Source organism: Mastacembelus armatus, chromosome 6 (genome assembly GCF_900324485.2).
Source record: "Mastacembelus armatus chromosome 6, fMasArm1.2, whole genome shotgun sequence".
Taxonomy (NCBI): Eukaryota; Metazoa; Chordata; class Actinopteri; order Synbranchiformes; family Mastacembelidae; genus Mastacembelus; species Mastacembelus armatus.
In genome coordinates, this window is record NC_046638.1 from 7,618,707 (window position 1) to 7,762,885 (window position 144,179).

General features: G+C 40.0%; 4 protein-coding genes across 12 annotated transcripts; 2 read left to right on the plus strand and 2 right to left on the minus strand.

Moving 5' to 3' along the window:
* The first annotated feature begins 6,610 nt into the window (after window positions 1-6,610).
* Window positions 6,611-11,101, plus strand: LOC113133227 (G-protein coupled receptor 22-like). 2 transcript variants are annotated; one of them, XM_026311891.1, is made up of 2 exons: window positions 6,611-6,648; window positions 9,781-11,101. In XM_026311891.1, exons 1-2 carry the CDS (start codon window positions 6,611-6,613, stop codon window positions 11,099-11,101), a joined length of 1,359 nt encoding a protein of 452 aa, XP_026167676.1. The 2 variants fall into 2 exon arrangements, with proteins under 2 accessions (XP_026167676.1, XP_026167677.1); XM_026311892.1 differs by lacking the exon at window positions 6,611-6,648 and adding an exon at window positions 8,744-8,853.
* A 9,307-nt stretch (window positions 11,102-20,408) lies between these two features.
* LOC113133080 (B-cell receptor-associated protein 29) lies at window positions 20,409-23,405 on the plus strand. The gene is made up of 8 exons (XM_026311625.1): window positions 20,409-20,569; window positions 21,375-21,480; window positions 21,711-21,811; window positions 21,938-22,085; window positions 22,249-22,384; window positions 22,639-22,735; window positions 22,890-22,990; window positions 23,116-23,405. Exons 1-8 carry the CDS (start codon window positions 20,521-20,523, stop codon window positions 23,149-23,151), a joined length of 774 nt encoding a protein of 257 aa, XP_026167410.1. The 5' UTR covers window positions 20,409-20,520; the 3' UTR covers window positions 23,152-23,405.
* A 918-nt stretch (window positions 23,406-24,323) lies between these two features.
* LOC113133549 (solute carrier organic anion transporter family member 1C1-like) lies at window positions 24,324-36,882 on the minus strand. Of its 6 annotated transcripts, none has more exons than XM_026312433.2 (16): window positions 36,818-36,878; window positions 36,669-36,715; window positions 34,811-34,981; window positions 32,650-32,791; window positions 31,643-31,775; window positions 31,321-31,412; window positions 31,012-31,158; window positions 30,624-30,722; window positions 29,876-30,124; window positions 29,462-29,626; window positions 28,641-28,836; window positions 28,285-28,450; window positions 27,877-28,061; window positions 27,580-27,644; window positions 27,226-27,370; window positions 24,324-24,943 (listed from the first exon to the last, which is right to left on the minus strand). In XM_026312433.2, exons 3-16 carry the CDS (start codon window positions 34,904-34,906, stop codon window positions 24,718-24,720), a joined length of 2,106 nt encoding a protein of 701 aa, XP_026168218.1. In that variant the 5' UTR covers window positions 34,907-34,981; window positions 36,669-36,715; window positions 36,818-36,878; the 3' UTR covers window positions 24,324-24,717. The 6 variants fall into 6 exon arrangements, with proteins under 6 accessions (XP_026168218.1, XP_026168217.1, XP_026168215.1 ...); XM_026312432.2 differs by having other exon boundaries at window positions 34,811-34,984; window positions 36,818-36,875; XM_026312430.2 differs by having other exon boundaries at window positions 36,669-36,882.
* Window positions 36,883-37,874: 992 nt separating this feature from the next.
* pde3a (phosphodiesterase 3A, cGMP-inhibited) lies at window positions 37,875-117,742 on the minus strand. Of its 3 annotated transcripts, none has more exons than XM_033325250.1 (14): window positions 116,580-117,742; window positions 78,471-78,521; window positions 62,081-62,341; window positions 57,532-57,689; window positions 50,021-50,094; window positions 48,835-48,986; window positions 48,529-48,666; window positions 48,090-48,201; window positions 47,742-47,855; window positions 46,965-47,164; window positions 46,502-46,705; window positions 45,366-45,527; window positions 42,133-42,391; window positions 37,875-41,611 (listed from the first exon to the last, which is right to left on the minus strand). In XM_033325250.1, the coding sequence occupies exons 2-14, from the start codon at window positions 78,519-78,521 to the stop codon at window positions 41,298-41,300; spliced, it is 2,199 nt and encodes a 732-aa protein (XP_033181141.1). In that variant the 5' UTR covers window positions 116,580-117,742; the 3' UTR covers window positions 37,875-41,297. The 3 variants fall into 3 exon arrangements, with proteins under 3 accessions (XP_033181141.1, XP_026166752.1, XP_026166751.1); XM_026310967.1 differs by lacking the exon at window positions 116,580-117,742 and adding an exon at window positions 109,095-110,927 and having other exon boundaries at window positions 48,835-48,983; XM_026310966.1 differs by lacking the exon at window positions 116,580-117,742 and adding an exon at window positions 109,095-110,927.
* Between the last annotated feature and the right edge of the window lie 26,437 nt (window positions 117,743-144,179).

The window sequence follows — 144,179 nt, forward strand, 5'->3', positions numbered from 1 at the left end:
CCATGGAAAAGCAAAAGGAAAAACCCCAAATATGGTCTTCACATTCATGGCACATATTTTACCCTGTGAATTACCATTTAGGATGATTTCAATGATTTGCTTTTCTTTAACTGAGAACAAAAAGCATCAGTTCCATTTTGGTCTAAAACAGAGAAGACATGCAGCCACTCTCCCACCATTCAGCCAGGTGCATACAGTAAGTCCTGAGAGTAGTGTAGATCGCAATATGGGGATTGACCTCAGCAGGAGAAGGGAACTAAGGTGCTGTGGTGATCCACAAAGACAAAGGTCTGATCTATGCGCCACAGTAGTTAGAGGCAGGCTTTAATGAAGAGGTAGCGCCTGAGGAAGATAGGCTCATCCTGGCTGTCAGAGCCAAGGCACTGGCCTATTAGTGGTGGGCTGCTAACAGGAGAGATCTCACTAGAGTCTGACTAGGGACAGGCACAAGATGACAGCTAGTACTGGTTAATTATCGTTAGATGCTAGCAAGAAAAGTGAGAAGGAAGAGAACCAGGCAAAGGATCAAGATGTGATTGGAAAAAATGGGCAATTTGAAGGAGAGAACAACAGCAAAAGGCTTGTGCTTTGTATTCTGTGTCTACAAGGTGTAAAACTGGAACTCTTTTCTGCAGGCATTACATTTTATTTAAAATAAGGCAGTTGTCAAGAGCCAAATAAACCACTGTCCTAAAAGCTTCTCTCATATGACAGTAATATATCAGGAATCCTCCTCTTTATAATTTTTCCATTTTTGAGGAAACGTAACTGGTCTAAAAAGTACAGTATGTTCTAAAAGGATCACTATGTATTAACTCACATTTACAATGTACACTCATTTTAGTGTGTGAGTATGTATGTACACATGTACAAGACAACTCTGTTTATTAGTGGGAGTCTTGTTGGTGTTCAGAGGCCCATCTTTTTGAGGTTAATCTCTCCTATCCCTCCCTAAAGACTGCGACTAAAAGGAGATACAAAAAAGAAAAAAAAAAAAAAAACAAGCATTGTTTGGCACCAAGAACCACAAGGCCACGATTACATTAGCATAAGGACTGACCAGCACATGGACTGAACATGCTGCTAGAATCTTCTTCATTTGCTGCAAATCACACACATTCACAATCCTTGACTAGATAGAACTGCGATCTCCTCAAAATTAGCTCTATTTCAAAGCTTTTTAAGAGTAAAGTAACCTGACGCGGACAAATTACTTGAAAGAAATGGCAACCACGACTCCATAATGGCATAATACTGTGATAACAAAATGGCAGTAAATGTCATTGTACTCCATTAAGGCCTTTGTCTGTGCTTATGTGGCCTTCAGAACCAAATGGTCTTTGTAGTCTGTGGCAGGTTATTTCTTTCGAGAAGGGACTTCCCTCTCTGTTGGGTCTCTGGGGGCTACTGGACACAGGGATAGGCATTGTATTAGTCATTAGTCAGTCAGTCAGAAGAGCCAATGGGACTGATAAGATTAGGCCATGGCAGTCAGCTCTTAAAGACACAAATGCAGACAGAAACACGTGCACAATTACATGGTGGGGGGGGGTTTATGTCTTTGGACTAGGTTTTCACAAAAAGTGATACATTATTCACTATTTGCATTTAAGTTACAGGCAATCCAAAATTGACCTACTGACACTTTCAAGTTAGATAATGAAACAAACTGGTTACTGAAGTCATTACATTGCTTTTTGAAGAAGAGTGGCTATTTAAGAAAACAACGCATTTCCAGTAACATGAAGTCCCAGGGGTAGCAACATGACCACATGAAATGAGATGACAAACACTGTGCTCTGATGGCTCTGTAGGGGAAATATCAATGTGTGCATGTGTGTCTATCCACAGACTGTGTGTGGCTGTCCTCTATTTGCTTCCCTCCAAGATTCAGCCTTCCGCTGCACTCACACCTCCCCATGGGTGAGTGTGGGGTCGCCCATGTACTCCATTGCGTTCCCACGCTTTAGCCGACGCTCTTTGACATGGCTAACGTAAACAGTTGCACCGTGACAGGAAGTGGCTGACTTCTGTGGGTCTGATGGAAAAGAAGCTCTTCATCTCTGTGACAGAGAACAGCAAGGAGGTCCCAGTACAGCAGGAAACAGCAAAGAATCTGTCCCAGGAATGTGTGTAGAGGGTGTTGGGGTTTGAAGAAACTGCATGCACAATATTTAACCCTATGGTCAGGGTTAAATAGCTGACTTCACCTAGTTGGCTTTATGTGTCTAACCTTATCGACCTGCAACACCACCAGGACCATACATCAGTGCCACAGTAGCCTATACCTGAATGGGGTCTGGGAGGACTCTGCTGTATCCAACAGAGAAGGAAGTCAATTCTTGAAAGAAATCAGCTGCTAATGACAAAGGCCTTATTAACAGAGCACAACATTTATGATATTATCAATATGGAACGAAGGCAAATGATTGAGTTTTAAAAGTGAGGGAGACACAAAGGGAGTGAGAAACATTTAAATAATATGAATTAAATCAAAATTTTTTTGTTTCATGCCTCAGCAACATTGTTATGCCTATAAAGCCCCATGAATTGAACTGAGGGAGCAAGACTTTGCATTCAGCATCACAAGCCAAAAAACACTAATACAGTATATTATTTTATAAGACTAAGTGGATGTTAAAATGTGGAAAGACGAAGAGCATAGCTGCACTGGCCTCTATGGGTTGAAAGGTATAAGACTGTCTCACATCTGACCATACATTCCCACCCAAGTTAAATGGCATAATAATGGAGCACTTCACTGACAAGCTAGCCTTTTCATCAGGAGATTGCAAAAAACCCCAGATGCTGATGGTTGTCTTCCATAATAACCACACATTGCCTGATGCTCATTTTTCTTCGTGTGTCAGCTCACACAATTATCCACCTGAAATGGCTAGGTCTAATATCTGCATTACACAGAGTCTGATGGCTGTATTATGCAATAACATGCTGATGTCAAATGTGAGCAGTGACAGAATAAATTACGCCTGTTAATTATAATGATTGCCATGTCAAAATGTCACGTTGTTTATCTGTTGCTCAGAAGTAGACAATTCAGAATTAGATTTGCATTGTCGAGATGGTGAAATAGCTATTTCATGATGATGAAAAAAAACGAACTGTGACAAATAAGCATCTTGTGAGCAGGAGAAAACAAATTGCTATGTTGAGCTCTTCAAAGAATTACCATGTGATTACAGTAAATTAATATATAAGCTGCCTCATATTTCTTACACAATTCTATATACATCTTTGTTCTTATATTTTTTTGCTCTGGTCCCCTTTTTACTGACATTATAACATAATCAAAAAATAAACACTAAGGACTGTAATCTATTGTGTGACCTAATTAACTTTAATTGTATTGATGATGCTGAAAGGCGTAACACAATAAATGATTTGAATATGATGCACAACTGAAGCCACTTCAGCACTTATGGACCTGTATGGGGATGGAAGAGGATATTATTTGCCTTCCCTCTAGCACTGAGGTTCCATTTTAGCTTCAACTGCTGCTCATCAATCTCAAGGACTGTTTAACCTAGGAGATGGTAAAGATGGGCTTCTTTTCATCACTTCTTTTTTGATCCAGGTACCTTTATCTCTAACCAACTCAGCATAAATTTAAAAGGGACACACTGGGCCTGAGGCCAGAGGAGACTGCCCTATAGTCAAACCCCAGCAAAACACATAGGACTATATGTGGTTCTCCCTTTTCTCCCAGTCTTCTATTCCATCGCCTGCTTGTCCAGCATCCTTTATTCTGGTAAATATTAAAATACATTTTTTTAAAACATTTGTCTGGAAGGCAAGAACAGCTCAGGAGACACAATTTGTCATTCTCAATTTCAACACAAGTGCCTAGGTCGTGTAAGGTTGGACCAGGAAATACTCAGGGTTTGCAGAAGGGCAATTTAAATAAATCAGGGGACAGCACACCACTGCAATATTTGAAACCAGCCACTCCATTATAACTGAGCTAGCTCTGTTCTGGAGCAATCTGGAGCAAATCACAGAGGTACCAAATGGAAGCACAGGATGCCTGCTGCAAGGAGGAGATAAAAGTCCTTGTGCTGGGTCCTCTGGGCCTTTCTACTATTGCACGATTGCCTGCTAATGTTTGGCATGCAAAGCGTGGACTTGAAATAAGACGGCACCTCCTTTATCTGATGAGCTCAGGCCAGTGAGGGTCCTCTTCAGACAGTGTGGAATAGAAATGCACAGGCCTCAGCATTGACAGACACATGTATATACTACATCCATGAACATTCAGTCACACTGAGTGACAGGGGAGAAAAACTGTGGTGAATATCAGACCGAGTCTGGAAGCACAGAGAGAAGAAGATGGATGAAATATTAATGGGAATGAAATATTAACATCATACTATCGAACTCTGATGGTTGGGGAATGCAATGTTTTTGCAGCAGCATATTACTACTCTTTAAAACAAAAAGGACAACTAGGGAGTCATAGGAAGGCTGTCAAATTGTGGGTCCAGTCTTTTCACATATGTGTCCACTTTCCCTTCTCTTCAGGATGCTTCTTACTGTATGAAATATACGGTAACATGAGCTGCAGGAAGTAATGGCTAGAAGCTGTTATGTACTGATGTGCTGTGTAATTATAGTTTGAGAGCCAGAGACTTACAGATGATCTCGTAGGATGCTAGTACTTGTGGGATGCATACATTATTCTACACAAACATGCAATCCTTACAACCCACGTGCCCACCCTTACCAATATTTAGATATGAACAAAAGATCTGCACACTACCAAACAACTACACACCAACACCCACTGACCAAAGCTCAATTATTCCTCCATCTGTCAAACTTTACATTTTTTCCTTATCCCCTCATACACAATCCCTCAATACGCATGTCAAGCTCCTCATCATATACATGTAATATGAAGATACACTGAGATGTAGAGTTGATGACGCTAAAAATCTGCAAGTCTGGGTGCAGGTCTAGGTAGTCTTTTATTAACCATCATGGTCATTAGTGGTAGTCCGCCAAGAGGAAGGGAATCATGTAACCTTGTGAAAAATGCCCATTACATTTCTTCAGAAACTCAAAAAAAAAAAAACATCTTGACACTGCTTGTTTTGCCTAACCAACAACCCAAACACTATCCAAAGCTATTAATTTTACAATATAAGAGAAAGGCAGCAAATCCTCAGATTTGACAAGCTGGAAGTATATGGCATTTTCATAGAAATTCTGACTTAAATCAACTGTCATATTTGCCAATACATCCTCTGTCAATCAACAGCATATAATTATTAATTGACGAAGTGTTTCCTGTCTAGCATTAAATCACTTGTAGACCTTTTGTCTCTGTTCTTAAATGCAGCAAGTCAACTTCAAATGCTGAAAAACTAAGTGAAACATCTCACTGGCAAAAGTGCAATTATTAAACTGCCACCTTCACAATAACAACACCTGATGTATTCTGTGGGCTTTAATCATTAGTAGCCATACCAGAGTGACAGATGCCCCGCCCTTTCTCCTTACTGGAGGCTGTCAGGTACCAGGATGCCCTCTGGCAGTAATTGTACCTGACGAATGAGCCTTGACAAAGGAATGGAGGGTGGTCAACCTCTTACTAATCTGATAGAGAAACTTAATTGAAGCTATCAATCAGAGTGACTATTATCATTCTATTCTTTTCTGACTTTACTTTTCTGCATAATCAACTTCTCCCAAGAATTGATCTGCTCTCTGTCACCGTCACTGCCTTTCATGCTCACTTACGTACACATATTAAGACCTATGCATGTGCACAAAATCAATACAAATATATATCACTTTTCTGTGCTAACTCATCATTCCACCTATGGCACACAAGCACATTACTTGTTCAATGCATCATGACAGAATTAATTAATACATCAGCCCAGCATTTTTTTGCTTTTCCTACTACAGTCTGCCTATCTGACACTGCAGCAAGTAGTATGTTTAGCGCAATGGCATCTAAGGTCCCTGTGCAACAGCGTAGTAGAAGCTTTTTTTCTTAAAACACTAGAGCCCTGCACGGGATGTCACAATCACTGGCAGGAAAGACAGAATAGAGTCAGAACAAAAGGAAATACCACCTCTTGCTGGAGAGGAAAGGGTTAAGCCTATTACAGAAGACCAATCAGCAATGGGGGAGCACTGCAAACCTCCGCAGTAAGAGAGAGAGAGTGAGAGAGAGAGTTGGAACGAGGGAGTGAGGGAGAGAGAGGAGAGCAGAGCGGGAGATAGAGAGATACCAGGAGTGTGATGGTTTGCACTCCCATCCAGACAGGGAGCGCAACAGAGTTGGTAAGATGAGGAGTATTTACACACCAATAAACATAAATGGTTAAGAGAAAAAGGAGGACACAGGGAGAAAAAGAAGAATCTCACCAAAATCCCTGTCAGGACTAATCTCTGTGGACTTATTTTTCTCTGTCCAGGACCCAGAAAGAAAAGAACATCTGTCAGTACTGTGACCCTTGTATATTCATCAATATTTAATTGTAATTGGATTACTGCTGTACAGCACAGAAGATAAACCAGCTATTTGTATCAGTCGACCTAGACTGTTGCAGAGATGGAAGGAGGAGAAACGGCATGGTGAATGGACCGGCTCAGGAGCATCTGTGTTTACCCTGCATGGTGAGCTGTGCTGTGTTTTGATGGGGCACTCTACTTATTGGTTTGATTTACAGCACTCAGCTGAGTAGAGTGTATGTGTCAGCCAAGACAGCAGCCAAACATGTCTGTCACAGCAAAACAAATGGAAAGGCTTACAAATATTTTCTGAACATTGCCTCAACAATGGAAAGGTCTAGTGCACTGTCTAAGACATTGTTTTAGAAACATGTTATGGGTAAAGTGAAATCTATCGCTAACTGACAAAAATGTTGGTTATTAATTCCAAGTAGCTTTTACTGTAAACATCACAGTCTAAAAGACTTTTGATAGTTTGTTTATGCATGAGGATGCTTGTATTATCCCATAGTTTTAGTATAACTGTTTGTGACTCACTTTTATACACATATTCTAAACAGTCATGATTTATGATAGAATAAACTTCATTTGCAATTGCACTTTAAGACTGAGCGTATTTGTAACATGCATGATCATCTTGCCTGGCATAGAAGCATGGTTCATATTGCTGCTGATATTATTTCTGTGATCAAGCATTTCACCCCTCATTGAAATAACCTTGAATACTGGCCAACAAGATTATATGAACAACCTATAGTGACATACAAGGAAGCATCTTTATATTTAAGTTTCCCAAAGAATCATACGGCGCTTAAGCTCTAAGCCAGTCGGTACTATCGTGAAAATTGAATAACCATTTCAGCACCACTGTGGTGGTACAAATGGAAACACAATAATATTTTCCACCAAGGCGTTTCCTGGAATAATCTACACTGTAAACAATACTCATAGCCAAATACTACTTCAGTTAATATTGCATCTGAAAATGTGACATGTTATTCAGTTGCTTTTATACAAACCTTTTATTCATACTGTGATGTTAATTCAATAACAAAGATGTAAAGTTCATCAGCTGATGCACAAGAACATGATAAGACATCATAGGCTTGTTGCTATGCTAATAAGAGTTGCCCATCTACTGAGGATATGTTTTTCACCAACGCATCCCCCACACTTCCCTCTCCTACTCCTACTCTCGCGCTCTCTCATCCATTACCCTATCCTTTCTCTTTCTTCAGGTTACTGTGAAAGACAGACGTGGGACTGAAGGACAGACGGATACAGCTACATGCAGTTCCTACTTACTAATGTCCAGTCATTGTCTGACATCTTTTTGCAAACCTATAAGGAGTGCCCTTTGTCTGATGAGCTCAATTCTATGATTTCATGAGGATGACCTTCTCCTAAGTTTCTGAAACAACATAAATGTCACTGTGATCATACATGTCATGGTGATTGCACAAACATGTACTCCAGTAATCTTCAACAATACCATCTCCAGGGACTTAGGCTTCAGCAAGTCATGGGGCAAGGGGGAGACCAGTGTTCAATTTACCTGTCAATGGCAGCTGGAGCCAGGCCTACAGAAACTGATGAGAAAGGTGGAAAGTGAAGGCCTTTTCCATTAGTGCTCCCAGGAGAGATATGGGCCTGGACACTGCCTGGACATACTGACCTCTCGTGGACACACTGTGGACATTACTATGGTGTATCTGGAGACCTGCATGGCTGACTGATAAACTCAGCTTCTTGGAGTACAGGCTAATGGATATAATTATTTTTTCATATTTATAGATCAGGCTGTCGTCTTTTCAATTGAGACAAAGGAGCAAAAAACAAAGATTTGGATCAAACTATGTGCAGTACATTCCAGGTCTGTGCAGGGGAGAGTCTGTGTTTCTTTGTTTTCTTGGATGGCTGTGTCTCTTCTGTCTGGAAATATTGTAAGATTATAAACAGGAGGTGGATCCGACATCTTATCCACGTTCCACACATTCATCAGTGCTCCCACACTCAACAAGGCAAACGGACCAGAGATCTGAGAAAAAGTTTGTAAATGCCATTAGCCCGCTTTCATTAACATCCACTGTGTGCAGGTGGCTGATTCCTTAGCTTTCTTTTCATTAAGGTCAGGAAAAAAGCTGGAAGCCCACAGACAGCCTTTGGTGAAACAGACAGGTGCTTTTCTGGCTGAAAGCCTCTCTGGGAGGGACTAGTGCTGAAAGGAAAAGACTTGCTGGGGGGCTCTGCTGGAGTGGAAACACTTTTCTACTGGCCATGTTTGGATGTGATGCTCGTCTCTTTGGATCTAATATGGACTCTATGGCCTGATTATACAGTCCTGGTGTTCAGATAGTGCTGGAGGGAAGGGTAAATATTACAAAAACATTTGTTTTTCCTCCATGTCATCTACAGCCATCCAGACTGGATTTATCTCTCTTTTGCTAGAGTGGGGGGAGGGTTGTTAGACTATTTCCTGTTTCTTCATATGCCACATGATACTTAGTTATTATAATTTATCAGTGCATTGGTGCATGTGTATCTGTTTTTCGGGGGCACTCATTAGATGTTCCTTTAAGCCCCATCTGAACAAACATCCTGTATTTTACAGTGCATCTGTAAGAGCTATATGCCTGCTGGTGATGAGGTAACCATGATTACCTAGCACAATACAGTTCAGTTTTGAATGAGCGCCTATAATGCTCTAATGAACAAAATGCTGTGAGAAATTATGAATTTAGTTAGCAAAAACCATAGCAAACATGTTATTACCTACCTCCCCCTTATAATATTAAGCCATCCAAATTCTGCTTTCGTTATCGTTGCCATCTGCCTCTTCGTTAATCTGTGTTCCTCATTCTTTATGTATGTGCTAAAATCAAAGAGCTGAAAACATATCTTAGCTTGAATGAGAGTCACAGCTGATCTACTACAAAAACACAACAAACCATTAGGGCGGTAAGAATTTAATTTGTTCCTAAGGGTTTGTTATATGATGTGCCTCTGCTGTGGATGTCTGATTAAACATGATGATAACTGAAGCAGAAGCTAATTGGGACAAGACCGTTACCATGCCATGTGCCCAGCAAGAAACTTTAATCTGCACGTTATGCCAGGGTAAAAATTCCAGCACTACTAAATTGTTTACTCTCAGTATTCCTCATTTAAAATCAAAAGGCTTCATTATTATTGAAGACTGAGTGTTATTTCTAAGAAAATTACAACTTTCTAGAGATGCACAAACACAGACGACTTCTTTTCCTCTTCTTAAACTCTTTTTCTTCTCCCTTCATGCAGGATAATGCATATCCTTCCCGACCCAGAACAAGAAGCCACCATGAGCAACGTCACAGTCACTGACAACACTGAACCTATCAGCCGTACCATGAGTCCGGCAACCACCAACACTTATCCCTATCCTGTTAGCTTTCAGGTCTCCCTGACTGGCTTCCTCATGCTGGAAATCCTCCTGGGCTTGAGCTCTAACCTCACTGTGCTTGCCCTCTACTGTATGAAATCGAACCTGATTAGTTCTGTCAGCAACATCGTCACTATGAACCTCCATGTGTTGGATGTGCTGGTTTGTGTGTGCTGTATCCCCCTCACCATTGTGGTGGTACTGCTCTCACTGGATGGAGACACTGCCCTCGTCTGCTGCTTCCATGAAGCCTGTGTTTCCTTCGCTAGTGTTGCCACTGCTGCTAATGTGCTTGCTATCACCCTTGATCGCTATGACATCTCAGTTAAACCAGCCAATCGTGTGCTGACAATGGGCCGTGCCCTGGCCCTACTGGCTGTCATTTGGGTGCTATCCTTTGTTAGTTTTCTTGTACCCTTTATTGAAGTTGGCTTCTTTGCCCAGGGACATACTGAGCTGAACCAAACACTGGTGGAGAATGTGGTCCACACTAACCAGTACTACACTGAACTTGGCCTCTATTACCACCTGCTTGCTCAGATTCCTATTTTCTTCTTTACTGCTGTTGTTATGCTCATCACCTACTCAAAGATCCTGCAAGCGCTCAATATTCGCATTGGCACACGTTTCCATGCTTCACAGAAGAAGAAGGCTCGCAGAAAAAAGCATCCATCTATGACTGCCATGACAACACAGCAAGAAGCCACAGATGGTTCCCAAAGCAGTGGCAGTCGCAACCCCACACTGGGCATGCGAACCTCTGTTTCTGTAATTATTGCCTTGCGCAGGGCTGTTAAGCGCCACAGAGAAAGGCGAGAGCGCCAAAAAAGAGTTTTCAGGATGTCCCTCCTGATTGTGTCCACTTTCCTTTTGTGCTGGACGCCCATCACAGTACTTAACACAGTCATTCTGAGTGTGGGTCCCAGTGACCTAATGGTCAAGTTAAGACTGGGCTTCCTGGTCATGGCTTATGGGACCACTATCTTTCACCCTTTGCTATATGCCTTCACTAGGCAGAAGTTCCAGAAAGTCTTGAAAAGCAAGATGAAGAAGCGAGTGGTGTCCATCATAGAGGCAGATCCTACTCCAAATAATGCCATTATCCACAATTCTTGGATAGACCCAAAGAGGAACAAAAAGGTGACATTTGATGAAAAAGACGCTCAACAGAAATGCATGTCCTCTGAGGATGTGGAATGAAGGAAGTCATTTTCTTTAGGGCATGCAGTGAATAAAAGCAGCTAAAACTGACATCAATTTATGATGAAAAAGGGAAATTGTTTATCCAAAGCAGTAATGTAAATAATATGTGTAACACAATGTACAAAAACAATAGATGGATAATTTATTACTATTTATTGAAAACAAATGTAGGTTTCAAAGACATACTGTACTGTAGATATTGCATGGCTTTGCAACATACAGTACACTCTGTACATACACAATACATGTACAGCATAGGGTAAACAAGGTATATAAATTCCTATTCTCCCCTCCCACGAGTAAAGTGTTTGTGATTCTGTAGCAGCTGTGAGATTACTCCCATTTATCACCATGCCCCTCGCTCTGACACCAGACCCTGCAGTCCCCAGTAACCACTGACCTTATTGCCTGGGAGTCTAATAGGGAAGGCCCTTAGACTGACATGATGCCACAGGTACAGGGTATGCAACAATGACAGACAGGTCATAGGTGAATACATAGGAATTAAATAGTAAAGTAGTGCTGTAATATTGTATTTCTGTAGCAGCTATGGGGGGTACTGACTGTTTCTAGAGTTTAAAAAGACCTCACATTCCACAGACACAACAGAACACCATGATTCTCAACATATGTTTGACATAAACCAGATGTACTCAAAAGCCAGACTGTTTCACTTTACAAGTCACCTCTTTGAGCCAAATGGAAAATCTACAGTTGCCTTATTTTGGTATGATGAATGGAGCATAACTTGGTGGTACAGGAAATGTGACAAGCAGAGCACAAAAAAAAAAATCTAACAAATATTGTTTTAATTCTCAAAGAGAAGTGTATCCTTGAATGATATGTATTCATACAAGAGGTACTTAAAGAAAATGTTGAGATAGGTTGTACTGTATTAATACCTTGTTTCTAGTTACACTAACATAACAATGCTCTCCAAATAAGCAAACCCATAACTGCAATAAAGAACTACTGCAAAAATCTTAAAGCTTAATAAAATACTGTATTAACAATACACAATAACAAATAATGAACTTCTTTTCCCTGCCTTTGTATTTCTACCAGTACTGTGTGTCCTGTTTTGTCTGTCAACAAAAAAAAAACAAACAAAAAAAAAAAAAAAACAGTGAAATTGTATTTCCCAAGTGGCTTTTGCTGTTAGATTATAACGCAGCCAGTCCTGTGTTTCTGGCTGAAGCTGAACCATGTTTACCCTGAATAAGTCGGAATTATTTAGTTGCACAACTGCAGAAGAATTTCAGTTGTAATAATCCTCAACAAAGCAACTTGTTATATTCAGTCTACATTCTAACAGAGTTTGAATCTAGATGCAGAGTTACAAATATCTTATAGCATATAGAACCAGCAACCCACTTCATTACAATCACCAGGTGTATATATGTGTGTGTATATATAAAATAAAAGGATATATATATATATATATATATATATATATATATATATGCTCTCTGTTGTTACAAACCACACACTGGCAACCAGAGAAGCATCTGAACCCCTATATATAGGGCTACCAGAACCCAGAACGTTCTGGTAGCCCTATATATACCATATATATATATATATATATATATGGTATATATAGGGCTACCAGAACGATATCACAACCACGATCAGATGCTTCTCTGGTTGCCAGTGTGTGGTTTGTAACAACAGAGAGCACTGATATAGGAATATTGATGCAGGCAACGTTCTTTATGACCCTGCTGTAAACAGACAGTGGGGATGTCATGGTGCCTTGAGGGCATGTCTGTGACTGGCAGTGGAGATAGGATCAAAGCCAGCAACAGATTAGCTGAAAGGAAGGGAAAATGACCTATGAGATGAAACACTGAGCCAGAGGATACATTTAACACATGTACGCATAGGAGTCCATATTTTAGAAGGCAAAACCTCCATGGTGAAGTATCAACACAGAAATATAGATTATTTTAGCTACCATTATAAATTAGACGTCTGCTCCAATGTCAGGTGCTATTCCAAACTTCATCAGTGCTACTGGAAAAAAATCATTTGTATTGATTAACTTCTAAAATTACCTTACAAAAGACCAATATTCACAGAAACTAGAACAATTTGTTCTACTTCACTATTTGCTTTCCATGCTCATGTGCAGTCATACTGGTCAAGCCAAAAAAAGTGTTTCATGCAGAACCTGCATACTGTATGCTAATGTTCTAGCTAATTGCCATTTTGTTTACTCTTCCATTATTCAGACTGAAATTCACTTTTTGTTAGTCATTTACTGTTTAGGACAGGGGTATTTTGTTATCACTATCATCAAGACTGCTGCATTAATTCCCCTAGTGTCATTCCAGCCAACACAGAAGCTGTGTGAGTGCTGGGAAGAAACTAGATATTTTTTCTAAATTTCTTAAAGAAAAAGGAAAATACTCCTTTTCTTATAAGGTATTGCCCTAAATGGTGGTGAGATGACCTAAGATCTGATTTTATCCAATTTAATCAGCAGCATCAACAGCTACCTTCTGATCAACACTTGTTTACAAATTTGTTTGGATTCTGGTACAGTTAGATGTCTTAACTTTGTTCTAACCTAAAAAGGTACTAACTAGCTCAGTAGTGGTCCACATGGGGGAAAGGCTATTCACAGAAGCAACAGAGTTTTGAAACTCTTAAAATTTTAAATCTGACGAGTAATCCAAAGACCTGGAGCCAGGTCTCAACTAGCAAATATACAAAATCAGAATTTATTATTGCTAATATTAGCATTTTTCTAAATAGCTGCAAGATATTTTTACTACTGTTTGGTTTTAAATACTGCATGGCTTAAATAAAAGATCTGTGCCAAAACATTATTAAAGGATTTCAGGCATAATGGAAAATGTTGTGGTGGACAATGGGCAATGATTATGTTTACTTCTGAATTTAATTGAGGAAAATGTAGTCCATGTTTATTATTATGATAGTTACTATATTTTGGGAGTGCATGTCTGGCCAAAGTGGGTTCATCTTTGATGATGGTGACATTTAAAAGCAGCTGCTCTAGAAACAAACAATGAAGGTCAGCTTCACTGGTTAACATTTTGGATAGAGTAGCAGTCCACAACTACACTGCCAATCTGAAGTGACCTGCAGATAATAAAGTAGGTCAATACACTACCAAAATCAATAGCAGGAGTTCAATGATGCTTTACTAAAAGCCTTATTAGAATCACTTGACCCTGATCTGTTCTTTTCTCCTCTTACACCATGTCACGGCTACTACCTGCTGCAGTCCCTATCACACAGTACAGTCTGTCCCTCCCTCTCTCACTCAATGGTTGCTGGCCCTTATGCCGCCATCCCCAATTCAGATGCCATCTCTTCAGGCCACTCTCTATCCAGCCGCAGACACAGAATAAAAGCCTGGGAAATCACATTACTCTGTCCGTATGGAGCCTCTATTGCATTAGGTCAGCGAACACTCAACTGTAATTCTGCTATCGTAGAAAAGAAGAAAGTGAATTGAGCACACCAACCAGCACAGCTTGGCAAATTGTTGCTTGTGGTCATTTTCCAAATGTTACTCTCAGCAAGCCACATTTAGAGAGATGGAAGGACCCTTTATAGAGTTGGGAGATATATGACTCTGATATACAACCTATATTATCTGTACAAGAAAAAGTTATGGCTGAGACAGAAATCAAGAATAAAAGGTAGACAGAATGGACCATGTCCTCTATCTCCTATGACCTTAATGGCATTATTGGGTGGTAGTGGAGAAAATAACACACCAAACTGCCTTTAAATCAGAGCTTTGTAGATTACTGTTCTCTGTTGTTATCACCAAACTACAGACATTAAATGACACATCAAGTGCTCTCCTTTATTATCCACTACATCAGAGAACAAATTAACCCTGCGGGGTAAACTTTACATGCATGCTAAAGGAGAAAATTAATAACGCAGTAATATATTTTTAAAATAATATAATAGATTTTATGAAATTTGTCATAGCTAGTTTCATAGTTATCAAGCAAGGTTACAGCATGTCTAAGAACTTCACATTTAATGAAATTGGCCATGATTCTGTGAAATCTTAGTCATCCTTTAGGAAATGTGACTCAGACAAAGGGGCCAGCTAGAATATTCTTATTTCACTAAACTAAAAACATGGAATAAGTCAAGAGGTTTTGTGCTGGCAAAGCTACATGCCCATTCAATGTGTGTGTGTTTATATATGTGTGCACCTGCCAGTCTGTTTGTGATTGTGCATGCATTTATGCAACATTGTTTGTTTTTGTTTTTGTGTGTGTGTGTGTGTGTGTGTGTGTGCCTACACTGCAGAATTTCAAGCTATGCCCGTGCCCTATGTGCACACAGCCATGTGTCAGTCCAATAGTTTTATCAGGCAGTGACAGAGCATCAGCCTCTGTGAGTGTGAGAGGGTAGAGAGCAGAGAGGAGACAGCTGCCCTCCAGCTCTTCTCACAGTCATGATACTGCCTGGTGATTATATCACTACCCGTCTCTCCACATGGGAAGATATGAATGGGACAACCAGAGCTCACTAACATATTATAGAATCCAGGGCTTCTGGAGTAAAGAGCCTATTCATTCACTGCATCTAAAGTGCTGAGCTTGGATTAAACGCAAAACATGAGCACTAGCTGGCTCTTTAATAAAAAGTCAAAGTTATTATGTATATAAAAATGTAAAGAGTGAGGCTAACTATGTCTACACCAATGTGTAATTTGATACAGAACAAAACAAAGCTAATGTAAATTTGACAAAAAGAAAAATAAAAGCAGTCTCTTTGATACAGTTCAGTGCAGTGTGTGTGGGAGAAAGAAACTGTAGCTGCTCCCTGTGAAGCATGTATACTGGCCGTAGGAGCATTAACTGCACTACAAACCCCCTCAACTCTTTTAACATAGCGCTCTGCAAAACTGTTTTCTGCCCCCTATCTGCACAAGCATCTTCAAACAGCGTTGCTGGGAAACAGTCTATACAGCAAGTGAAAAGTACATTAACTGAATTTATCATCTGGCTTTATTTCCTTACTCAACTGAAGTTAATATTATGCCACACATGTTTATAGCATAATACAGCAACTCTTCAAATGCTGCACATATTTTAAGTGGGTTGCTTCTGAGTGTGGATTCAGATTAACATCTGAAGTGATTATTATAATTTTTAAAACACACAATCATACAAAAGTAACATTTTGTAAAATTTCCTAATACATGATCAACAGTCTGTTCCAGTACTTACACTGATCAGGAACACCATTATGACACACAGGAGTCAATGCGGCAGTTGGCTGGCACTTGTGTCACACTGCAGCTCACTGTGCATCTTCTGTGAATCCATTTGCTTCCATGGTTATACTGTCAGGAAAAACACATTTGTCTCCCATTCAGTGAAAAAAAAACAAAAAAAAAAACAGATGTAAAAGGAGTGAAAACCATGGTTGTGAATTTTAGATGAATTCAACCGCCTCCCTAATCTAGTTGTAATATCACAGCTGTGATACTGCTGTTGAATTTCTTTTCATAGAGACCAATGTACAGTATTTCTCATTTTCAGCCATTTTAACAGAGATTCAAACAAAATGGAGTCTTTTGAAAAGGATGAGACAATGTTCACTTGCTGCCCAACAAAGCCCACACACTGACAGGTCCCATCGTAACGAGATAATAATTTATCATCATAAAGCCACTTCTGATTTTACCTGTCAGTGATTGTAACTTTACAGATGATCAGTGTATATATAGCTGTCACTTAATGTAACTTTGCAACAAGGGTGAAAATTGATACATTCGGTCTGGTCTTTAAAGAAATAACATATCTGTCTTCCTATTTTAGCAAATGAAATGGCTGACAAATTAAGCAGAGGTGTTAATGCGTCACAATATGCCACAAGTACAATCCAGAGTATTTATACTATATAAGACAACCACAGTACAACATTAATTGACATCAGCTTTTTATAAGTATATTGCATCTGTGTTTACCCTGTGCTGTCCAGGAATACCATTACAGTAAAGTACATAGTTGTTCCATGAAAAGTACTAGAAATACCTAGACCCATCTTGGTCACAAATCGTTTAAAAAAAAAAACAACGAATATCTAAATTTTTCTATTTGACTTTTTGAGTCTCAGACATTGATATCAGTATCTGACACTGGCTCTAGTTCAAATTTAGTATTAGCAAAAAACAGCTCAATAACATTACGTTAGCAAATAGCGAGAGATATATTGCATTTTGCAAGATAAATGCGAACATCTGATGAAGTTAACTAGATGATAATTAGCGTTAACTAAATATCCCTCAGGTCCACCTGAAGGCCGCGCTGGCCACAATATTAGCTAGCTAGCTAACGTTAGTTGTAGCGTCGTGTAAAATTATGCCAAAAACAGCAACTAAGAACTAAACTATATTTACATGTTTATAGTCAATTCATTCATGGCGTGCTACATACTACCAAATATAACAACAAGAAAATTATGTGGATGACCATGCTTGTTACAAGAATAAGAATATCTCATAACGGCAGTGTGAGAACTTAAGCTAACGCTAACCCGGAGTTAGCATTAGAAATCAGTCAAAGTTAGCAGCATCTTTAGCTACTTAACCGATTTCTTAATCACACACCTGCTTTATAACAAATTCTAGACATTCTGAGTAATCTTGTAATTTTCAACAAAAAAAAACCAAACAAGCAAAAAATTACACGTAGCCTAACAGCTAGCTAGCTAAAAGCTCCAGTGTACCTTTGTGGATGAGTCCAATCCGACTGTTACTGGACCCGCCGGGTCCCAAAAGTAAACATGACACAGTTATAAAGTTCAGTCCAATGCGCTTACTGTACTGTTAGTAAATAAAAGCTGTCTTCATAGGACATATCAACTGTATGCAGACCCCAGCTTGAAAATGGACCCACCATCACACACCTGTGACAGTTTGTGATGCGCATTTCCCTGGACGTTTGATTTCTACACCAAGATGCCGCGTCGGGGTTTCAGAGATAGGGTCTCACCCGACGTCCAACTACCTGGAACGGTCTGACTAATGTATGTGTTGTCAAAATGCGTCTTACCTCAGCACTTTAACCTGAAGCTAACCTTATCCCAGCCATGACCAAGGAGGGCGCTATGGACAACAGAGTATAGAATAGCACTGAATTTTCCTTATTTACTGATTTTTTTTTTCTTCATTAGATGCAATGAGTCATTTCTGTTATTGAATGCATTGAAAAAAACTTCTATAATTTTCAGTTTGTTCTGTAGACACGAAACTATTTCATGTAAAAACAAAGAGGTTTCTTTGCTTTATTGTGGCGGGTGGCGGGTGGAGGGTGGGGGTCAGTGCCCTTAATTTTTGTCAGGTTATTGTGGCTCTGCAATGCCCCATTGCTGTGAAGGACAGTGCTAATGGACTACTAATGGAGGTAGACATTGAGGCAAGCTGCAGCTAATTGTGCATTGAACTGCATGGATCAGTACCCCCAAGCCTGACACAATGTTCAATCCGCATGGTAACCAACCAAAGATATGCTGGTCATATGGGCACCACAAATAGTAATTGCATGGTATTATTACAAGGACATGCAAGACCATCAGTGCTCATGGTAGGGCTAACACATCTGGACCCTACTGAACATGTTGAATGAATTATTCACTAATAAGGGAAATATGTAGTGAGACAGGAACAGATGCACCAAATTACATACAGGTGTTGGGTGCTGGGAGGAGGCGCATAAGCCTGAAGGCAAGTCAATTTATTTTTCAACATTCAGCCATGATCAGGAGCTTGGGTCAGGATTGAAATGATACAGCCACTGACTCTAGCAGCTGAAACGTGTTTCTGTTGCAGGGTGCCTGTGCTACTTCTCAGGACTGACTGAGATGAGGATCTCAGATATCCATGTACACGCCTCCCTGTGGATGTATTCTGGGCACAAACAGCTTGTGTAAACCTCATGTTACACCTATAATACTCAGCAGAGCCTATACTTCCTTAGTTGCCAGAAATGTGGTGCTATCACATAGGAATTGGAACCAGTAACACATCTGACCATCTCTGGCTGGTGGATAAGAAGATTAAATAGCCAGATAGCGCTGATATACTTCTAATAAACACATTAATCTGTAGCTAACATCAGAGTTCTGTTTCTGGACTGTAGCAAGTTTATTAATAGTAAGTAGACAGGAGTTTTGCTTGGCCAGATTTCCCACAAGAAATATATATGCCATAAAAAAACAATTTGATATAACCTTTAAAATAGCATTTATATTTGCATTGTCACATTACTGTACTTGCACATATCAAAAAATTTCAAAAGGACAGGCTCTCAGGTTACAACACCACCACTGCAGCCTGACCATCTGCTTATTGCAGACATTTTACTATAATGACTCTTCAGTCTCCTGAGCTGCGACCTCTGAGATGGTGAGGAGAGGAGAGCAATCAAAGCGCATTCAGTTCTGCTACAGTCATTAGCCCACTCACAAAAAGCTATCACAGGGTGCAGCTGTAAACATTTTGCTCCTCAGCACTCCTGAGACATGCAGTCAAAGAGGATAGTGGTTATCAATCTCTTTCACAGCGGAAGCACATGTGAATACATGTTTCAAGCTGAATATAGTGTAAAGGGTAAAATACACAGAATAGCCCAGGGAGCTGAATTAGGTCAAAAACCTCATTATTCAAAAGGAAGAGTGTATTGAAAGCTATGCTTAAGAATCCCTTCAGTCTCTGGTGTTGTTGCAATTTGTGTGTTTATGAGCAAGGAAAGAGCTGTGTTCAACTTTAAAAGCCTCACAAAGACACCAAAAGAACAATTGAATGAGCTTTTGGAATGAGACTACATCTGCAATTTCACTGACAAGTATTTATTTTCAGCTGCTGTGTAAACTAAACTAATATCAGCTTGACTACACAAAGAATATCTGAATTGAATTCAGTGCAATAATTGCAAACATACAGGACCATCTACTTCCTTGCCCCTGTTTAAAGGTTCCTGTATGTTATATCATTAGATAACATCTCCCCCTTGTGGATATTTGTTTGGTGTCTTATGTGTGGAAAATTCCTAGTGAGAAAACATTCAAAGCCATATTTAAAATAAGAAGTCTACTTGTGTGTGAGACGGTTGGGGTTAAATATCAAATATTAAGTTTTAAAAACATGTCCCTCCTGGTATGAATTATTTTTATTCCGTGATGTGAAATCTGAGACGGTTTTGGAACCTTGGAGAAAAATGGTCTAAAAGTATAAAGATAAATCCTGCGGTTATTTCGCTAACTGATTTAGCATTTGGTCGGTTTGAAGACTGTGATCTTTAACTGATCTAGAGGGGCTGACAAATGAGGTCAACCGGTCAGCAGAGTTTTATTTTGGGCTGTAAGTCCCCTGATGCTCACCAACAGCTGTTCTGAACGTGTGTGAGTGCATGTATATATGTCCTACTTCCCATTCTTTCTATCATTCAACTTTGTCTGGTAAGCCAACAATTCTACTACTGCTTGCAATCGATTGACTATCTCTTGATCTTAAATAACAAAGCTAGTGATACTAGTGCTGAAGAGTTAGAATAGGCTGAGAGTTAGAAAACTATTAATAGCAAAAGGCTATGAATGACTGTGGCAGCAACTATGAAGTAGGCCTACAAAACCATGTGTGTATGTGCACAAAGTTACTTTACAGTGTAAAAGACTAGTGTCGTAAAAATTTATTTGAGGTTATTCTCAAGAACAAACACAAGTGTGATGAATCATCTCAGGTTTAATTACGTGCGCACGGAGAGAAGTCTTATAGAATTCTCTGTCTTTCTCTTCCAGAATTCAGCTTTATATAGCTTGACAAAAAGGGCTGGACTCATATTGGAAAAATACCCCACATTTGTTCAGAAGTCCTCTATCTTCAGGCCTTTACCAGCACTAAAATAAATTGTTGGCAGTTATTTATAGGCCTCTAAAACACTTAAAACACTAAAACCATACATTCTTTAGCCCAACACATTTAAGGGCAGTATAAAACATAAAAAAACACGCAAATAAGCACAAATAAAAATTTAGGAAAGCCTGTGCATTTTCATTGACTTCCATTGATTTCCAGTCCTGGGAATGCAAACCAATGTCACACAACTCAGATTTTATAATTTTATGTAATGATTATTATTCAATGAAGAAATAAGTATGTTTAGCAATATAAGGAAATGCCTCAATGTGTTAAGTTTTGTATTATTTCAGTTTTGATTTGTTACTTATACTGCACAGAGATAATACAGCTTGTGAATCTCCTCAGGAAATCCTGTCATAATGACTCTCCAGTGGACGGCCGTGGCTTTCTTCCTCTATGCAGAGATAGCAGTCAATCTAATTTTGTGTATACCCTTCATATCACCACAAAGGTAATCCAATTTAACACACAAATCCAAAACACAATCAAAAATTCAACCAGCAGCTTTCCTGTGCTGGAGCCCATTTTCTGAATTAATTTTAAAAATGTGGTGTGCGAAGATTTGATAGTAAATGAGTAAACTGAAAGAGGCAGTTCACACAAATCACCAGCAGAGTGCATCCACAACTTCTGTAAATTATGACAGTTGTCCTTACAGTGTCCTTTTGACCTATTTTATAGATGGCGTTCGGTTTTCAGCTGGAGATTATGGAACTGGTTATCTCCATATTGGAACAAATGCTTCTTTACTATGATCATGGTCCTTATTGTTCTTTTCCTTGGTAAGCACTCAGCTGTGAGTCACAGACAATCTGCTGTGAGTGACAGATATTGAGAAGACTGACAACACTCAGTCTGTCTAGACCAGACAGCATCAGTCATGCTTTTGTTCTCCTGTGCAACTTCAGATGCTCTCCGTGAGGTGCAGAAGTACTCAGGTCCTGAGCCCATGCAAGATGCCAAAGTGAACCCCAATTTGTATGACCATATCCACATGAAGCTGTTCAGAGCACAGAGGAACCTTTACATCTCTGGGTTCTCACTCTTCCTCTGGCTGTTAGTAAAATTCCTTTCTACATTCATTCAGAATGACATAAAAATGTGCTTGGGATCAACATTACTTTACAATTCCACAACACGATTCACTTGCTTACTGACCTTTTACAGTTCACTTGAAGGGGTCTTGTTCTGGATATATTTCTTCTGGTTCTTATCACAGTATCATGCGTCGGGTTGTCACCTTGCTAAACCAGGTTGCTGCCACTTTGGAGAACAGTGCAGTCCTTCAAATACAAATGGATACTGCCATCAAAGCAGCCATGCAGCACCAGGAGGACAGCCTGATGCTCAAACAAGTGAGAAACAGAAGTAACCAGGGCCTGAGGACAAGCCTAAAACTTTTCCTTTGTTCTTATAACAACAGTTAATTTGCTTTCCTTCCCTAATAAGTATTACCTACTGTACCACAATGCATTTGAAGTGTTTTTATGCTGTAAGTACATAGTCATACTGTTTGCGAGTTTCTGTCATTTCTCTTTCCCACAAGTTAAAAAATTAAAAAAAAAAAAAAAAAGAAGCTTGGTAATCACAGATAATTCTTTGTGCTCAGGCTCTCCTGGATGAGGAAAAATCCATGGCAGCAAAAAACCAGCAACTAAAGTTGGAGGTTGAGAAGCTGGAAGGTCAGCTGAAGGCTGCAGAGAAGAGTGAGTATAAGAAAGCACTCAATAAACATAACTGGAGCAGGATTCAATGTAGGTCACTGCTTGTATACAAATGCTGTGGTGATAGTATTAAAGAAGTATATGAAAAGGGTGACTGATGGCCACAACTGTGTGTGTGTGTGTGTGTGTGTTATAGTTGTGCACAAGTCTCATGCTGAAGTGGAGGCTATGAGGAGACAGACCAAAGGTCTAGCACAAGAATATGACAGACTATTGAGTGAATACAATCAACTCCAGGTAACACAAACACAAAACGACATACAAGACATATATATGCATACAATACACAATGACTAATACCTGCTGTATATTGACCCTACTATTACTGGAGCGATTTCTCTAATCTTTTACTTGATCCACAGAATCTCCAGAGTGCTGAAGACAAAAAAGATCAGTAACCAGATGAATATGGTGATGTTATGTCTATACTCTTTTTCTTACTGCATCACAACTCTGTGCTATATGCAGAGGATACCAGGGGGCCATGTTTGTACTATCTTTAACAACTTTTCATTTTTGTTTGAAGTGTGAACTAAGGCTTATTTTTTATTTATTAAGATTAAAGAAATGGTAAGTTAATGGGAGAAACATGAGGATTTGAAGCTTTCAAATGAAAATGAAAATCTTGTTACTAAACTCTATTATGAACCAACATGTCTCTTTTTTTAACTTACTATAATAACTAACAATCTGCAAATGATTGGAAAATGTTCTTACTTTATCTTAGCAGTTTATTCTTTTTGCTAAACATTTAATATTAACACCTGACAAGTAATAAGCTCATAAGCATTTTAAGAAATTAATTTTGTTAGATCAGCCAACATTCCAGATATTTATCATGCTCATATATTAAGAGGTATTTTACTGCAGCGAGAATGTTATGCTGTGTTAGGTTTAATATAAGCCTGTCATTTAGATGAAAACCATTTCATTATGAGTTTTTTTTTTTTTTTTTTTAAATGAAATCTACCTTTAAACCTTGTCGGCCCAGTTATTTTTACATTGTGCTCACTGTTGCAAAATGTAATAGGTTTCACAATAACGATGTACACTGGTAGCTGCATACAATATATACCATACAATCAGGGTTGATAAATAGGTTTTATAAACCAATGCTGCAAAAGTCCAAGCATATTAAATTGATAGCGGAGGTTGACAGACTGAAAAGCTCAACTAAAGGTCTGCTTACATATTGGAACATATCACACAGAGTTTGCTATGACACTGTAGATTAACAACTTTCTGTGATACAGTCTAGGACTTCTCCTCCCTGTCGATTTAAAAGTGCAGTTTGATGGTTTATTCTTGATGCTAGAAACGGCTGCTTCAGCTCCAGTAAAACTGGGTGAAGTTTGATTGTCAAAGCTACAAAGTGTAATGACAGTGATCTCACTGATGGAATTTATTCTGTTACATCTGTCCAGGTGATGATAGTTTACAACCGATACATCAGTTGCATAATCTTTCAGTGGGCAACTGCCTCTGTAGTTTTGTTGGCCTCATTCATTCACGGGCTGAAATACTTACTTTGACATGGTGTAGCCACATTCATTGTTCATCCATCACCTGCGCCACAGAAACAGTCTACAGACCTGTTTAATGTGCCTATTCCTTCCGCCATGAAAGCAAAGACATTAACACAAGACTGAAAAAATAAAGCTGAACCTATGTGATTAATCTGAAAATCAAATTTATCAGGTTTAATCATAAAAACAAAGAACAACATAGAAAATACAACACATACTTTCTTCTTCTGTCCAATAAAACCCCACAAACACATAATTTATGTATTACAAAACAGCATATTTTGTTTAGAAAATGACTTATCAGATATCATACGTCTACATAAATCCTGTACAAATATATACTCTGAGTGCTATGAAAATAGTCCACAGTGTGCGTTCTTCGATACATCTGAGGTATTGAGGAACTGAGTCAGATGAGAAGACAGGTTGTGCTGAGGCTCACAAGTGAGTTTCTCTGTCAGGGCTGCAGTCTGAGGCCAGTGTAAACTGTTCACATTGTATGGAACTGTTCTCCTCTTTCTTAAGTGATTCCAGCTCTGCACTCCCATTGGTCAGAGCATTTTTCTCCTCCCTCTTAACATGTCTTTTGAGGAGAGCAAAGCATAAAATGCAAAAGAAGAAGGAGACTGTCCTCAAGCCAAGTGTCAGACCCAGGTACACTATCCTGCAATAAAGGAAGTAACATTGTTAGGGTACAAAGTGTGCCACAGTTTTTAGGACACATCAGAAAAGTTAAAGTCTAAATATTTCATAAGGTAAGTTTGTGAATTCTGCTAATTAAAATGACATAGCATTTAAACAATGTTTTTTTCTCTTTCTTTTGCTAAACCTGAGTTATACTACATTTTTGTGCCACTAGTGTCTAAGCATAGCAAAGCTGTCTTTCTATTTTTCAATCACTAAATTTTTTTAATGAACACTACAGCGTCAGTGATGGAAAGATGGAAGGAATACTTTGAAGAGTTGATGAATGAGGAAAATGTTAGAGAGCACAGAGTAGAAGAGGTGACTGTTGTGGAGCAGGAAATAGCAAAGATCAGTAAGGATGAAGTGGGGAAGGCGTTGAAGAGTATGAAGAGTGGAAAGGCAGTTGGTCCTGACGACATACCTGTGGAGGTATGGAAGTGTTTAGGAGAGGTGGCAGTAGAGTGTTTGACTGGGCTACTTAAGATCTTGGAGAGTGAGAGGATGCCTGAGGAATGGAGGAGAAGTGTACTGGTGCCCATCTTTAAGAACAAGGGAGACGTGCAGAGTTGTGGAAACTACAGAGGAATAAAGCTGATGAGTCACATAATGTAGTTATGGGAAAGAGTAGTGGAGACTAGGCTGAGGTCAGAAGTGAGCATTTGTGAGCAGCAGTATGGTTTCATGCCAAGAAAGAGAACCACAGATGCAATATTTGCTTTGAGAATGCTGATGGAGAAGTACAGAGAAGGCCAGACAGAGCTGCATTGTGTCCTTGTAGATTTGGAAAAAGCGTATGACAGCGTGTTGTGGCCGAGAAAGGAGCTGTGGTTTTGTATGAGGAAGTCTGGAGTGGCAGAGAAGTATGTTCGAGTGGTGCAGGACATGTATGAGAGCTGTAAGACAGAGGAGTTCAAGGTGTAGGTGGGACTGCACCAAGGATCGGCTTTGAGCCCCTTCTTGTTTGCTGTGGTAATGGACAGGCTGACAGATGAGGTTAGACAGGAATCTTCATAGACCATAATGTTTGCAGATGACATTGTCATCTGTAGTGAGAGCAGGGAGCAGGTGGAGGAAAATCTAGAGAGGTGGAGGTTTGCTCTGGAAAGGAGAGTAATGAAGCTTAGCTGCAGTAAAACAGAGTACATGGGTGTAAATGAGAGGGACTCAAATAGAACGGTGAGGTTACAGAGAGTAGAGGTGAAGAAGGTGGAGGATTTTAAGTATCTAGGGTCAACAGTCCAGAGCAACGGAGAGTGCGGAAAAGAAGTGAAGAGACGTGTGCAAGCAGGTTGGAACGGGTGGAGGAAAGTGTCAGGTGTGATGTGTGACAAAAGAGTGTCAGCAAGAATGAAAGGAAAGGTGGACAAGACAGTGGTGAGAACAGCAATGTTGTCTGGTTTAGAGACAGTGGCACTGAGAAAAAGACAGGAGGCAGAGCTGGAGGTAGCAGAGCTGAAGATGTTGAGGTTCTCTCTGGGAGTGACGAGGATGGATAGGATCAGGAATGAGGACATCAGAGGGACAGCTCATGTTAGATGTTTTGGAGAAAAAGCCAAGGAAGCCAGATTGAGATGATTTGGACATGTTCAGAGGAGGGACAGTGAATACATTGGTAAAAGGATGCTGAGGTTAGAGCTGCCAGGAAGGAGGCCTAGAGGAAGACCAAAGAGGAGGTTCTTGGATGTAGTGAAGGAGGACATGAGGATAGTTGGTGTGGGTGAGGAGGATACAGAGGATAGAGTTAAATTGAGGCAGATGATTCGCTGTGGCGACCCCTGAAGGGAGCAGCCGAAAGAAAAATAAGAAGCACACTACCGCGTCAAAGTGCTACTAGTATCCATCCATTGTTTATATTGCTCAGTCCAAGTCAAGGTCACAGTGGGGCCTTGAGCCGACCCCAGCTAACATTGGGTGAGAGGTGGGGTACACCCTGGACAGATCACCAGGCTGTTACTGGGCTGGCATAAAGAGACAAACACTCACATTCACATTCTTTGGGCAATTTAGAGTCACCAATTAACCTAACCCCAAACTGCATCTCTTTGAACTGTGGGAAGAAGCCAGACTATCTGGAGAAAACCCACACAAATGCATCAAGAACATACCAGCTCAACACAAAAATGCCCCAGGCTCAAACCTGGAACCTTGTTGCTGTAAGACAATAATGCTAACTACTGCACCACCATGCTATCCTTCTGCTAGTATGGTTATAGATATACTGTCTTTGAACTCGAGAGTTCTGTACAGAGTTTCATTTACCTGTAAGCTGTAGTGTTATATATCCTGCATGCTCCTCTTCCACCACACATCTTGTATCCCCATTTGAGGCAGGTTGTATCGATTATGGCTCCGAAGTATATAGGGGCCGGTATTCCAGCTGTCGTGCAATTTAAATGACTTGTTACTTAAAATAAAAATCAAATACATGGTTAAATTTTTCTAAATATTTATTGGGGATCTTCAAGTAGTAATTTGTTTCCATTTTTCTAAATAATATTCCAGTAATCCTACTCACTACAAAATACAGCATTCTGAATATCAGTTCTTAGGAGATTTCCAGATGCCTGACCTCAAACTAAGCAGACAGTGGAGAATACCAAAGATGGTTCTCACCAAGTGTGCGAGTGGCTAACGTGTGGATTCCGAGTGCAAGGGATTTCAGCTCAGGTTTAATGCACCTACGGAAACAAGACTTGAGTTGTTAATGGAGACTCACAACAACTAAAGAATAAAAAAGGCTTACAATTTTTAAAATATAATAAATGAGCATTATATTGAAAAGACGTTTTAAAAAAGTAGAAAGATACTTTAATATACACATGTAATTTTTGGCAGTCATTTGTGAAAGTATCTTTCTGATAAAAGCAGGAAAATGTTCAACTGCTTCAACAAAAGGCTGAACGAATGAACCTGATGAGCAGCACAAAGCCAGGTGTTCCTCCGAGAGAGATGATGAAGGAACTGAGGACAGAGAGAGCCAGGAAATATGGAAAAATGTTGTCACAGCTGTCCCTGGTTGGACACTGGCCCAAAGTAGCCGTCAGGTTTCCTGTATGGGTGTCAGCCAGTGCCACACACCTGCAATTGTCAAACACCTAACAAAGGAAAAAATCAATTAGGTGCAGCACAGCAGGAAAACAAGTGTCCTTAAGGTACACACAAATGAAATGTCATGTGGCTTTCTGAAGGCAGCAGCAAACACTTTTTATGATATGAATAAAGAACAGAAATCTATCTTTAATACTATGCCGTGCTCATTAGGCAACAGTTAGAATAAGAAATTTAGATGTGTCATGTAGGTAATGGTGTATGTCTGACCGTGTTTCTGCCAGATCCAGAGGAGGAAGTGCATCCAGCCAAGCAAGGGGATACATAGGTGATCCCATTCTCTCCGCACACTGGATCCCACTCTTTTTTTGAGCACAAGCAACCCGAATTACAGTCGGACAAGAGAGAACGTTCCTGATAAGACAAGCCTTCCACTCTGCATGTGACGATGTGAGGAAAATGCATATATTAATGACAGACTATATAAAAAAAACTGATAAAATAAGAAGTGTATGGAATACTGTATGGAAAAAAAAAAAGCAAAGGTAACTACACACAAAAGGATCCCTAGGTGTGTTAGTTCTAAGGACATGGAAATCTATGCAGACTTCATATACTTCATATACCCAGTGTATGAAACAGTGATGCCTGCCACCTTGGAGTTCTCACATCCCATGGCTAAGAAAAAGAGTGACAGAAAGTAGCCCAGCAGGGATGTCCCAAAGGCAAATTTAGCTGCTCCCATTACACCCAGCTTGTACTTCTTCATGACAACCCCTCCAGAGAACATCCCAAGGGCCACAGCTGGGATGTTAATCATGCCTAGCCAAACCACAGAGTACAACACATTCTTTAAGGGATAGAAGATCAAAAAACAACTTGAGCAAGCAACATCAGGCAGTAGCATTGCTACCCAAAACAGATCAAAGTCAGAACACTCATTCATATCAAAGTAGTCTCATTCATATTACATGTAAAGTGAACTGAAGTCATGTTGTGAAAGATGAAAATGACTTTTGATGGTTGAAAGGATATATAATGCATTTCTCATTAGCTCTCATCAACACCCTCTTCACTCATCCCCATATGTAAATGAAAAGAGATACGTTATTACATTGTCTCTGATTCCATCAGACTGACCTAATAATTGATCTCATTAATCAGGGTGCATTTTTAATCAGTGCCTATCTGCAGTAAATCTGCCTGTCATCTAGAAGCTGCAGAGTTTATTTAGGAGGACTGTGGCAGTTGGAACATAAAAAATTCATCAAAGCCTGGTTCATAAAAAACTTGCAATGACCAACCAGTTCACATTACTCTGCATCCTTAAACACTTTCCCTTCAACCTAGGTTTTTGAATAAGCTTGAAACTGGTCTACAATGATAGAATCACCAGACAAAAATGACAAAAATATGTAAACATGAATTATCGAAACAGTCTGCTTACCCATGAGAAAATTGGCCTTTGATGCTGACTGGCCATAGTGTTGCTCAATGTATTTAGGTTTGTACGTGACCATCCCAATGAGAGAATTGAACTGAATGATTGTCACACATAAGTAGAGGATATAAACAGGATTTCCAAGCAGATTCTTCAATGTTGGCACAAAATCTGCATAGGAAAGTTCAAATGAATTCAACACATATGAGAAGAGTTAGATAACTGGCCTCTAAAACACAATGGTGCACAGTCTGAACAATGTTTTCATAGCAAGAGTTTTTGATGTTTAAAACTAGACCCATAAATGTCTTTATAATGGGCAAACCAAAATATAATGCTACAGCCTGTAGTAAAGTTGTTCTTGAACCTGAAGATATTTTAAAGTCATAATATTTATGTTTGTAATTAATATTTTTGTACCCTTGGCCATCTGATGTAAATTAGCTGGCTCCTCGGGTCTGAACTTATGCTCCATGGTTGGGGAATCTTTGATAAACCGGGTCTGCTCTGGGATGCAGCTGGTATCATGTTTATCCACAGGCATTGGCAGTGATTTGGGTAGAAACCAGAAAGGAACAGCAGACATGAGACTAATGGCACCGGTAATGAGGTATCCGAGCCACCATGCCCCAACCCAGCGTGCATCTGCAGGGGTAATAGTCACTGTCTCTGCAAAGACATAAGAGCCTTCTCAACACAGAATGTAAACACGTTGTTTATTTTCTTCTCATTCACTATAGATTCATATTCTTTTTTAGTCATATTCATTTCTAAAGACAATGAAAATGTATTATTGAAGCACAATTCATATAAAAAGTCAGCTTTAAAATGCTTTACACATACTCTTAAACCTTGATGCTGGGGTAAATGTTCAAAGGAAACATTTCATAATATAAGGAGATTACTCATGACTTGTACTCGTTTACAACGGCTTCAACGCATTTGTTTCCCAGGTAAATGTTACTGTATCACAGGATTTATCCAGTCCCAATTAATTTCCTCTTGACAGGTGTGTTGTCGGGTTCAACAACTAATTTCCAAATCCAACTCTCCACAGTGCATTTTGTTACCGTGAACAAATCACAGTAAAACCTTACCAAAGTCAATACAGTAACTGTGTGTTAATGAATCATAGTTTACTAGTTAACAGCTGTCTTATTGTACTCACCCATGTCCACATAACCAATGTCAACGTAGATTTTGGCACAGAGTGACCCCAGCAGGTACCCAAAGACAGGGCCAATAATCGATATGGTTTGAACACAACCTGTAATGCACAAAGAAATGCACATTTATTTAAAAAACAAGCAATATCTACTGATACCTACTGCGTTTAGGCACAATTCTGCAACAATTTTTTAATTTAAAATCTGTATTTGCAATTAACACAATGACATACAGTGATTGACAGAGGTTTGGTTAAGTAACAGAAAATAAAAAACTTCCTGGCTGCCTGGAGACAAAACCTCTGATAAAATCTAAGTAATTAAAAGTATTTTAATCTTGTCACCTACAGTGCAAAGTTATCAACCTAAATAGTGACTAAGGTGTATTACCAATATATAGGGCAGTATTCTCAGACTGGGTATAATCATCAATGTAAGAAATTCCCAAAGGCTGTACTGGAGTCTCTCCAATCCCACGCAGGACATTTCCCAGAAACACATAGATCCACATTGAAATACTGGACTCCCGCTCACAGCCTAAAGTTCAAAATGAAAGAGAAATGAACCAGGGATTCTCTTACAAAATTTAGTCTTTGAGTTGTGCGAAAAATGTCATGATGAATCCAGACAAATCGCCTGAATAAGCGCAACAGAGATTATACTACTTATCTCTAGAGGGCAGTAAAGAGGTTCTGTCACCTGCCCTGTTGGACTCAGGTGAGCTTGCTGGACATGGAGAGAGGCTATTGGTTGAATTCATTGAAGCTCTAACTGATGTTTCAATCTTATAGCTGCGTACAAAATACCAATGTGACTGTTAAACAAGGGAAGGAAGAAAGCATCGGGTACTGTTAGATACTCACAATGTGAAGCATAAATACATGCTGATACATACAGTATAAATACATACTGCTGAAATACTGTCATTACATTATGTTTACAGTGATTGAAGATTAAAAAACACAGGGATGGAATTCCTGACCTGCAACGCATGCATAAAGACAACATAGTTAATGCCTACCGGCCAATGATGAAATGCGGCATGGCAATCAAGAAAGTCCCAAAAGACATCAAAATACATCCGATTGCTATGATCTTGGGTCTATGGAGTTTGGCACCAAAATAGCTCACAAAGGCAATCACCAACAAATTCCCTAAAGGGTTTAGATGATCAGAAGCAGAGATGGAGATGAATCAAAAGCATTAAATATGAGACATATGGGGGAAAAATATAATAATTGTTCTACCCTAAAAACCTGTAAGCACTGACTTTGACTTATCTTTGCCTATGGAGAATCAGCATGGAGTGGTTTGACTGTGAGGTACAGGTTACTGTATTGTACTGATTGGGCTGACAAACAGCACAATTCGTATCAGCAAGAACTATTGTACTTATACAGAGAAAACTAGTTTTTACATAGCCACACTGCACATATACATTGATTGAACCATGGACATATTGGCAAACAGTCCACAGCCGTTGATTGACATGTAATTGTCAATCATAACACCAGTTTGTTTATTCATCTTTCAATACAAAAACTTTGCGGAATGATTTATATTATAATAGCTGGACTAAGGGTAGCTCTCTAATTAGTTTGTGTGTTTACATGTCACACACAATACCTCTGCCACTGCAAACTAGATGTTAACAAAACATAAGGAAGATGTGTCTCAGCCATACATCTAAGCATGTCTCAATCAGTGTGAATATTCAAATTTATCTGACACATAATCAAACAATATTACATATTATTTATCCAGTTTCCAGTCTTGTTGCAACTATACACATCATTACAAAATCCCTCAGTTCCATGTTTATACTATGACTTCAAACATGTTTTCTTTCAGTTCAAGTGTCAATTAGTTCTATCACCAGTGACTATTCAAAGCTCAAAGGTAGATGTATATAAGTTATGGTATCAATCCAGTTAAAATGCTAAGGAAGTATTAGCTTACTCACATTACATTATCTAAATGCTTCAAAATGCAGCCAAAGTAAACACAGACAAAAAGTGAGAAACTCACCTATTTCAAAGCTCCCATCTATAATGCCGATCAGATAACTAGGGATGTCAAATCGTCTTTCTAGTTGTGTGATTGTGCTCTTCATGTAGCTGCCAGATAAAGCCTTGGCAAAATAGGCAAAGGACAAGGCTGCAAGGAACACCTGCAGAAATACAGAGAAACAAAAACACTATCAACCAAAGAAGCACTTCTCTCAATTTCAAAAAAACAAAACAAAATCGATTAAGATATTATTCCTGTCTTATTATTTTTATTCTTAATATTATTTTAATGACATCCTGGTAGCAGTAGCAGTTCAAGCATCTGAAATTTGAGTCAACTGATTGGGGAAAAAAAGTCAGAAAATACATATCTGAAGACTTGACTACAAAGTAAAAACACACTTTTAGCAAATAAAATTTAAGATATATATATTTGCTCATTGACAAATTGATTATGATCAAAACTGCTGAACATTTTTCTGTCTCACTAGGCCTTTGGGCATACCAAATGTAATATTGGCTCTCTGATAATAATAGCCTAAAGAAACCCAAATCCACAATCAAAAGCAGGCCCTGAACAACATGAGTAATGAAGCTGACAGCCTGATCCAGGCTTAGAGACTGCTGGAGTGGCTCTAAAATCAGCCTGCTTATGGAAACGACGGTGACGCCAAATCTTACAACAGTTCTACTGTGGCATTTGCACACAGTGTGGATTTTACACCTCAGTGCTGCACTCAAATCTAAGTCATGTGAGTTATAACCCCTTTTGTCACTGACCTTTCTAAGTTCGTCCAATCAGAATACAGTAAAGCAAGAAGCTTAGAAACAAAGAAGTCTGAGTTTCCACAGATGCTGTAAAATAGTCTAGTCTAACATATAAATAAGTGTGAAGGGAAATTTCTTTTAATATAACCGCAGACTCCTCTTATGTCAAGTGTATAATAACCATTCACACCTCAGAATATAACTGGACATGAGCCTTTTTCAGGACTGCTGCTCATAGGACTAATTCGACTGCATTCATAATATTAATGTGAAGTTCTAGAAATATTATGCAGCATCATGGTATAAGCATTTTGTCAAAGGCCATAATTTAAAGGAAACTTATGGTCCAATGAGGTATGCTGTCATCAAATCGTTTTTCAAATCTCTTCTTAAAATAGTGTTTAATACTATTTACCCTGTTTAATTGTGGCTATGGCATAAGCTCTACTAATGCTTCTTTGCTTTTATCCATTCATTATCTATGCTTGCTATTATTCCTGTTATTTTGCTCAATATCACATTGTTTTTCTGTTTTTAATCTGGTTTACACCAAGTTTGTACTAAATAAGACATAAATAATAATTTCACCAATAGTGCTTCTTACAGAGGCCAAATTCACACAAATCATGTAATTAGTTTTCTTTCTGACGGTATTAACTGAATAGTGTAGAGTGCCTAAAACTTTTCACTGTTCAAAAACAACTGGGAGTTTCATTGTAGGATTATCACACATAAAACAAAAACACACAGACAAAGCATGACTGGAATTCCTTATTACTGTTGTTTGTAGTTGCTTAGTTTGCCAGTAAGCAGCTTTTAAATTTTTAATCCAATTAAGAGGAACAAACTTTTAATTCTGACCTCTTTTACTGAAACACAAACTTGGATGCCCAACTGAAAGTGTGCAAAAAGCTGCTGAACTCAACAAGATGCATAGTCATCAATTAGTCCTAGTACAAACATGTAGTATGCTGCAGTCACCAACACATGCACTGTGTGTGTGTGTGTCTCTCTCTCTCTCTCTCTCTTATGTACGTGACTCCTGTCATTGCGGGAATATTTGTGTCTCCTCTACACCAGTCAGATCACTTTGTAAATGACAGATGTGGGCCATCGTTATATTCAGGCTGAAACACTATATACAGTACATGTTATTAGGAATGTTCACTAATGTATATTGTTGTCTCCATTGGCCTGTGTAGCTGTGCTTGTGTATATTTTCTTCAAAACCAGATTTCTGCAGTCAAATATTTATTTGTAATTTAATTCCTTTGTTAAAATGTTGTCTTTATGCAAAACATGAACATGTTCATGACCACTTTTCATCATAACATTACAAAGGGCAAGAGTATGTCAAATTTTGCTAAATAAATTGATTCCTGAAGATTGCTGTTAATTTTTTCATACAATACCTTTAGATTTGGATGGCAGGAGTTTTTCACTGCAGAGGAAGAAGGGTTGTTGTCCAAAGTCCAGCTGCCTGCGCCTGTGTTATCCATTGTCTTCATGGCAGCCACCTGCTGTATATTGCCTGAGATATATTTTCAGTTTAGATGACTTACTATGGCTGTCCTCTCTCAAACCTGCTGGAAAAAATGTAGATTTATAGATCAGCAGAGACGACAAGTCACTATACTTTAGACATACGTTTTACTAATAGCTTTTACCATGTAAACCACTGGTGCATTGATAACATACCTATTTAACTTCACTGACAATTTCAGTAACTGTAAAAGTTTGTTTATCGTTTTCCCAGCTGTGATTATAAGCTTTGTTTACTGAGACATGACAATAGACAATGACAATAGATTTCCTTGAATTAGTTCTTTTTGCTAGATCACATTGAATAAATGACTCACATCACAAATGCAAATCAAGCACTGCAAACACAAATGACAGAAACACTTTTCTGTCATGTTTCATGTCTCTGCCCTGTTTATTTTGTTATTCTGAGGTCTCTGCCTCTCACCATTCTGCACCCAACCACCAAATGCCCCACTCTCTTCCTTCACTCTCTGTTCCTTTACTTCCTAGCACATGACCAAAACATTAGATCTTCTGTGCAACATGACTGCAGATGACAATTCCAGGATATGAAGAATTTTCAGCCTTACTAGAAGTTAAGTATTGTAACATAGAATTTATTATTCTTAACTGTATTTTACACTAAACATATTAACAGCTATGTCTTAAGATTCAGTTGGAAAATACAAATAAGCTGATAGGTAGTAAACACAGTAAATGGACTAGCTCATGCTGGAGGGGGTATTGATTACAACTGATCTTGTAGAATCCAAGTCACAAAGACCTAGAAATATGAAGCACAGAGCAAAGAAGATAAAAATATGAAAACAAGGCAATGTCAAGAAATTAATAATCAAATCTTAGGTAGAGTTTTTGTCTGTGTCAGTTTGTAAAATGTGAACATATACCCATTTCCTGGCTACAGTACAGACAAGTGTAAACCAAATTTTAGCTGCTCAAAAACTGTGGGTGTGGCCCAAGAAAGGGTGTTAATTTCTTGTCTTCAGGGTATGTGAAGTACATCACAAATGTAAGTTCTGCCTTTGACTTAGATATCTCTTACTCAATGACAGCTTCACCTCAGTGATTTTACATACTGTGTCCAATCTAAACAAAATGCATTTCTTCCATATTGCATATTACTGATGTTCAACTGTAGCTTAGTCTAAAACTGTTTCTTGATTACGCAATGAGGAGGGTCATATATATATATATTTAATAGATAGCCTGGCAGCCTTCCTGACAACAATCAAATGCATTTGGATTGTTGACCATTGACTTTAAAATCCAGCAGGAGAACAAAAACATTCAAACCAACCTATACTGATTCATCTTTAACAAACTATGGTCTGTAATTCGCAGGTATGAAATTGTGCTGTGTTCAAAGAAAATTCAAACAGCTGCAGTAGGTTAATCTAATCTTCCCAGGAATAAATATATTCACAGTTGAGGGATCTCTGAGGACACCACACGCACTCTGGGTACATAACTAATGTGTACTGAGACGAGCTTTGTCTGGGTTCTGCAGGTGTTTCAGGGGACAGGTCTGTGCACTGGACAGGTAAGTGTTTGAGACCTTCACTGACAATGGGATATTTGAAACTACGACTGTCTGTCTGAAATCGTATCGCTGCGACTCCGTTAAATTTTAGCCATCAAAACAAGCAAAATGCCGAAAAAACAACATCTGTCTGATTTTTCATTGACATGAGAATCACTACTGAGAGTAAACAACATGATACTTACCCAACTCGGTGCTTCAAATCGTGCGCTTCGCGGCGTCTCGAATTCTTCTTAAAAAAATAAAATATACAAGAAGAATTATCTTGTTTTTATCCCCCAAAAGGGCTTTAACTGCGTGAAATAACCCTCCCTTCGTCAAGCCTCTTACTCACGGTGTACCATGCATGTTCCACGGCAGCGGAGAACGGTGTGTTTCACAGCACCAGATATAGGATGTACACCGAGCACCGCGCTCACAGTGACGCACACGTGATACGCTAAGGAGAGCTGCAAAAAATACAAATCACCACATTGAGCAGTGTGTCCGCAAAACTATCGCACTTGTAGCGTGTTATGGTATTAATTTGGACTGTGGACCTGCTTTCTGAATCTTATCAGCATGTAAACGTCTCTCAACTAAAAATAAAATAAAATAAAATAAAACATACCAAAATAAAAATAAAATAAAATAACACAAAACAAAACAAAATAAAATAAAGGCTAGGCATTACTCAGACTACAGGACACATACAGTATAAGTGAGATGTGCGCCATTCCATATTTGCCTCTTCATTACCAGCTTTGTTGCAATCTAATGGCGCAAAGAGAAGACTTTCAACTATATTCACTCACTATGAAATTGAATTGTTAAGCTTATTTAACTCTCTTGCAATAGAAGCAAGTGAATAATGCAGGTAACAATGAAGCAGATTTTCATGGAACATTTCTTGGTCATCTGTGGCTATTAGCCTGTGTTCCTTGATTACAGCAGGTCCATGCTCTACACATGACAAATGTATGTCTGTGGATGGTAAAATAAGATAAATCGGACTGACACTAAATCTTAACAGCCCCCAGGTATATCTAAAGATTAAGTATGGTTTAACAATACATAGGGACACACTGCTTGATGATTAAAAGAATTAGTTAGATGAAATAAATGGGAGTTTTCCAAAAGTACTCTGAAATGTATAATGTTCACATAGTCAGCAGCAGAGAAGTTGGACTGTAAAGCTGCACATCCATCCTGTTGAAATGGATAAAACTCTGCCCAGGTTGCAGACTTAAACTTGGGCACAAAAACAGTGTTGAAGAAGCACGGCACCTAGAACTTAAAAGTAAATGTTGTCAAGCTGTACTGTTACCCAGTAGTTTTTTTTTATATATGTATAATGCAGATTCTAAATATGCTGTAAATCAAAAAGTGAAAACACAACCCAGACACAGGGGTACCACAGAAATTATACTCTTGTAATTCATTGTATTCACATTACAACATCCACATGGTTCAGTTTGTGACAACTTCTAATGATCTTCAAATATATTCACTGTATGATACATAATACCAATATAGGCACTTCCAGTAAGTCTGGCAATACTGAAGCTACAGTATAGTGTCTAAATTACAAAATGGTAAAAATAAATAATGTATATCTAAAAGAGTTTTGTAGTTTTAAAATTTCTTTACTGTACAGCATATATGTATATTGTACAAAATGGAGCATCAACCTACAAGGAAATTAATTATTTTACTTTCACAAATCCTGTATATTTGGACATATTCTTCCTTGTTTAAGTATTAGTACATGTGGTAAGTGCAAGGTACTAGTGAGAAGAAAGCAAATAATTATGTAATCATGTGTCAACTATATAAAAATACTCATCTCATCTTTGTTTACATATTGTAAAGCTTGTTTGGTTCCCATGGTTACAACTATGCTACACGTATGAATAAGTATGACAATCAAATAATAAGAATACACAAAACTCAATATATCAACTGATATAGAGTAAGTATTGACTTGAGACAGATGTGACTTGACACCCTCATTAATCTGATTAAATTAACACAGTGGACAAGAATCCCATCACCTTTAAAGATGAGAGACTTGCGGTGAATGCTCTACTGCTGTTGCTACTGTTGATGATCTCTGATCTGCAGGCTAAGCAGTACATAGATCAAAGAGGAAGCTCAAGGAGAAATAGGCTAAAGGACTTTATGTGAATAATTATTTCACTGGCTTATCTGAGAAGAATAAACAGAATAAAAAACAAACAACGATGTACCGCATAACTTCACCCTTCATTTCTTCATTATTCTTACTTGTAAGTAGATGTAGCATCCCTGTGTTCTCAACAGTACAAACTAGTCAAATGCAGGGAGTTAGAGAGGCCAATGGACGAATTCAAACAGACACAAACACAGGCTTTCTCTCACTCTCTTTCACAAACACACACACACACACACACATTATATCCTTCATATTTACATTCAAAATGTTGGAGCTGAAATGGTAAGTTTAAATAGAAATGATATTATCCCAATGAATGATAGTAATTTTTTTTCTAATTCACTTCAGTAAGGATGGATGTTTCAAATCCAATAACTTTCCTAAATAGTATTTGTGACACCTCATTGGGTTTTTCAGAAGCTGAGTAAAATGGATCCATTGTGTCTGTAATAACAATTAAAGCTCATTAGGAATGAACTGCAAGCAACATTGGAGAAAACAGCAGGCAGGTTTTATATACAGTAAAATACAAAGGGGGAGGTAACACATGATCATTAGAGGCCAACAAAAGAGTAAGTCTATTTAATGCCTTTCTAATCAATGGGTCAAACAATTATCTTAGCTGTGCGGCCTAAGCTGCAGCAGGCTGAGTTTATCCTCCCCCTCAAACAGAGACTGTAGCAGAATTAGGGCAGCAGTGAACAGGCCATTATACAGTATGTGTAGTGTGTTATTCACCACAGTCAGGAACACTGTGGGGTAATAATGTAATTCTATGCTGGATCTGCAAAGATACAAGGACATGATGTTCTGTACCTGTATTGTGTGTAATGTCAATCACAGGGAAGCTCAGTCATAGCCTGTCTTCAGGTTGACGCATTTTGTTCTGCTTTTTGAACATCAGTTTAAAGAAATAAGATTATCAAAGGGAGTGTGAGATACCAGTGCATAAGAGATCTAGATGTGAATGTAGGTCACAAGAACTTGACAAGATTAGCAGTGGATAATTCATTACATATTGCCTCATTGCACTTTTGTGATAGTAAGATAACTTGTCAGCACAATCGTCTCTACTGGCATTAAACAGCTAAAGTAATTAGCTTCTGTTTTGGCTCCTATTGTCTTTCAGAACCACTGTTGAGAGAATATTCTGAGCTGAGGAAAGGTCATCTGACATACGACTGGCTGATAATGAAAGTTTGCTCTTTTAACAACCTTGACCAGATTGCAAACAACTTTTTTCTTATGTAAAACAAACCTACATTTGCCAAAATAATTTCCCTGTGTATCACTGTAAACAGACCGCACTTTCACCGATTGGTGCTCTTCAGAGTCAAAGTCTGCTCTTAACTCTGTGAGAATGAACGTCTCCCTGAGGTACCAGGAGAAGGATTCAGACACATTAAATTGTGTTTACTTCAAAGATGTTACAACAGGGAATGATCACTTCAGTCTTGTTCTAATCCTATGAAAATTACTGACTCAATACATAGTCAATGAATTAAAAATTGATTGAGAAGATCGAAAAACACTATTGTTTAGTCCACCTATATACCTCATACATTTTACCTATCTTGGGGATTTTTGTTTACATGTTGTGAGGTTTATATAATGCTGCATGGTTATCTCTTGTCTTTTCCCTTTGAGTCACCAACACAGTGTTAGCATATGTTCTGTATACTACCTTCCCTTTTTGGTCTTGATCTGCAACACAGATTATTTTCCAACAACCTACTTTTGCTTTGTCAATCAAGACCTCTATACAAAAACTTTTAGGACACTGAAGCCTTCAGTGACTGCTATATTTACATTGGTACTGGAAGCCAAGACAGTACAAATAACATTAATTGAATTAATCTATGCTCTCTGCAAAAGAATTCTGTATATCAGTGCTTTCATTTAAACACAAACACACACACGCACACACGTACGCACATACATACAGAGTGTGATAAGCCTCAAGTCACGTTTCCCCTAACATGACTACATAAAATAGTATAAAGTACTTCATTTGGCAACAAATAGAGAACATAAAATATATAAATGTTTGATTTTTGTATGCAAAAGCCCATGGGTGTGTGATTCATTTTGGCAGAACTTGAAAGGAAGAAAGATTTGCCAATGTTCCTCCTCTGATTTAACTCCCTTTATAATCCATATATAGAAAAAAACATATTATGGTCCATGTGAGGCCTCAAAAAACTTACTAAAATTGAAACACAAGTACAAGTAACTGTGATATCTATATATAATTGCATTCTGAAAATAATTATGTATAAATTGGCAGCAAATTTCTGCAGTCCTGTGTTACCACATTGGGTTGAGGTCTGTGCAACCAGTCTTCCTCTTCTCTTGACAGTAGCAAAAGAGTCCGTATCCCAAAGTACATGAATAATCCCGTATTGCAATGTGGAAAACTCCTTTAAATGTTTGGTGAAACCATATATTCAGGTAAAATGTGTAAAGCACAAATTTTCCCACCCTGTTTTATTCGATATAGGCACACATTTCCCAAACATCTACAGTGTTGTGTCTAAGTGATGTGCTGGCAAAAACAGGAGTCACTTGACAAGATAAGATAAAAAAAAAATGCTTTTTCATGTCCTTGCCCTGACTGATGCCATATTTCTAATGGGTTGTTTCACTCTTGGTCTCCTTCCTCTAGTTCCTCTGGAGGTTTCAAGTCTTCCTGCAGGGACACAGGCCACTCTGGTTCCTCTACTCCCTCTTCTGGATCCTCTCCTTCTATTAGCTCCTCTCGGCTTCCTGGCTCCTCCTCCTCCTCGTGAATAGCCAGAATAGGTTCAGCTACATTGTTTAAATGTGCAGACTCTGCTCCTTGGCCCTGTTTCTGGGCCTCCGCTGCAATCACCTTCTTCCACATCTCATGGTTCTCCAGCAGGTGCTGGGTGATCTGGCAGAAGACTTTCCTCCTCTTCTTGGGAGCTGCTTTCTCTGAAGGAAAAAAAAAAAAAAAAAAAAAAAAAAAAAGCTTACCGGTAATTAAATTTCCGGTCTTTAGTTTCACACTAGAAACTGGAAAGACTACCACATAAATTATACACTGCAGACAAAACTTTGTGATTAGTCAAAGTTTTAAAAGTAGTACTGGTTACTAGAATCGCTTTATACTTATTAAATAACTTTTCTGCAGTCACATTGCTCTCATAAGTTGTGTTGTATAAAAAAAAAATCAAGGCAACTGTTGTAAATTATTTCAAACAGCTAATTTATTTAATTTTTAATACTGCTTTAAAGTAAGCAGAAGTGTGGATATGGTGAATAACTGATAAATATACTTTATACAATATATTTCATAATTATTTATATTAGCATAAACGTTATTTTGTTTAATTGATCAGTGGCAAAATTCTGATTGTTATCATGACCATGAATGTTCTGCAGTACTATAATTCATATTGCATAATCAAACTCATCTTCAGTTTTCTATCTTTGCTTTAGACCATGGTACTTACGTGATGTTTCAGAGCTGGTGGACGTGTCTTCCTCTGCGGGATCCTCATCATCCTCCTCCTCATTCTCCATTATCTCTTGTTCTTCTTCCTCTGTGCTGGGCTCCACCCATCGTCCAGGCATGAGGCCGGCTGAGTCGTAGGAGTTGCACAACGGCCCTACGATGTGTGTTATGAAGGATTCCTGAAGTTTAGCCAACTGTGGCGCCGCTCTGTCCATGAAGGGGCTGATGGGTAGGCCCAGGCTGGACTCCTGATCCCCCTGTGTAAATCATAACCCAGATTAGTGCGAACTCATCACCCACTAACTGAACGCCATGGCAGGGCATGGACAGAGTAAAGAGGCAGGATTGATGTGAAGTCTATGAAATATTCAGTTTCACATTTGTTGTAAAAACTGCATGTCTGTTGTCTACTGCATCAGAAAGATGAAAACAAAAGAAACTATTACTCAAAGTATTTAATGCAACAGGTAGAACAAGAGAGGGAAGCTTACAGCTGGGTATAGACCAGTAATGCTTCATACTGGCTCTTAAGTCGAATCAGCTAATTCATTTGTATATTACATCTACCATACAAGTGAATGCAATTACACATGGATCACTCTAGGTACTGAAGGCCAAGATTAGAACCTGTTATAGACTTAACTGGTGACCTGCAAAGCATAGATACCACTCCAATTAAGGTTTATTATTTGAAACTACATAATTATAGTCCTTTTCAAGAACTGTCACTCTTTTCTGGAAAATTATTTAAAAGATCTCAGGACTCATAGGAATATTATACTGTTAAAGTGATTCGAGTGTAGCTCTGAAAGTAATTTACACAAAGGCCTAAAGAATATAGACTGATAGTGTGACAGGCAGAGAGGCAGCTGAATGTTTGCTGTTTGTGACATTTGTATGGATGTGAATGAACAAAGGTATAACAAGGCTTTCTAGTTGCCTTGGTAACGGAGCCCAAGTGCCATCCCATATACTATGCCTCTCTTCCCGTAGTGAGGTGTCATTGTACAGCCCAAATAGAGTCATCAGAACACAGGATCTCAGATGTAATTGTGATTCGATGGAATTTCTTGACAGGTGAGCAGACAATGGGTGAAAATTCAAGGGGAGCTCTGAGATCCAGCTGTCACCATGACTACATCCCAGAAAGATGGGCACAGAGTATTAAGTTTCCCCAATGAATGCCTCATGTCTTCGTTGAAAAAAAAAAAAAAAACAAACAAAAAAAACCACTAGTAGTAGACAGGTGCATTCTAACTGAGCTATCCAAAAACTGTTGTTATTTGAGAGCAGGACTTACAGTATTTAGTAAGTGTCTGGTCCTGTAAGCTCAGAGATTTATCCAATATTACAGTACAAATTCAAAATACCCAGATCTGAGTTCACACATCATAGTGAATTTCAGATAGCCTCTCAGCATGATGAGCAAATCTCATCCTCAAGACTCCATCAACATGGTTTTGTTGTGCTTCTTAACAAAAGGTGTGTGTGTGTGATGTTGTGAATGCTGTGTGTACATGCCTGAACATATTCTGTACTGAGTTGTACTGCTTTGCTGCTTTTTTTTCCAAGGTTGTTGGACTCTCAAGGACGTCAGTGTAACCAGAGGCTGCTCCGCCTAAATGACAGCTACCTGGGCACGCTGTTTAAGTTACAACATCTAGCAGCATGTTATTACTGAGGAGCATTTCTCCTGTCGGGCTCTGGTATTCTACCTTCCTCCATAGACCTCCAAGTAGACGTTTCATTAGCAGGGTCCACAAAGGCCTCAGCATGAGGTGCTGACCCAGAGGCAATTAGCAGAGATTAACAACCATTCAGTGCTAAGGGAACATACTGTTGTAAAGGTTATTGAGGGTGGCATTAGACTGATGGCATTACTAGATTATATTTGTTACAACAGCATTGTATATTCAAAGCAAGGCCACATTATGTTGACATTGGATACACTCACATAACTCACCTACTGTGCATGTGAATCATTAGTCCATTGTAACAGCAACAATGAAAGCATCTCTCACCTTTACCACCTCTACTTTTCCCACGGCTTATATACAAATGTGATGTACATTCATAACGTAAAAATAGAACACAACTGAATAGATGCATAAATCTTGTAATTTATTATGATCTTCACACAATAACAGGTCTCAGAGGGAGCACTGGCATTACTATCTCAATATGCATGAGAGATGGAGTGGAAAATTAATAAAGGGGAGCAAAATCAATCAAACCTGAAGTCCAAAGCCTATGCAGAAGTCTATGCTGTTTCAGTTTCTGCACTTGCATATAGGTTTCAAAACAAACTAGAGGCATGATGCCGGAGGTAATTCTGCCCTGTCTGTCTATATTCCTGTTTGAATCTTTGATCTGAAAAATGAGGATCGCTTGCATATACAAGGACATTGTAGCTGGTTCTCAGTCTAAAATCTGGTTAGGGTTAAGTTTCAGGGGATGATTGGTTTTAAAATTTTTTTTTTAGATTAGATAAGAATAGATAACCACCATTAATCTGTAGCCTAATCATAAACCTTTACAACTTCCCTAGCCTGTCAGTGGCTCCTGCCATTCATTTCTACAGGATGGAAACCTTTTAAAATCAGAACAAATAAACAGTTTCATTTTTAAAATATTCTAGCAAATTTCTTAAAAAGGTCTGCAATGCAATTTTTGTTACAATTGTAAATGTTACAGGAGTAAATAGTGGATTTTTTGGGGACTATTTTCTGCTTTGGATTTTGAGGTGTGATGGTGTATACATGATTATCCGAAAATACTGCGTATGTCAGAACTTCAGATTGTGCTTCAGGTAATATTTCTGAAACTCTTTCTTGTTTACTGACCCCCTATAGAATAAAATATATTATAGATTGTTAGCAGAACAACAAAGCCAGAGACTCAGAGGCTTTGGGTTTTGAATTATTCAGGTTGAATGATATTGTTTGTTTATACTATATGTGTGTTAAAATCTTCTTGTCAATCGATCAATGATGAGAAGACTGGGCTGGAAGTGTCTGGAGGAAATAAAAGCTTTGAGGTTTTGAATAAGAAGGTATACATAGGATATATTTAAATCCTCAACTAAACCCTCGCAAACATATTGCAAAAATGTTGTATTGGATTGTACCTTGAAGGTATTTGTGTTGTGTTTCACCCTGCATATACAGTAAACATGGCATGACATGGTTTAGTTCAATGAATACAAATGTTTTAGATCCCATCTATACACACCTGTTCGTAGAACTCATTGACAATGCCATCTGTCCACTGTAGGTGCAGCTCCTTGCATTTTAGAGGCCCATTGATGTCAGCTAGTTTAATGCACATCTGGCAAACCAGCAACCTGTCATTTTCATTGGACCAGTCGATACCTGTAGATGGGTCATCACCCACCTAGGAGATCAACAAATAAACATGTTAATGATAGGCAGCATGTAATTTGGAGATTTCATGTAACTGTGACATGACTGATCCGCTGATCAGGATTGTGTAATTTTTGATTGTCAGTTCATATCTAGAGACATGGCAGCATTCTTGCACTTTGAAGCTTAAATCACTGTTGGGAAGAATATATTACCCCTACTTTTGGGTAATGAGCTTCAGATCTGGAGTGGACCACTGACTCCTAGAATTGTATTATTCTAACCTAATAACCGAGGAAGCTGAAGAGATCAAGTGCAAAACTTGATGGGTACTTCATAGAAAGCTAATTTGCTTCTAGGAACAGCAGAGCAGGGTGCGCTACACTGCGTATACTTTTGCTGCCAAGCAAGCAAACTAATTGCCAGCTGACAGGCCCGACCATGAAGCACCCGCACTGTACTAAAACTCACAACGGAAAAACACAAGACCCTCAAATCCAAAGCCAACATTCTGTCTCCACCTAAATGAGTTCTTGTAAAGCTGCAGGGAGCTTTGTGACTTGAGCTGAATATATTTTAAGGGCTGCAATGTTCTGCACAAACAAACCTCTTCCTTGAAATCCACTGGACAGTTCCCTTTCAATGAGGCTTATTTTCACTGTGAAAAGAGCTGAGGTATGAATGTATGAGGAAAGCACACTTGACTCCTCAAACTGAATAATACTACTGTCATTTAAATTCTCCAAGACAATTACTTGACCAATTTAGTCGCCAAAGATGGAAAAATAACTAATACTTAAGTTATAATAAACATTTAACTTTACTATATATTTAATGATAGATATTTATAAACAAGTGCTGGCATTGACTTAAAACCCAAACACTCCCAAACCACAAAAAGAAGTTTTAAAGTTAATCATTTTGTTCAAATTAATTTAATTACCATAAACAATATACTGTATCTTTTCAATATCTAATGCAAAACAATTATAATTTTACAGCTACCTTGGCATTGAATTCAGCTAGGAAGTCAAAGTGCTTCTTCAGATCGGTGGCCAGTATGGCCTCAATGACCAGGAAACGGAAACGTTTGAACTCCACATGGTCCAGGTTGACCAGGAAATTGTACTCTGGCTGTGCCATGAAGAGGTTCCAGGCGGAGGCAGCATGGTGGTTTTCCAGAACGGATCGGTCATTGTAGAGCACTGCCTGCAAAACACATCCAAACACTTTACATTTACATAAACAACAATATTAGCTATCCCCAACAAATACAACAATATCATAGGCTGACAGCTGGCTTCAGCTATGCCAGTGCAGTTTGGTGGCAAAATAGACTAAGTGACATAAAAACTTTATGATTCTAAAGAAACATGTGACTGTAAAAATAAATCAAACAAATCAAGTTGTACTTACTTTGATCCAAATAAGATAATGTCCTTTACTATAGACTGAATAGCATGAGTACCTGAGGGGCGCTGGTGGCCACAAGGAAAGCATTGGTCCGCCCAGGGTGGTCATAGTCATGCATTGCTGCTGCCACATAAAGGGCCATGAGCTCCAGAGCAGGTATGAGGCCTGACAGGCAGCCATAACCATCTTCTGACACAGTGTAGGTCTTTGAAACCAGGAAGCCCATGTGACTGTGTGTTATTCCACTGTCTGAGTCTACCCACAGGGGAACAGACAAAATGTGGAGGTTGAGGATGGAAGAAACACACATACTGTACTTTCATCTGCACATGCCTGAACACACACATACACAAACACACACACATAGAAAAACACATTCAAATCCACTTATATGTGGATCAAAGGGATGGCCCTAGTAAGGCATATAAATGAGGTTATGGAAATATGGGTGAGAGGGAACTCTAATCTGCCTAAAATTTCATGCTGTTCTAGACTTCAAATAGTGTTTGGTACGTAAATGCAATTGCCAAAAGCCTGAGTAAGATAAGACAAATTGTGAGAAGGATAAGAGCACACACTCCCGCAGGTTTGATGCTATGACATTAATGAGATGGCTCACAGTGAGTCTGCAGGCAGATGTAAAAATCTAAATAGAAAGGTCTGGCCTACTTATAGAAATTCTTTCCAATCATAAATGGCTTAACAAAAGTTAGAAAAACCACAAGGTACTGGGTTGTACTTATTTGTCACAACTTGAAATTGATGGATTCAAATAGAAACCTCATTAGGGCACATTATGCAAATGTACAAATGCACGAACTAAAGAACATACCTGAGTCACTGGCAGAGCCATGGTCAGCAATGAGGCTGGGCAGACCAGGCACAGCCTGTGTGGTGAGGTACCAGACTGCATGAAGCACATCTGTAGCATGGACCCTGTTGTGATCTGGGTCAGGAAAGAAGACAAGTCTGTTCAGTGTGTGTAATCTTCTCCACCAGGGTGCACTATTGGGCTGCTTATGTTTCTTGCACCAACATACAGTAACATGTGACTAATACTGTAAAAACTGTATGGCATTTCCCTCTAGTGGCTGGTTTCATTGTTGCAGCTTCAAACAACAGTATAGGTAAAATGAACCAAAATGAAAAACATGAGAAGGAGTGAGATGTTCAAGCGTACATGGTATGTCTCTGTATCCATTCTCAAGGGCGTGGAAGTAGTTCATGAATTCTTTTACGGGGATCTTAAAGGTCTCAAACAGGCCAGTGTCTTCAAAGAGCCTATAAGAGACCTGAAATACAAAAGTTTAACAGTCAGAATCTGTTAACATCATCAGGTCTGGGTAATTAATATGGCACAAGTAAAAATATTTCAATAATTTCATGAAATTGGACATTTTAATCACCAATTACTAGGACTGTAATATTAACTATATGCTTGTCTATTCATTTGTCAATGCAAAGAAACAATGTTACTAGGTGTTTTAGCAGTTTTTATTAATTTGAAGCATTTTATGGCTGAAGTTTTGTTCAGTGGTCATTAAGCAAACATTGTATAGTTTTACTGACAAGCTGGCTGACCCCTGAGTTAAAACACTGATGCTGTCAGACGTGCTCACCTGACTGAGGATCCGTCCACATTTCCCATTAGTCTTCTCCATCAAGCTGAAGATGGGGAAGTTCCAATTGTTTAACTGACTCATCAGAGGCTCTAAGTCCTCCATTACTAACGGCTCTGGAGCCAGAATGGGTTTATCCTGTTCAGGTGACACACGATGAAAAGTGTTTAAACTGTAGGACAATGTAAATATTGTATGTTCCAATGTGTCTGTGTGGTTGTATGTTTGATGTGGTCTATTGACAGAGCTTTAAAGCATCAGAGGTTACGAATGTGACCAAAGGCAGACTGCATGGACGTACTGTACCTCGGGAGGTATTAGTGGGTGAAGGATGACGTTCTGGGCAGGGTTTTTTCCTTCCTCTGTGTCCTCCTCTGTATGTGCTACATCACTGCTGTCACTGTGGTTGGCTTCGTGTGTGCTGTCGTAGTCTGATGACACAACAACTTGGTCCTCTGCTAGTAAAAGGAAGAACAGAGATGTCACACTGATGCATAAGGGAAAATCCAATGTTAATCTTCTTGAACTGATGCATATCATCAGGCTTTTTGGAGTGGTGAATTTACATCCCTGGTATATCCAATTCCCCTAATCCCTGTGTCTTATAGTTGAGTATTTTCCACAATTCTAATGAAAGAGGCAGACATGGTGAGTGCTCTTGTTCATTACCACTACTGCATCACGGTGATTGCTGCCATGCCCCCTACTCAAAGCATATCTTATCCTCAGAAACTGGTGTGTGCGCCTTTTCAGTGCTGCATTTTCTTCTGTCGAGTTCCAAAACGAGATCAAATTCTAATGTCTACCTACTGAAAACTGTTACGTGGTGGTGGTGTGATGGTGATGAAGGCGAGGAGGCCTAGGACCCAAATGCTGGACAAGTTTCTTTATTTGCCTGGACTCACCGGGCGCAGGCAACGTAATCTCCGCCACTCGGCGTAAAATAAAACCCTCTCTTCCAAGCACAAACAAACATCGACTACATCAACTACAACACAACTACATCAACTACAGCTACAATGCTCCGACAAGAACAAAGAAACTCCAGAGGCATAAATACCTTCAGACAAAAAACTAATTAACACAGGTGAAGCTAATCTTAACTGATGAACATAAAGCTAACCAAGATCACAGAGGAGAAAACAGGAAACTAACCAAGATAAAAGTCCAAAACCGGAACTGAAGAATCCACATCAGGACAGATAACGATTATTATATTTTAGCTATCGTCATTTGCTATCTCAACATTTGGTCTGGCTCCTGTAACACCAAGACAAAATGGATTACTTGGGTCATTTGTTTATTTGGAGTTTTATGCAGCTACTGTGTATAGTGCAGGGCATACATTTTTTCCTTTTTTTCTTTTTTATCAGCATGTTGTAATAGGTGCTGTCTCAGAGGGACAGAGAAACACTGTGATACAGTATGTATGCCCACATACTGCTTGGAGACAAAAGTAAAGTAATGTGAAGAAAGAAGATTGAGAACATACCTGACCGTGGTATCCTGTCTCCCTTGTCTATAGAGCCCTCCCCATGGCTCAGTCTGATGTATGGTCTACCACAGCTGCAGATAAAAAAAGGAATTTTACAAGTTAGAGAAATCCAAAAGAGGATATGTTTTATTTAACTTGAACTACTGCATATAGAAATGTTATAATTGTTTGTTTTCAAAAAGAAATGTTTAACCTCCATGTTAAAGATTACAGACTGAAAGACACAAATATCAGAAAGCCCCCTGCTTCCTGGGACAAATGGATCATCTCTTTTGGAACTTGCATCCAAACGTGTATTAGATATCTACTGCACTAACCAAATGCAAAAAAAATGGTTTTGTATTTTTCTGTAGGATAAGATCAAATTTGAATTATTGTGTTTATCGTAATGTTGACAATTCTACATGGTTTCTTTGGCAGAGAAGCAAGTGAAAAACCAGTCCAGAAAACTCTGAGGGACAAATGCAGAATAGTATGTGTGTGCTTGCTTGCAGAAAACTAAAATGTGCAAGCTTTTCCTGTCTGTGCCAAAGATTTGGGAATATTGCCAGTCACTACATCTGTCTTTGATGTCTAACCAGTCAACAGAAACTGTCAAGAAAAAAAAAACTTAATGGGATTCCTACTGTGCTGTTCCTACATGAAACAGACGTTGTACAGATGCTTTAAGAAAAATACTCATTATTGAACTTAATGGATGCACACATTAACACAATGCAGTGGGGGATAAACAACAACACAAAACAGTTACTGGCACTGGCGCTGTTATAAATGATTCATTAGAAACTGAGCCCACCCTCTTTGTGATTTATGACCATCTCCAGCTAGAGGAACAACTTACAGCTAGCCACAACCTCAGAGACAGATCCATTATACTATATATATATATATATATATATATATATATATATATATATATATATATATATATATATAGTACATTATATTATATACACATATTAAACACAATAATCACATGTATTCATTAGTTTTTAGTCAACTGGTTTATAAACAGTAACATAACAAATATTGTCTTTTTATGGAAAGTGGCTTGAGCCAGACCATTTGTGTGACACCACTGGGAGCCTCCTGAGCCGATATCAACAGCTTTTCCATGTTTCGTTACTGTGACCACTGTCTGGTTGTAGATGGTTCCAATTAAAATACCTCCCCCTAAATGTTGTAAAACCTGCCTTCTTAGAGCAGGAAATGCCTGTCGCTAGAGCATGGTGTCACAGGAAGCACAAAGGCCTGTAGTGTGTCTATCTCATTCTGATAAATTGCTTCTTGAACACTTCTGAGTGGTACCCACCCTGCCTAATGGTCCCGGGGCCTTAACAAAGGGAGTTCTGTTATGTTTTCATGGCCAGGTCATACCACTGTGCGTAATGCCTAGCAGGTGTGGAATATAAAATAGTTTGCCGGGTGAACAGTTAGTACATTATTGTCAGGGGGGTCTGGGCAGGCAGCAGCACTTGCCTTAAAAGGTTTACTTTTAATGAAAGTTGAAAAATTGGCAGACACTCTTCCTATTCTGCTAATGCAGCAGAATAACCTCAGCTACTGACGTTGAGGTTTCAGCACAGAATGTAAATAAGAGTGTTGGCCATTTCCACTGAAGGAATCTGTCAGATATCAAGTGACTCTGCTTTTATCACAACAATTTTATTAGTTAAAACTGTAGTTACAGTAATTTAACTGTCCCAGTGAGACACGATATGAGGACAAAATAAACATTAGTGGATGTTTTTGTTTAAACACTCTCTCCCAGAAATCACATTTACAAACTGATATTCTGCCTGATACCTCTGGGCTGCCTACAAATATGTTTGCTGAGTGAAGGAAACATCCCGCATTCTGCACTGTGGTTAGGTTTAGGCAACAAAAACAGACTGGTTAAGATTAGGATAAGATCATGCTTTTGGTTGAATGCCATAATGTAAACACATCATGTTTTGTGCTTCAAGTCAGTGTGGAAATTTTTATAATATATCTAAAACCCCCATCCTTCTCTAACCTTAATTAAATGCTATGAGTGTCTAAGCTCAACCATGAAAACATTAATCATGCTCTAGCTGTTATAAGCAATCACGCATTTCTTATAAACAAATTATGGAGAAACAACAACATTTTGCAAATATGTTTAAGGTTGCAACTAATGATTTTTAATTTATCACTTTACACTTTATTTATTTTTTTAAATCTTAATAGTGTTAAGAAATAGAGAAAAATACAATTTGCGATTTTCCAATTTTTAAATCGCTACCAGTGGAGTAAAAAATCTTAAATCTTTCAGACAAAAAAATACCAAATATATATATATGTATGTATATATATATAGATATATATATATATATATATGTATATGTATATATATATATATACACACATACATACATATATGTATATTTGCTTAAATAATACTTAAATGGTTAAATCACTTCTCACTTTTTTTTCTCACAATTTATGCCATTTTTTAATTGACCAATTTACTATTGTTTTCAGTCCTAGATAAGGTCTGTCAAATTATATTGTGTCTTTGCAGCTACTTTTTTTCCTTATGTTGAAAGAAAATTAAATTCATATGACAGTAACTTTGCTGTTGTAAAATTAGGTGTCAATTAGTAGGAACAATTTATGGGTCAGCTTTGTTTGGTTCTTTTTTTTTCTAATCATACAAAGATCGAAATCAAAATCGGTTTATTTCTTCATATATAATTTTCCAAAAAATTCTGGGAGTCTGTCTCTGGAGTGGAAAATAACTCCTGCTCTCACAAGCTCTAAAACAAAACCTTGGCATTCTTATTTTAAGTATGAACCTCAATCAAGTTAATTGTCCTGCAATAGGAAATACTGTATAAATTGCATCATTGTCTCCTGTTTCTGAGCCCTGTCGCCTCTCCTCCTCCTCCCTTGTTGCTTATCTTAATGTTTCAAGTCATGCAATAAGGTCTGACTGGTCTTTGCCCTCTCCCTGCCATAGTTTACTCCCAGATTTTATACTAAACCATTCGCAGCAGGTTGACAGATTACCTTTGGTTCATAGCCCAAACGGACAGTGTCCAAGCCACGATAAACACAGCAGCCATTATTTCTGCTTCCAGTAATCTACCTACTCTCGAGCCAGATGACGTGAGGAAGATAACAGCACAGTGGCTGGGGCTGAGGGAAGTGGAAGGTATTCAATCCTCCCCTTTTTTGGGTCTGTCTGATAAAAAAGTTGATACTGTAGCTTTGAAGTTGATGTTATTTCTTCTTAACGCTACGTCACTGAAAACAGACATGATGGAAAAAAGGAGGGAGAAGAAAAAGAAGCCTAATGTCCTAATTAAGATTGTACAGATTTGATGATGGAGCAAAGAGAAGGCAATTGAAGCCATATGTTCATTTTCTCCCAATTTTACCTCTGTGTTCTTTTGCATCTCTCTGCATCTCCCCTTTTCATGAGAGGACTTATGACATATCAGGAATAGTTACTGCTGGTTTGTCTGATCTGTAAAAAAATTAGAATGTGACCGCTGTTTTGGCCAGATCTCAACAGGGATAACACTGACCAATACAGTACATAAATTACTAAAACACTCCCACCTACTCCTCCAAAACATGTGACTGTTAAAGACCACTTGAGAGATGATTTGTTGGCAGGTTGCCGTATGCTAAGAGACCATCACAGGTTTGATCCCAAGAGCAAATAGTTGTCTTGCAGCACCGAAGCCTTACCAGCTCCCTTTTACGTTTGGATAAGAGCCAGATGCCTAAAAGAAAATTTAAATGAAGTGTTACTCAGAAGAGAGCCCTCTCAGCTGCAGTAAACTAAACCCAGAGACTCTCTGTACTCTCCAATTGTGTCTGTATAACCAGTGCCAGAAGAAGCAGCTGTGACAGTGTGTCTAAGCATGTGTGTATATGCATGTGTGAGTTTGTGTTAATTGTGGGGTTCTGCTGACTGGGGAGAGGCCCAGGTGTTTGTTTACACTCACACCACCATAAGTGGCCATAGCTGCGGCCCGGTGCTGGGCTGGGCTGAGTTTTAAGAGCCGGGGACAGGGCTTTGTGTACAGAAGCTGCTCACTGTGCTTACATTTGCAGAACTTGTTCAAGTATCACACTGTCATTGTGTAAACAGACGCAAACAAGCCACTGACAGATGCAGCCCACACAGGTCTTTGGAGGAGTCGACACAAAACAAAACAGTGTGGAGCGATTATTTATTTATTTAATTAATTATTTTTGTGGCAATTCAATGCATTTAAAGAATATCCCTGAAGGTTAGATTTAGCCATCAGCTGAAGACATCTGTAGTAGTTTTCAAGTATATGACATCGATATTACTATAAGGATAAACTGTAATATGGACTGTGTACTATGTACAGGATGTACCCCTGTCTTTCGCCCAAAGAGAGCTGGAATAAGCAGCTCCCCATGACCCTAAATAGGAATAAGCGGGTTGAGATGATGAATGGATGGATGGAATATGGAATCTATTACAGTTTAAATCTTTTTATCAAAGCAAATGTAAAGAGCAGAGATGGATCAAGGTACTTGGAAGTATGTTTTAGTATGTAACAGAGGCTGAGTAGTCTTTGTTCTGTTATCATATCCTAGGGCAGGCCAAGACCACATTGGAGATAAGTTCCAGTGTTTTTCTTGTATAGCATGCCATAATTAATTACACCACATTGTTTGTGCAATATGTGATTTATAGTTTCTATGTCTGCTTTTTGTTGTGTGAATATTAGGACAGCCAAACAAAACGGAACCATTATTTTTTTTAAATAAATAAACATATTTAAAAACAACAGGGAAGCAGTTCTTGGAAGCAGAATCCACAAGTGATGTGCTTTTTCATTGGTCAGCAAAGAATGTACTTCATGCACACTATATGCACATGAACAGGCATATAGTTTATGTTATTTATGTAGTTAATGATTTGATAACAAAACACAGACCTAGCCAGATGTACATGGACACTCATAAAGAACAAACTACTTGCTCAAACCTCTGAATATGACACATGATCCTAAAACATCCATTTCCAAAACAATGAGCATTAATCTGATGTATTTACTGTATTGTATTGTCTAAAATATCACTATATTGTAAAATTACATTTTTTATGTGGAAGAAGTCATAGAAAAAGTGAAATCATAAAAAACAGCTAGAAACTAAAAGTCCACAAAAGTGAGGGAACTGAGGTGTCCTCATATTTTTGATCATATATGTTTTTATACTAGCAGTATTTTCAAGTCAGTTCACATTTAATGATTACTTTTGACAAAAGCAAGTACTGAGACTGCTCATGCTCTTTTGTCACATGATCCATCCTGATGGATACAGCAGCACACTGATCTGTCCTTTATTATAAATCTTTAGTGCTTTTCTGTGCCAATAAGGTAACAAGCTATGGAAATATCATTGCATCTTAAAAGAGACAGTACTCTTCTACTTATACTAAAGGCTTAGTATCATAAGCCTTTAGTATACCTTGCTGGATAAAAGTGGCACTTGTTGAACTGTGATTTTGTATTTCTTCACTGACAAAAAAAAAAAACAAAACAAAACAAAACAAAAACATGGCAAGTCTTCTGGAAACATCAAATTTATCCAAAATTATCCACCTAAAATTAGTTTCTAAATTAATCTGAGATGGGAAATAGGCCATGCAGTTGCAGAGTCATGCCTCATTTTACATCTAAAACACCTTGTTTTAACAATTGTTTAGTTTCAGGGAGTTGGCAAAGCACTGAGTTAGTTGTTATCAAAATGCTGGCTGACTGGTCCAGTAAGTACGTGAGTGAGCTGATTCTAATCTCTAATTTCTAACCTGTAGCATGGTCTGAAGAAATCCGCGTTTATTTACCCTAAACACACATTTCACATTTATTGCCAGTATTAACTACAGAAAAGAAGAAACAAAGTCCTTTGTTGTTTCTCTGTATGTATGTATGCACCTACAAACAAACGCAACTGAGCAACCCAAAGGTTCAATCAGCAGAAACTGTATGGTTTGAATCCACACGGGCTCTTTTCAGTATGGCTTTGAGTCAGACATCAAACTTGGCTTTGTGAAGTTCTCCTACACATTAATATTTAAGCACAGACTTCACTTTAGAGATGAGATAAATGTTCTCATACAGCATTTGAAAATTAAACTAACATTTACAAAAGTCTCCACACACATTTACACAAAATCTGTCCCACTAGTCTAGAACACGACAGACATCTGTGACACAGCAACACAACAGTCCCTCCATAAGCATCTATACTTGCAGGCAAGAAACAAATTATCTATTGTTGCTCTATTGCTGATCTCATACCTTTCATACCTGTGACATAAACTCAACAGGGGAGCAACTGAATAAGGTAGATGAAACACAAAGGGATTCTTTCTTGTTGAGGCATATTTAATATTTTAAAGATGGGGGCACATGCTGTCTAGTGCTTCTTCTGTATCCACATCACAGAAACACTGTTAAAGTAAAACACAAACATGCACAGCTGAAAATTTTCAAGCTGAATCTCCATTTTCCACTCTGTTGAAAATCATAAAAAAACATTACTCCCCTTAAGCGCTTCTAAGATAATCCAAACATAACGTTACAGTAATCACAAAGTAATTATAAGGAATGCAATCCGTGCACTGATCACAGTAAATTACGCTGAAAGAGTTCACTTAGTAGTCATAACTACTCTAATAAATTCAGACCCTGTGTTTATCCAAGAGCTAATGCATCAATGTGATTTACTAGCAAAACAAAAAAAAAAAAAAACTACAGAAACAAACAGTCACAATATGTGCCTGTTGTGTATTTCGACTGATTCATTGCATCTGTATTAGTCTGTCTGAGAACTATCAGGTCTGTTGCAAAACAAACTACATCCAGGAACAAACCCCTAGCACACATATACATGCTTTTATGAATACATGCAAATACGCATCAACACTCAAAACATCATCTGCAACCTTCTCTCCTCTACCACAATTATTCTCCCAAAAAGCACAGAGGATTTCAAAAACCACAAATAGCCAGTATAATCATATACATACAGATATACATCTGAACTAAGAGCCTGAGTATTGTGTTATCTTCAGCACTAATGTGCTGAGAGTTGATGTGTGTCTTACTTATTCAGGTTAATGTGTTCGCCTGTGGGGCATATTTCCATTCTGGCTCAGTTTGTGCACGCATTTTTTTTTTTTTTTCCAAACTGCTACACCATTAGTGTTCACTCACAATGATGTCTTTGGTATAACTACAGCCACACTGCTGGGAATAAACCTCATAATCTTTAGACTGATGCATCATTCTGTGGTAGTCATTACAGGAGTCATCCTTACAACATTTGTACCAAAGTATCCCTGTAGTACAATGTTACACAATATATCATAATTAGTATATTGAAACATTCTATGGCGTTGCTTTAAAAATAGCTAACATTTAGCAACAGAAAGTAAAAAAAAATTACGGCACCGAATTTGCTAAATCTAAAAGCATCAGTCTGGGTACCTGCAGGTGAGTGTTTCATGGTACGGTTTGATGCTGGAGCTGCGGTCCCTTCTGACCGGCCCTGGCTCAATGGTGGGCAGGCCTGTGGCAGAGGTGGTGGTGGTCCACGTGGAGGAGATCCTCCTCAGAAGGCCAGGGTGGAGACTTCGCCTCAGACGCTGCATGTGTGCACACACACACAAAACACACACAGGGTGAACACTACAAGAAAAACTTCCCATCACTGCATCAGAAGTGATTCAAATCTTCCCCCATGATTAACTGCAGGAGTCAAATGAATATGCTTGTAATTGTGTTTGCATTCAGATGAAAGCTCTAAAAGTACTCCCACCTGTAAGATAAAGTTAATGCTTATTCGCTTTGTCTCCAGTCAAATGGATCATCTAGATGAGACAGGTGTTTTTCCTGCATCTGCCCAAGACGAAAAAAATGATGCAGTTGATATAACCTGGGAAATTTTTCATGTTTGGAGGGATTCATGTTTTTTTCTTTAGTGGATTCAGACAGAATCAACACTGCAGTGGGGCACAGTGGCAGGCAGCTGTGCCAACAACGCTCCTCGTAATACATTATTAGACACAATGCTAGAATTGCATTGCATAGATGCAGTTTGCCGTTTTTTTCCTGTTAGTCTCCTTTCTTTCATTCTCTCAGCCCCTTTCATTATCTTTCTTTTCTTTGGTCTTTCTCTGGGATTCTCAGCGGTCTGTGCCCTTGTGATGACTCCATCTGTTCGGTGCCGTGCAGCAGCTTGGCACCACACATGGCAGGCACTATCTCTCAGTTTTCTGCAGGGTGACCTAGTAAAGATCGCCTCAGAATCCTGAATGAGCTCATTCACAGCAAGGAGTCACATTGTGTGCGTACAAGCACACAAACGCACAGAGCGTGTTGTGTAGGATGGTGCTATGATTAGAAAAATGGAACTCTAATAGTTGTTTTACTGAATCCTAAAATTACATGAAAATTCCTGTGTTGAAAGTGCTGCTATGGTGTGATTTTGCAGCTTTAATTAAAGTCCTGCAGAAACACACACATCATCATTTGCAGCTATGCGTCAAAACCAGGCCACCCCCATAGAAAATAACATTATATTACAGCTGGCCCCAGCTGCTGTTGGTGCTGATTCCTTTTTATTATTAGACCTATGTCTATAATTATTTAAATGAGAAAAGTAAGATCAACTTCAAACATTGTACAAGTAGCTGTTTGTTTTGTTATTCATTAGTTTATCACAATATATTCTTCTAATGCTTGTGGCATTTTTGTGTTGGACAGAGACTAAGTTTTGGTAAAGCACTTGAAAGGCATTAGTATGCACCACGACAGACCTGAGACTCTTAGCCGCCAGGCAGAAAAGCAAGCACAGGTCTTTCCACTCCTACACTAACCACCTTCACTCCTCCTGCTGTTCTCCTCCCAGGCAGTTAGAGAGGGGCATGTCATCTCTAGGGAGCAAGAGTCCTAATGAGTGCAGCCCCACTGGCCACTCCATGAAGCCATTTGTCTTTGTTACTTCTACAAAGTTCAGACGATGTAAAAATACACCTGTCAGGCGAGTGACTGGTTAGACTGCAGCCATCAACCATGCACCAGCTTCCACGACAGCCAAGATAGGTTTCCTCCTCAGATAAATAGCTGGGCCTATAATCATGGTGGCAGGTTCAGTGGTGTTGACAGATATGTGTCCTTCTACGTAACTTTTGGACAGATGCATTCACCTTTCTTTTAGGGCTGGACAATGATTCAATATCAATAGATATCGCAATAGAATTTTTTTTTCAATAACGGTGATATGATTTTTAAACCAATTTCTGATATTTCGATATACACTACAGCAGTGTTTCTTAACCTTTTATGAGCCACGGCACATATTTTACATTAGAAAAATCACACGGCACATCACCAAATAAATATGTCAAAAAACATATTTAATGAAAATTCTCTGATACTGTCTTCGTCTACAAAGCGCACATTTGCCAAAAGTTGTGCATGTCAGCATTTGTCAATGAATGACGTTCAGGGCACAGCCGCTACTTGCGTGATGACGTACATCAAAGACACGCAGTTGGTTAAGCTCCGTCGTGGCGAGTTTCAGATACAAAATGAGGACCCCTGACAATACAGATGTGACTGAACGAGCTTCCACAAGTAAAGCAGACGAAATAGTTGATAAGACAGGAAAGACTAATTCAGTGGTGTGGAAGTGGTTCGGCCATTTAAGTTTGTAAAACACTGGAGTATTTGTCAATGACTGTCAGACTCAAGTATGGTCAGCTTATGCCTCCAGACGGTCTACTTTGCAGGGGCGAAGCAATTCCAGCAATGCGCTCGAAATTAACTTAATCTTTAATCGAGATATACATACTTGTATGGATTGTACATACAGCAGTTCTCTCAATTAAATTCAAAGGTGTTTTACTGCCATGGGGAACAGATGTTTACTTTGCCAAATCAGGTGTGAAAATAAAAATGATGTAAGCAGGAGAATTCTGAATTTGTCAGTAAAAATAATAATAATAATAATAATATAAATTGTAGTTAAAATAGATAGACAAAACTATATATTGCAATCTGCAATATTTTCTTTCTTTCTTTGTCTACAGAGAAAGTTAACCCAGACAAGCGAGTGGACAGCGCAATTGCGGTCTGTAAAAAGGTGGTGGCTGCCTTCTCCTATTCCTGGAAGAAGAAAGGGGACCTTGCAACTGCTCAGGAGGAGTAACACTTGCCAAAGCACAAACAAGGACAAGAAGACCAGGCCACTGGCTCCTACCTGGCAAGATGTGGATGTTTTAGAGTCTGTAGATGCAGCTCTAAGCCCACTCCTCGAATTCACTGAAAGCATTGTCCGGTAAGTCCTATGTCAGTGTATCATTCCTAAAACTCGTGATTCATCCTTTGCCTCCAACTTGAAGGAGGCAAAGGATGATACAGAGCTCACCCGGACCATAAAGACAACAGTGATGGGGTATCTCAACGAAAAGTATGATGACCCAACCATGGATGATCTACTTGACATGGCATGCCTCTTTGACCCAAGATTCAAGCTTCAGTACTCTAAGGAGGAGAAGAGAGAATACATCAAAGAGAGAGCTGTGTTGGAGATGCTGAAGGGAGAGAGAGCTGATGTGGTAAGGGAAGAGGAGGCCAGAAAAGAAGCCTTGGGAGACCCTTCTACACTAGCCAAGAAAACAAAGTGGTCTCTGTCTAGCTTTTTTTCAAACAGGCCCACCACTACTACTAACACAGAAGGCTTGAGTGCACAACAGGCAGTTGAGAGGGACCTCAGCAACTACCTTCTATCTCCAGATGCTGAGAATGACTCAAATCCTCTGGATTGGAGGGAAGTCTATCAGAAGAACTTCCCCAGAGTAAGCCAACTGGCACAACACTACTTGTGCATTTAAGCCACAAGCTTCCTTTCTGAGAGGGTTTTTAGTACAGGTGGCAACATTGTCACATGTGAAAGGGCATCCCTGAAGCCAGATAATGTAGACCAGGTATTTCTTGCCAGAAACCCCTAGAGCCTGTCACTGTGTGTCATCAACACTCAACAATGTTCCTCCCAGAGCAATATGTGTTTTTGTTGTTGCTCACTCTTTTTTTTTTTTTGCTTTTCTTTATTCAGGCTGAAGCAGTTTGTTTGTTGTTTCAATCCATAAGAATAATCAGTGTGTTATAGTTTAAATGAAAAGATATTGTTAATAAGGTGAGTCTTATTTATTTGATGGTATATGTTTATTTCACATTTATTGTGTGTGAAGGCTAAATACCAAAAAAAAAAGTGAACATTTATTTGTACTGTTTTTATTTTCTAAAATATATAATTTTATTTTATAGGAGGAGGTTTTATAGACTTGGCAAATTCATTTTTCAGACATTTGTAGGTACAGACATCCATTGTGGGCGTTCTTGGCAGTTTTTATGACGCTTTTTTAAATATTGTTCATATCGATATCGGAATTATATCGTATTAATCGAAATTAAGAAATATATTGTGATAGAAATTTTGACCATGTCATCCAGCCCTAATATGACACATGTACAGTGCACAGACAGACACAGACAAACACACACACATACACACACACACACACACACACACACACACACTGTCTGGCTCTGCACATCTGTCATGTTGACACAGCTGTGGCTATGAAAGGGAGAACAGTGCTCTGAGCAGTTGACGTACTCTATTTTTCTTCACTCAACTCTATGAAAATACACTTCATTTGATGCGAAAAGCTCTGAGAGCAGGAAGCACTCATTAGCTGGAACATCGGTTAAAAGATTAACATGTGTGGTGAGCTCTGAGTGGTGTATAAATCATTTGGCCATAATAAGGTGGATGGTATTTCCATCTAAGGATTATTTCAGCTGTTTCCAAATAAAATTGTTTTGTGTCTGGGCCCAGACTACCTTTAATAAACAATTCTGACTTTTCATACTTGGGTGAAATATCCTCACTTTCATCTAGACTTCGTAGTACTGCATATCCTAACAGTGAACTGTAAATCAAGAACTTGGCTTGTATTCATTTCCTCACCTTGTGGATGGATGTCTTCTCTCCTTTCTCAGGTCCCTCTTCTGAGTCAGAGCAGGTGTAGGCATCGCTGGGGTTAAGCAGGGAAGCAGGGCGTGGCCGGTGCAGAGGCTGGAAAGTGAGCTGGGTGGTAAGCAGGTTGCTGACGGCCCGTAGTGAGGTGCAGGTGTTGGGGGGCAGAGAGGGGTCAGCCAGCAGGTCTGTGATTAGTCCATGGGCTTCTCCCATCACTGCTATATCCACCATGACAGTAGTGCCTGATGACTGTGGTGTGGCACAGAGACAGAGAAACAAGAAATAAAACATCCCTGCTATTCTGGCTGATGCAAGTTGATGCAGAATAATGGTTTATAGCATTTGTGTGTAGCTTCTTGCTACAAGGAGTGAAGAGCAGGTGTGTAAACTATGTCAGCAGCTCACTTGTGAGAACATAAGGTGGTTAATGGCGACACTGGCATCACTTGTGTTGTTTATCTTACAGAACTAGTATTTAAACTATACAGACGTTATGTCTTTTTGCAGTAAGACCAATAGCTTTATCTTGTTCACTGGTGAACTGTGACATGCACTCAAATACTAATAGTAACTATTAGATGTTTGTACTTAACATGAAAAGGCCCATGGAGACAAAATCACTGAATTATTACCTGACTGAAGTTTATTTCAGCTCTGTGAAGCATTTAGCATCTTACAGCTCATTGTTTTTCTTAAGTCAGTCCCACTACTCTCATCACACAACATTTTTGTCTTTTACATTAGAACACATCTAATATACCTGTATAGCGTTTACAGCTTGCTGTGCTGGCCCCAGGATAGTAGTGCCCCCTTAAAATATTTTAAATATATCTATTCAGTGGACTTCAAAACATTATGCATGTCTATACAATAAATTTAACTACGCAACAGTGGATTAAATATTTATTAACCAGCTAGCTTTGGCATTTTTACACTATACTTTTACTTAAGTAAAGGATATACGTCAAAAAATAACAAATAAAAAGTTATATCATAACAACTGTGGGTGATACAACAAACAGATTTGAAAGCTACCACATCCTGCATACAAATGTAATTCAGGAAGCCACTTGTACAACAACAACAAAAATGAACATTCATCAGGAGCTTTGTTCCATGTTAATAATGTATTATACAATAGCAGCACACACAGTCTTAACCAAATCATGTTTTAAAAGTGCACTTAGCTCAAGGAGAACTGACATGGCACACAATAAAACTAATTATACCTATAAACAATAATGAAAACCCACAACAATATGAAAATAAAGAAACAATAGACAATTGATTGACTTTGGACCACTATTAAAAGAGAGATAGTTAAGCAAATTGTCAAACTGACTTTCTGCCAAACATTAAGTTTATTATGCTGTAGTTTTGGTAACACTCCAGGCAACTCAAATGCATTTGCACACATGTGCACACCTACATCAAAGGCTTTATTCTAGACCTTATATGGCTCCTTCCAGCCCAGAGAAAGCAAAAACATAAGGAGAAACAGGGAGTGCAACTTCACAGTAGTAGGAGTTGACATACTGTACCAGTAGCCTTTAAAAAATCTGGACAACATTAGGCTGAAATATGTTCCTCACAGATGTGAATCAAGTGGTAGATTCTTGATTAACCCTCAGGGGTTGACGAAGGCGCCTGGAGAGACAGCAGGCTCAATTTGTGGCAGCGGCAGCAAATTGTGGCATCTGCAGTGGCACCTGGAAATGCGGAAGTGCCACTACATATGCCACTGCATTTTAAGAGGTGTCCCTGCATTTTAGGAGGTGCCCGGCAGATGCCACGGCATTTTAGGAGGTGCCACTGCAGATGCCACGACATTTTAGGAGGTGCCACTGCAGATGCCACGACATTTTAAGAGATGCCACTGCATCTGCCACTGCATTTTAGGAGGTGCCACTACAGATGCCACGACATTTTAAGAGATGCCACTGCATCTGCCACTGCATTTTAGGAGGTGCCACTGCAGATGCCACGACATTTTAAGAGATGCCACTGCGTTTTAGGAGGTGCCACTGCAGATGCCACGACATTTTAAGAGATGCCACTGCGTTTTAGGAGGTGCCACTGCAGATGCCATGGCATTTTAAGAGGTGCCACTACATATGCCACAGCATTTTAAGAGGTGCCCCTGCATTTTAGGAGGTGCCACAGCAGATGCCACAGCATTTTAAAAGGTGCCACTGCATTTTAGGAGGTGCCACTACATATGCCACAGCATTTTAAGAGGTGCCCCTGCATTTTAGGAGGTGCCACAGCATATGCCACAGCATTTTAAGAGATGCCACTGCAGATGCCACAGCATTTTAAAAGGTGCCACTGCATTTTAGGAGGTGCCACAGCAGATGCCACAGCATTTTAAGAGGTGCCACAGCATTTTAAGAGGTGCCACTGCATTTTAGGAGGTGCCACTACATATGCCACAGCATTTTAAGAGGTGCCCCTGCATTTTAGGAGGTGCCACAGCATATGCCACAGCATTTTAAGAGATGCCACAGCAGATGCCACGGCATTTTAAGAGGTGCCATGGCATTTTAAGGGGTGCCACTACATTTCCCATGGCATTTTAGGAGGTGCCTACCGAACATTTGGATCCACATTGTATTGTATAGTGTTGCACTAATCCCCTCTCAGCCACATTGACTGAAACACTCATTATGAGGGTCTTTGTGTGGGTCTTTGAGTGGGTCTTTGTCTTCTCAGGTAAATCACAAGACTATTCATGCTCAGACACATCTTCATGCATATGCCCTTTCTAAACAAAAAGTATGTTAGAAAATTTAAATCAGTGTATTCTTTTCTGTGAATGAGTGAACAAGATGACTTTCACCTCATTGTGAAGCAAACACTACACTACAAGATGCATTTCTCAAAAGTCTTGTGAACCAATGTTCTGTTTGTGTTTTCATGCATAAACACTGTTTTCTCAAAAACACAATCATATATAAACTTGCTGCTCACATGTTATTGTAGCCCAGTTTGTGCTGATTACAGTGTTATCAGACTTTAGCCATTAATATGTTTAAAAGCAACTGAAAAAAGCACAAATGTCAGGGCATGTCAAAACTTGTCCAGGGCCCCAAAACACCTTCAGACCCCAGAGGGTTAATGCATTCATTAGCAAGGTCTCAGTAAAACTCTGACCTTTGACTTCCTCACTCCTGACCTCTCAGATAGGCAACAGCTGTCACCTGTTTCTGACCTTATGCCCCACAGCTTTGAAGTCATCAAAGGTGTGGGGAATGGTGTGAGCCAACCTTGTTTTCATGGGCAAAGTGAAAAGTTCACAGCTCACTCTTAATTGCTGTGCCTAGAGGAGTTGAAGTACCACAACTAAACACAGTCCAGTCTAAAATGTAAACACTAGTGTTACGGCTGTGAAGAGTTTGTGTGTCTCCAGGTGTGTGTGTTTCAGGTACCGCCACCCTCGATTCCGCTGACGTCTGCGTGAGCACCTGTTAACTACCTGGCATCAGACGAAAGATATCAATACCTGGAGAAGGGGGTCAGTAGGAGGAGAGGTGGTGTCTGGTGGTGTCTCCCACCTGGTGTGGTAACAACGTGATCTCTGGTCTTGTGTCCGGGTGTGATAATTCTTTGTTTTGTGTCCCTAGGTTTCGTTTGCAGTGTGCTCCACCGGTTGAAGCTGATTTCTGTTTGCGTTGTTTTGACCCGAATAGATGGTCTTCAGCTCTCACTTCTCAGTAGTCCGTTTTTAGTTAGCCTTACTACCGTTTCTAAGTAAACTTTTTGTTAAACGTAATCCCGTTGTGCCCTGCTTTTCTCTTACCATAACCCCTACCCTGGTTCGCCATGTGTTACGCCACCCCTAGGACGTAACAACGAGTCTCTAGGCTAATTTACAGGCTGATTTAGGAGTTCGCTAAAGAGGGGGCTATAGGACAATATGGCTGCTGGTGAATATCTGGCTGGACATTGACAAATGTGATCCTTAAAGGGGTCTCAGCATCTCCAAACATGCATGAACACACACAACACCGCTGCAGCAGTGTTACTAGGTCTCGCCCCACAGCCAACTAAAAACCCAAGTGAAAGAATCACTAACATATATAAGAACTACAATTTAAATCTACAGTTCCTTGGGGTGCACCGGTACTCCTCATCACCACATCAGATATGCAGCCATCTAAGCGAAGAAACTGTGGCCGCCAGAGAAGTAGCCTTTGATCCACTCCACCATATCTGCGGGAACTTCCATATAACTGCATCTTTGCACTTAGCAGGTGAGGCTGAATAGTGTTGAAAGTACTTGAAAAGTCAAAGAACATGACTCTCAGTGTTACCCTGCCTCTCCAGATGGGAATATGCTCTGTGCATTAAGAAGATGATGGCATCTTCCACTCCGATGTGTTCTTGATATGCAAACTGCAGGGGTCCAGAAATTCAGACACTTGAGACCTCAGGTGTTGCAGGACCAGTCTCTCAAATACTTTCATGACATGTGATGTTAGCGCTACTGGTCTGAAGTCACTAAGGGTACTGGGACAGCCTATTTGTGGTAATGGGACAATACAGGACAGGAAGTTTTCCATAACTTAGGCACCTTTTTGATCCTCAGAGAGAGGTTGAAGAGTTTCTGAAAAACCTCTGCAAGCTGTCCAGCACACACCTTAAGTATTTTGGGACTGATCTCATCTGGTCCTTTTGCTTTGTTGGTCTTTAGATTAGCTAGTTCCTTCCTCACTGTTCTGTGGCAAAGGCTAGGCCTGTGTATTGTGTTGATGAGGAGTCAGATGGTGACGGCAGGGGAGGAGGTATTGGAGGTGAGGTATACTTCAATGTTGTATGGCTGCTGATAGAGGAGATGGCATCAGTGGACAATGGGGAGGCAGCATTGGCAGAGATGCTGGGTGGAGGGATGTGAAGAGACCCCAAGGTATCAGCAAAGGTGGTGGAGGGAGGAGAGATGGTGTGTGAGGACACTGGGTCAGAGTAAGAAGCAGAGGTGGTGTCAGATCTATTAAAGAACAGGTTAAGTTCATTAGCAAACTTCGAGTCTCCTTCCACAGGAGTGTGTGACTTCTTATAGCCAGTCATTATTTTCATCCCATTCCACACCTCTTTGATATTATTCTGTCTCAACTTGTGCTCCTCTGTCTCTATAGAGGTGCTTCTTGCCACCTCCTCTTTTCTTGCCGCTCTGTTTCCCTCTGTCCGCTCGCACTAGTGAGAACCCAGGCAGTTCAAGCGAGCTGTCCGGTATATTTTCATGCAGCCAAGTCTCAATCAAGCAAAGCAAGCTACACTCTCTGTACTCTCGCTGGCTGCAAGCTAAAGCAGAAAGTTCATCCACTTTGTTGCAGAGTGAACTCACATTCCCCATAATAATTTTTGAGAGAAATGGTGTAAATCTCCTACGTTTTTCTCGATGCTTCACTCCTGCTCTGCAGCCCCTCCTACACCTCCTCAGGTCTTGGGGGATTTCAGGTTTTATACCAAGAAGCAGACCTGTTCCCTTGAGAGCTAACAGTTGCTCCCTTGTATAGATGTCGTTGCCACAGAAACGTATATTTTCTGTTGCAGTTTCCATAATCTCCATATGTCTCTCCACAGGAATTAGAAGATCCCAACTCATCCACTTCCGTCCGTTATCAGAGATAAAGCATAGATCTTGAATTGACTTGGATTAACAGATTCAGTAAAAAACTTGCAAAAAACAAAAAATAAACAGAGGAGCTGCTGTAACTGGCTGCCACCTAACAGGCGCCATTCTAGAATTTGTGAGAATGTGAAGACAGAGTGATTTAAAATTCTTAACGTCATGTTTTTCTTAAAGTGTACACATTTGTCATGTTTGCAAATTCAATTAAATCAATGTATTTTAAAACTCCAGTGAGGATGCTTCAAGTATACTTGCTCTTTTCACTACTGCCCTACACCACATTCATAGCAACACATATTCATATCTGGGAAGTGCCAACAACAGTTCATCATTGGCTCACACTCCTCTCTGCAGAGGTTTTTCTAAGAAATACACCCTTCAGAGATGGTCGGGCATCCAGCACCTTGGACAGCTGTTTCTTTGATCATTTAAATAACTGCTTCCTTGGTTTGAAAATAATTTATTCCCGCTCTGGTTCCAAGTGAGACAGATCACTCTTTCTTTTTAAAAACAACACCCATTACATACAGTCAGTGGTCGTAAAACAGCAGGCAGGCCTGCATGTTGAGAAACTGACAAACTGACAACCCCTCATCAAGTCGGATTAATACAGTACATTGGCACATTGCGTAATCATCTTATTGTTCTGCTGAGTGCACACTAGCTTTTGGTGTTTAATTTTTGGATGGTGGTGTTGTGTTATTGTTTGAAATGCAGGACATGACAACAAAATATGCTTTTGGGTACTGAGAAGATTACTGGAGAAAGTGTAACAAGAATAGTTTGACATTTTCTTAAAAAACCGCCCCATTTCCCTTCTTGACAAGAGTCAGATAAGAAAACTTCATGTCTTTATGGCAAATACACAGAGATCGCCAGTAGCTGATTTTGTTTGGCACAGAGACTGGAAACAAGGGGAAACAGCTAACCTGGCTCTGTCTAATGGCAACAAAAGCCATCTTTCTAAAGTTCACTGATTAAAGCATAATACTGTATAGTGTTTGTTTTATCTGTACCTTTAGACTCTTGATCAATTGTTACCAAAGAGACATGAGAGAAGTACTGATATTCAAATCGAACTCTCAGAAAGAAAATGTATTTTCAAAATATTGCACCGTTGAAATAAATGACGCAGTCATACAACACTATACTAATTTAAAATGTGGGCCTGTGCTTTTTAGGGGAGAGCAAGTGAATGGAAACTACAATTTCATAGCAGTTAAATATCCTACTCAAGGGCACCTTAACAGTTGGGCTATTTAGAGCAATTTATATTCCATTTTAAAAATATTCAGTTTTTGTGCCATTGCAGATTTTTGCATTTTAAGGTGCCACTGCATCTGCCACGTATTTTAAGAGATGCCACTGCACTGCAGATGCCATGGTATTTTTTACGAGGTGCCACTGCATCCGCCACGCATTTTTAAGGTGCCACTGCATCCGCCACGCATTTTTAAGGTGCCACTGCATCTGCCACGTATTTTAAGAGATGCCACTGCATCTGCAACGTATTTTAAGAGATGCCACTGCAGATGCCATGGTATTTTACGAGGTGCCACTGCATCTGCCACGGCATTTTGCCAATAGTTAGCGGCACACGGTGCTCTTGAAATGCCCATATGTCTGTATGTCAGCTCTGATGCTACTCCATTTGTCTGTACATAACACTAAAATAGCTACAGCTGTAATTATGGTGCCAGTCCAGTTGACATGTATGTGGCCACTGAGCTGCCGGTGTATTGATTTCACTGTACAAAGTATCTTTGATATATTCTGGTCACAAGATGTTTTTTGGACTGATGATTGCAATAGCCACATTAAAACACCAGGGAATAATAGGCTATAGGCTAATACACAAATTAGTCCCATGTTAACTGAAGTCACATGAGGATAAACATTCATAACTTAACAGCACACAACAGAAAATACAGAAACGAAGTGTAGACTAAAAATTCAAAGGTCATAATAAATGACAATTATACTTTCATATGGAAAACAGAGGAAAAACATAACTTATTACATTTAATCCTTGTGTTGACTGCTTAGAAGACAAGAAAAGCGTAGCCTAGTCTCCGCTGTCCTCGCTGTCCTGGCGTATATAAAAATGTACTGTTTGCTCCTTGTCTTATTTAAGCATCAAACTCTAGCCCCGCATTGCTATATATGTTTACTACAGCACCACCTGCTGGTTAAGAAGTCATACACCAATCCTTTTCTGTATTAGCACTTTCAATATCAGCTCGCTTCAAATATTGACTATAAAACAAATCACAGAAAACATTGCAGCTTATACCACCGCTAACGGAGTCCAGACGTGAGTGTCACCTTAACAGCAATAGGAAAACCATCGGGGCGGCGTGGATATAGGCTACGTAAACAAAGTTATATTAAGGTTATATAGTGAAATGTGCCTTTGCATTTTTTATGTAGTTTAAAGGAGGACGACAACAACAGTGACGCTCCTTACGCAACATGGGGTGTCAATAAAAACGCCAGTGGCATTTCCGGTTGCCACTTCTAGTGCCGCTAACACTGCGCAAAATACAGCGACACCACGAACCGCTAACTAGTGCCAAAATGTCGCGGCACCTCTAAAAAATCCCGTGTTAGCTGCCGTGGCACCTCTTGAAATGCAGTGGCACTTCCGGCATCTTTAGTGGCTCTTCCGGCAGGGTGTCACTGCAGATGCCACTACTCGCTGCGACTGTCAATTGAGTCTGGCTCTGCTGCGCGCTGGCGCGTTTTGTGGCATCTTCTCGTGATAACGCCGAAATAAACCTAAATTAGGCCGTCAATTTTGATCGTACAGATAAAAGCAATATATCATTCGAATCTGTAAAGGGTCTAGTTTTAGTTGGATAACCTCATAATAACAACAAAACGCTGTGCTTTTGTAAAATAAAGAAAGCAGACAGGTTCTCTGTCATCTCTCTTCGCGGACGCGTAAATAAAACAACCAGAATCTCAGCGAATACTTGGCTCATAAAAATTATATGGCTAGAAAGCTTGAAATGTTTTCTTTTAAATGAAACTATTCAAGTGTTAAACAAACCATCACTTTCTATTTAATCCGTATGAACGTAAGAAGTACGTTTTCTCCTGCCTCACCTCATTACGGCTAATTTGATTCCGCCTCGCACTTGAGCGAACTGTTCATATGGAAATAATCTGAGGTGAACCAGGTAATAACGTGCACGCGCCCGAGAAATGACATAAAACTTCATCATAGAATTTACTCACTTTTTCTGTCCATTTGGATGATGGCACTTTACGCAGGTGAAGAACCGTTTCGTTTGTTCCAGACAGAGACGAAGAGTTTACTTTGTCCTCAGAGGAAAAACACGACTCAAATGACGAACGTTTGGATCCACATTGAATAGTGTTGCACTAATCCCCTCTCAACCACATTGCTGACTGAAAGGCTCATTATGGGGGTCTTTGTCTTCTCAGGTAAATCACAAGACTATTCATGCTCAGACACATCTTCATGCATATGCCCTTTCTAAACAAAAAGTATGTTAGAAAATTTAAATCAGTGTATTGTTTTCTGTGAATGAGTGAACAAGATGACTTTCACGTCATTGTGAAGCAAACACTACAGTACAAGATGCATTTCTCAAAAGTCTTGTGAACCAATGTTCTGTTTGTGTTTTATGGTCTTATTTCAGTGACTTAAAAATTGCAGTTTTTCACTAACCATCCAAAAACACTGTTTTCTCAAAAACACAATCATATATAAACTTGCTGCTCACATGTTATTGTAGCCCAGTTTGTACAGTGTTATCAGACTTTAGCCATTAATATGTTTAAAAGCAACTGAGAAAAAGCACAAATGTCCTCTGACCTCTCAGATAGGCAACAGCTGTCATCTGTTTCTGACCTTATGCCCCACAGCTTTGAAGGCATCAGCATGGTGTGAGCCAACCTTGTTTTCATGGGCAAAGTGAAAAGTTCAGAGCCTACTCTTAATTGCTGTGCCTAGAGGAGTTGAAGTACCACAACTAAACACAGTCCAGTCTTCGTAGCCAGTTAATTTATCTAATAAGCACCCGAGATCCCTTTTTTCCCCCAATGAATGTTATCAGATTTTTCTCCCCCAGTGTCCCATTCACTTTGACAACCAGCTGCCAAGCACCCAGAATTATTATAAGTAACAAGAGGGTGACCTGAACAACACATGTGAACACCTTGCATTTGTCTCCACTTGTGGGAATAGTAAAGGTTTCACATTTTATTTTACCAGTCAAATTAGATAAGACACTGTATTTATACAATTTTCCTGTTGGTCTGCAAAAATACAAAAGGTGTGTGTTCAACAAGTGTGAGGGGCTTTCCTTCACATATGTTACACATGTGACGATGACGCACGTTTACAGATACTTCGGGCACAGGGCCAGTGCTGGGGCTAAGCAAAGCTCTTTTAAAGACAAGGAGCTGTCCTGTGGGACATCTGATGGAACATTTGTGGACAAATGACGATTGTACTCTCATTCCTCCTCTCATCTACATCTTCTCCCTGTCTTCTTTCTTTTACTTTGCTGTAATGACTGCCGTGAGGATAAAATGTAAACACTAGTCTCTGGGCTAATTTACAGGCTGATTTAGGAGTTCGCTAAAGAGGGAGCTATAGGACAATATGGCTGCTGGTGAACATCTGGCTGGACAGTGACAAATGTGATCCTTAAAGGGGTCTCAGCATCTCCAAACACCCATGCATGAACACACACAACTACACAACACTGCTGCAGCAGTGTTACTAGGTCTCCCCCCACAGCCAACTAAAAACCCAAGTGAAAGAATCACTAACATATACAAGAACTACAATTTAAATCTACAGTGACAATGGCACATAACCAAATACTGATCATGGAGCACAGAGATACAGCACTGAGAACATTGCGTCACTATGCTTGACAAACTGGAGTGGCCATAAAAGGAGAGAGGATAACAAACGTGTTGGGTTTGATTTTAATGCTCAAAACCAGACATAAAAAACTGTGCGGTGAAAGGCTCCAGGTGTATGGGTACCAACTAAAACATGAGCTATGTGACAGTGGGGATTTTGCATCCACTGAATTTGTACTATTGTTCTTTCCTGAAAAGTTTCCAATTAAACAAAGCTAACTAAAGTGCAAACTGTAGGGAAAGACTGTAAAGCCCTGACAATCACTGGATCAAGCTTTTATGCGGAACTTAAAAACTAAGTCTCAGCTGCGAGATGTTTCTAATCTTCTAACAACATGCAATCTAAAACTTAATCATCAATAGACATCCTGTAACAGATCAAGTTGTAAGTTCCAAAATATCATAAGGTTATATTAGACTTTTCTGTCAAGTTAGATGATCCGTTTTATTAATCAACTATGGCCAGAACTTTGCTTTCTGAAGAGAGACCTCATACAAGTCCCTGAGAGTAACTCCTGTCTGAGAAAAGGCTTTACTAAGGTGATGGAAAAAAATTTTGGACAAATGTGAAGACAAATGTGGCATTAAAATTCTTAACGCCATGTTTTTCTTAAAGTGTACACATTTGTCATGTTTGCAAATTCAATTAAATCAATGTATTTTAAAACTCCAGTGAGGATGCTTCAAGTATACTTGCTCTTTTCACTACTGCCCTACACCACATTCATAGCAACACATATTCATATCTGGGAAGTGCCAACAACAGTTCATCATTGGCTCACACTCCTCTCTGCAGAGGTTTTTCTAAGAAATACACCCTTCAGAGATGGTCGGGCATCCAGCACCTTGGACAGCTGTTTCTTTGATCATTTAAATAACTGCTTCCTTGGTTTGAAAATAATTTATTCCCGCTCTGGTTCCAAGTGAGACAGATCACTCTTTCTTTTTAAAAACAACACCCATTACATACAGTCAGTGGTCGTAAAACAGCAGGCAGGCCTGCATGTTGAGAAACTGACAAACTGACAACCCCTCATCAAGTCGGATTAATACAGTACATTGGCACATTGCGTAATCATCTTATTGTTCTGCTGAGTGCACACTAGCTTTTGGTGTTTAATTTTTGGATGGTGGTGTTGTGTTATTGTTTGAAATGCAGGACATGACAACAAAATATGCTTTTGGGTACTGAGAAGATTACTGGAGAAAGTGTAACAAGAATAGTTTGACATTTTCTTAAAAAACCGCCCCATTTCCCTTATTGCCAAGAGTCAGATAAGAAAACTTCATGTCTTTATGGCAAATACACAGAGATCGCCAGTAGCTGATTTTGTTTGGCACAGAGACTGGAAACAAGGGGAAACAGCTAACCTGGCTCTGTCTAATGGCAACAAAAGCCATCTTTCTAAAGTTCACTGATTAAAGCATAATACTGTATAGTGTTTGTTTTATCTGTACCTTTAGACTCTTGATCGAATGTTACCAAAGAGACATGAGAGAAGTACTGATATTCAAATCGAACTCTCAGAAAGAAAATGTATTTTCAAAATATTGCACCGTTGAAATAAATGACGCAGTCATACAACACTATACTAATTTAAAATGTGGGCCTGTGCTTTTTAGGGGAGAGCAAGTGAATGGAAACTACAATTTCATAGCAGTTAAATATCCTACTCAAGGGCACCTTAACAGTTGGGCTATTTAGAGCAATTTATATTCCATTTTAAAAATATTCAGTTTTTGTGCCATTGCAGATTAACTGTAGTGGCCTTCTGCTATCCAAGAAGTACTATTTTGAAGCGTGTGGATTCTTTCCTGCTTGCAGTCATTGGTATTTTTGTGGCTGGTTAATTTTTTGCATTTAGCTGACAGGAGGCACAACGCTCATAAAAGACAGGAAAGTTCCTGATTTCACTGATGCCAGCTCTTGGCATATCCAGACACTGTGGCAGCATGTCTGGTCACTAAATTATTACAAACCTATGTGATATTTGGTCATACCCCCCCCCCCCCGCCAGCTTTTGTTGACATGCTACATTATATATATCTGACTACCAGCATCAATAAACTGTTTTTATGACTCCACACCAAGCCAATTTGTACACTAAACCATGCATGAACATTTTGTTTTGACATTTCACTATGAATAACAACAGTGTAGATGATCGATGCTCTTAATTGTCTGTGTGAACACAGTTTGGAACAGTACTTCAATAGACATGCCATAGATTAACACCCACACAGCAGTTCATGTAAACGAAAACCAAGGGCCAGTCAAAACAAACCAGCAGTAACTCCTGAAGACTGAAAACCTGTTTGTTCACACAGCCCCTCACTACTCATGGTCCTACTCTACTGTATCTGTAACTTTAGCCACAGTAATGTAAAAATAAATAAATAAATAAATAAATAAATAATATTAGCAAATTGCACATAATTCGTAGTGTTGGTGTAATCTGGTTATTATACCAGATCAGTGGCATTTTGACAAGAAACTTCTAATTTAAAAGCTTATTTACAATGTCTTTTTTTGGTAAATAACTCTCCCATGATATAATATTGAAAATACAAAAAATATATAATTACTAAATGTTCATGTATTTATACAGTAAACATTCAAAAATATTTAAATGTCGATATAATAAAATTCATTAAGTTCAGCTACATCTACACACAAAGTCTACAGTTCTCATGTGAACTATCTGACAAGTGCGTCGACACTGAATGATGTGAATAAGATTGTTGGTGTTCCTGTGGTCTGCCAATAAGTCTGCAGAAGACAGATGATGTGCATTGGGCACAACAAACAAAACACTGATCCTCCTGTCTAATGACCATGATAAATGGAATAGACAGGCAGAAAGGTCACATATTTGTAATTTCTGAGATGGTCCACTACATGCACGTTTTAACCCTTGGCTGCCCTATCTGAACATACAGTGCTCTAAGCTTCTAGTAAAATGTCAGTATAATGTGGGCTTCTTAAAACTGTGCAACAGTGAGAATATAATGTATCCTACAGGAGAGTTAGAGACTGGATGGATGCCTCAGGGGCCTAAGGGAGAAAGAAAGGTTTTGGATTCTCTTAGTTAACACATTTTTGTAATGTAAGCCTCTCTGGCTCATCATAAGACACACAGACACACAAACTGCAGTGCTTATTTTGCAATTAACCACACACACTAACCCTAGCACTCTGAAAAATGCAGGAATGTGCTGAACAAGAAGAAGGGAGAAATATTAAAGAAATACTTAAGTGTATCCATTATTTTTTTTTCTCTTAGGTTTCTTTCACGTTTGAAATTGGACATTGGCAGTTTTCTATTTCAGTGGCAGTGCAGTTAGTGTAATGGCCATGATTACATCTGTCAAGATGGATTAGCAGAAGAAGTTGAAGAGGACTCTGGGAGATGCTGATGTTCTCTACTTAGAGACACTCCTCAGCTTAAGGTCCTAGAGCCTCAAGTACACCCTACAGCCAAAACTACATCCAGCAGCACTACATTTCCCACGTCATAATAAAGCCATACCCCCACCGTGGCCCAGCTCCTACAACCACTCTGTCAGCTAAGGCCGACGCTGTGCTGAGCCAGGTCCTCGGCTGTAGCCAGGATACAATTACACGCCATTACATATTTTATTAAAAGAGGGTGGGGGTGTTGGGGGATCAAAACAAAACAAAAAAGAATAACTGCCTCATTAAAGATTTAGTGGGAAAGGTCAGGACAATTGACCCCTAACATGCAGCCATCTCATCTCCAAGGAGAGGCTTGTTTTTCCTTCCACGTATTTCAGGGTGTCTGATTCCAGCAAAGGAGCCGACTAAGATTAAAAAAACAGGTAGAGAGAGTCAGACAGAGTCAGAGAGACTAGAGGAGGCAGAAGCAAGACGTGAAGGAGAGAGCAAACAAAAGAGATGCATGAGGTAAACTAAAGTTGTTTTAAAAGCTTAGAAACTGAACAGGCATACTAAACAAAACCTAATTAAAATGACATTTTATCCTTCAGTTTCTCTCAAATAAATGGCACCAGCTTTTCCTGTTGCATGACATAAAAAGTAGGAGCTTGAAAATTGCTAATGCCTCTGTATCATTTGTGGCAGATCAAATTATTTCCAAGGCAGAGGATAGTCAAAAGTGCAAGTAGTTATATGTTTTCATCCTCTTTCAGTCTGAAATTTACTCTTGCCACAGGTCCTGATTTAATAATAAAAAATTCTACTAGACTGTCATGATGGAACCAACCCGAAAAAGGTCAGTAACCTCTTTCAACTCCCAAACCCACAGTTTAAGAAATGCTGATCTCGAGTGTTTGAAGTGCTTATAGTGATTTTGAGAAATCTTTAACATGACTGCAATGTCATGGCTTGTCTGCCTCAAAGACCACTCTTCTAGCCTTTCTGTAATTTAGAATAACAGTCGCAAGATCCAGGCCTACAAACACTTTTCTCTAATAATCTCCCTGGGTCATTTTCCAAAACCAGTCTGTTTTCAAGTTGAATACAAATATTTAAATAGCTCTTTCCATACATAACTTCGCTGTCAATTCGTAAGCTAAAATATCCACTGCTTTGGACTGGGAGGGAACAAGATGCGGTTTGGAAAATGACCCTGCTGATGTGCACGTGTTGGCAAATACAACATAGTTGAGATCAATCAAGCAATCCCGGTCAGTGGCTAAAGAGCAGACTGTGTGATTTAAACGTGCTATAAGTTGCTGTGACACAGCAAAGTGCAACCAGCTTGGTCCAAAAGAGCAGAGCCAAGGAAAAATAGCCACGAGAAGGTGAAAGATGCCAACATAAGCCACAACTTCTTACACATCCTGTCAGTCTCATGACTATTACAGGATTCAACTTACAAACGTGTAGTATTTATCTGAATAAAAAAATATAAATAAAAAAGATTGACCACTGAATTTAAATGGCAGCTTGGGGAATGCATCAATCAAAAAATATATGCGCCCCCACTAACCCCACATAACAAATTGATTTGAGCCTTGGACAATATTTCAAAACTTTAATTTACTATTTAAACATTTTTCTACTCTGAAGGGATATTGTAAGGCTGACTCTGGAAACAGATATGCCATTGGGTAAGTCTTAGCATCTCTAGGAAATTATATGGTCTATCAATTGATTTCAAGCCCAATAATGCACAGCACAGTTATGATCGCTATTCATGAAAATCCCCAAATTTTCCCTCCAACCACAACTTTGCAACATTTACTGCTACCCAAGCACATTGTACTTTGTCAGCACTGGTGTGGCGTCACTTCTAAAGAATACCCTTCTCACAGGGCAACATGCAGTACAGGGCGCACACACTGTATATGGCTACACTAATGAGCAGGGCACTGTTTGTTTTTCATGTACTCCAGAGTCCTGCCTGTGGCTCTGTAGCAGCTTAATACATCAACTCCAATACACACACACACACACACACACACACACACACACACACACACACACACACACACAATCTGCCTCCAAAGATGGGAAAGGTAATCTCAAGGATGTGGCTGTGTGTGTCTGTCCTCTACAAGCCATGTCCCCTGTGCCGAGTCCCTGTACTTTCAATTCCCTGGCCTTTAATGGCCTGTGCAGAGACTTGCAGCCAAATCACAGCCCTGCATCCTTTAAACTAACTGACTACAACAAGGACTCTGGTGGGAAGTGATGCCTCTGGACATGCTGTTTTAACCATGGGTAAAACAAGCGGGTGAGCAGGTAGGATACTTATAAGGTGTGTGTAGGAAAGTGACAAAACCTAGTTCCTGTGTGTTTTCCTGCCAGATGTTTATCATTACTAGTGAGTCTCATTATCTGTGGACATTGCTAACCTGTGATCCTCTGAAGCCTCTCTTGTGGTCCCAGTCCGAGCGGGGAAGCATCTGTGGGAAAGCAGAGACAGAAACATCTTCAAACCACAATCCTGCACATCTTGTTTGTGTTAGTGTCCTACAGCACAGGCTACACAATAATGGAGATATACTGTGCTGTAGCTAAAAAACAGGAGGAGCAGCAGTGGTGATGCAAAGAGCTCAGGAAATGTGGAGGAATGGAAAAAAGGTTTTATCTATTTTTTTTTTTAACTTTCCATTAAACACAGACATCTAATGCAATTTCACAGTTAGGTTTGGTTTACTTTAGCTCCTATTCACTGCCTAAGGAACTGGTGGGGGCTAAAGACTTTAATGCTGTCTAATTACCAGCCTCTGTGTCCTCCCACAATCCTCATAAACCTGTTTTCCACTTTTCTTGGAGTCACCAAATGCATCAGTGAAGCTCTCTAACTGATTTTTGGTGAACATGTTGTAGCAGCGCCAAGTCAACATTAACTCCCACCACCCCCTACTCCGTTGCCTCTGTTATGGCTTTCTGCCCCAGAACTGAGAAGCCCTGAGAATCCCAGCATGTCGCTGTGACAAATTGCTACTGCACACACTGAGGCAAGGGCTCAGTATAAGAGCCAAACTGATAATTCAGGTGTAATTTACTGTGTCGGTGGAGGTCACCGAGTTGTATCAAGCTGTGAGTGAAAACATTAGGAAGAAACAGCGGTTTTCAGTCGCCAGTGCTACAGGCCTGTCTGGACAACAGTAATGTTTTGTGGTTTGTTTCCCCACAGTGCTGCTTAGTTCTAAACAAATACAATAGTGGAGTTAGTGTTCCTGTTGCCTTATTATAGGGTCGTATAGGCTGAGAAACCTTGACTGAAAAAATATATGTACATTTGTATATTGCACTGAAGATTGAAACTTTAAACTGTTTACTGGTCCCTTTACCTTTTACTGTACCTCTTGTGGTGTATAACCCTGAGTTTTACTTTTATGTGCTGAGGTTTTATGTGAAGTTATGTGGCTCTATGTCTTCCCCCACTCCAATTCTACTGAGGTGAAAGAAAGATTAAAAATTAAATCTAGAAGATAATGTCCCATGTAAAAACAAGTGATCCATAGACCAGGTTTCTTCAATACTTGATTCATTTTGGTGATGACCCTTTTGTTTACATTTTGATCGCTAAATGTGCCTTCAACATATTAAGTGGGACAGGGCTCAAGGTATGGTCTGTTGGTAACTTTTTTTTGTGACATAGTTTTGTTAGGTCAAAGTTCTGGAAACAATGGGTGCTGCTCCACCACACACTTATAAGGTGTGCATAATAAGAATTGTACACAATGCAATACACACACATTCATAAAGCGAAACAGTGCTTCCATGGTTGGACATGTAGGAGGTGGTAAAGAAATTCAGTATGAGGGGGTTTGTCCTTCCTTAACAAACTTCTCTCATCCTTTATTCTGCAGTTTGAGCTCCATAGCTATGAAAAGCCTGGATCCTCCAGTGGTCGGCATGATAATATTAAAGTGTTTCACATTAAAGCTCTGTCAATAATGCGTGTCCCTTCTCATGCATTACAATAACCAGATGTGTAAGTAGATGTGTAAAAGGCAAATGTGTGAGATGTACAGTAAGTTACTGTAAATGATTTAGCCAATGAGCCTTATGAGTAATGGTCTTACTCTTGACTGTTCTGCAGGGTTTTGCTGTTACAGTAAAGGTGCTGGCAGGTTGTGGCACAGTCCATTAGAGGGTCCTAGAATCAGTGTGACTCTCCAGGCGCGCACACATATAAACAATCTTTCGGCCTTACAGTCTTATGTAACCCAATCTTTCATCTCTCTGCTCTTAGAGACAGACCCAGACTATACAGAAATCTACATGTCCTCTTTGATGTACCAAAACAAAACCAAAAAAAAAAAAAAATCCACACAGAATCAAAGCTGAGCATAAAATTTGAGTGGCACAGATAGCGTCTTGCACAGAGGGACTTTAGAGGCCACAGTGGAGCTAATTTCCTCTGAGACCGGCTCCAAAAATTTGATCAACAAACACATGTGAATGATGTTCTACTTACTTACTAAACCAAACAGTGGATACAGTCTGGTGCCACTGTGTTTACATTTTTTTTTATCCATTGTTCAGAAATCTGTAAACAAAATTTCAAAGTTTTCTGTGCTTTTCAAGCTTCAAACCACCAGTGTTAGAATAAACTGCAGTAACACAAACATCATCTGTTTTTCAGACACACCATGCAACATCAGTTACGAGAATCGAAAAATAGATGAACTAGAAATTAACCTCAAAAGGGCTCAAATATGACCAATCAATACAGAAAAAAGAAACAATAGATAAAAAACAAGAAAAACAAAAAAGCATCTGTGAGCCTTGTTTTGATTCGAGAGGATGGAAAAGCACAATATAAGATTATACTTAAAACATGTGACACCTCACTGCCAATATTATGTCTGAAGAGGTAAAACCACACATGAATGATTTCTTAGATATCTCCTGGTTTTTCGTGGACACCCTCCAGGCACCATAACACAGCTGAAGCAGTAAAATTTCCAAATGGATTTGTTTTTGTCCTAAAGCTCCAGTGCACCTACTGGGAAAAATAACAACTGTGCAGAAGTTATGCCCTCTGTTTCACCCTCTGCTAGATTCATTATGCTGCCCCATAACTCTGAATAAGCCAGGTCTAGCAGTGGCTTTCCATCACTTACAGCAATACCCTTGATTTATAAGTGACTAAAACCGGTCCTTGGGAGAAAATATGCTTTGTGTCTTTGAAAATGGAAGTATGTCTCTCAAGTCATGCTATAGCTACCAAAGTAACATGACACACTCAATGAGGTTTGAGGCACTTTTATGGGACTTTGGCTCTGTTGTGAAGGTATTCTGGCGATTGACTGTACTTTCACGATCCAGAATGACACGCTCAAGAAACAAACAAGAGAAAGAAGTGATGAACAGCTGCATATTAGTAAAAGGTACAGCCAAGTAAAGAGAACTTCCCATAAAATAAATTGTAAATAACATTAAAAACATGCTGAGCTTGAGCAACCATTCAAACACCACCATTCATGTTAAAAAATATGTTGATTTGAATTGATTTTAAACAGAAATTTATTTAGCACTCAATTTATATTTTTAAATAAGACATGCTGATTCTGGCATTCTCTGTGTTTAGACTTGGTCATAATATTGTTTGCATGTGGCAGAGGCTGGAAGTTAGACCATTTTTCTGTTTTATTTTTTGCTAAATACTTTTCAGCTCCAAATGTACATCAGTTTCTATTGGTTGGTAATGACTGCTGTAGTGGTTTTGACTATTGACGACAGTTTTGATATAATTTGTTCAAGTGAGATATCTGATTTCGGTTTCCACCTGAACTAGACATGAAGGGATTACTTCTTATAAAGTTTGCAACACTAAAGAATTATATTTAAAACTTCACTAAAGTGTCTTTCCAGGAACAATGTTACTGTGGATACTCCATAGAGTTATGTGATGGTGGTGGTGCTGGAGAAGGAGGGAAGAACGAGAGGTAGGACCCAAATGCAGAACCAAAAAGAGATTAGGTCTGAGGCCGTTCAGGCGGACGACCCCTCGAGGAGGCAGAGGTCTGAGGTGAAGGTCCAGCCTGGGACTCTGGCTGGGCAGCAAGGAGGGACTTTGAAGAGGGGCTGGCCGTAGACTGAGGCGAAAAGCTGGCAGGAGGCTCAGGTGAGTGGCCAGCTGGAAGCTCAGGTGAAAGACCTGCCGGAGACCGAGGTGACGCGCTGGCCGGAAACTGAGGCAAAGGACCAATCTGAACCTCAGTAGAGAAGCCTGCCGAAAACTCAAATGAAGGGCTGGCGGGAGACTGAGGTGAGGAACTAGACAGAGACTCGGGTGAATGGTTGGCCAGAGACAGAGGCGAAAAGCTGGCAGGAGACTCAGGTGAGAGGCCAGCTGGAAAATCAGGTGCAAGGCCTGCCGGAGACTGAGGTGAGGAACTGGCCAGAAACTGAGGTGGAGGGCTAGTTGGGAACTCAGGGGAGCAGCCTGCCGGAAACTCAGATGAAGGGCTGGCTGGAGACTCAGGAGAGAGGCCTGCTGGAGACTCAGGTGAAGGGCTGGCCGGAGACGCGAAGAGGACCTCAGTGGGGACGCTGTTGTCAGCACGCTGAGGGTCTGGAGAATGGGGCCCTGGAGACTCAGGTGAGAGGTCAGTTGGAAAATCTGGTGAAAGGCCTGCTGGAGACTGAAGAGGTGAAGAGCTGGCTGGAGACTCAGACGATGAGCTAGTTGAAAGCCCAGATTTGGTGCCTGCCAGAAACTCAGACAAAGAGCGGGCTGAAGACTGAGGCGAAGAACTAGCCGGAAACTCAGGTGGAAGGCCTGCCGGAACCTCAGGCGAAGGGCTGGCCGGAGACTGGAAGGGGACCTCAGTGGGGATGCTGTCGTTGGCGCACTGAGGTTCTGGGATCCTGGGGAGAACCTCAGCAGAGAAGCTATCGTCAGCGCACTGAGGTGCTGGATGCAGGAATGGGGCCTCAGCGGGGACGCTGTCATCGGCGCACTGAGGTTCTGGAATCAGGACTGGAACAACGTGCTGACGCCCACGTCCCCACTGAGGCTCAGGAAGCAGTACTGGGGTCTCAGTGGGGACGGCTTCGTTGGCACACTGAGGTTCTGGGATCTGCCTCTTCGGACGGCGGCGACTCTGACGTCGTCAAGGCTGCGGGTCCAGAGCTACTATCTGCTGCGGTGCTGGGTGCTCGAGCTGCTGCGGCGCAGGTGGCTCAGGCTGAAGTCCCAAAGGGGAACCATGACACATAGACCCCACTGTCAACAGTTTCTTTCAAAAAGTTTTGGGTTTTTTTTCTTCTGAAGCCTGTAGTGAGGTCTGGAATATCAAAAGTAACTGAGACATTGTTCTTGGAAAGAGATCTTGGCTTTCCAATGCTGCAAGCACCAAAAACAAAATTCCATTTACTGTTATTGTATTGGGGTGGGGGCAAAATTTTGACACATTAAACCAGAATATCCTGTGTGACTAGATGTATGTGAAAAAACTGGTGCTTTAGAGTGTTTCAGTCAAATGAATGTGGATCTAGGGTGTCTCCCATTTTTTACTGTATAGTTACTCAAGGAAGGAATCACTTCATGTACAATATGAGATTATTAAAGATGTTTTGGCATGAGAAGTCCTGAGCCAATGGCCACAGACTACTTTGTGCCCTGTCTTTTACCTTCGAACTTGATGACAGTTTGTCTAGAAACATTTTTAAATAATGGGAAGACTATTCATAAACAGATGACATGAAAATTTACAAAATACAGAGAGAGCAGCAAGCCAAAAAGCCACTGACATCTGTAAATCAACTGCTGTCTCATGACTCAAAATAGCGCCAGCCAAGTAAACTCACAGCCTTTCTCTCAGCCAGAGTGTTAAGAGGGCAGCAGGGTGGATGCCAGTATGCAGCCATGCCCTGTCCACCACCGTGGCTCTGAGCCACAACCCACTGCAAGCTGTCATGCCTCTGAAGTGCTGGATAAACACCACGGTGTCAAAGCACAAACAAACTACTGGAATATGCTTGTTGTTTAACTAGCTCCCGCCAGTAACCAGTTGAGAACCACTTCCCTATGGGTGTGAAGTGGTCGAAGCTACAACGGCAGCTCCCGTAGCGAAGCCCCATTTTCACACTAATCAGCCCAAAGCTTTGCAACGAGTCCAACCCACTGCCACCAACGTACTACATCATACTTTTCTAAATCTGGGGAACTGGAAACTGCCTCATCCTAATATAGCTCAGTGCACGATAACCACTAGCAGTAACCACCTTAATCATTCATTCATGACCAGGCATTCTTTCTTTTTCTTCCTTTGCCTCCTACATCCTATTTTGTCCCTCATTACTGGTTTGATATCAGCATAGTTGATGTGTGATGTGATCTTCAGTAGCTGTGTCAGACTGTTAGCGCAGTGAATTTACTGGGACCCAGATTCAGTGTCCATTGAAGACACAATTACAAGAAGTGTCGACTAGAGATCTCCTGGTTGGAGAAGAGGGAAAGAGAAAAGAGAGAGTGCTGATCTTATCAGTATGGTTGGGTTAATTAGGGCGGCGTTGAAGAGCCAGAAGATCAGTCTGCAGGATTTCTAATCAACATGACCCAAGGGTTTTATGCATCACCTCTCTGTCCAATTAAACTCACTGTGCTCACACTTACAGCGAAGTTTGCAAAGTCATGAATTCACATATATGCCGGCTTACATAAGTGCGCACTCACATGCACTCAGACTCAAACCCACTGCCTCAAGGTCTCCGAATATTTTCTTACTTATTTCTCTTTTGTTCTTTTATCACCGCTCTCTGTCAAAGATATTCTGACGTCTGCAGTGCTTGACTCAGACATCCCTGCACTCACTTTCACTTCAGCTCACAAAAAAGTAGGTCAGATTCTTCTAAGTTGCACTATGTGATGGCTTCAAAAAAGACAGAGGCTTAGCTGTAAGGGCATCATCAAGGCAACAATCACAGTTCCTTTAATTCCCTTCTATGGGAGTCAGAGCCACAGTAAACTCTTGTATTGCTGAGGTGAAGGGGGTGTAATCTTGTTTTGCACCTGCAGATGGAGGTATTCTCATGATTAGTGTCATATAGCAGTTTTCTCTTGGGAAACTGTCCTTTCTTATGTCAGTTTAATTTATGATGGTTCTGGAAAGAACTGATGACATCGTATATTTACAGGACACTGGCAACCAAACAAAAATAATTATTTTAGAAATGTTTTATATTATTTAGCATTTATTTGAATGCTCTCCGTTCACTGCAGTCTACCTGGTGCTCTTTATATATTACTCACTTTGAAGTGCAGACAGATACAGACCACAAAGTTAGATTAGAGATGTGTTACTTTCTTTATCACTGTCAGAGATTTCTAAATTTGGGTTGCAGAAACTGCCTATGCCAGTTATGTAAATTTACAACATCACAAACATTATGACAAGCTAAAAAAAATAATAAATGAAGAAAGATATTGAAGTGATTATAAAACAGATGTGATAGTTGGAAAGTAGATGTGTGTATTAGTCTTCTTTTTTCCTATTTTCTATTGTCTTACCTTTTGTTAAATGAACATCCTCCTCGGAAAATTGCTTCATAAGAGTTTAATTGTGCACAAGACAACAGTTATACAAAAAGGCAAAGAAAGGGATATTAAAATGCCAAGGATTAATAATAAAACTGCAGAAACATGAGGTGGAAACGCTTGGGTTCAGGCAGACACAAATTGCTGAACCAAACTGTCTGACTCTTTGTCCAGGTGACTCCAAAAACCTCACCCAACCTTCTCCTCTGTGATATTCCCCTTGAGCATAGCAGCTATCCGATCCAGTGAGAGGACACCTATAAATCCTTGTCTGCCGAGGGGAGAGTATGGAGAGTTATTCCTATTGAAATTGGCTAATGTTTTACAGGTTTTAACCTGGGAGTCACTGGGGGTGATTTGCGTCAGCGCTGGAGGGAAGGGAACTAATAAGGTGGGCTGCAAAACGAAGGGCGCCATGTGCAGGGAATGAGGAACACACTTATGTGTATGTAAAGACTAGCACACACATGCCTGAAAGCTGTTTGGCATCCACACACTTAAATATGCTGTCTCAAGCACCGGCCTTCAAAGCACACACAGACTTAATGAACATAACTACACCTGCATGTGCATTATATTTCACACAGCAGCACTGTGTCCGCACACTGTCTTCTGCTCACCCCTCCCCTGCTCTTCACACTTTTCTTACTCACAGTCTTCTCATTTCTGAAGTGTGACTAATGGGATTTATCGTCTTTATGTTTCCTGGGAGAGACTTACCCTGATCTTAGAAGAGACCCAGTGTGTGAGTATCTACCAAAGACAGATCTCTCAGTCTCCCAGGGTGAAAACCCAGGCCACAAGGCTGCCATGGCACAGAGAAAACCTCAATGGGAGTACCCTATATTCTGACCTCAAAAGCTATCAAACACGTGTCACCGATAAAGCATACATCTCCTCAAGAAAGCCTGTAAGGATAGTATAAAAATGTTTTTAAACCACATCCCTATTGTATCATTAATGATTTTTTGTATCATGATTTTGTAATGTCATTTATGTGTTGCTTATGAATTCTTGCCAGTTCCCTTTCAAGTAGTTAGGTTTCCAGCTCCGCACATTCAGCTGGGTGAAAAAGAGGCTGGGTAGACCGAGCAGCCCGCCTCAAAACAGCATGCCAGTGCTGTTAGTCTATAACAGTCCCATCAGGATTGTCGGTGGATTCTGGAGAGCTGAGAAGGAAACGCTTGTTTTACATGCCTCTACTTTGTCCAGTCTGCAAGGTGCCAGTCAGCTTTGTGTGGTTTAATTTGCAGTAGATTCAAATGGTTTACACAGTTAACAACAGCAGCTACTCTAGCCACAGCATGCTTAATTTGAAGAGGTATGTCGAAATAAATGACACAGAAATTTATCTAAAAAAAAAAAACAAACAATCAAAAAAAACTTCTTCTGAAATACAGAGAGATTTTTGTCACTCACTCAGTAGTTGAAATATTTCCCAAAGCGGGAGTGCACCTGCTTGTTGATTGGCTAATCAGATACACATCAAGAGTGCAGCAAATAATCTCTTATATGCTTTTCAAGTCTTATTGAACTGGTTTAATTAAAACAGACGGACAGCAATGAGATAAAGAGTGCATTTCCCCATTATCCATCAACTCAGTAGTTCAGACCTCCAGCCTCCTTCAACCACTTGGGTATTTTCCAGCTTAGCTTTGATTACAAAATGGAAATGGTAATATTGATTTATGTGTCACCTAAAGACTTTCTGCAGTGGTTATGAATTACATTATGAAAGGCCAAAGGATTAAAAGTGTAGGCTGATAAAAAAGGATTAAGCCACATTTTTTAACCTATTTTGTTGCCCATAGGCCTCATTATGAAAAATGAATGCTACTTTAGTGCACAGTGCAGACTTCAGACAACAGGGTGAGGTGTTACACTACTATACGCTGCCATAAAATGTTTTTATGAAGCCATAAGTCTGACTGGGGTGGGAGGCAATATTTCTTTTGGAGGAGGTGATCTACGTCAAAAGGGTTTTTCAAAGTTAATGAACAGCTGAATAACAAAACAAGATGGACCTGAAGTTAACACGAAAACCAAGGCAAATACACTGAACCATTGAACTGTGTTCATTTTGGCTGACTTTCTGACATTGCACTGATTTAACCTCAGTATCCAACTAAACCTTTGCTTTGAAATAATAACAGAACAAGGATCTGAAAGCACACAATGCAGTCTAAGGCAATGTTATGAAAGCAGTATTGTACTTTGTGCATACATGCTGCCTCCAGTGCATACATGCTGCCTCCAGTGCATACATTCTTGCATTCATGTTTTATTCACAGGCCCGACTCAGCAAGGTCTGTGTTCTATGGTTTGTCGATGCTCACTGGAGAGGACCACACACACATACATCTCCCTCACTTTTTCAGTTGCACATAGAACATCCCATGGGACTCCAGTAAACGGACAGTGGCTGTCCACTGAAGCACACGTCTTTAAGTTATATCCCTATTTCCTTTATAAATCAGACACAGAAACATAAGCATACAGACAGGACAGCACAGCACAGAGTGTGAATGCCAACCTGTGGAGGCATAAATCTTTGTTGAAGCTTTGCTCCTGGATCCTCTTGATCAGAGCCACTGGTACCACCCACACACACCAGGCCAAAGCTGCTTGTGTTTACCTAGCCATGTGACTGAGACTACATAGGACCAGTGACGTCAGCTTGCATTCCACACATTCATCCGTCTCGGTTCTCACTGATACTAACTCAGATGCTGCTGGGCAGAGGGAGCAGAGATCATACTTCATAAAAGCAGCAGTCATTCTGTGGAACTTGTTTGCTATATTTATCTCTCCTGATAAAATAAATAAGCACTACTTTATGTTCGCCATCTGCTTTCATAAACCGTTGTGTGTTCATGAACCGATATTCCCTGAAATAGTCTTCCTGTTCCACTTAAAATATGGAATTGATAAATAATTGCAAAACTGCTGTCAAGAGCTGCTGTCAATACAAGGGACAAACAACGTACTGCAAAACAACTGCAAACAACGAATCCACCTTCCAGGCAACAAATAGAACAGAAAATTATTTATGGTTACTTGTTACTGCATGTAACGGCCTAATGTGTAACTTTTAAGAAATTAGGCTGTCCAAAGGGCATGTTAATTTGTAGTATTTGATATAATGTTATATTTGTCTATGTCATCTTACTGTATGTTTATATACCATTATTCTGCAACAGTAAACATGTTTGGAGGAGATAATGCTGACGACTGTTTTATCAACTGATAAAATTAATCTAGCAAGTCACAAAATGTTGATATTGAACATACACTAAAAGTAAAATTTTCTCCAACAATAGACTGTATTTGATCTCACACAATATATCTTCATAGCACTAAATTAACACATACGACAAAGCTTGTGGTCTTTGTTTCATACTGAAAAGGTTAACAGTGAGTTAAAGCACAAGACGTGTTTACTTTATTTGGATTTAACCATAACCACACCTAACCTTAACCAAAGTGCTTTCTTCGTCAAACCCTAACTACATATGTGGCACAGGATGCAAATCCCATTCTGTGGTCTCCCAGTCCTAACCACCGCCCTACAGAGTTCATGTGGTGCAAAAACCTAGCACCCCCGTACTGGAAAGAACTTATGCAAACATAATCCAAGCAACAATTACACTTCCTTCAAAACATAATTAGGTTTACAAATTAGTATCAGATAAAGATCATTTCTGATTTTGATTCATTAATATGTATGTCTATAATAAATCCGGAGCACAGGAAACAGTGAAGTGTCACTCTGGTGGTGGTGTTAGAAAGAAAAAAGCTAATCTTTTTCCCTTTCCTGACTTGTACCTTGCAAATCTCACAACAGAGAAAGTTTAAGATAACAAAACTCCAAAGGGGCTTCTAAATCCTTAGTCTGTCCTAAGCAGTCCACTCTGCAACACAGCTGAGGAAACAATTTGCTGAGACCTTTGCCTTTCACATTCTGCTCCCCACGCCACGCTCCAAAGACACAGCAGAAAAACAGGATCGTCTTGCTACCATCTAAAGAAGAGGAGAAAACATGACTGAGAGTGTGATGGAAGCTGCGTTTCATCTCACTCAGTCATTGCACTTTCCAAATCCTTCTTTGGGTTATTTTCTTAATTGGTCAATCAACAATGGCAGCGTAATTAATCAAACAACGAAAATAAAGTTTTATCCTGATTTTAGGATCGTGTTCAGTAGAGTTTTACATCCCATACATGAAGTTAGCTTGACTTCTCATCTGTAATTGCTGTAATTGCACTTTCCATAGACCATGTAAAAGCAGAAACAAATAACGTCTGCTGCAGCTCTGGGTAAATGACGACCATCAGCCAGGATTGTTTTCACAATCCTGGCTCCAAAAATGCCAAATTGCGAAGGATAATCCAGTATAATGGAAGTAGTTCAATTAACAATGGCAGACTAGAAGAGAGGTATCATAAAACTGAGCCATAAACAGCTTCAACTGCACGGCTGATAAGCTTATACTATGTAGAACTTGTAAATAGAAAATAGCCACCCTGGAGGTAAAATTGTGGAAATTTGGGCAAATGGTCATGTTTTTCCATCTGAAAAATCTGCATGTTTATTGTCAGTATATGCACATTAATCTAATGGAAAACAGACCCCAAAACAAATTAGTCCTCCCCATATAACCTGATTAGTACAGCTGCACCAGCCTGGACAAAATGCATCTGGTGCAGGAAACCAGCAGGGGTGGAAGAGGGGTGGGGGTGTGAAGAGAGAGCTCACAGATCTGGCTGCCACTGCCACACTGTGCAACCCTGAAGACAAGAGCGGAAAAAGAATCTGCAGACAGACTTCACCCAACCTACATCCACATCCAAAACAGTCAGCGTCAGTGATTACAACATTACAGAACTAATCACAGCAACAATAATGAGCTGTCAGGAGATGGAAGCAAATAGCTAAATGATGCCTATCAGATCAATGGGAGGTTGCTGTAGCAGAACAGTGCCTTTTCCACATGTCACATTTCATTTCAGTCTTTTATACACTGAGATACTAACTGGTAGATTAGCACTGATGAGTTGTAACACAGCAGTATTGTTAATGAGAGGGATTCACTTACAAGAATAGTTTGATATTTTGGGAAATATACTTCACTTTCTTTCAAAGAAAAATGAGACCATCTATACCTCTCTTATATCAGGTCACTAAATATAATACCTCCTGACTGGAGCTTCATATTTAGCTTTTGGCCAAGAATCTGATAACTCAATTTCCCAAAATGTCAACATTTTCCTTTGGAGATGGTTTGTCTACTTTACAAATGTTTTTGCATGAAATCATATTGAGGACATCCTTTTCTGCCTGGCTCAACTTGTCCTTGACTGGGTTCGATCCCTCTGCTGAGCTGGCAGTACCACACTAAACTGTGGGCAACCAGGGGACCTGTGTTGGCAGAATGGGCTTTGCCTCTGGCAATTACACACTCAACTACTGCGGTTCACTGACTTAGGGTTCAATAACACTCCCGGAGTCTCGGGTCAAAACTCCAGTAGCATGGAACAATGCATCAAAATGGGCATGGATCTGTCCCTGACAGTCAAGGATAAGTCATCCAGCTGTGACTTGAGGCTGAGCTGTAATGGCTGTATGGCACTTGTTTTATGGCCGCCAGAAGCAAATCATAGAGAAGCGAACACACTCGCAAATTACTCCTCATACTTCATCTGTCTTCTTCATTTTCATCTCTCACACGGAAGCACACATCTACAAAGAAACTTCACACACACACACACACACACACACACACACACACACGCACCTGTGTCAGACAGCCTGTTTTCCACTGGGGTCTAATTGATTGGAAAATGAAGACGGACGCCTGTGCGAGCCGAGCCCTGTTGATTAGCCAGAGACACAGAGTCTATTACAGTGGTCCTGCTAACGACCCAAACACGTCACCCAGACAACCAGTCAGTCTTCATTGTTAACCACAAATCACACTCCTGACTGGATGAGTGACGGAGCTAAGCAGCCACATGACAGAGAGGCAGCGGTGGATCACTCCGAAGTTCTGGAGACAGTAATACCCCTTTCCATAGCAGCAATACACCATTTTCAATAGGGGAAGGAAATGGGTTGGAAATGGGCAGTGTAATGCTTTTAGCCCCAGCCTCTCTGAGCAGTGACAACAGACATAACACAGAGCCATTAACGGCTTCACTGTGTGAGTGTTTGGCTGGCCAGACAGACGGTCCAGCTAGAGATAGAGACTGGCCTGATTATTGACATTTTGATGGTTTTCAGGCTTGGAAAAAAAAAATCTGACTTTGTGGAACTCTGGTTTTGGCTGATTTTGCTTTAAAAGGTTTTGCAGTACTTTGAAATATGAAGTAGTACACTGGTTATTGTACTGTATGGGTACATCCAAATGTATGTGATTTAATGTCAACCAACGAATGAATTAATAGAGCATTTATGTACTCCAAAATTAGACAAGTGACATTTTATGACTCTGCTTTTTTTAGTACAGTTATAAACTAAACCTGAACTTGCTATTGTCCTTTGGCACCCTGGGCATGACAGATGCTATGTTAATCTTGTAGAAAGGGATACACAAGGGAGCATGGTTCCTTTTCATCCAAGCCAGACCTCAGCAGAGTGAGGAAAGAGAAAGGAAAAGGCAAATCTGTAAAGAGGAAGAGCCTGTAGAAAAGAAAGAGGTCGTCTGTTCAGCAGAATTCAACAGTGCATGAGAGGCAGGGAGAAAAATGAATACATCTGGGGTGGAAAGGTGGTTTGTCGTGCATTACAGAGTTTGGAGATGAGAAGAAAGGAGAGGGTGAAGGGAGAGGACAGAAAGTAAAATGGGGGCTAATCATAAAAGAGACTGAGCTGGGAGGCAGAGAAGAGACACAGGATGACTAAAATAGATGACAATAGGAAAGAGAGGGAGAGACTCAGAATGAGACATAGAGAGATGGGGATGAAATGGAAAAAAGAAGAAGTGAAAGCTAAAAGAGAGCAAAGTCCGGGCATCTAGCACACTGTGAAAGTATAGATTACAGGGAGGTGATTTTAGCTCAAGGAGTAATGCCTCCATCCACAGCCGGAGCTCTGAGCTGAGCGCACACAGGACAAGATGTGGGGAAAGTAAAAAAAAAAAAAAAAAAAAAAATGAATGCAGCTCCCCAGAGTGGGGAGCACTGTATTACCATGGAAACAGCTCTGACGTCAGAGCAGGCATTATGTGATTACTCATAGAGTCTGTTGAGGAGCGGGCCAATAAAACAGGGACCATTACTCACACAGGGAGATGGCCAGAGCTCAGGTTACACACACGGTTGCATATGCGCACACACTCACAGACACATACACCAAACACACAAACAGAAGTACATAGGTACACACTTGTATACATACAAACAGTGCCAGCTCATTGTAGCAGCAGCTCCACCTTAAATAAAGAACATATTGATGATAAACTGTATGAACATTTTTACAATCCCAACTCTGTAAAATCAGGAGAGTTTTACAAGGGCTCCTGATTTGGAATGTAAAACGAGCATATTCAGCATTTGCTTCATAAGCTCAGTGCTGTGGAATGAGGCAATAACCTGAACATTCAGTGCTCAGCGCTACAACCTCAACTCCAGCGTCCCCTCTGTGACTGCAAACCACAAGTCTGTCTCTCCGTCCTGACAACAAGTGCAAAAACACAACCTCTTCAGCAGAACCACAACCAGGATATCACTGGCAGAATCGGCATGTTCTGCATTCCACACACTGACCCGTGTCTGACAAAAGTACATCAAACATGCACGCTAACATGTACGCTAATGTGCGTCACAACACACACACACACTTCCTCTCGCCATCTCCCACAAATTCTCCACTGGGAGTTAAAACACTGTTAGGGCTGATAAGGATCCAGGCAAACAGTGTGGATAAACAGTGACTCTGGTAATTAAGAACCACAGGCCTATCAGAGGAGCGCATGGTGAGACAAACATGTGATCCAGACTCCATTACTAAGGTCATACACATTCCCACCACAAAGACCATTAGGTGAGTCCAGTGAGTCCAGACAGACGGCGAGTCACCAGAACCCCCCTGAAAAAAAAAAAAAAGAGAAGAAAAAAAAGACACTGGCTCCAGAGTTTCAGCTGTGATTGCATTAACTGTGTTTTCACCCCCCTAAAAATCCATTCTTTATCTCTGATGTGAAAAATAAAGTTTGATACACAAGGCACAAAATTAAATCAATTAAAAGCACTGCACATATACCCAGTCTTGATAAACAGAAGCAAGAAGACTGTTTGTGACAGGAAATACGTAAGTTAATCTCTTTAAGTAGCTTTCTGTCATTCAGACTTAGGAATCCTTTACATAAATGCTCCACAGTGAGTTTATTCAGACATGACAGGACCTTTAGAGAATCTTCCACAGGCTTTGTGTCATATTTGGTAATTGTTGTATAAGACTGAGTGTGCTGTCTCACAGGCTGCATCACTGATTTATTTTAAAATTTATTTAGCTGTTGCAGCCTTAATAAATAACCATCATGGTGAGGGACTCTCAGCCTCGGTTCTCAGCTGTGCTGCACAGTGGTGTTATAAATGTATAAATATTCATTTATTAGAACATTTTGTGTGGTAGAATCCTGATTATTGTGTTTTTTGTTCGATTAAAAAATTTTTTTTTTTTTATTAAACATATTTATTTTTTGGAAGTTTATTTAGCTATAGTCAAATTTATTACTGTGCTTTCAACAAGATGAACACAATGTGTATATTTAACCAAATCTGACCCTCATCAGGTCTCGTCAGCCCTATGGGAGGGAAGCAGGGTCACGTCTGGATAGTTCTTGAATGGGAGACCACCCCAGACAAGCGCAAACATCATTGCTATAGAAACACTGAGCATGTCTTCCAGAGAGACTTCATCGTCCAGTGTGCTCACCAGCATGGGAGAAAGTGAAACCTATCAAATATTGCAAACTGATGCCTCTTTGTACCGACACTCTTCAGTGTTTTTTCTTGAAAAGGCTGTCTGTGAGCGAGACAGATTAGCACAGATCAAAAGACACACTCTAACTGCAGCAGCTTCAGTAGCTCCAGTCAGAAGACTTCAGTAGAAAATGTTACATGTGTAAGTTTAGCTAGTGCCAGTCCATCTTCTTATAGTACCTATATTTTTCAACTGTCCTTAATGTGCATGACGCAAGTTCAGTTATTGCATTTGGGACAAGTGCTCCATGTCACTTCTCTGCCACAAATGTGACTGACCTCTGGCCAAAAACTGATATACTATACTCTGCATCATCACTAATCTGGTTACAGTGATAACATATCTGAGTTGATCTCATTAGAGGCTTACAAACCCAATAGCACTCCCTCTCCCTGTCTGTACCACAAAACGTGTGAACGTGTCTTAAATGTGCACCTAAAAGCAAACACATATGTATACACTCACTGTGTGCATGTGTGTGTATGTGTGTGTGTGATGAAGCAAGCTGCAGTCCACCTGGCAGCTGAGTGAACTTTATGAGTCCTGTATTCATGAAGCATGCACAGCCATATCCGCTGCCTAAGGCTCTGACCAGGTGCCTCGACACAGCACATCTTCAAACAACGTGGGGCCTTGCCTCTCGTAACATCTCCATGACCACCCAGAAGAAACTCTTTCCTTTAAAACTTCGCCCTAAAAAAAAATCAGCGGACTATGACAAATGTTTAAATCTGTGGAAGCTTCATCAGACATGATGTGAAACAGAGATATTGAGTTACAATCCAAATGTAATTCATTACCAACTAACTTCTGAGAAGTTTAATCACAGGGCATATAAACATGTTGCTTCCTCCTGCAGTGTAGAAGTTAAATGGTCAATCCACTCCAACAGTTGCACTTAAACTACTACTTTTTAATGTCTTTTGATCAGTGCCTTTTTGTTTGAATATATGTTTTTAGGCACTCCTTATTAATTATGCCGACAAATGTGTAACATTATTACACACAACCTGATATGGGTCAACTGAATAATTCAAATTATTTCACTAGTTTACAGTAAAAAAAAAGTGTGTTGTTGTGAAGGCTGAAGAAAAGATTTGGATAAAGTGTTTAAGAATAGATTATTATAGTGAGGATCAGCCCATGAAAGTATAAAAATAATTTTAAAAAACTATATATATTATATATATATATTATAGGTAGTTTTTATATATATTTCCCTACTCACCCCTATGGGTGGTGTGTGTGTCTTCCTCAATATATATATATATATATGTATATATATATATATATATATATATATATATATAGACATATTTGTCATGTTTTTTATTTTTCACCAATAGTTTTTGGGGAGATTTTTCTTATTTCCACTTTGAAAATCAGTTGAGATCAACTATTGAATTTTTTGTCTAAACCTTTGGAAAAATGAGAAACAAAAAAATTATGAGCCAAAAACAATTTACAATAGAATCATGTTTTATCCCTTACACATATAACAGGAATGTGCAAAAACTGTGAGACAAGTTCAAAGAAATGGTGTTGGCCCAGTAGGAAGTATCCTGGCCTGACCTAGACTAGGTCTGTACTTGAACCAGTCAACTCAGACCTAGCAACACAAATATACTAATGAATCACAGGCCTCCTTCATACCTTACTCCCCAAAAACCTGCACAAAAACACACCCTAACTTTCCCACTCTTCTTTTTTCCTCACTTGCTCCTCTTTTCCAACTAAAGTCAAGGTGGTAGACTTGCACCCCAGAGAGCCATTTGAGCAGCTATTATAAAAGGGTTGAACTTTTCCTGCAATAATAATTATTGCTACTGATGAAAGGCCTCTCAGAGTTCACTCTTTCCCACACCCATTAGTCATGATCCTAAGACTTCCTTAGAACAAATGTCAGACTTTTCAGAGCTTATGATTTAAGGAGTGAGGACTAATAGAATGTGTTGAGTATGTGAGACAGAGTGAGAGTTTATTTGCAGCCCACTGGGCAGCTGTATACTCCAACCTGCAGCCAGGCCTTGCGGATATGAATGACTTGGCCAGTGTAACACTACCAGGACAGCGGTGCAGGGCGCTCTGAAGACAGAACGAGAGCGAAAGCAAAAAGAGAGTGTGTTTGTGGTTGTCTGTGTGTGCGTGTGTCAGCATGTGTCCAACATGCATCATCTCTCCTAATGTTTTCTCTCAAATGTGACCCCTGGTTTCAGTTCCCTCCCAGCAGCTGATCACCATATGTAAAAGGCCGCACAGGTCCAATGAATCCCTGTCTAATGGGCTGCACAGATGCCAGTTTCCTGGAACAATTCCTCCTGTGTGTGTGTGTGTGTGTGTCCCTGTCTTTCTCCATGCAAACAAACCCTAACGTTTCACACATTTCCCTCAACATGTTTCACCGCTGTCTGGAAACAATGAATGGTGCTGGGTGCGAAGTGGGGAGGGGAGAAAAAGTGGAAGAACTGTGGAAAATGGCATGGTGGGAGAAAGGGAAACACATACGGGGGAAAGTTATGCTGCTGTTTGGACAAGCGTTGTTGAAGGTAAGTAAAAAGGGAAGTACGCAAACTAACAGCAGGTCAGACGTGAGGGGGAGGAGAGAGGATGAGGACAGAGGACAGATTATTGACTTAGTGACAGAATCGAGACTGTCAAGGGCTTCAGAGACACTGTTTGTGTAATTTGGACTGGGCTTGGTAGAGCGTGCGGCGTGATGATGGAAATCTTACACTCACCCAAAACAAGCCCACTGACCTTTTCATCTAGCAGCCCCTGAATCAGCCTTAACATTCTGCCAACATGGAAATGAATGAGAGCTTATTACATCTGTGGCAACATCACAGGATCCGGTCCCCTTTACGCAAATGCGTCTCTGTGTGCATGTGCAAGTGTATTTCTAAAAGATTTTCTGTTTGTATTTCCTTCAACATCCAAGTGCATTCCTGCCCCCATGCAACAATTTCAGCAGCCGTGAAACAAAGCAGAAATAATCTTTATAAGCATGTAATGCTGTTGGGTCTTCTCTTAGCTCACTGTCCCTCAGCAACCCGGTATACAGCCGCAAGGCACTGTCTGTGATGAGAAATGTGAAGACCTCAGTCATAGCAAATTGAGTTGATTCTTGGCCAATCTTCATTATCACTGACATTTCAGAAGTAATGAGCTCATCGTAGAGAGTGTGAGCAGCTTCACACTGGAGGAGCCACCATTTTGTTTTCTGGTCTTTGAATTCCGTAGACAGAAATAAAAATGCCTGACCCGACATCTGCCTGAAACGATACGGCCCCTGACTCTTCCCTGGGGAAAAATAACAAATGAAGAGGAGACGACTGCCAAAACGGAGCTCATTTGAAAACTAAATAATATCAACATATCAATAGCACACGGTCAGGATTATAATTGAGATCAATAGGCATTGATGTTTCTATTTTCCATAGATGTAGGATATTCTGCATTTTTCTAAGAAACTGGAAACTAACTACCAGCTGTGGCTTGGCGGATAGTTAAGCAATGCAATTTTTTGAAATGGAGGAATGATCTGAACCCTTAATGGACAGAGACACTTATATAGGCAACAACGCAGTAATCCAAAATATCTATGAAAAAATGTCAAAATAATTGCAAAGACTGGGAAAGTGTCCTGAAATGGGATGTTTACGTGGAGAATAAGTCAAACCTGTTGTAAATACTCTCTCCATCAAGGAATAGCTACAGGCATTGCAAATGAGCATACTACATCCATGATTCGATTTAATCAACTGAAATTTGTGAAATGCCTGAGTTTTTTCCACCACAAATTATGCAGAAGATCAATTACACCACAAACCGTGATGTGCGTATCAGGTTTAGGGGTTTGAAATCAGTTTAGGTGAAACATCATCTCCCACAGGGGGCTAAGTCCAGATTCACATGGTGGCATATGACAAACCACTGAACTGACAAAAACACTTGATAAGAAAACAGAGGAATAAAGCAGAAAAACTAAAACCTATAAAATCTGACCTTTTGGCCATTATTTCATGTTGCACTGATAATCTTATCTTAAAAGGATGAAAATACAACACTGCTATTCAACATTATAACATTAGCAAACTTGCATATTTACACATCAAGCAGATGCAGATCTAATTATTTATTTGTCATGTTTCTGTCCACCTATTAAATCTATTTCCAATATTCACTTCTTATATTCACATCTGTTCTGCTCTTCCCCACCTTCTGAGGACAATATCTGTCTCTTTATCTGCTACATGTTCCAAAGAATTGTCGGTTGTCTGTCTGCTGGACAGATAGTGTACAGTGAATTTTGCAGTTTTTTTTTTTTTTTTTTTTTGCTGAACAGCTCCCTGATGCAGCTGGAAACCAAAACTATGAACTAAAAGACCTTAAATGCTTTCTTGAGCTGAAAACAACTGCAGAATGAAGTGATAATTCTCTGTGTGATCACACTGAGTGACATATGAGTGCCCTGTGTCCCATTGTTACATTATATAAAATGATATTAAAAAAAATGATTATAAAAGAACAGAAAAGTTTAGGGTTGCATTTTGTGACACCCCAGTATGGATGCATGTCAACCTGAAGCTGTATGATGTACCATCCATCCATCCATCCATCCATCCATCCATCCACAGGGATGCATCCAGGTTCACGGGGATCTGCTGGAGCCTATCCCAGCTCTCTTTCAGGTGGAAGGCAAGGGTACACCCTGGACAGGTCACCAGTCCATCACAGGGACACATATAGACACACAAACAACCACACTATGGGCAATTTAGAGTCACCAATCAACCTAACATGCATGTTTTTGGACTGTGGGGTACCTGGAGTAAACCCACGCAAGCATGGGGGAGAACATGCAAACTCCACACAGAAAACCTGGGTTGCGAGCCCATGGCCTTCTTGCTGTGAGGCAACAGTGCTAACCATGCTGCCACCATGCTGCCCTTGTATGATGTACCCAATCGCTTAAAATAGGCATCATTACAGTTTCAATGTAAGGGTGTAAACAGCAGTGATAAAGAGCATTGCAATATGACATACAGACATGTTAGAGAGGAGGAGGAGGAGGAGGAGGAGGAGGAGGAGGAGGAGGAGATCACCCCTGGCTGATGGGCAGGATGGAGCTAGGGGAGAACTGAGCTAGTGGTTCTTTTTGGTCTAGTATCACTTCTCAGCCCTACATCCACCTTACAGTACCAGAGCCATGGAGCTCAAAGAGTGTAGAAGCTGTAATGTAGAATCCGTGTGTGGCGCGTCTCTACCCCTGAGACCAGTTTAGAGAAAACCCACCAGATATGACCTGAATAACCTACTAACACTGCCCATTTTTGTTATGCTTTACCTCTCCTGCCAGGGCACAAGCTGACGACCACATCAGTTCACGCCTGTGCACAACCACAAACCCAAATGGGACCCGGCTAGAGTTGCTGCACCGTCAATTTTTTTCTGTGGGTATTTTAATGGAAAATAAAGGCAGAGCACAAAGTGTGCATGCAGGGTAGGTGTATGTGTGTGTGTGCGCAGGCTCATCTGTGCAACATCTGCTCAACCCGCCCAAGGCTCCTTGCTTCTTGAGAAGTGGGTCACGTTTCCCGATGACGTCAAAAGTCCTTCTGCCTCTCCAGTTTGTGGAGCTTTGCCAAAACCACCACATGCCATTCCTCGTCCTTACAATAGAAATGCTCTCTCCAAGACCTTGATGAATCGCCCGCCAAACATTTCACAATTCTTAAATCTTACCACTGAAAGGGGTCTAACCATGACAGCAAGACACAGGGGGGTTTGATAGTTCTCTGAGAAAGATAGCTATGTTAAAAAAACGTCAACACTCATTCTAATATTAGCTTTAAACAGTAGACCAATGTGAAAGGAGTAAAAGGCATTTGCAGAATTAAGGTTGGGCTATAATAGAACAAATGTGCGATGTGGTCCCAGAGCTATTATTGTGATCCAGGATGTGAGGCTGCTAAACTGCCTCAAGGACCTGACTCTAAACTCTTTCCACTGTCAAAAGGGAGGACAGATCAGAGAAAATGAAAAAGAGGAGAGAAAAGGTGCCAGCTACAGTAGATATGGAGATTTCATTTAAGCTGTCCAGCCCCAAAGGAGAGGATCCAGATCAGCGAGTGTATGAATGGAACAGCAGCTAATGGAAAACATTATGGAGAGAGAAACCTGAGGCAGCCCCAGAAACACAACCATTAAAATAAAGGCCCAGTATAGCTTTTCTAACACCGTTCACATTGTTGTGAGACCCAATTCTAATGTTTCCCTTCATTTTACAACACAGACAGACTCGCAGAGATACACAGAGCATGTGACTAATGTCTTATCTGCACAGATGGAGGGCTGCGGATTGAAGTTTTCTGAAACAATACCATGCGTCTTATCAACATGGCTCACATGTTGTCATGGCATGTCTATTCTCACTTTTTCCAGGCGAAAGCGTACACAGATCAGGGTTGGCTTGTGCTCCACGAAGCAGTTAACTGGTTAGCTGGGCTATCTTGGCCAAGAAGGGGTGCCTGGAACCAACATCCCACTATCTCCACTACACAGGACTTGTCTGACATATGGAGAGCCTCCTGTTCATAGCCATTGATTATGGCTGAGTATAAATGGATGTCGCCTACACAAGTAAACGTCAGCCCCGACATCGTTCAGTGTCTCCAGGCAGTGCAGAACACAGCAATAACAAATCAATGATACCTTACTTAGCCAGTCTCTTGAACCATGTAAGTGTTTATATTAGTAGGAGGGTTACACCATACAGAAAAGTAGTAGTGTAGCAGGGGAGGGGGGTGACTCCCTATGAACAAAAGGCCTGAGGACCTGAGCTGGGTATAAGGAAAATGGACTGAGGACCATAGCTGCTGCCTTCTTCTCACCAATTCTCAGAGAGATTCACACTTTCAAACGTAAGACGGTGTCTGGTTTGTCTGCCCTCACCACGGACCTAACAAGTTAAAGTGTGATATCATTCACTTTAAAAATAAAACTAATCATTTACTACACTTAGCACATTGGAGCGAAAAAGTTTCTCTTAACTTTTTCAATTTACCACTTAAAAACGTAATTACACTCAAATCTTCACGTTTCACACAAAAAATTTTAAACTTAAAAAAAAAACGAATAAAATATTTTTAATGAATAAAAATAACTAATTTCCTTGAGCTGACCATTAGTGGTTTCTGTCTAGAGTGGATTCAAAAATGTGACCAAAGTGGTACAAAAATGACTCCGTGCTCTTAAACTGAGCGTTACCAGCATTCCAACATTGATGTTTATTCCTTAAACAGCATGTTCATATAAATCTAAATCATATAGACACTGTATATCATTATGCAAATTCATCACAGGTCTACAGCTACATGTATACATTGCGCTTTTAATATCTGACTAATTGAAAGTGACTGCATGAAAACAGCCCTTAACCCAAACCCTAAGACTCTCGCCCCTGCAAGGAGTGAAATAACCTGACTGACAGACAGATGTACAGACAGATTTTTTTTTTTTCTCTAACATATTTGGAGAGTAAAACATAGCATTGAGCAGGGAACAGCAGAAGCCTTGTTGGCTGCAGGGAAAGACAGGCCCATGGCGAGCCAGTGAGGCTGGACGGACAGGGAGAGCCCACCAGGCAGAGGTTACAATAACACATTTCCTCGCACCACGCCACTCAGCTAAACAGACATGCAGCTCACTGACTGAACCTCATGACACTTGGATCCAAAGGATATTATTGACCAAGTTACATCCCTACTTGCTGTGATTTAACATCAGGAAAATCATTAATGCAAAGTTTATGAAGAATTAAAAGTGAAAATATTCAAGGGAACTGGGACTTGATTAAAAGTATATAAATGCTTGTATTTTAAGTATACTTACTTAGGTACCTAAGGACTGATAAATTTGGGGTAGCTGTACATTTATATTCCCACTCAAGTCATTAAATTTCTGCATACCTCCTATTTACTTGGCAGATCATTTGCACACAAAATATTAGTTTGGTTTATGAAATAAATACATTGTGATGAATGAAACTGCCTTCATATAATAAACTGTAATTGGAGGTTGGCCTTGACTAGATATAGCTTTATAAATATTCATAAATTAGTAAGAATAACTGTGATAAATCTCTGACAAGGGGCTATTGTGCTGCATAACAAATACGTTTATTTAAGTACAATTTATAGATAAACCTTCAGTACTTTTACTCATGACTGAGGATTTTTGAAAGGTCGTATTGCCGCTTTTGCTTAACAATAAGTGAAGGATTTAAATACTATAACTACCACAGGTATTTATGAAATAATATGCAAACAGTCCTGTGGTGAAGTTACGAGGGTGTAATGTCTAGAGCGAAATATTTTCTGCATGAACAATTTGAAGCAAATAAAAAAATATATATAATAGCATGTCCAGTTAAAGCCCTATGCAAACAGCTAGGCAGTGGATTACTAACTACAATTGTCCATCAGTGAAAACAGGCTCCCTTGTCATGCTGGTGAAATATATAATCAATTAATAGCTGAGCATGTTTGGATTTATTAGACAGCCCTAGTTAAAGGGGCTCAGAATGTTCCTGCTTGTTAAATGAATCATGGCAGCAGCAGCAGCAGCAGCAGCAGCAGCAGCAGCAGCAGTGACTGTGGCCTGCTCTGTTTCGAACAGAGACACAATGGCCAGACCTGAGGGATTAGCTACACTTCCTCTCTGAACCCCAACACCAATAACACGCCATGAGATTAATTTCTGGGACTCCACTGTCTCTGAAGTACACATGCACACTCTGACAAGTGAAACTAACAGTTGTTTTCTTCCATTTGTTTTTCACACATTCTTATTGACTGCAGCTATTTATGTGCAGGACCTACAACCCCACCACTCTCCACTTTTACATCCCCCTCATAAACAGGCACACATACATACTCAAACACACAGAATGTGAGAGTGTCTATTCATTATGTAGAGGCAAACTGCACACCTGGTGACAGACCTGATGGTAGTGTTGGCTAAGGTCAGGGTGTGTGGGGAGAAGAGGAGAGGAATCATGCCTGTCTGTCAAAGTCCACTCAATCTGCACATTCCAGCTCATTTAGCAGCTTTTAAGTTATTGGGGCAGTTATTAAGAGCCTGAGGTGTTAAAATGTATGCTGTTTGTCAGGACTGGATGACTGTACTTGTCTAGCAGTTCCAGCTGCGTTGAGTTGTGTCTGTGGTTTGAGGCCCTCCATGTTTCTCCGAGTGGATTCAACCTCTCAGCCTGCAACAGCTGGCAGCCATCAAGTTGCTGGCAATACACACAGACACACACGCGCACACACACTCGCTTACATGTACACATAGACGTCCTTCCATAATTTCCATGGTAATCAGTGAGGACCTGGACTGTGGTTGTGCCAGGGGTAGGGAAGACAGGGAAGAGGGCTACTCAACCTGGTTCTGGACCTGTTGTTTGGTTAGCTTAGGCTATCAGAGACACTGGGAGAGTATACGGATATGATATATTCTTGTGCTGTGAGGCGAAGGGAAGAAAAACCAATGGGCATTGCCATGTAATAGATAAAGGTTAATTGCATTTTATTACATATCTGGTCTCATTTTCATAACTTTCGCCAGCATTGTCATCTGTCATTATAATATTTGTCTCAACCAGTTAATTGCTGAGATCTAGAAAGAGTTCAGACTGGGCAATAAACAAGCAGTCAGATGATCATGCAAGTTTTACAGGAATAGTCCAGCATTTTAGAAAATATATTGGAAAATCAAATATAAAAGATTATTATGACCCGGCTGTTTCCAAAATGTCCAAACGTTTTCAGCTGTGACCCAAACTGTCCATTTTAAACATTCAAGTTTAAAAAGGACTTCTTGGTTCATCTTTGATCTTGAGTGTTTTCTGTGCAATGAGGGTTTATTACCCACACTTCAGGTACACTCACTTTTGCATTAAACCCCAAATTAAATGGTTTAAATAAACAGTTTGTCTACCCCAACTCTGTTTGTTTCTTCTGTCAGACACACACAGTGCTGTGTTTCCAAATATTACCAATGACTTTGGCGAATATAACGAAATGAAAACTATGAAAATAAAACCCAAACTATGCTTTACACATCTGGAGCTGGCCATGGCAGCACCTTGGCCAGAACGTCAGTTTGGTGTTACTAAGAAATGTGGGCAAAGAGCTCTTGTTTACGCTGTCACAGACAAAACCTGGTGTAATGTGGCTTCGTGCTGGGTAGCCAACATGGCAGGGCTAACACATACAATTGGGAGAACAAGCGAGCTAAAAGTTGCTACACTGCGTCATGCAAGACCCTTTCACCATTCAGGGGGATAAGAGTAAGCCTGCTGTTTTGCCTGGCTACTAACAAAACCTCGAATGACCTACTTTCGTTCCTACCCCAATTTCTCCACCCCTTGCCTCTTCACACACGCACAGTGCAGCTAATACACTGAGACTGAATGGAGATTCAAAGTGTGAAGTGGATCGCCCAATCACAAGACAAACTGCCCCATGTTGACATCAGCTTCCTTTCCAAATGCAAAGGAAAGCTTTCAATGAGACCGTTTCTAACACAGAGGCCAATCCAGTCAAAAAAACCCCCCAAAAAAAAAACATCATATCCCATGAGGCTATGTGTTTACAATAAAAACAAGCTGTTTGGGATGAGAGTGCACAGTGGCCTAGTGGTAAATCACTGCCCTACAGGCTATCAACAACCTCCTCCATCCAAAATCACAATTCAATTATGGACGGTGCAGCTAAAATAGAGTAACAGGAAACATTTACAACAGCAACAGTAATTGTGTTTGGATCCTATTGCACAGGAAGTCATTATCATAGATTTCAAGAATATCTTTATCATCCAAGTTAAGAAAGAATTTCCTCCTCTAGTTGGGATAATATTTGTGTTAGTGTCAGTTAGAGGACAGAGAAGAGTGCGCTGCGGAGAGGTGGAGTCAGTAACAGAAAAGGGAGTGGCCTCCAACCCCTCGCAAAGAGGATTGTCTAAAAAGTCAAACTTCTCATTAACGTCTACTCCCCTCCCTACCTAACATTCTACTAGCTAGTTCATAGCTTCTGCTCAAACGTTGTAGCTCAGTCATGTTTAGTTAAAAATATTCAATATGTGCTGGAAACATGGCAGACTGCTTTTGTCTACTTGGGAGGACAGAAAGATCTATGACAGCGCTGATGTCTGCAGCAGGAGAGTCTTGGACTCAAATTTCCTTACACGCTGTGAAAAGCGATCCACACCACAAGTCCACACCCCTCGCTCCAGTTCAATATCCCCAGCTCAAACATCGAAAACCAGCCTGTCATTTTGTATTAAACCAAGAAAAAGATCTATTCCATAGAGGCCTCTGCTAACCACTATCAGATCAGCTGATAATGACTTTCTTTTATTACGCCCCGAATGGGGTGGATGACCCCAGTATTGCAAAATGCAGCTACTTAGTGAGCTGATAGATGCTGGCACTAATCAAAAGGAGGGGAAATGGCTGTTTATTAAATCTACAGTTGTGCATAATGAAGTATAGCCGCACAGGGCGGATTTGGCAGAGTGGCGGTTGGCAACATGGCAGCTTTAAGACTTGCGAGAAAGAAGAGGGATTCCTCTTTGCTCTATTTATTTTCTGAATAAACTGTTTTTACATGGTGACTATCAATCTGAAGGACCTTTATATAAGACTCTAAGGTCTGTGGGAGAAGCTTCCTGACAAAAACAAAGTTAAGTATCAGTTGTAATCCTCCATCCAACCTCACACTATCCTTCAAACACTTCAGAAGCACAGTACTAATGCAAACATGGTGAGATCAACAAAGTGCAGCTCTACTCCTTGTCATGCTTCTCTCACTGCTTCTTAAAAACATCATAACTCTAATAAACAAAGCAAAAGGGCAAAACTGTTAAAACATCATTTAGCCCCTTTAGGTCATGTAACTAAGAAGCACTACCTGGAAAATTGCAGCCACCGTCCAGTAAACCTATATGTCCTCCAGGCAGAGTCAGTTAGACACTTCATGCTGTCTGCAGACATCTCCACTGTCCTCATCTCCATATGGTGGTTGAATTGTGAACCCACCCCCAACCCCCCACCCCCCTCAAACATGTGTCTGACCACACTTAGGGAGGCCAGAATGAGCAAGGTGATGACTAGTGTGGGTCACGATGGGCTTGTTTACACATTACAGACCACACAGACAAGACACGCTTAAGACAGAGCATATGTACACCATGTGTGTCTCAATTACAGACAGGCCAACTGCTAAGCACCATCGCCAGAGATGACAGAATATGGTAGATCACTAGAATTGGGTTTTGTTACACAAAATCTATGTTTTTAACCTTAGTTTCACATACTAGTGTATGAAGACAGTCAAAACTGCTCTCTTTACACGCCACAACAAAAACATGCAATAGAGAATGTCTCTCAGCAGAGGGCTCCAACCTGGTCGAGGTGACAGAGCACGAGAGCCACAGATGTTCCAAATGTCTGCATCTTTGCAGGATTGTCTACTCTGTCTGGTCCTACCATCCAATTTAGCTTTTATTGAAGCACTGCTGCCAGAAAAAAAAAATCCTAAAGCAAACCAAAACATGTTAATTGCAGTAGCTGCATGAATGAGAGCTGTTTACGACTAATGTCTTGCTTTTAAGGGCTGTTTTTATTGTTCTTTAAGTAACTCCTTCTTGAATCCTTTAAAGTAATGGGGTCTGAATCTAAATGGGATGGTATACCTCCTAATATGTTTTTTTTTTTTTTTTTTCACATTTGGTGTCTTTGAAATAGGGCATTGCTTTAGTGCTTTTATTACAGCTTGGTTGTCAAATGCCTGTGTTCACTCTTACAATAATGAAACGGTTAGATCATATGATCACAGAGTATGAGATCATAGACAGAAGATTTAACTAAATTAACACAACAAAAACCACATGAACACCAGTAAATATGGAATGTGATGTTTTCTTGGTGTATGTAAAGAAATATTTACAAGAATGAAAAAAATAACATTTTCTTTCCCTCACTTACAGCATTGCTCTTTACAACACAAAACTTACTGCCATCTGTACTAATGTTTGTTTGTAGCCATAGACTAACAATATAAATTATATGGTTAAACATTTTCCAGCTCATCACTCATCCGAAAACATCATATGCCTCCGCACTCTGTTACTGCAAATCAACAGCTGTAGATCAAGTTAATAAAAACTGACTGTGACACTTGAATAACATCTGATTGAGACATCAGACCTACATCATAATAAAGTGTAAACTTTAAAATATCTAAGAGTCTTTTCATATCCGATTTGGGTATGGTGTATGTTTGTGTGTGTGTGTGTGTGTGTGTGTGAGACCACAAAGAAAGCAAACATGCACACTACAACGCTGACTAGCCTTGAGAGCTTAGGGCATCTTTCAAGTGGCCGGGCCAATGCTGCAGCCTCTCATCTCCCAACCTAACCACACTCACAGGTCACAACTAGAGCTTTGATCACTCCAGAGTCTGTTTCCCATTTACATGCCTGGCAAACTAATTGATTTTCCATACGGAGGACTAAGGAGCTGATATCAGTTTGGTTGAGTGAACCCCCCCCCCCATTGCTTCTTAACACACCTATGCATGTGTGTCCGTATCAAAAGTGGTTTAACAAGCGGAGCTGTGACATTCCTGGGATTTAATGACAGCAAGCCCAATAAGTGATGGAGAGCAAGTGGCATTAAAGTCTAGGAGAAAAAAAGATAAAAATGCATTTGTCAGCTTTGTGGCAGTGGCTCTGAGATCATCTGGGGAAAATGTTTGATATAAATAATTAGGGATGTGATGAATCACTGACATTGTATCCTTAGCTGCCCTTTCTCATCAGCACTTAAAAGCACTGTTTCAAAAATAGCATACCTTTAGCGACAAAATCCTAAATTTGGTTCTTTATTTTCAAATGACAGAAGTAGTTGCAAATATCCTGTATGTGTCCACATGAATTGAAAGCATCACTTTGCTCTGATGGGTGCACAGCTTGAAAATTTGAGTATAAATTAAATATATCTTTTTTTAAAAAACCTATAAGCTATTATATAAACAGAATCTAAGTTAGAAAAAAAATATCATAGACCTTTGTTATTGCATGTTTTAGTTCCTGTGGCTGCAAGTGGTTCTACAGAATATGACAAGATTTTAGTCCATGGCTGATATATGCATCTCAGGACAAATCAGAAATCAAAGCACACCAAGCAAATCCAGTTACAGGATATGTTTTAAAACTACCTACCGTTCAATATCATGTACACTCCTTAACAGTAATTCTAATACTGATAAAGTAATACTGAATATTAGAATCGGTCATAAAAGGTCAACAGTCCTTATTTTACTGTCACTGGCTCTGTCCTGGCTTCTCATCGCCTCAGACCCAAAACTCGTCATTGGAAGATGAAAACAAGCCACAAATACAGGAGCTGAATGAGGCAGAAACTTCTTACCTGGTCCCTCTGGATGCATGGCAGAGAGGTCCGGCGATGTGACTTACTGTTGGACTGACTGTGTGCCATGTCTGAGGCTATTACAGAACTGGACCTCCTGCGCCTTTTAAATACAGGGATCTCTTCCCTGGCTCCAGTCACGGGGGTGCAGCCCTCCTTGTGTCTCCCTTGGTTGGGAAGGAGCTTATCCGCATACCTCGCCAGCAGGATTCCCAGAACTCCAACCAGGTATGCGACGTACGGTCTCCAAGTGGCCCGTACTTTATGCAGCGAGAAAAGTGAAATAGTCCTGACTATGCTGATGAAAACGATCACAGATATGCCCTGGTTGAGCCGCGCTACCATGAGTGCACCGGTGGTCACGCAGACGAGCACAACCACGGCCGCTGTGGTGGATGAAAACAGTTGCTCATCTGTCCCGTCCAGGAGAGACCACGCCGCTGCTTCGCCCAGGTGGCACAAGGTTAGAAGGGAGAGGGCGGTCTGGATTAGAACCCCACAGCGGACTAAGTACACACCGACCCAGAAGAAGGCACATAGGAGGGTGAACAATGGCGAAACCACGCTCCAGCAAGTTTGCAACAGCTCCGCCGCGCAGCCTGTAACGAAGTGAAGGGGAGACGATGAATGCGAGAGTCTGTTGTCAGCGCTGCCACTGCTGGCCTCAGCTTTCCAGTCTGCACATTTGACCAACAGAGCGAGAAAAAGCGAAAGCGACCCCACGCACACAGCACTTCGGAGTCTCTGGGAACTCCATATTTTAGTGAACATTAGCCTCACCCACGACTCGCAGACCCGGTCACGGCACAGTGGAATGACACATGTTTTCACATAACCGTTGCGATCCGGTGCGCTGAAGCGTTTTTCGTAGCTGCTGCTCTGCGTACCGGTACAGTCTGATTCTGCAGGCATCGCCATCACTCATGGCAGATATGAAGTATGAGGAAGTCTATAATGCATCTATAGTAGTGTGGTCATGGGACAGGAGATGAGTTAATGACAAAACAAACATCATTCATTGTACGCACAATGAAAAAGCACGACGGATGCGCACAGATGAGTCTCCATTTACGCATGGGGATGTGCTGCCACTGAACGCGTTTACATTTGCTTTTTCAGGTGCGGGGTTGAGAAACTGCTGCCCCGAAAACAGCATGAGACGAGCCCGAGCGACAAAGTAACTCAGATGTTAACACAGATCTAGGGCACCGCTTCGCTGCACACACGCGTCCTGCTCTGCCCTCCTTTCTGACGCACCGTCTCTTTTGACTTCTGTTGTCATTCTCTTCTCTTTGTGGCTCCGCGACCCGGGTCCGCGCAGCGACGGTCTTTGCAAAACATTAGTCCCGTGTTCCGTGAACGTTCAGCAAGAACCCGCTCTGTGTGTCCATTGTTTGTCCACTTCCCGGTTTCTCATTAAATAGCAGGAGCTGCCGCTGCTTTCGAGGATAAACGTGCTGAAGAATTTTAGGATGTTTGAGTTAGTGCCCGTCTGGGGTTTGGAGGGACAAATCCTAAGTGTTTGTCAAAAGCTCTTCGACCAGCCGCGCATCTCAGCTCATTCACACCCCCGAGTTCCCGACTCCTCACAGGGAGCAAGAGATTGCAGCAGTAGAGAGACCCCCAAATCCTTCCTCAGCCAGCCCAGCAGGCGTTGTCCTCACTAGGTCTGACTTTTGTTTAGATTTTTCTCTTTCAAACATTCCAATACCTTTTTTTTTGGTAAAATATATTTAATATTCTGTTTTATAATTCCAGCTGCAGTAAAGCCAGTTTTAGTATATAATTTGTTTGACCTACATTTTCCTATCTGAGTGGAATGAATGTGGTGTATTTAGGAACAAACGTTTTAGGCCATGTTTTGTCTCTGTGGGTGCCTGTTGATTTTGTGATTTCAGTCTAAGATTTTTTGCAAACCACAGGGCTTCAAACTTCTTTGACAAGAATTCTTTTTTTTTTCTTTTTTTTTTTTACTCTGAGAGAAGTTTCTGGATGCTGACAAAAGAAACGGCACAGCTGTATCTTAAATAGTCTTGTGGTTGCCCACCCCTCCACCACCTTGACCCCTAATGTCCTGACTCCAACCGGTCATTGAAATATTCCTTCCACTTTGGGTGCCACTGATAATGTGTGTCATCATGGTGGAAGGATTTCATCAGTGTTTCAGCACACAGGTCTCCCTTGTGCATAAATACACGTGTTCCCTCAACTGTCAGTGTATCTCTTTCATGTGATTTAGGTGGATATGTGCACCATATGGAAATATACAGACCTCTAAAAATAAGAAAGCACATGTAATCTCAGGTCATGTTAGCTGATGCACATATACAGACACTGTATAAACAGCATGTAGCCTCAACTCTAATTCTCTTTTATACTGTACATTTAAACCTGAACCTGTTTAACGTTCGTTTTTTCCCCCCACAGCATTTATATGCAGACATGCCATGCTCCGGTTGTCGTAGCTCCATGTCCGAAATCCAGAGATAGGTCAGCACAACTCTTTCTATCCACTGGTGAAGACGGAGTCCTGTGTATCCTTTGTCAGCTGTGATTAGCAGGAAGCAGGGGAGGAGAAGAAACGCTAACAGAGAGTGATAGGAGCAGGAGGAGGCCAAGTCCTGTCCATCATCCCTCAGCACATGCTCACTGAGAGCCAGACTTCCCTTTCAATGCAGCGTGTCATACAGGACAGCTCAGTGGCTCCAAGTGTGTGCAGATTTCTGCGACATCTGTTTTTCTCACCTTATCAGAGCCCACAGGTAACGTCTCTTTGGAAGAGTTGATTCACGACCGCTACATCTCAGTGGTTTATTTCACGGGTGACAGGAACAGAAACATTCCCTCTTCACAAAGTGGAGATAAGAGTGAAACAAAAGAGAGAGAAAATGAAGTTGGAGAGAAAACAGGAATATACAGTAAAAAACATTCTTTTTACTTGCAGCGTATGCCAGTGCACTTATGTTGTGACATTGTTGGTCCTCTTTAAGATTTTCAGAGAAAAATTTATTTTGTGGGGCAGAAGGTTGTCTAAACAATATGTGGTAATATACAGTAATATAAAATGATGCCAAAAGAGAAAAATTAGTTATGCCACTTGTGGTATTATTGGAACAACCCCAGTGATATTGGAACTGAAAACTAACAGAACCTCATCTTAACGTGCTTCTTTTCTACTATGAAAATCAAAACTTCTTAGAATCATTATATCCCTCCGTAAACCATTGCACACAGCAATTCAGGACAAGATCATTGTGAAATTTGTTGGTTGTCTCTAAAAACGGGTCTAGAGGCCATTCTGAAATTACCCGTAAGAATTTTAATGACTTGGGAATGCACACGTAACCATCTTACCCAATTTGGCAATGACACGGTCCATTGTAAAAGAGGAATCTTTTATGAGGAGCAATTCATCAGACATCTGGTTTGGATGTTGCATTGAGGACAGGGAGGGGGGACAGTCATCAGATGTGACCTCGCTTACACCTGCTCTGTCAGCTGCAGCCCCGAGGCTGATCACACCTGAATTGTGAATGTCCAAAGGCCAGTTTTTACAGAGATGTTTACCATTAAACCACTGCACCCTGCAGCCTCCAGGCTCTGCTCATTTCCAATAAAAACAATGAATTTATGACATACCTCTCACATGATATACAGTTCAGGGAAATCAGGTTGTTAACAGCTTTGAAAGACCTTAAATGCAATAAGACTACTGTATACTGTATGCATTGAGCATCTGTTTGTTTGAACATACTTTAGCAGTAACTGTAATGAGGCACAAAAAGCAGATTAAACAGACTGATACATCAAATACAGTCTGATTCAGATTTGAAGGACTGTGGAACTTGAGGAAAAAAGGAACATGCAGCTGAATGGAGTGTCTGAAACAAGAGCAAGATCCATCACATGTTTACCAGCCCTCATGGGCAGTGGTCGGCTCACGGCCAAGTTTCCACTGAGGTGCTGTGGACACCCATCTCCACCCACACACACACACACACAAACACAGAAATGCCACCTTCCTCTTACAGATAGACCTGCACGTGCACACACATCCTGACAGTTAGTTATCAATCCATACATGTGCACACCGAACTGTTGGCCACACAAAGCAACTGATGACATCACGTTCAGCATAAGGGAACTGTAATAGGCATTTTTCACATTTTGCTAAAATTTTATAGTCCCAGTAATAACTCGATTACTATAGAAAATAATCTGCAGATTAGCTGATACATTATGAAAATAACCCATTGCTTGCAGTTACCCAATGAAATATGACAAAGAATGAGCATTGGAAGCCCCTTCTCTAGCTTAAACAATGCTTAACCTATCATGTGGCCCCATAGAGGGTTATCAGGCCATGCGGTCATAAACCTTCAAGGCCCCACAATGAGTGGTACTATTCCCCAACCCTAACCTCTCATAAAATGCACATTCAAGGATTTCATGGACACCACTTCAGAATGTGGGCATGCAGGCCATCCTGTTGGTTAAGACCAAGAGGTACAGTTCAGTACAGCCTAGGAGAGAGGCTTTGTCTGCCACCTTCCTGCAGGCTCTCCAAACATATCGCACTGTAACAGTGTATCTAAAACAAAAGTTATAAAACACAGCACTAAAAGAGGTGTCAACATGCATGTGTAAACTAAAGCAAACAAACAGACTAAGGGTTTTTAATTAAAAAAATGATTACATGCAAAGCACTGGTAATAACAGTCCAATAATATTGTATAATATATAATGGTATAAAGTTCTCAGGGTGCAGGAACTATACTTGTATTTCTGCAGTGTGGTATAACTATGTTTACTTAAGTAATAGAGCTGATTAATTTTCTCCAGCACTACATAAAAAACACAATTATACATTTTTAGAATGTCATGATATAGTCATCATCAGCCTAAACTCTCTGGTGTGATCTTCAGGTAAAACAGTTTTGTGTATACACATCCAAATATTCACAGAGCATGTGCACACTAACAAGGCTCAGTTTTGGGAGAATGATGGGGAAGAATATTGGGATTGAATTAAAAGACGGGCGTGTGGGTGGGAGCTCTGCGGGCAAAGAAAGAGAAAGTTGAAACACTGCCTCAGATGAATAATGCAATTCCAAGGTTTGAGTGGGAAAGAAGCCACACATGTTATTGCATATATATTCAGGGGAGTTAGGAAAGTTGCATGAGTGAGTTTTGAATATTTCAAATCAAAGTTTTCAAAGCTGTTTTGCCACTGCAGTTTGCTCAGACCATGTGGCAGTTTGAGGGTGTGGGATGTGGTGCATGTCTTAGACACTAGATATCTGCCTGAGCCTGGAATTTATGCTAACCTAGGGAAACTGCAGAAACTATTATATATTTATATTTCTGGCTTTCTTGTTCAGTGGAATACAGATTTACTTCTTAAGACTTCTCAAATAATGCAAAATAAAACTGTAGATTATGGTTTGACACACCAGGCAGCCCAGTGTAATAGGTCTGTGTTTGTTCACAGCATGCCAGGAAAAACACTGGCCATCCACCTTGTATGAGAGTTGTCCAGCACACAAAAGTCAGCTTTCATATGGGCATCTGGGCCAGACGAGAAAAGCCAAGGGGGCTGACTGCTCACTTTTATTTTTTCGACGTCAGTTTGCATGTTTTCCTAAACATGAAGAAAGCTGTTGGGAGCTCAGGCTCAGAAACAGATCCTTAGGCTCTATTCACTTTTCAGGGAAACAGGGGGTCATGGGTAAAGTGCTTCACGGCAACTTTCCAGTCGGGAAAAAGGATGAAGGTAATGGACAACCTTCTCAAAAAGCATAATCGCAAACAACAATCAAACAAATTCTTATTGACTGCAACATACTACTGCCATGTTCCACTTGTTTATCTGTAACAATCCTCAAATGGAATGATCACTGTCAGAAAAACACACTCCTTTCTTAAAGAAAGAATGTGGGTCTGGACCCTTGCCATAGGGAGTCTTTTCCTCCGGCTCCAAAACAGCCGGGCCAATCACAGCCGTTCATCTGCAATGGGGCGGGCTTTATGTATGACTTGTTCATAATGTTTCTCAATACCAGTCCCAGGTCTGCAAACAACTGGCTTTTGCCAGTTTGTTCAAAAAATATGCACAGAACTGGTGCTAACATCGTGTATTCTCATGTTTTTATAGCAAAAACAGCAACAGTCATTCACTAGCATCTCTACTCTACCACACACCCTTTGCCGGTCTCACTGTCGCTTTGTTTGTGTCATATTGTTTGTTTCTCGGATTGTTTTTTTTTCTGCATCCATTGGCCTGCCCCCTGGAAATTGATCTGAACCTAAGAGATTCCAGGCTAAGTCTTTGTATAGAATAGGAAAAGAGTTAGTCTGGTTGGCCAGGCTATCCGTTTTTAAAAATAATTTTCAGCTAAAGGATCACAGCAACCTTTATGGGGTCACATGCTGATGAAAGTCATTCCATGCTGAGTGGATGAACTCAAAAATGCATGACTGTCAAAGCTAAAAACAACCCTGCTTGTCATACCTTGAGTGATTCACATTTTAAAGACCAGTTTTCACTTTGCCATAGCAATAAAATGTGATTTGCAAACTGCTGAACGAAGTCAGGAACTAACTGGTGAACACAGTGCAAAGAATTTGCAGCTAAAAAGGCAGACATTTTCTTCAGAAGCTGGTAGAGGCCAAAATAAGAGCTAAAAGAGAGGAAGTGTTGCATTCAGCACAACTCCAAATGAAGGGAAACGTTGGACCATGCTTCAGTGTGTGGTGTATAAATAAGTAACTACTGGTAACAAGAAGGACGATAACGTGTTAAAGTTGTGTACGGAAGTTGTTTCTGTTGCCCCTCGGGAAGCCGGAAAAATCAGTAGATGCAGGTCAACATATTTCACAAGACTAAACGGACGGTGTATCCTGTCTGAACGTCTCCACTTCTAGTTGGGTAGTGCTGCCTTTTGATGTTTGAGCCTCATGTTACTTTACATACAAATTATCCCAACATATTCCAGCCAGTGAAGTTTACAGCTTTTAAATTCAGGAAAGCAGAGCACTTGCAGTGATGCTCTTTAACAGCAGATACCCTGAGATCCAAAGCTTAAGTAATATTTCAGTGACAGTGCCTCGGCTGGCTGGCCACTTTATTCTCTTGGGGTGCAAAAATGCTGTGGGAGAATGTGTCTGGCTGCTTACAAAGGTCTTCATACACAGAAGAATCTGAAGTACATGCTATTGGTCTTTTACATGCCAGACACAAACAATGATTAACGATGAAAACCTACGGAACAATTTAGGGTACCACTCAGGATCAGCCAACAGCTGTGGGCTTTCAGTGAAGCATTTAAGTCAACTTTCCTCTCCTCGGGCCAAATTCTCCAAACTTCGGCAGACCTTCATAAAAGTCAGTTTTTCTGAATCACTTGTCAGGTGATTTACGGTAAAATGCGATTTTGTGCTGTTATAAAAAGAGAAGAATGAGATTTCAGCTTGAAGAGGGCTGACTTATGAGGCGTTGGCGACAAGGACAGGAGACAGCAGAGAGGCAAACTGGCACCTAAACAGAAACTGAGGCAGAGAGAAGACAGGACACTGCAGCAGACTTCCTGTCCCCAAGTAAGCAGCAGCAGCAGAAGCAGACTTGGCCTCATACTGGCTTTGTCCAATCAGTTTGCATTTCACATGGCTGGTCTTCATCTTTAGATTCTGACAGCCCCTCTCCCTTTCTGTTTTTTTGTAAATTTTATTTGGGACAGAGGCTTTTAAGCTGCCATGTATCCCCCGCTGTTTGTACCGTTTATCCTGGTTGTCATCACAGAACATGGCGCCGGCACGCCAGGCTGTTCTTGGACAAAAGAAGACGAGGAAGTGATCCATAAAGTGTGTGGCCCCTCAAGAGGAAGCAGGCTGATTCAGGCCTCAATTTACAAACTTTCACTCTCCACTCTTGTTCCCCAGTCTATCAATAACATTTTATGGGAAACACCTACAGGGTTGATACCTTAAACAAAGACTTTTAAGGCAAAGTTTTAGCTCTTAACTAGAGAATATAAAGCATCTCCACCCCTTCACTTTTCTCCCATCATCAGCTAAGGAGGACAAAGTTAAAATCTCCCATTTAGAACAGTGTGAGGGCAGTTTTGTAGACGGCAATAGACTTTAAAAAGCCCTATTTAGTCTTCTCAGTGGCCGTTTGACGTCATTTAATGGAGGAAAGGCTGTCTTAAGTAAACTGACAAAAATGAGAAACCTCTCTAACAGCTTACAGTTGTCATCTGGCTAAGCCTTAGCATTGTAAACATCAGGAGAAAATTGTACGTGATCCTTGCTGCTCACAAGCCTCTGCTGAGAATGCACCATATTGTGCTATAAGTTAACTTTTTAACCCTGCAGAATTTGAATAGGGGATTTTTCACACACTGCCAAGGTGCACAGAGGAGAGAAATCAATCAAAACAATGTAAAAATTCCAGCAACACCTCCTGTGTAAAGAAATTGTGGACTTTGTCAGTGTCACTTCAGAATTTCAAATTATATTAATTATCTACCTCATGAGACGAGGATATTTTTCTTACTACATAATACCTTAAAAGCCTATTATATCCTCACTGATCCAAGCACATATATCAAACAGGACATAAAACATCATGATGACACTGATAAGTGAAAGCCTGACCACAGCAGGAAAAATCGAGTACTTAGCTTTGAAATTCCAGATGTGCTGTAGATCTTGACTGAAAGGGTGGAGGGGGGAGGGGGGGCTAGGGCCTGTATATCTTTGTAGTTTTAGTTTATATTTCCTGTAAAAGAAAAAGAGAAAACATAATTATTTTGTCCAACGCTCAAGAGACATTTAAAAAGGTTTTGGCCAGAGGTTCAAAGTTGGCACAGGAACAGAACTTGTTTAATTTACTACAAAACCCCAGATTTCAGTTGCTGTATTTTAGGACAAAAATTGTAAAAGTTAATTTTCTTGAATCAAAACTGTAATCTTTGTCTTCCTTTTTTACTGGAAATTACGTTTTCTCTCACTCCTCTTGTGTTAAGTGTGAAAAAAAGATTTTCACTGGGAGTGTTCAATAATTAAGGTGCTAAAATGCCATGTGGTTAAAGATTTAAGGCTTTCCACCCTCAGCCCTTTGCTAGACTTGTGCACCTCACTGTTTTCTCACTATCTTTTCATTTCAGTGTCTGTGGATGTTGTTTCATCTCGCAACCTAAAGAGGACACAAATAATATTGGTGTCACACACAACTAAAAGGAAAAAAAAACTATCTAAAAAAAAACTATCTATCATTTTGACTTATTGTGCAATTTCTGTCCAAAGTTGTCCCCCCCCCAATATTTGACTGTTTAATGATTTATTCGTTGGAATCATGTCACAAGCTCATTTCTATTTGACTTTGGCAAAATATATTGGATTTTCCAATATCTAAGATAAAACACATTATTGGATGTAATAATTTAAATATAGCAAACAAATACTGTGTCCTGCATCAAAAGCACTTAAATTAAAAATTGAAAAAATTCACTGGAAAAACTGAACAGGAGAGGTGATGGGAACTGCTGAAGTGTGTCCTGTCCCTGTGGTATCAGATTAAGGGTTTAATGACTTCCAAAGGCCCAGGTCATTTCCTGTCTGTACTTCCTAACGCTGAGACACATGTGTGTAGCACTTGGACTTTCCCTGCAGCACTCCACTCTGCTTAGCCTGTTTGCTGGGGACAGGGCTTCCATGTAGCGCAAGCGGTGAAAGCTCTCTCAGACAGACCAAACCAACTCTGATCTAATCTGTGATGTGCAAAAAAAAAAAAAAACCCCAAAACCCACTAGAGCTTGTTACAACTCCAGTGCACAAAGAAAGTGCTCCTTCCTCTACACATGCACTCTGATTTTGTCTCACTAGCTTGATAAGCCTTCAGACTAGGGATCCAAAGATAAAGAGAACATATGCATGTGGATGGGATGTGCAGTATGAGAATGAATGTAAGTATGGTCAAGCCTGCGGCTGTATTGCATGTGTACGAGAGCATCTTCCATTCGTTTCTATGTACAGCTGAGAGCACATGCACATCATGTTTGGCTGATACAGCAGGCGCACCATCTGGGAAGAACATACTCAGTATTTTCAACTTTCCTTGGCTGGATATTTTGCTGATCCATAATGACTGGCAGAGACGCTGTATGGAGTTTCCATTGCACAGGAGGAGACTCACTTGCTGTGTAGTGTGCTCTGTAGGAGACACTGATTTCATTTGATTTCATTCATTGACCTTGGGATGACACACCGTAAGTCTTTAAAAAAAGCACATACAGTCCCTAGTGTAGACATTGAACATATACACACCACAGATTTATTATACTCATTTAAAAATAACCTGAAGTCACTGCCAGTGTCCATCAGTCAAATGGAAGTTGGACTGTAGCCGATGAAATCATCTTTTTTTCCGGCTCTGCATTGCATGTATTTGATTTAGCAACACACTGGTAAAAGCATTAAGCAATCCATTTGATTTAACATGCAGAAAAATGACTTAATATTTGTCCAATCAGAAGAAGTACAACTGCACATACCCTTTTAATATATAGTCATTTTTAATAAAAACATTTAAACGCACTTGGAATAGGAATTTTGAATATGAAGAAAAATATCCAGGCAAGCAAGTGTAAGTGTAAGACACGTACAGTGATGCCAAGAAGAGGTTTTTGTGTGCCAATATGCTTGTCAACATGTTGTTGCTGCCTTCATAAGAAGAATATTAGCGTCTTCTTTTCTGTGTATTTTTATAGACATGACACTGCTTCCACATTTAGGCCCTGGGATCCAGTCTACCCTTCTGCTCTCAGGTTCATTACTGGAGATAATTACAATACTCACCACAGCATTTTATAGAAAAAGGTTGGTTGGTCTTCCCTTACTAGGAGACATAATAACCACTGGCATTTATTTATCTACAAATCCCCCCGTCAGAAAATTGCCATCTAATATCTATTTCTGGATCTCTGGTCAACACTTAACTCGCTTCAGTGCTGTGGTGTGTCAGGAGCCCATACTAGGAGTGATCTAGTACAGACGCTTTTAAAAATCAAAGCGTACTTCTCTTTAACTTCGCACAACAATAGCCACAGCATAATTACAGATACTGTCATTTCTGTGACCGAGTCTGATTGTTCTGATTGTTAATCCAGAATCCAGCTTTTGATGTTATTTTATCTGAAAGGTTTCAGTGTAACTGTAACTGCAACTGCTGAAAAACAGTATGCTGAGCTAACCCAGCTTGTGTAAATAAGGGTTAAACTAAATCAGATTCAATGTACTTTGAACAATGTACTTTAAACTGCGGGAACAAAAACAAGACTTTTTTTGACCTGGCTTCAGCTCCTTTCCTGCACTCGCTGTGGCTCTTCAGCTCATATAACAGCAGCTGGTAACGTGAGTTGAAAGCACCAAGTTCAGTCAACCGAGGGCCAGTGTGTCTGCAGCAAGAATGAACAGCGCTTGTGCGAATACGAGAAACAGAGGACTGAGGTTATATATCTTGAATAGGATGGTAGCTGACCCTCTTTTAGTACTCTCATGGCTTACTACATGCAACACACACGCAGTAAAGAGGATATACACTGTACACTACTGTGTATGCCACTTCACTGAAGTAATGCTGGTTAATATAGTATACAATGTAATTAGACTAGTATTAGTTACAGTTTGTGAGCTAAGTTACAAATAGTGTGGTTTCTAAATCTTCTTAATATGTGATTCAGGTGTATGACGTTGATGAAGCAACATAAAGAAACACAAATCTGTGTGTGTCACTTCTTATCCAAATTACCTTGTTCACCTGCAATATACAGTCCATCCTGATGAATCAGTAGCAAAACCAGGACTCAAACTAACAATTACATTCATCATTAAGTGATTTTCCAATTATTTATTGATTACTACATAATTGAATTAATCTTATGGTCTATTAAATGTCAGAAAATAATGAAAAATGACCATCACAATATCCCAAAAGCTCAGGTTTACAGATCTATAGCACTGTACAGAACAGAAAAACCGATAAAACAAAAATATTTACAGAAAACGTCCAGGAGCTGGATTGTAAATCTAAACCATGGTAGGCCTGTTACCATACTAAGTCGACACAGAGGCATTTTCAATTTAGAGGTCGCAGCTAAGAGAGTTCAGTCAGGATTACCAAGACTTAATTAAGATTAATTATAACATTTATTCCTCTCCACTTAGTATATAAATCAAGTGTGACAGCACAGTATTGAGTAGTCGCAGGGCTGGTTGGTTTTGCTATAGTGAGCTGACATCCACACAATAGGCCTCTCAAGGCAGGTGGTTTTAGGCTACAGGGATTTTGACAGGCTCCATTAGCCAACACTTGACTGTGACACTGAGGAGTGAACGCAGACTAGAGCTCCCAGCCCCCCCTGGGTCCTGTTTACTTTTCACTCCACACTAAACGATAGTCTATCTGACTGTGTAAGATATGGTCAGCAACACTGCTGGACACCCACAGTGTGATACACACATAAAACAATAGAACAGCAGAATAGGAAACTCATAAGAATAATCTATGTCAGATATACTGTAAGACAAAATGTGTCCCTCTTACCAACTTAAAACTATTTTAAAACTATTTACCACTTTGTATAAATGCAAATAACAGTTTTAATGGATAATACATAATAAAGATAATTTGTAAGCTTTTATTACATACTGTATATAAACACTTCTGTAATTTGACACATTTCTTGTGTATGATCCTGCATTTGCAGGAGGGCCATTCAAACTCAGCTTGGGGAGCCACCGGCCACCCCGCCACCCCGGCCACCCCGGCCACCCCGGCCACCCCGGCCACCCCGGCCACCCCGGCCACCCCACCAGTGTTTTTCTGTTTTTAGGGCCAAATCTAAAGGGGAAACTTTTCATCTGGCATGTGTCTGTGCAGTAATCAACAAATGAATCTGTTTAGTTAGAAATGTACAATTAGGTATTTGAGCATTTTATAAAAGACTAGATTTATAACTGGGAAAAGACCAAATATTGAAAGTGAATAAGATAAAGTCAAAGGATGCAGGTGATTTTTTCCCCCTTTAATGTAATTTATCTTAGAATTAAACAAAACCAAGAGCCTTTACTTCTCAGCTGAGCTAAATAAGGATCAGCCTGAATGAAACAAAAAGCAGGGAGTCCACATTTTACCGAGACTTGGATGGAGCTGTCTTGGCACCCAGTGTCTCCCTGACCGTCAGCACAGAGGCTGAACATCCAATACCACAGTGCATTTAAGGCTGCAGTGACACTGACACAACTGAAAATGAAAAGAACTGACAGATGGGGATTAATGCAGGGGGGATTTGACGATCATAGTCACCTCAATCATTATGAAATACACTTCTTGTTAAAGCTGATATTTTTCTTTTCAAATTTCCATGTGAATTCAAAACATTTCAGATTAAAAACCATGCCTGAAGAGAGATTTTCACCTTCAGTGAAGACATGCCAGTGTCCCTTCATTTGAAAATCCATTAAATTCTGCAGATAGTTTATTATGGGAATTAGAGGAGGGTGTCACATAGGCCACGGAAAATGTACTGTCAGCAGCTGCTGTGCTGCAAATGTCTAAGACAAAAACAATACAAGTCAGGTACAGATACAATTAGGGCTGCACCTAACAATTATATTCTTTATAGATTAACCCGCAAATATGAATCCTTTCATCTCTAAAATCTAAAAAAAATATTTCTATGAAGTCATTAAATTACCAGTTTTATCTGACTATTTGCCCATAGATGTGCAAAGTAGTAAAATAGATTAACAGAGATTAAAACAAATTCATTTACTATTCTACCACAAAGGATTAGTCAGTAAATCAATGTATCCACCAAAAGGAAGGTAATCATCAACAATTTTGTTCACTGATTAATTACTTAAGCAAGTTTCAAGAAAAATTCATGAAAACAAAAATATTTGCTGTCACCTAGGATGATAAATACAATACATTAGAATAATGGACTAAGATAAACATGAAGATGTTGCCTTCGAATCTGTTAAATTGTAATAGAGTTGAGATTTTTCCACAATTTTCTGACAAAGAAAAAACAATGTGGAGATAAATGAATGATGCAAATAATTGTTAATTGCACCCTAGAACACATTTATTGTTAAGCATTAGCCTTATGAGATTTATTGTAAATAGCCTCAGATGTCTCTCATAAAGTACAGTGTAAAAACAGAAGCTGATGTAGGTGACCTAGAAGCTTTTTAGTACATAAAAAAATACCTATCAGGGATATAACAGCTTTGTTCTTTGTGCCTGTGAATGAAGAAGAGATTAATAAGCAGTCTCTAAGAGATTATCAATTTCAACATACCAGCAGCCACACCGCAGTACTACACACTGCACGACATCACTTGCAACTCCTCTTCGGCCATTAGTGTCACACTCATTTGAATGGGCCTGTGTTCATTCCACTTTTACAGTTCTTATAGTTGCTGACTTGGTCTTACTTGACAAAGCTTCACTGAACTGGCAGAAATGATAGACTCTCTCGGTTGCATTGTTTTTCCAACATCTCTGTTTGGCTGCTCTGACCCTGTCATTTATCATGGCCTGAGTCCATGTTTAATTCATACAAGCCCTGCAGAGCGAGACTCCATACAGGAAGCTGGCTTTACAGGCGACAGCCATTTCTGCTTTCCTGTCTCAACTATTTTATCAAGACGAACTTCAGGGCTGAGATTTATGATCAGCAGGCTGTATTTCAAACATGAGGGATGTGCGATGCCCAGTTCTTGCACTCCCGCTAACCTCAAGTTTCAGATCAGTGCAGATTAGCAGTTTCCCTCAGCTATTCTCCACAGTGATCAGCAATTACACCTTGAATGTAAATCCATGCTGGATATGTAAGTGACACATTGTAAACATTAATCAGTTATTTTGAAAGCTTTATCTTTGCAGTGTTACTGCGTGGTGGCATTAGCTGGGTTCCTTCCAAGTTGCATCAGAGAAGCCCTCACAGAGGTACAGTCTCCACAGCCCAATTAGGAGCTCCATAAGCTGCTGTCAGCACCACTATCATGAGCTTCAAAGCACGGGCTCAAGCTTGTGATCTGTCTAAATATTTATTTAATAAAACCCTCATCATATCAGGGCTGCTATCACAAAAAAAGGTCAGTGAGAGAAAAAAAATAAAAGGAGGAGGAGAGACTGGAATCAAATGGTGAAACTGAGCCAGTGGAAGCGAGCTTGACCCCCTCAAAGTATTTGAAGCTCTTATGCATGTCATGAACAGATCCAGAGGCACTTCTGTGATGCATGAAAAATCTCTTTTCATCTGTCCTCACTTACACTCCCTGATGCTGCATGGCATTGCTTCACTGGTCAAAACTGTCTAACAGTTCGCTGTTGCCATTACATCACCCATATCTCAGTATATGTTTAAACCTCAAATCAAAACTGATCACTCACACTAAAAGTTCATCTAGTGTATGCCTCGACTATACATCATACTATAGAAAATTTTGAGCAATTTCATAGACCACCAAAAAAAAAAAACAAAAAAAAAAAACTAAAATGCAAGCAGTGTGGTTTAACAAACATAGTGTAGAAGCAATCCCTCATAACAATCCACATTCTGCAGGGGAGAATTAGACTACATTGCTCAAGTTGAGGGTGGAAAGATGGTTGAGAGTGAGTGCTACAGACATTCTTGGAGTGTTAATGTCATCATGATGGCCTGACCATGGGTCCGCAAACTGACAGACCATCATCTGCATCTGGCCTCCAGGCACGCTTGTGGCCATGCATCTCTCAAGAAAGAAGCAAAGAGAGAAATCTGCAGTTGTTTAAATGTTGCATAACAATATTTGGAGGTGATCAATTTCTTTAAAAGACTGTGGCGGCTGTGGTTGGGTGGGAATCATACTAGCTCTGTCTGTTCCAACTGTAAGCATGTATGTTCAGTGTCCTGGTTAAGATGACATTAAAATAAACGCAACAATGAGCTTTCGGTGAATGTACTAACACATATTCCTCCTTTATAATTTCATGTGAGAGGTCAGAGAAGACCACATGACGCTATGTAAAAATACCACTGGCTGTGAAGAAGCTGCTGAAACATGTATACATGCACATATGTTAATATTTGCTATAAGGGTACATGTCTATGCATCTGGCCCCTTTAGTAGTTGTCTTCTTACTTTCTTTTGCCCTGGATAAACGTCTAATAAAACATCTAATAAAAAATAAAGATAAAACACAACACTGTCACACGCACAAATATTCACAACAATAAGACACATAACACAGACCATTCCTGTCTTGCAATGAAGCCAACAAGCACTAAACTGTGTTAAAGCAAGACACTCAACCACACAGCGAGATGTTTTTAGAAAAGTGCTGTCTAAGCCTTTGCCAGTCATGCAGGTGACAGAATATTACATTGAATCTTTTTTTTTTTATCTACAGTATCATTCAATATTTAGCTAGTAACACAAACTTTGGCAGTTCATTACCTAAGGCCTTGGCATAAAATATGCAGTCCCCGACTAGAACATTATGTGCATGAGAATCTTTAAGAGCTTAATAGCCTGCACATGATCACAGTAGATAAATAAACCCACATCTAACTATTCAACACTTGATAATTCAGACCAGAGGAATTTATTAAATCAGATGAATCATTTATGTAAAAACATAGTGACAGCACCCATTGTTGTTCACTAGTGTCACAAAACTCAGAGTCCATAGATTAAGACTATAAGAGTAATTATCTCCAGTCAGACTGCACTAATTTCCTTCTCGGAGCCTCATAAATAAAGTGTGATTTGGTTATTTTTCCTCTTATCCATATTAACAGTAGGAGTTGTTTTGATGTGTTTTTATTTATTTTGTACCTGCAATATAGATCAGCAAAATAAAGAACTCGTCATATCAAAGTTATTTTTAGACGTATAATATTGAAACTTTCATTTGGCATTTTCAAAAGCAGACCTTAAAAAAACAATATGAAAACCTTCTTCAACACAGCAAGTGCACAAGCACACAGAGGCAGACTTTTTCCTTTCCAGTGTTTTATCATAGGGATGTGATGCAGAGGCTGGAGTCAGATGAGCAAAGGCTGCTGTCACCATAATAAACCCAGTCAGCCATGTGTCATCAGAAAGGGGGTGTAAGGTTATTGTAGTTCAGGATGCTCTGCTCTTCTATGTTTCCTCTATCATTCTATCTGGGTGTTCCAACTTCTTCTTGCATCACTGTGGGGAAACAGAGCCTTTCCTATCAGCCTGTGCTCTGTCTAAAAATAAATCAACCATTGTGATGTCAGTTTCAGATTAACCATGGGCAGGACACAGGATTTGTGTTTCATCAAGTCCAAATACCGTAAAACCAAGAAACCGTTTGAATTTCAGAGTGAGTAACGATCACAATCACCTGTGGCACATCATCCAGCTGCCTAACTCCATCTTCCAAGTAGCTCCATATTTCACCAACATGAGAAAATGCACTAAAGCAGAAAACTAGAGCTGTTAAAGAGGTGACAATTACAGCCAGGAGGTACCATGAATAGAGCTGTCATTAGATACAACACATGGCATACAGTGGGTCAGTTGTCACTGCACTGTGGCCTTGAGAATCACAGATCTTTGGTGGAGGACAACTTAATAAATCAGTGGAGTGGCAGTTTTTATGTGGGTCCTGCACTATATGCTTTTATCTATGGTATTTAACCACTGTGAGCCTGATAGATGCAGGCAATAAAAAGAAAGAGGTGTGATAAACAGTGGAGTAGACACCACAGTAATCTATCACAGACACCTCTGGGTTTGGCCTTCTACTCTTGTGTAGACAACACCAGCAGATTATCTCACTGATCACTGAATAACCTGAAGGGTGGCAGTCCATAAAAGTAAAAATATTCAGGCAAACTGTTAGAAAACAGAAATGTAAAGGAAGCCAGAAGAAAAACTGCATGAAGTCAGCCCTACAAAAATGAGATCTGACAATTCAACTAGTAACATCAAAAGTAGTTTAGTGTTAACACTCCGACTTAATGTCCAAAGTACTGTGAAAAGGTTTTGGGCAGTTACAATACACAGGGAATTTAAATCATATTAATAATTTTTCATCTTTATACAAAGTGCAGTGCAGGGAAGAAAACCTAAATCTAATCAGTATTTGCAGGACATAACAGTGTCACGTTGCCCTTAAACTGAATTAAACTCTCTTTGTTTTGACCTGCACAGTTTCTCCTGGTACTTTGCAGCACCTTGGTGAAGCTTCTGCAGTTCTTCTGTAGCTTCAGGCTGTCCCAGTGTCTCTTCATTTGATCCCAGACTACTAAGATCAGGGCTCTGTGGGGGGTCAGACCATCTGCTGCAGGACTCCTAGTTCTTGCCTCTGAAAACTCTTCCTTATGAACTATGGTGGGTCAATTAGAAACCCAGTATGATAAGAATCTAAACCATCTAAAGTGCCTAAAACTTCTGCACATTACTGTACCTACTTAGCTTTTCCAGACTTTTCAACTTATTTTGGAAGGAGGTGGAAAAGAAAGGGATTTGCACTGGGCCTCCACAGGCCAACAAGTCAATCACCATCAGTTCTTGTGGTTGGAGACCAATTTTTCAAATTTCAAGAGGCACGTGCCAGGTTACAGCGCCAACCCCAATTACACATTTGTGGAGGTCTGAGGGTGCACATGCCAAAGGTATGCAGCATTATCTCCATTTGTACAACTCATTGAATTTCACCGCACTCTATGGGAAACACAGTCTTTTCGCCATTGCTCATTGCTGTGGTCATCTGAAACAGATTTTAACACTTTCGTTCAGCATACTGAACTATTACATGTTTATAGTAGTTTAGAATTACATCAATCAATTGGTCAATCAATATATAATAAAAAGTACTCAAAGTACTTTTTCAAAAAACACAAAAGTCAAACAGGACAGTGGGTGTACGCACTGTGGCATTAGCATCATAAATACAAACTTCAAAACACCTTTATTAAATGAATATACTGTAGAAATCTGTGAGCGATAAAACTGTAGAGTGAATTATATGTCTCCTCATTAGGCTTAATACACTGAGTCAAGAAGGAGCACTGCCATCAGTGATGGGTGACTGATGAAACTGGCTGAGAACTTGGGGCTATCTGTCTCTACAGCTCGCTGACCTGCTTGATTTCTCTGGCTCAGTGAGGAAAGGATCTTGCCAAAGCAAACTGAGGGCACAATTATCTGCCTCCCATTTTCCAATCCCTTTCCTGTCCTCTTCAGAGGCATTACATTTGCAGGCAGTACATTCTTTTGATGAAAAGAAATGTATCAACATTGTTTCCCAGCTCTGGCACTGTCTACGTCTCCTGTGACGCCTCTGATCACTGTGAAAAACCAAAGTTTCACTCCAATCTCCCTCGGCCAGGTTAACAGGTTGGAACTCAAGAGACCCCCCCCCCTTTTTTTAGATTGCTCAATTTCTCACTTATCGCTCTAAAAGAGGGAACTTAAAGCTTGCTAGCTCATCTGACACCACAGAGGGATTACTGTATATAGTCACTGTCTTTTCCTCTCTCTCTCTTATCTACAATCAGATGAGCTGTGATTAATTGACACCACTCAGGCCTACAAAAATGAGATCCAAAAAAGAAGAATGTCATCAGCATACGTTCTATGCTGCATGCGACGACTGTGCACAGCAGATTATAGTAAATGACAGGAGAATTATGATTCATAAACTGACCAGGTAAATCCTAGGATTGAACCTGAGCACTTTCCATTTGAATAATAATTTCACAACTTTGTTATTTAACACTTTGGTTTTTGAACAGATTAAAGAAGCTATAACGTGTTGAACAGAGAGCTAAGCTGTGAGCTGTAGCTTTATTTAAATGAGAGTTGCATTAACAATACTGGTAACATCTCTCTGTAAAGTTAATAAGTAACCTGCAGTTGCAGCCTCATGTTACCATCCAAGAACAATCCATGCTGTGAAATTTTAAAGATAAAAGTGAGAATGGTTTCAGTGATAACAATAGGAGTGCCACAGTGTCACTACATACCTCACAAACCATTACTATCAACAGGCATCTGACTTAACTGATTAGATATGAGGAGTAAAGTTCTTTACTCATACAAATAAGTGACAAAACTCCGAGTACATCTGATCTTTGCAGGTCACTGGGTTTCAGCATTTCTAAAGCCACATCAGTATAAGTCATTTGCTCCTCCACAGAGCTCAGATTCACCTGAAACAACAGAAGTGTGATCAAATGGTCATACGAGTGTGAGTTTTTCAAAAGAAAACTCTGATATGAGTTCTCCTGACAAGCTGCAAATGTCACATCGTGCTTCCAGACAAAGTTCACGTTCAAACGGCTCTTCTGCAACATCGCAACGTCTATTGTGAACCTGTTCTACTGTTGCATCATCGCTGGCTGATGTAAGCAAATGCAGCCACTCTGTCTATCCCTCAACTCGGAAGCTTTGCTCTCATACACTGTCTGTGTCAATAGATTGGATAACTCTGTCCGCTGCCGTTTCTCTTCCCATGATACAGTATAGTTCCTGACCACACCTGGACTCCATTCCAAACATCGGCGTGTGACTAGCTGTCTAAGTTGTGGTAAGGCCATGGAGCAGTTTCAGCACTGGACAAGATAATGTTGACGATGTAGCCTGAAAACAATTTCATGCAATAGGCGAACAACAAAATTAAACTCTTCAGATATGACAGCCAAGAATATGAATCTGATGACAGAAAAGCATGCATAAATTATGACAAAGAACAGGCTGATCAACAAGAAGAAATAATGTGGGAGGTGTTGAGTTTTTTTTAGTTCTAATGAAAGTTGGGGCTGTTGGTTGCAGCTGTCTCTGCCGTCACTGCCAATGCCAAATTCTGCGACACATCTAAGAGTTGGCGCCATTTTCTGATCTGAATTAAATGAAATGGAAAAAAAGCAAGCCGTCCAATTTTATTCATGTGAATCCCACCCAAACCCACTGAACACCACTGCCTGATTTTCCACTTCAAAGGAATTTTGAGAGTGGCCCTTTTTTTCTGCTTGGTGAGTTCCAATCAGTTTGGGACATGGTTTACTCTACAACTGGCTGTAAATGTGAAATCAGGCATTGAAAATTGAATTTAAAAAAATATATATATTTCTTTTTCTGTGGCACTCTCTGTGGAGCTGGTGTACTTTTGACAGCACCTCAGGGATAAATGCTGTCACATTAACAAAAAGAGAAGAACAAAGCTTACCTTTGTAATAGAAGCAAGGCATATTAGGGTTAGGGCTCAAATTTTATAGGCCACATGGGACTGAATCCCAAGTGAATGTTGAATGGATAAACAGAATTTGTCCTAATTTCACCCTCATACAGCATTTACTAAAATTAAAAAAAGGTTTATATATCAGCAAAAAGAAAAAACATCACATTTGTTTAGAGAAATAAGAAAAAATAAAATAAAAACAAAGAATGAAAAATAAAACAAAAAGAAAAAAAAAAAGACACTGCAATAAACAATATAAATTCATAACCAGAAGCTGAGAGTGTTGGAGCCATGAAGCTCACTAGTTCTAAATTAGCTCAATAGGACAGCTGGGATACCTTTCCATTATCATTATCTGTGAAGGGCGTCACTTAGCAGCTTAACATGCAGCCTCTATGCATAATCAGACTGGTCAGAGTCAATTAATAGAGAGCTTGATTGTCTGAAAATTAATCAGCAACAATTTTGATAACTGATTAATTACTTAAATCAGCAAAAACGCCAGTAATGTTCTGCTACAATGGTCTTAAATTTATACAATTTGAAATAGAATATGTTTCGATTTTAGACTAGATCAAACAGAAGCAAGCATGCTCTTACATTGGTAAAAGGATGCTGAGGTTAGAGCAGCCAGGAAGGGGGACTAGAGGAAGACCAAAGAGGAGGTTCATGGATGTAGTGAAGGAGGACATGAGGATAGTTGGTGTGGGTGAGGAGGATACAGAGGATAGGGTTAAATGGAGGCAGATGATTCGCTGTGGCGACCCCTGAATGGAGCAGCCCAAAGGAAAAGAAGAAGCAGCAAGCATCTAAGGGAAAACTGTGACAGTTGTTTCTCGCATATTTTTGGTATTTTGTAGATAAAATGATAAACTAATCCAGGAAATAATCAGCACATTAATAAACTATGAAAATGAGCCTAGTTTCAGCCATACTTTGCTTTTTGTAAAGTTATTTCACTTGGCAATATGATATGTCTGCATATTCATCATGTCTAATAATATAAAGAGAGAAAACCTTTTCATTGGTGGATTTTGAATTGCAATTCTAAAGATTACTGTGGGTGTGGCTGATGCATGTGTACTGATAATTGGTTTGGGGTTATGGAGGTGTGAAACATGACTTAGTCCTCTCTGTACAAGCAGTTGTGCGTACTAGGATTCTATAGGCACAAGTGTGTGTATAGCAGGTCTGAATTCTGCAGTGGGCTTGGAGATAACCTGGTGATGTCACAGCCAGAGTCAGGTCTGCTATCTCTCCCTGACAGCAGGGCCATGTGTCACATGCCAAGCCAGAGAGAGAGAGAGCAGGAGGGAGACAGGGAGGACAAGGGGAGCAGGTAGGAGAAAAAAAGGAGTCAAACGCCTGGAGGATGCTTCGGATCATTTAGCCAAGGAGAGTGGGACCTGGGCCAGTGCAACACCAATGTGGGAGAGCTTTTAATAAGAGCGGGGAAGGACAGAGAAAGGGGAGAGGATGGCAGGGCAAGATTAATAAAAAAGAATCTTTACAGTAAGGGGTAATCAGTGGGAGAGAGCGAGCAGAAAAAGAACAGCGGAGTAAACATCTGAAAAATAGAAATGTATAAAGAAGGAAGGAAGAGAACCCAAAGAGGGTTATCTGTAGTGAGAGAAATAAAGCTGAAATGAGTGCAGGATGAGGCAGGTCCAAAGTTCGTCGTATGCTAATGAACATTTTTACGAGAAATATAGAATATGACTCAAAGAATGTGGATTCAGGTTCATTATTGTGCTAAAGTGCACCAGTTAATAATCCTGCTAATTGTAGGGACTGTTGTGTGATAATTACATTCATGCCCATCTCTTTTGAAGTGGAATGTTTCTCCCTATGGGTTTTCTTCCATCATTTTGTTCAAAAGTCCAGTATCAACATGATCACAAACATATCAGCTTTTACTTTATACTTTTGGCTTGTTGATAAAATCAACAGGAAAAAAAATAATAATTAAGAAACCACCGTGAAATAGAAACTTTTAAAAAGCAGTAATTGTTCAAGGCAAGTGTGAGTACATAGTTTCACTGGCCTCATTTAAAACACACAACTCACATGAAACAAATTATGTGTATCCATAGTACATACTGTACAGAGTAGATATTCTTTGTTTGGCTCTGACTTGGTTACTCTTTGATCTGAAGCATCAAAAAGGCTGAAAACTACTGAGATATATACACCACATCCACTTTATTAGGCACACCTGTATAGTATAATCTAATCCAATACAACTATAAAGTCTACTTTTATGATACCTGCATTGTTCTTTTTTTTTTTGGACACCGTCATAAAGGTGTTGACTCACTACCAAGTTTTGTAAGTACTGTGGTCATAGGTAGCAGTGGTGTTGATGTGGATTGCACTGTATTCTGCCCTTTCATGTATTTACAAGTGGGGTGGACACAAAACTAGAAGCAGGTCTGAATATATAGCATCGCTCATGAGTTGATTTTACGTTTCTGACAATGTCACAATAAACGTAACAACATTATTAACGTTGTCAAGGTTGACCTTATGGCAATAGCTATAAGTTGTAACAGAATTTATCTAACAAAAGGCCACTGAGTGCATAAATTTAATTACACCCACAAACCCATTTGAAGGAGCAGACTACGATAGTAACATGCAGGATGATGCAGCATTAGCTCAATGTTGATAGTGATTGTGACTTAAAGTAGATTTATACATGGCACAAGGGTCTAACGGGAACTCTGTACTACCTAACTATTGCTCATTTGAGATATACAGTAGTTGACAGTTGAATTTCACTCTGATATAAAATTCATAAAACTGCATGAATACGTTATATAAGATCAGCGCATATCAAGCTTTATGTTCTCCTCCCTTACTGTGATTTCATTTTTTATTTGAGTTTTATATCACCATTAATAATAAACAATAACATTAATGCATTGTGGTTTGGTTACTAAAATAAGTACCATCGTGAGATTGCTGTTTACAATCATTCATTCGTGTTGAGCGGTTATAGAAGCTGAACAGGAGGCACTGCCATCATTTTGTTAGATGATGAGTTTTAATTCAAAAGGGAAAAACAGACTATCACAGTTCCCTCAGTTTTTACATGGTATCGCCATCAATGACATGTAGTTACATTTTTGCGGAGGCAGATGTCAGCAACACTGTGACCTTGAAGCCTAAACACGTAGCTGCTGTAGGTAAAACATGGCACTTGATGCAGAAGTATGAATCCAGCATTAGTGTAAAACATGAGCTCAACAATTTCATACAAAACCTTAGCAATTTGACACACAAGCACAGCTCCACGCATTCACGTTTACCCACACAGGAGACTGGAGTTCATTCGGCCAACATCACAGGAATGTGTTTGCTAATGAGGAAGCCTCTGCTCTCACTTCCCTCTCCATATCAATGAGATTACAGCAGGTTGTGCGTCATCAAAACAGATCCCACTGTTTACAGTCAACCTCACCGTCTATCGGTGAACACTCATGTGAAACCTGCATCTAGAGAGTCACACAGTCTGAAGGAGCTGTCTGTCACAGATTTACCTCATATCAGTCTACTGTTAGGGCAATCTATTTATAGCTTCTGAGAAGATCACATAAACAGTAAAGACTATTGGCCCAATAATGACTTAGAGCTAATAGTAGATCGATGAACGAAAACTTATTTCACTTTATGGACTGAAATGTGTGGCAGGGGCATAAAAAAATTGAGGTAGAGGACAATGTTCATGAATATGCCATGTATCCTCTTCATATCCTATTTCATATTCAATATGAAAATGAATATGCCAAAATAGAGCAACCAAACAAATACACACCTGATACTTTGGCTAAATCTAATAAATAGCTTCTGTCATTGTGTCTGATATATCATGGATTAAAAACACATTGTTTCTCTCCAGGAAGTGATAAGTGTAGGACACATCATTAACTCTATGGCTCATATAATGGAACCTAGCCACAAGTTAGTTTTTAGGAAGACTTAGTGCAATTACAGCCGCCCTCATAGAGAATCATGATTTAAGAGCACAGGCATAAACATTTAGTACATAAAATATGCAAAAGAAAGTTGGAGGTCAAATAAGGCTACGATGCATTAGCAAGAAAAGACACTTTAAAAAAAAGACAATACTGTACCTGCGCTCCACATCAACAGGAGAAATTGTGTAGAACAGCTTGTCTAGTTTAGAGCCTTGGATAAAAATATAAAAGTATAAAAACATGTACATTTTTAAATACCAGTTCTATTTTTAGGTTATTCTTGTCAGGGGAACACGACTTACAAGTCTTATGTGAAGAAAGATGTTCCTAGGAAAAGGAAAAGACATTTCTCAAGAAGGAAAGGAAACCTTACCTTATGTTACCCAACAGACTTTTATTCAGCTGGCTTTGCTCTTTTCTCCAACCAGATTACCTTGGTAGCACATACACATGAAATGACTGTACTATCAACATGGATATAAGTTTCCATCCTCTGAGATGGAGCCCAAGAGTGCCAAATTATTATTTTGATATTAATGTTCACACACTGCATAGGTAAACTGAATAACGGCTTATTTTAAAAATCCCAGCCATAATCCTTTAAGGATGTAAACACTGATCAGCCACAACATTAAAACCACTGCCAAGTAAAGTGAATTACATTGATCATCTTGTTACAATAACACCTGTCAAGGGATGGGGTATATCGGCAACAGGGTCATGGGGTGCCCAAGGCTTATTGCTGTATCTGGTTAAATCCCATTGAGGAGCTTCTGTACCACAAACTGCTGGAAAACTTGATGGACAGCTCACAGTGCATTGCAGCTTTCTGCATACAGGGCTGTGTAGCTGCAGACTGGGCAGAGTGCCCATGCTAACTCCTCTCCATGGCCAAAAATCCTACAATAGGCAGTTGAGCAAAGACGTTCTGCCAACATGCAGCCAAACCAGGTGCCTCTCAGATTCAGGATAGAGAATGAAAAGATGAAGAGACAGTTGTGTTGAAAGATTAGTCGAGATTGCTTGCTAATCAATTTGTGTGCACCAGTCTTGTCTTTCTCCAAAAGCTATTCTCTGCCATGTATTGGACTCATAGTGAATACGCAGGGAAAGGAACTGTACTGGTGCTAGAGTGCTTTAGAATTTCACAAATTGTGCACAGAAAATGATTTTGATTGTGAAGACACTAGGAAAAAAAGGTTTCCCTGCATCGGACCAGATGAATGATGAGGGAGACAGAAAGAAGAGAGGGTGAAGGAGAGGAAAATGGAGAAGTAAAAAAGAAACAAGGAAAACGAGCATGGAGTATGACTGTTTATTTGAAATGGGGTTATTACGATCAGACAAGGTGAAGCGAGCACTTTTGTGAAGGGTGTGATCCCTGAAGAGAGAGAGAAAAGTGGAAGTGCAGACAGGGGAAGGGGACAGAATATGTTAGAGGACAGATAAAACAGGGAAGGAGGGGTAGAAAGGGAGCAAAACAGAAAGAGTGACTGCTTTAAAAAACATCTGGGAGCCATCAGGGAGGGGAGAGGAAAAACGCTGGACTCAGCTGAAACTCTCAGCTCCCTCGCTGCACTGCTTGTCTATTCGCCTACTACATATCCAATGAACACCTTCACCCAAAAGACACAAAGTAGATGAGAGAGAGTACAGTCTATCAGAGAGAGTCCTTGAGCCCTGCAAGCTCCCACTCCCCTGAGACTACAAGGACTGCTTTAAAAGACTTTGTGTTGTTAACAAATAGGATTGGTCTGAGGTCAAGACATTACAAAACGTTAGCTATAAATAACATGCAGACATGCAGGGAAACAGAATACGTCCATATATAGCTATACAAGTTTACCTCTACAGGTTTTCACTTGAAGAGACAGACATGTTTAACGCGTGGCCACAGTGGTGTGATAACAGGGCGGCTTACGTCCGATGTCTTCATCGAAATGGCACGGCTCATGTGATGGCATTAGCAGAAATGTCAGTCATCCAGTCCCAGCGGTTGTGTAAAGGGCAGACTTTCTTTCTCCATGGCACCAAAGTAGCTCTCCACTAAACCAGCGGATTCCCCTAGCTGCCTCAATTTTCAAGGGATGGAGCACACAAACGGCTATAAATGATCCATGCATCATTATAGATATGGTCCGAGGTCAGGAAGGCATCCCTGGAGTTAGTAAGCATCTTGCTTAAAGATTCTTGAGTACATTGAATGTTTGACAAACCTGAACTCCAGCTAATAATTGATGATATAACAATATGATCTGGTTTCATAATTCTTCCTATTTTAGAGCTACTGGAACCAAACACCAGGTGATGTTGCTTCCTTCTTGATTTACATATCCTAACGGAACAGATTAATTTGTAATTTGTGAACCTTTATTTTATTGTTGTCTTCTATACAATGTGAATTGTAGCAAACAAAAACCCAAGCAACACCTGAACCCTGACAGCACCGTTTTTCAAAATAAGGGCGCATCTGGCACCAATGAAAACAATAATTAAATTGAAACCTTTAAATCAAAACCACCTTGAAAGTTTCATTAGGAAACAAGCCTGTGTACAGGTTCAAATATGTAAGCATGTATACACTCAAACTAGCCTTGGCGGTAGGGAATTATTCACCTTTTAAAGCCAAACTGTTAGTTTACAGCGTTTTCACTGGACATTACAATGACATCATCCTGCATTCATGTCATGCAAGGAGAAAATGCATTCCTTTATGAGCCATTCACAGAATGCTTCTTTCTGTCAAATCTGTATCAAGTACAATTTTTGCTGGTAATCCCACTTTGAAGGAACACATTGATATGTAAATTGTTATCTCAGAACAGTAGAATGGTTATTAAAATGGCAACACCAACTGGAAATGATACAGTAATGTATTCATAACACGGCAGCACGCTGCTGTCCCAACATTTCACACACACCTTCACTGACACTTCCCTTTGCAATCATTACAACTTTTAACAGGCAGACCTACAGTAATATAACTGTTTAAGCCTGCTGTCTCTGGGCTCATTTACACTGAAATAATTCAATCACACTCTACGATGGCAGCACGTCAGAGTGAAAATAGATATTCCAAGTATAAAAACAAATGTTCCCTCTGGGGCATTTTGAATTGGTGTATCACAAATAATCCAAAATAATATTTGGATATATCATGTCATATTTCAACCATTTTGCAGGATTCTTTTGAACTGGTCTAACTTTAGTTCTCAACAGAAGCAACCAAACAAAAACTGTCAGAGGCTTTTTTAGCTTTTTGCCCCCTGCCATTTCTATGGCACATTGTTTAAAAGTTGACCTGTCATATCTCATATCCACACGCTGGGTCTTATATGACACGAGCAAATATTGACATTTTCCCCTCTCCTTGCTCCTAACCTGTGTGCGTTCACATCAATCTCACTCCACAGGAGAGAAAAGGTCCTGCTCTTGCGGTGTGTACTGGAACAACAATGTACATGCAGGGAATGGTAATCTCCCAGTGTTATAACTATCCCACCACACCATGGGTTTTAAAGGCTTATGGCATGAGGGCAGACCTAATCTCAAATATCAGAGCATCACATGCTTCCGACTCAAACTGTGTTTCCTCAGAGAAATATGAGGAGATGAATACAAGTGAGGATACAGTAAGTGTGGTCACTATATAGGCTGCTATTGCCAAGTTTTCAACAGTATGATTTGTCCAATCAGTCTTTTGAAACTCTTATCATCTTACATTCATAAATGTACGCTCTTCATCTCACCTACACATCATCCTCACCGATGTCTCCTCTCCTTGCCACTTGCTTTTACAGCACATCCCTGTGTCTTTGTGTTGCCATCCAGAGGAGGTAAGAGTGACGACAGTGGTGTTGAATGGCCTGAGCAGATTCCAGGACAGAGTTGTGGAAGAAACGTGGGCATCATCATCACCATCATTGTCATCATCAGCCAGATGAGAGGAGTCAAACTTGAGCTCTGTCCATCCCCATCAGGCTGGCTGACAGTCACAAACTCATCTCTTATTCACTCCACTCATCAATTATATACAGGCCAAAGGAGCCCTGAGAGGCAGGAGCCTTCAAAGGCCCCTCTCCACATGGCATCCCCCAACTGCAGCACAAAAGACACATCGTAGTGCTGTGTTCAGCCCTCATCATCACCATCCTCCTTCAGCCTCTCAGCTTGTCATCGTGCCTTTAGCCACCATTGCTATGTGTGGATGTCATGTAGTCCATCAGGAGGTTAAGGTTAGATCATCCGGCCAGCAATGACATGGTGATGAGAGTGTACACATAGGAACTGCTCTGTTAAGAGAATTTTCCATTACATGTTCATTTGTGATGTCCTAATTCAGAATGCATTAAAAGAAAACATATGATGTCAATATTTATATTTTGAACTGGAATCTGCATCTGATTAGTGGTTCTCTTTGGGTGAAAATACACTGACCAAAACCAAACTGACAGATAGCCAACATTAATCCTGCCCAGGTATTTACACAAGCCTCCATTTTTCTCTCTCCATGCTAAACCATTGTTTCCCCAGCTGTGATTTACCACACAAGTGGGACCAATAACAACTAACAAACATGACATATAGTCGTGGAAAACAGATTTAGAAAGGAAAAGCAACATTTAAAAGTCGAGACAGTCCTTTAAAAGCTCCATGTTGGGCTTGTATCAGCAATGTGTCAGCTGAGCAAAATAGTGCTCAGAATTTACAGCTTTGTCATCAGAGAGCAGATATCTTTTGATGTTCTGGTCAAGGAAATATCTTAAATGTATGAAGAGCCTCATGATGTTATCTGGAGAACGCAGTTGACAAGTGGTTACTTCTTGCAAAGAAAGATCAGAGGCTAACACTTTGGTCAGCAATTATCTGTGTGCAAACACTGCTAATTCTGACAAGTGTAAAACCCTCCCAACCATTCTTGGAAAGATACAGACTACGTGGAAACAGAGCTGCTCTCACATTGTCGATGGTGTCATGATCCTCCGTCCGCGAGTGCTGCACTGACAAGACTTTTCATTTTTTTGATTTGAAGTTAGTTCAATAGTTTAAAAAGACAGGTGTCCACTCACACACCAGCACTATTACATCTACTTATTTTCTCCATATCAGGCAATGTGCTTGGTGCTGGGAAGCCCATTCAGAGAGGTGGGCCGGCCTTCAGATGAAAGAGGTAGCTTCATGCCAAAGTTTGCATGGCATAGCTACTCCTTGTGTGTGTGTGTGTGTGTGTGTGTGTGTGTGTGTGTGTGTGTGCGTGCACATGTGAGGGAGAGAGACCAGTGAATGTTAAGTAATGTGACCCGAGCAGGCAGATAAACAGTAGCCAGCTCTAACACGCTCCACTCAAATGTGTGATTAACAGAATGTTTTCTTTTACTGGTGGTTTGATTTGGACTGTCTCTCCTAACAATGAGCATCTGCTGATATGTCTCCTTTAAAAAAAAAAAAAAAAAAAAAATCCCCTTAAAGTAGGTGGTAGTTCTGCTCATTCAGGGAGTAACTGTTTAATTATGCAGATCACAGCCACCTGACTAATGAGAGTATCTGTGATTATAGGCTATTTAGCTCTGTCATGTTTACATGACAAGAGGACCTGAGACTACAAGGGATCTGCTCTGTTAAATTGAGTTTATTGAGTGCCTTGCAATAGTGTCTACATATATTGTTGAATTTCTGCTTATAAAAATCTATAAAATCTGCTCATATATGTGGACAAAAATTTGGAACATGACCTAAAAATATCTCAGCATTCACTGCATCGCATACGTTTCACATTGCTCTGTAACCACACCACAGTAACTAAGTAATTGAGAGAGAGAGAAGAAGAAAGGGGCTATTTCTTGATATCGGGATGGGAAGAGGGTGAGAGAAATAGATAGGAAGAGATCATGCAGAAATCCGGGCAGCAGTTCTGACAAAATGCTGATGTTTGTAAAATGGGAGGCTGCAAGATCAGAAGGAAGAAAATCGCATTTCAAGGACAAATGTATTGAAGCAGGGCAGCATAATGGTTAATGCTGTCGCCCCACAGTTTGAATCCCGTTCCACTCTGCAGCCTTACTGTTTGGAGTACGTATGTTCTCCCTATGTCTGAGTGGGTTTTCTCTGGGGACTCCTGTTTCCTCCCACAGTCCAAAATCGGTGACTATATTGCCTGTAGGTGTGAATGTGAGTGTGACTACGTGTCAGCCTTGTGATAGACTGGCGATCTGTCCAGTGTGTGTGCCTCTTGCCCAATGTCAGCTGGGATTGGCTCCAGCCCCCCTGCAGCCCTGCAAGAATATGGAGTAGATAATGGATGGAAGGACTTCATCACAGAAAAAGGGGGTTCCAGCTTAGAAAGGAAAAGGAAACTCAACACAACCAGTTACTTCACAGATACCTGTCGTGACGACAGCGGAGATACCAAAGATGTAGAGACAATGCGTATGAGTGTGGATAAGTCAAAGTGCTCCAATATCCTAATCCTAATATGCTGTGAGTTATTTCTTGTGACACTGTCACACTGACATTATAGTGCTGCTCCATGTCTCTCATGTGTCCTCTCTGTCACTGAGAAAGTACTTTTCATTCTGTCCCAGTTTGAGGATGATCTCAAGCAATCTGGCAGGAGGGAAGTGGTAAAAAGGCAGATGAGAAGAATGCCATTATTTCCATATGTTGAGCTCAGTCACACAACCACCATTCTCCAGAGGCGTATGCATAGAAAATATGTTATGGCACAGGACCTAAAAAAAAAAAAAACCAAAAACATAACTTATCCTCTTTCGTATTAGGTAGAAGGTAAGCTGATGCATAGCATGGCTAATGTGCCTTCACTAATTGGTTCTCCCCAGGGCCATCGTTCAGAACAGAGAAAAAAAAAAAGCCCTAACCATTTATTTCTGCATGTCATCACCACACAGAGTGTTGCAGTCACCATCATCCAAACCACTGTCCTTGACCCTCATGAATCAGCCTGTCAACCTGCCACGATCAAAACACAGTGTCAAAACTCAGACGAGTTAAGTGCTGTCTGGAATCAAACATTCAGATGCTGGCCAGGAATGAGGAAACTAGCCCTACAGCCAGTCTATACACGCACTTTCTCACTAAAGTGTAGCTCTTACTAATTTGAACAGGTCCTCCCATACTCCCACTTGTAACAAACAAACAAACATAAAAAGGTTGTAATATAAGAAAGAACAAAGAGAACATTACTAGAGGTTAAATAATCCCCTGACCACAAAACAAATAATTACATAATGCCCCATATATATATATATATATATATATATATATACACACACACACACACACACATCTCATTCACTCCCTGTGTTTGGTTGTTGCTGTGTTTCCTCCAGTGCTGATGACACACTGTTGATCTGATGAAATAGTATCATCTATAAATAAAAGCTGTTATTATTCAGCGGCACAGCCTGATGAGTGGAGAGAGAGTAAAGAGAGAGGGTGATGTTTGGTTAATGGCCAAAGCGCCATTCAACACTGCTGCAGAGCCAATCTTGAATGAGTCTTGGATAAGCAAAGCACAAAGATAAAGCTTGACATTAACATCATTGCAGGCCTTCCTATTACTTGTAGGTTGTGGTATTTGCGTAACACCACCTGAGTCTACTTGACTCACTGTACATGGAAGAAAACATATGACATTCTTGACAAGAAAAAGATTATAATATAACTACATACTCTACACAGCACAGCTATATTGTTAACACCAGATATGTGGAAGTTTGTGCTCTTTCCAAAACGTCGTATTTTAGAAGACAATTTTAGGTATTGTCTTGTCTATTTTTCCATAATCATTGACAGTAACAGAAACTAGAAGAGACCTGGACAGAGAAATGAAAGGCCATGAGCTTTAGGGTTACTGGCAGGCAAACTTTGTACAAAGCCAGGCTATCTGTTTATCCTTGCTATGGTTTTATACTAACAGACAACATCTTGGCTTTAGTTATAAACATGACAACAGTATTAATTTCTCCTCAAACCAAACTAGTCACTTCAATAAACTAAGATTCTGCATAATATATAACTTAGTACCAAACCCTGGACCCCAGTTCCTTCAAACTGTTCCATGCTGAGACTCTCAAAATCTGAGAAACATCAAAAGAAGGGAACACTTATACTATAGCAAGACAGAAACCGTCACTAAGGAAGGTGGACGACGTTTAGACAGGAACAGGTCCTCATACTGACAGCAGGGGTCAACAGACAGAATACCCCATGTACACTGGACCATAAAGATTTTGCTTCTGAATGCTTCTTAAATTACTTTTTGACTGCTGGGCCCAAAAATCTGTTTAAATTTATCTACCACATACCATTATGTTGAAGTCTTGCAAATTCTTTTCTGGACTAGCACGTTTACAACCTAGGTGGGACTAATGAAACTACAGTGCTGTGGTGCTCTTGGTGCTCCAGCAGCTGATATGTCTCTGTCCTTTCACAACAAAAAAAAAAAAAAAAAAAATTGTTGTCCAGAGTTATTGACAGTTTCTCCATTTTTCAGTTTGAAGAACACAAATGCACAATTTTTAAGCATATGAATAACCTATCAGAATGAATAATACAAGGAGATGAAGCTTTATATGGACAGTCTTCAACAGATTTGAAGCGTGTCAAGTAAAAGAAAAAGAGAGATGGAGAAGCCACTCAATAAAAAGACCATTAGGGCTTGCGGTAGTAGAGGAATAAGAAACATGATTGAAATCCAATGAAAATGACTTTACAAAAGGAAGAGTTAGGCTGTTTATAAATAGTCTCGCAGCTCATGTGCCTTTGTTCTTTACCGTTTTTTTTTTTTTTTTTACATATTTTTAAAGCTAGATGATGAAAAAATGTGTTTGCCTAGAAGCAACGTTCAAGAAATGATCTAAACCATGTGGTTACGTGAAATGTAAAAATGTGATCACAAACCTGCTTTAATCGGGCTATAATAGCCTTTAGTATGCCTTAATGACTGATCAGTCTATAACAGCCCTAACAAACTCTAGGGAACAAATCATGCTCATTTCCGATTCTTTCTATCTCTGAGTTACGTCAGATGAGAAAAAAATGAATTTGCCCTGGATTTAGAGCAACTCATCACTTCTGTTTTGATGTAATGCCTTCATTCTTCATTCAGACAATGCTATATGTAGCCGAAGCAGAGAGAATTTTACGTACAATGAAAAACTCAATTGGCTGATTCAAAACCAAGTGAAAGCAGAGTCACGGTCAATGAATGGGTTCCATTTTTGAGCAGCTAGACTACTGATAGACATGTAGCGTCACACGAGTAATGCAGCAACTTAATAAGGTCCACATGTGCTGCTGTCTACTTTCCAAATTTGGAAAGTAGACAGTTTTTCGATCAATTATTCTGTTTGCCCCAAATGATGTCACTTCTGCAGTCATTCTCCGGTCTAAGCTCAGTAACAAAGTGCTATTGTTTTATTCAAAACATCCTGCACTTGGAAAGAAACAAAAGAGATGGAGACACTAAGAAATGTGGATATTCCATCCAACAACTACAATTATAGGACAATGAAATACTCCAGGAGTCATATATCATTAGTATTGTGAATGTTATAGATATGTTGCATGTCATATACAATATTAAATTCATGGTTTTCACGTGAAGCTCATGACATAAACTGAAAATAAAGTATGATGTTGGATTAAAGACTGGATCAATAGCCAGACAAAATTAAACTTCTGCTGTTTAAACACAGATTCTTCCTGCAGCAGAAACCACAAATATAGAGGGATCTTATTGAAAGGTTTAAACAAATACAAAGCAAACCGGTGCCAGAGGCAAAAAAACCAAAAACACATCAAGCACAGTACAAG

Coding starts and splice junctions, on each gene's coding strand:
- LOC113133227 (XM_026311891.1), top strand. CDS start 6,611: ATGGACCGGCTCAGGAGCATCTGTGTTTACCCTGCATG. Junction 6,649..9,780: donor ATCTGTGTTTACCCTGCATG/GTGAGCTGTGCT, acceptor CCCTTCATGCAG/GATAATGCATATCCTTCCCG.
- LOC113133080 (XM_026311625.1), top strand. CDS start 20,521: ATGTATATATGTCCTACTTCCCATTCTTTCTATCATTCAACTTTGTCT. Junction 21,812..21,937: donor CCTTATTGTTCTTTTCCTTG/GTAAGCACTCAG, acceptor GTGCAACTTCAG/ATGCTCTCCGTGAGGTGCAG. Junction 22,991..23,115: donor GTGAATACAATCAACTCCAG/GTAACACAAACA, acceptor CTTGATCCACAG/AATCTCCAGAGTGCTGAAGA.
- LOC113133549 (XM_026312430.2), bottom strand. CDS start 34,906: ATGAAGACAATGGATAACACAGGCGCAGGCAGCTGGACTTTGGACAAC. Junction 32,792..34,810: donor CCTGCCATCCAAATCTAAAG/GTATTGTATGAA, acceptor GTATTTCTGCAG/GTGTTCCTTGCAGCCTTGTC. Junction 30,125..30,623: donor CATTGGTTATGTGGACATGG/GTGAGTACAATA, acceptor ATGTCTTTGCAG/AGACAGTGACTATTACCCCT.
- pde3a (XM_026310966.1), bottom strand. CDS start 110,012: ATGGCGATGCCTGCAGAATCAGACTGTACCGGTACGCAGAGCAGCAGC. Junction 48,987..50,020: donor AGACAGGATACCACGGTCAG/GTATGTTCTCAA, acceptor TCCTTTTACTAG/CAGAGGACCAAGTTGTTGTG. Junction 41,612..42,132: donor CACCAGCTCTGAAACATCAC/GTAAGTACCATG, acceptor TTTTTCCTTCAG/AGAAAGCAGCTCCCAAGAAG.